Raw genomic sequence first — 130,239 nt, 5'->3', positions numbered from 1 at the left:
AGGTACACAAAAACGTAAGCAGCCAAATACCCTGTATAATGTCAACGGAAACATAATAACAGAACTAGAAGAACAGTTGAAGACATGGAAAAACTATATTGAAGAACTCTTTGCAGATGATAGACAACAATCTGAGCTAAGTAACATACAAGGAGACGAAGGTCCAGAAATAACGGAAGAAGAAGTAATGTACGCACTAAAAAGAATGAAAAATGGTAAAGCCCCAGGTCCAGATGAAATACAAACGGAAATCCTTAAACTAATAGAAAAAGACTCGATTCACATTTTAGTTAAACTTTTCAATAGCATTTATACATCAGGAAAAATACCACAAGAATGGCTTTTATCCACCTTTGTTACTATACCAAAAAAGATAAATGCCAAACAATGCAGTGATTACCGTACAATCAGTCTGATGAGCCATGTACTGAAAATATTTCTGAAAATTATACACTCTAGAGTACACAGAAAACTGGAAATGGACATCAATAATACCCAGTTTGGATTCCGAAATGGACTTGGAACAAGAGAGGCGTTGTTTGCACTGAACGTTATGTCTCAAAGATGTCTTGACATAAATCAAGATGTATTCATGTGTTTCATAGATTACAACAAGGCCTTTGATAAAGTGCGGCATGATCACCTAATCAGACTCCTGACAGAAAAGAATTTAGATAAACGAGACATCCGACTAATAGCAAATATGTACTACAATCAGAAAGCAGTAGTGAGAGTAGAGAATAATACCACTGAAGAAATTGAAATAAAGCGAGGTGTGAGACAAGGGTGTATACTGTCACCAACCCTGTTTAATCTCTATTCCGAAGACGTAATGAATAGAACACTCTCTGAGCAATCTGTAGGTATTAAAATAAATGGTGTTAGATTAAACAATCTGAGATTTGCCGACGACACCGTTCTGATCGCAGAAACACTTGAAGAGCTACAGACATTGGTGAATAAGATAGCAGACTGCAGCGAAGAATATGGACTATCTTTGAACATAAAGAAAACTAAATTTATGGTAATATCGAAATCAACACAAAATGTTCAAAATTTATATTTACACAATGAAATTATCGATCGAGTTAGCAAATACAAATATTTAGGCACTTTTATAAATGAAGACAACGATAGCTCAGCAGAAATCAAAATAAGAATAGAAAAAGCCAGATCCATATTCACTAAAATGAAGAGAGTGTTCTGCGGAAGAGATTTGAGCCTTGAAATGAAACTTCGCCTGATGAGATGTTACGTACTTTCTGTGCTGTTCTACGGAATGGAGTCATGGACGTTGAAAAAGATTGATACGAAAAAATTAGAGGCATTTGAACTGTGGATGTATCGCAGAATCCTGAGAATATCATGGACCGAGAGAGTCACAAATGTCGAGGTCTTGAGAAGAATGAATAAAGAAAAGGAAGTCATATTTACGATCAAAAAACGAAAACTGCAATACTTGGGACACATTACAAGAGGCGAAAGATATGAACTGCTTCGAATAATTATGCAAGGGAAAATAGCAGGAAAAAGGTCCATAGGAAGAAGACGAAACTCCTGGCTAAAGAATCTACGGGAATGGTATAGCTGTAGCAGCAACGAATTGTTTCGGTCAGCAGTTTCGAAAATACGTATAGCCCTGATGATCGCCAACCTTCGGAACGAAGATGGCACTTGAAGAAGAATTTCTAGACTGTAGACATATGGTATACAATTACGCGAGTGTGATTATAATATGATGTTATGGGTTTGGAATTGTTCGCAACTCTTAATAAGATAAAAAAAATGTATTTAAAATCCTTTATAAAAGGTATGTTATTAAAACAAAAAGAATTTTAAATAAATTTTTTGTGATACATAGTATACAGCCCGCTACAGGAACTTAGTTTCCTTGTGGATCTTAATAAGATCACTTCGAACATTCCAAAAATTTGTAGAAAAAAGATTGCTGATCCTTAGTAAATCTATAAAATCTGTTAAGTTATCCAATGTTAAAGATTCTGTAATATTTGATATTTTTCCAGGTAAAATGCCCGTAGTACGATCCGACTCATTAGAAGTACTCGCTTTAGCAAAGTGCCAAATAACGGAAGTAACAGCAGAGGCCCTTAGATATTTGCCGAATCTCAGATTGCTTCTTCTTCCAGAAAACAACATTCAGTACATAAACCCCGATGTATTCCAAGACGTGTCTGAATACTTCTCCATTAGGCTCTCCTACAACACCTGGGAATGCAACTGTAGAACCATGGAGCTGTTTAGTTTTCTCGCAGACAAGAAATACCTAGACCTGACAGAACCCTATCAATGTTCCATGATTGACGGTAAAATTATTAATATTTACGATTTTCAGAATATGGATGAGTTTAAAAATGGATGTAATGCTACAGAGGAAGAAGCACTAGAGAGGAAGCAAACAATTGGTGTAGGGAGTTTGTCGAGAGAAGAAAAAACAAACTCTAGCGAATCTCTTGAAACAAACTCAACAAAAAATCGAACTGTTCGAGTTGTACAGGAAGAAAATGTAATAGTTATCAAAGATAATGACAGTAATCTTATATTTGGTGTATCTTTAAACACTATCCTAGTGTCGGTTTTAAGCTTTTTGTCTGGGTTAATTTTGGGATTTTTTCTTAATCATTTTGTAAGGCGAAGACAGTACTTGGAAGAGTCTGATAGTACCACAAAACTTATTATAGAAAATAACGTGTCACATTAGACTTTATCAATAAGAAAGAAATAATATTTTTTAGTTTTCTCTTGTACATGTCGTTTAATACATTTTTAAATAAATTAAATAAGCTAATTTATATTTTTTTAATTCTTTCTTATTTATAACAATACCAGCACCAGGGCCAGCCCCAGGACGGGATGAATACATGAAATTAGGCATTAATAAAACGAATTTAAAAATAAGAAAGTCTCAAGTTTTCAGCAACACTTTTTTGCGAATTTAAAACTACTACAAAGGCGTATTACTTCATTTACCACTTGTTAAATATAGCTTAATATTTCGTCTTTTTGATATTAGGCTCCAACTCCGATGCGCAGTGTTTAGCAACAACTCATTATTAATATTACCATAGAAAAACCGAACACATAGAAGCGACCCAACGGTCCAAAAGCGTGTACCATTTTTGTATACGCATGCCCGATTCTGGTTGTGTAACTGTCAAAAACACGTGCTTATTCTTTAATTCTGGTTGTTTTCGATAGTCCGTAGGCGTCTATGGTAAATACTCGACACAACAAGTGCATTTGACCATTTATATAATTTATTTATAGTTAAAGTTAAATATATAAGTTTATAGTTAAAAGTTTAATTTATATTTAAAATGTCTGGATATATTTGTGCGATTCGCGGATGTTCATCTGTGACAGGAAAAGGAATAAGTTTATTTAGATTTCCTAAGAATAATAACAGGTAATTACTATTGCTTTGTAATTATTATTAGTTATTACATAATAGTATTGGTTTGACTTTCGAACAGTAAGCCGACGCCGACGTGTCTGTCCGAGCTATAAAAAATAAACTTTGGTCTGCCAAGGGATAGTTCAAAATGAAAACATTAAATTTGGTGTCAGTGCTATTTCTTTTATTGAAAGACGCAAGTCTCCGAAGGCTCAGGTCAAAAAATCAACAGATGGTGGCCCGGCGTCAGTGCGCTCGAAGACAACAATACGAATATAGTATTTTTAGGAAATAAAAATATATAGAGGGTTTTATACACGAGAATATTTTATTTAAGAGCGTAGGCGCAAAATTTCGGGCAAATGTTTTTTAAATGTATTAATTTTTTTTCGAATCCTGAAAAAACTAATAAGTATTTTTGAAAATTTTAAACGCAGAATGAAAGACTACATTATTACTGAGGGCCAAAAGTCCCCGAAAACTTTTATAATGTTTATTTTAATAAGTTACAGGGGTGAAAAAAAAGAGAAAATTTAGTGTGATTTTTAATTTCAAATATCTCATTCAAAAAAACTTTTTGTTTATTCTAAGGGACTTTCGGCCCTCGGTAATAATGTAATCTTTCATTCTGTGTTTAAATTTTTCAAAAATATTTGTTAGTTTTCTCAGAATTTCTTTGTTTCGCTTAAGAGCGTAGGCGCAAAATTTCGGGCCAATCCTTTTTAAATACAATCATTTTTTTCGAATCCTGAGAAAACTAACAAATATTTTTGAAAAATTTAAACACAGAATGAAAGATTACATTATTACCGAGGGCCGAAAGTCCCTTAGAATAAACAAAAAGTTTTTTTGAATGAGATATTTGAAATTAAAAATTACACTAAATTTTCTCTTTTTTTTTCACCCCTGTAACTTACTAAAATAAACATTATAGGTGTTTTCAGGGACTTTCGGCCCTCAGTAATAATGTAGTCTTTCATTCTGCGTTTAAATTTTTCAAAAATACTTATTAGTTTTTTCAGGATTCGAAAAAAATGAATGCATTAAAAAAACATTGACCCGAAATTTTGCGCCTACGCTCTTAAGAATTTATATTGTGTGATATGCCCACTGACTATTAATTTTCTGGTTGTTAGCTGTCATTGGCGGCTTGGCCACGTAACTTCAAAGGACTGTCGCTTCTCTGTGTTCGGTTGTTCTCTGATATTACCTTATCGCTGAAAACGAGGTGATTGTGACAAAAAATATTGTTTTTTTTTTGTCTGTTTGCAAGAGCTGTTATTGTGATTGATTTTAGTTTTTAAATTATTAACTCGACAGCCGACACGTGCGGTGTGAGAAACTCCCGAGTTCAGAAAGTAACCGTTATTACTTCAAATTTCACTCCAAACGCCAACAGCACTTCAGTAGCTTTCGAATACATATTTGTCTACAATCTGACACAATCAGGTCAGTCGGCAACCAGATATACCGTGAGTGGTGTTGCTTTTAAGTTGTCTGGGGTTTGTCACATCCCATGTGTCGGAACTAGCAAGTTTATTTTTTCTGTTTTTATTTCGACGTAATTTTCAGAGGTAAGCCATCTTATACATACTATTTATATTGAGTTATTCATAATTTCACTCTCGTAGATTTGGAAATAATATGCGACTATGAAAAAGAGCAGGCTCATCTCATGCGTATGTGGTAAGAGTGTGAAAACGAATTTATTGATCAAGATGATTCAGAGACAGAAGACAATATTGACAATGCAAGTATCAACAGCGATTATCCCGATATGAAAGAACAACCGAAGAAGGGAATAGAAATCAGCAAGCTGTTGTAGAAAGTTAGAAAGCTGTTGTTATTATTCCGGAAAGAATGGAATCAAATGGAGTGAAGAATCCAATAACCGAAATGTTCGAACAAGAGCACAAAACTTAATTACATATTTATCGGAGGTCAAAAATCACGCAAAGCATGCCAAGACACCAATTGAGTGCTTCCTGCTATTTATTGATGGACAAATGATTGCTAGCTTGGTTAAGCATACTAACCAACGAATTGCAGAAAAATCTGAAAGTTGGAAGAACTCTCCACATTATGGGAATAGAAATCAAGGTTGTGTTGTGGCTCCTTTACCTGTCTGGTGCATTCAGAAATAACCATCGTCATTTATATGAATTGTGGAACACTGACGGAACAGGAATGTACGTTTTACGTTGCACAATGAGCCAAAGACGATTCGAATTTTAAATTTCATGTCCAAGATTCGATAACAAATAAAACCGTGAAGAAAGAGTCAAGTTAGATAAACTAGCTCATTTTTCGACAGGTTTGTGGAAAATTGCAAATCTGCATATTCTTCCTCTGAATTTTTGACAATTGACGAAAAGCTTGAATCGTTTAGAGGGAGATGTGCTTTCAGGCAATATTTGCCCTTTTTCATTCGTGGCATTTCTTTCTGGGTTTTCAGTAATGTTTCCGACACCTTTTTACTCTTTTTCAATTTTTTTTTAAATTAATGTCATTCTTTTATTTTATTTAAAACAAAATTTATGCTACCTCCATAGTTTCCTCTACTCCAGCATTTCGGTTGGTCGAGAAAAAGAAATCATTTACCTAGACAATAAATATATTAATATAATTTAGAAACATATCGTTCAGTAAAAATATATTTACAAACACAAATTGCAAAATTGGTTACCTATAAAAGTAAAAGCTAATAAAATAAACCAGATCAAATCGTACAAAAAACGGAAGTTTACGTTAACAACTATTTTATATACAGATAAAATAGATGAATTTTTCTAAAAGTGTATTTCTGCTTACAGGTGCCAACAGTGCCTAATTTTTTTTTTCAACTGATAAAAAAATGACTTTCGACTTCCTAAAAAATCATACAATTAAATTAATGTTGATTATTAATTCAATTGACTTCATTAATTTAAGTAAAGTGATATATCTAACCGATATCACTAACAGTGATATAATCAAATTGACTTATTAATTATTTAATTATTTAAAGTAAATTGACTTAATTGCAGTGATTTATTTAAAGCGATCGTTTTTGGGGATTGCATTAAAAGTGATATATTTTTATTGCATTATTTATTATTCAATAAACTGAATTGACATAATTAATATAATAAGAAATACTTGTTTACTGACGCTATTCAAAGTGACACAAATAAGTTAACTTCATTATTACTTCATTCTTTAATTTAAATTGAGTAAAATAATTTATTTGAAGTGATTTATATGAGTGACCTTTTTCCTAAATTCATTAAAAGTTTCATATTTAAATTAACTTCACTTAATTAAATTAAACGAAGTGATTCATTTAATCAAATTGATTTGAATTGAAATTGATTAAATTGATTTTAGTAAAGTAATTTATAATAATTTATAGTGATTTTTTCATTAATTTATTTGAAAGGAAACAAGAGATTTAGCTGAATATATGACAAAACAATGTTTCTTCAAAAAAAACTTTAAACTTCCGAACTGGCGGCTATATACATGGAAATAGCTAGCGAATAAACTTTGAAAAGTGATTCATAACGTCTTTTATATCGACAAAAGTACGTAACTGCAGATCAAAATTTGTTTATAGCAAAATTAAAGGCGCACTTTAATAAAAAACAAAATAAAAATAGAATTTACTCACTCAAGAGCACTATGAAATGGATGAACTGGAAAAGAAAATATCTTGAGTAATATGGGAGAAAACCAAAAATATATTAATAAGTTCTTAAGAAAACAAACTGAGCATCAGTAAAAGAGAAAAACAAAAAATGACAATTGAAATAATTTTTAAACTCACTTTAAAGTGAGCACGTAAATTTTAATAAAGGATATACAGGGTGTCTCGTAATGGATTTAAGATTTGAAAGCTTTGGTGAACAATTGGTTGAAAAGATTCTAAGCAACAGCTTATGTCATAAATCACACACCCAGAACCACGAGATCGCCAGAAAATATTGACAGGGTACGTCGCGCTGTAAATCGCTATCCTGGGCGGTCGGTTCGTAAACATGCGCAATCATTGTAATTGACGCGCGCTAGTGTTAAACGAATATTGGGAAAGGACTTAACTTTCACCCCTATCAAATTCAGCTTTGTCAATTTTTGAAGCCGGACGACCATTTAAAACGGACAACTTTTGCTTAGACAATGATGAAAATTTTTTGGAATGAAGGTGGTATATCGAAAACATTATTTTTAGTGATGAAGCTCATTTCCATCTTAATAGATATGTGAACAGGCACAATTGCCGATATTGGGCCCAAGATAATCGCGGCAAAAACATCAACGACAACTACACACCAAAAAAGTGACCGTATGGTGTGCAATGTCCGCCTGGGGCATAATCGGGCCGTACTTTTTTGAAGATGGTGCAGGACGTACGGTTACTGTAAACAGCGCTCGCTACTCCACCATGATTAATAATTTTTTACGCCAATCCTTGCTACAGTTCCCTGGCTATGATGTGAACGGAACGTGGTTTCAACAAGATGGTGCCACAGTACATACTGCAGCAATGTCAGGTTAACGCAGTTACAGAACTGTTTCCTGACACGATTATTTCCATTAATGGAGATATTCCGTTTCCTCCACGATCCCAGATCTGACCCCCTTAGATTTTTTCTATAAGGGTACCTAAACCATATCGTTTACACCGATCCAGTACCAGAAACGATCCAGCAACTGAAAGATCGCATTGCCAATGCTATACGTGACATACTCATTCAGATGTGCCAGAGAATTTTCCGCAGCTTGCGCTCTAGACTAAGAGCCTGCTACGAAGAAGACGGTCAGGATTTGAATGTTTGTTTTATTCCTTTAAAACCCTAAATCCATTATGAGACACCCTGTATAAAGAACCAATTAGACAGAAAATAGGAGAGCAAATGAATGTAACTCAGACAAAACTCACTGTTAGACTCACAATTACGCTAAAATAAAAATTCATGATATATTAACTACATAAAAAGCTGAGTGAAATAAACAGCATTTAACAAAATCAGTCCCATTATAATCTAAAAAATGTCAAATCTAACAAAAATAGTCCCGTCATAACCTAAAAAATGGCGAAAAGATATCAGCTCGATGGCTCAACGGGCTAACAGTCATTATGAAGTCAATACTTCATAGTTCAAGCCACAGGATCTCCCGAAAAATATTACAAATGCAGCAGAAGAAAATTCCAAATGAATCTGCCGTCAAGAACCTCCCGATTTAAAAATCTAAGGTAGTGGGTTTACAAAATCAAGAATTTATGAAAAATTTTATTTCCCCAATCTTCCACTTCTTCCCTAAAGAGAGCAAAAGACCAAAAGTAAAAGTAGAGTTATTACAATGAAGAACGGACATAGTGGTGATAACTGAAATAACGAAAAAGAGTCAAGGAAACGAAATAATAGAATAATATACCCATTAGTTCAACAAAGTAAATAAAAACAAAACAGCAAAAAGTGGAGTATCTGAAAGAATACGAAGAAAATAAAATATCAAGTATTGGATAGTCATAACTGAAGGAATAATCAGTGCAGACATGAAAATAAGAGGAAGAGGTTTAGTAATAATAGGAGTATATACACCCACCGATGACAGTAAAGGAGAAGGAAAAGATCAGTTCGAAGAAATTCTACAAGAAACACTAGATAACGTAAACAGTCGTAAAGAAATTATATTGATTGGAGATCTGAATGAAAGAAGCATAGAGATGGGAACGAGACAGACTGACTGACTTATTGATTGAACATGATTGATCTTTCTGACCAGAATTCGTTAAGAATATGTAACGAATGAATATGTATGTAAAGACTATGTAATTGTTAGACAAGAGTCAATGACCAAATTCAAAGATACGAGAGAAAGGGGGGCCATCTAAAGATCTGAAGCCATCTAATTGTATAATTTTAAAATAAATCACTAAATAGACGCTTTAATTAAATTAATTAATTCAATTAAAGGATTAAGCAATCATAAACTCCATTAAATTCACCTCAAATTGAATATATAACAATTAACCTAAATTACATAGCTTTAATTAAGTTTAGTTAATACTGAACTCCAACTAATATTATAATTTTTAATAAGGTCAGTAAAATGTGCTCTTCAATTAAATCACTTAAACTAAATTAATCAACTCAGTCAATTAAAGACTTAGATAATAACGAACTCAATTTAAGTAGACTTTTTAGTTAAATTAATAAAGTCATTTCAATTAAATCACTTTAATTAAACTAATTAAGTAAATTATTTATACTAATTGCTGTAATTTATTTAATACAGTTTAATTTAATTAAACTCTTGTAATAGAAATGAGAAGATTAAACCCAAAAATAGGACAATTTAGGCGAGAAAGTTAACTTTTTACAGATGAATTGTAAATCGGTTGCAATAGTTGAAACAACTATTAAGAGTTTGTGTTACAACATATTTTAATAAAAAATTGTGCGTTTTATCACTATTGAGTGCTGTATTATTTTTAAACCAATCATTATTATTTGATATTGAAAACTGTTCAACAGATTAAAATATTCTTTTTGTGCATTAATACAAACGTAAGTTATTAATTCCACTTTTTTCGAAAGATAAAAATAGAAAAAGTACTGTTTACAAAAATTTACACAATTATTCATTAAAAATTATGATTATTATATAGAACAATGTAGTAGTGATTAAACTATTAAAAATTCGGAAATTATGTACGAAATTACTTGATAAGTCCCGAGCTTAATATATAGATGGCGCCACTGATGTAAAATTATAATGATTTCGGATGTACTAACATTTAAACGTCATCTGTCAAAATTTGGGCTCAGTGGAACCAAGTTTACCAGTTACCTTGTTTCTAATAACGCTACTTTTGCAATTTTGAAATATTTTTGCATGTCTTAATAAAATATTTGTTTCTGATTAAAAATATAATTCAAGCAAAGTTTACTGTTAGGGTGTTCATTTTTTTCGCTAGTAAAAAGACACTTTTTGAAGATGCAGATTATAAGTTCCGTAAGAAACTTTAGAAAAATCCATCTAATTTATATCACATTTAAACTACTCCATGTGTCAGTCATTCAATTCTATAACATCTTGTGGACGCCTCCTTTGGTTCGAAGAGGTGCTGGGTATGTTTAGGTACTGATTGTTGCCAGCAAAGTAATTCATCTGATTCATTGGATTTAGCGGAGCGGCGTAGAGACTACAATTAAAAAACATCGATTAGTTATAGTAAAATTAGTTCTGATTCATTGCAAATTAGTAATTTTTCAGTACATCGGAATCTAAACCACCACGTGTATATTAGGACAGTTAAAAATGTTTTACGATAAAATATAAGCAAAGGAAATTAATTACTCATCTCTGCTCAATATTTTGTATATAGAACTAACTTGGTTATTGATCATAGTGAATGATCAGATAGCAATAATAATCATAATATTTCTGTTGGAGTTTTATTAAATATGGAAATTAAAAAAATCTTTGCTATTTTTTGTAACACTAGTATCAAAGAATATAAACGCATATAGAAGGATCTTTCACTGTCACTTTTTAGCGTCGGAAAAGGTTATACACATGTTATAGAAAAGAATCAGAGGTTGATCTAGATTTTAGTTCCTTATTTGTACCACTAGGGAGCGCTCACGTCAGCGCTATTACTGCTTTTAAAATATGAAAGAGTGGGACAACAAATGCAACTTTACATATTTTTATATATAGATGCCGCGTGGTCGTAGAATAGGATTAAATTTTTGCGTTTTATAAAATTTTTTCAAGAAAATAAAATATTATTTTAACTTTTAATAAATGAATCTTTTTAGAAAAAATATTATGATTCAAATGTTTAAATTAAATATGTACAAATCTACAAATAACATAATTAAAACTCTCTTCTTATAAACTATAAATAAAATTAATTAAAAGTCGAAAAAAGGGGTTTCGATCAAAAAACAATTCCTGATCTTGTTAGTACGCTAGAATTGGTTTTTAGCACATACACCAAAGACTTATTTTTTACAATTTGAAAATTCGAAATTGTGAAGTATAATTTCGGATTTTTAAATAAAAAAAATAAAAGTCTCAAATAACGCCTCTATAGAGCTCAACAAAGAAAGATGAGAAAAAAAGGCAAAAATGGCTGCTGGGACATGGACCATAGCAAATCCCAAGGAAACCAAATCAGTAACACTACTACTACTACTTGTCGGTTTATAACGTTCTCCGCCGTTTTCCGACTTCCAATCGCCACTTAGACCGGTTGTTCCATAGATCTTCTTCTATGGCCCTCTCTCAGTTCTTTATTTCACAATCAGTAACACTCGAGGATAAAAACAGACGTTGAGAGAATACCATCACCTCCTCGTAACAGAGTTCCTAAGAAATCAAGAGGCTCTAACGAGCACACTAGGTCATAAAGCACCCTGACAAAAGTATTCAGAATGGTGGATTATTGAAAGTATTCAGAATCGTAACAGAGTTGCTATGAAACCAAGAGGCTCTAACGGGCACACTAGGTTATAAAGCACCCTGACAAAAGTATTCAGAATGGTAGTAGCACACAGACACCATTCTGATAATCAACTAGATCGGGCTCAAGCAAATTTGATCATTAATAAACTGGATTAAGCACTTGATGAGGCTTCTATCGGAGGTCAAAATGAACTTCTGCAGTTCCATAAAACATCGTTGAGCAAAGGGACTAACGAGTATACAAAAAAAAATGAACGACTGAAGTGGTGAAGACTATTGAGGGCCTGTGGGAGGGCAAACTTAAATATAATTGATCCAAATAATATGCCCAAGCGCCCCATAGTCCTCACCCGCGTAACCGAGAATGAGCTTGATGAAAAAACCATCATGACCCGTCTAAAGAGGCAAAATCAAGTCCTTAACACAGAAGACTGGTTGTGATCTCTGTTCCACAGACTGAACGACGGTAAAGATAAAGGTCATAGAGGGAGGAGTTATGAAGGAGATAGTTCTCAGACGAGCATACCTCTCATATGATGATCCCGAACAACTATCAAGGGAGTTGGAACAGCTAGTGAGAGATTGCATGAAAAATGAACTGAAATTAATCATTGGCTATGATACGAATGCCTACCATCTGACCTGGGCACTACAAACACCAAACTGTTAAAAAATGGCATGTCTTAGATGAGGTGTCTTGTTCAGACCATCGAGACAGGCAATGAGCTTATCAAGGGAACTTATCGTAATCCTCGTAAAACAAATTGGGAAGCAACAAGAGAAATCATAAGATTTCTTACTTGGCGAAACTTCTTCTTTTGTAATATATGGACCTATTTCTTCTGACGTAAGTTCTATGTGCTCCAGATCTCCTCTTTAATCATCGAACAATTCGTCGATATATTCTGCCCATCTTTGTACTTTCTGGTCCGTATGTGTTATAGCAGTCCCGTGTCTATCCAGAATTGCACAAGTGGGATTTTGTTTTCTTAGTCCTGCCAGTTCTTTAACTTTCTTGTGTAGGTTAAACTGATCATTCAAAGTATTTTTCTTTTGCCTGAAATATAATAACCGTAACCAAATCGCCCATTTGAACTGTCCTTCTTATGCATCTATATTCTTTGTTAGCATGATAACACAGTATAAAACAGAAGATTCAGGTCAAAGATTTAACTGAAATTTAATGAAGGGTAATAAAAAATATTCAAAAGTTGGTGTTATACAAGAAAGTGTTATTGGTTCCCTAAATTATCACTGTTTGGAACGATTATTCTAGCTAGAAAAAAACAAGGTTTTGGGGAACCATATTATTTCACAGGTAAGCGTTCTTTGTACGATTTTTAAACGTTTCGCTTTATTATCGATACTTTGTAGACAAGCACACTAGACTAACAACTAATTTGAAGAATTCAAAGTGAACAATTGCAAAAAACCTAGCCTAATCTAACCTCAAAAATATATCGAATATGCGACTTACCTTTGGAGTTGTTGCGGGTTAAGCTTCATATTTCCTAATACTGCTTGCTGTTGCTTCTGGTAAAGATACTGCTGCTGATACAGCTTCATCATTTGTTGTTGGTACATAGATTCTTTCAATTTAGCTTGTTGCATCAGGTTGATTTCTTGAACTACGCGCTGGTACATCTGGAAATCGGAAAATTTTTTTTAACTTAAAAACTTTTATCATATCTCAAAATTTTATTGGATAATTAAAAGAAATTTTTTCTCAGAGGTTTTAGAAAGGTACTAAACTCTGCTTAAACGAGAGTCTTAATCAAAAATGCTATTGAATATCACATGTATTCCAATTTACAGTGTTCTTCGAAGTTTAAAAAGTGTTCGACTGTGCCATGTAATGTCATAAAAAAAAACTATTTTCTGATGTTACACTGGCGTGATACATCATACATTATTGCCAAAAGCTTCTAAGGTCAAGGCAAATATTATCTTGTATGTTTTTGTGAAGCGATTCGAAAAAATGATAGGTAATGCATAACGATAATACGCCACCTCACATGTTATTGCTTTTTCGTGGATTTTTGTTCAAAAACAACACCGTTATTACGCCTCAGCCACTATATTTACCTGACTTAGCCCCCTACGACTTTTTCCTGTTACCAAAACTGGAAAAAAGACCATGAAAGTGTGGAGATTTGGCACGATTGAGGAGATAAAAACCACATCGCTGGAAGAGCTTAGGGTAACAAACAAAAAGTGCCTTGAGGATTAGACAAAGCTGTTGCATAAGTATATTATATCTGATGGGGATTACTTTCGGTTTGAGTGAAGTATTAAGAGAGTGGTTTGGCTGTACCACTAACAAATTATTCAAAGCAGCAGTAAATAAAATTAGAATCGCCCTAATGATATCCAATCTCCGATAGGAGAGGCGTTCAAAGAAGAAGAAAAAAAGACTTTCGGGACTACAATACCGAGAAGTGCTGTAAAAATACTAACAGCTGCTGATGTAAAGAACTTAAATTTCTAGATATCTAAGAAAAGATAAGATCAATTTTAGACGATTAGTAAAATAAATATTTTACAGACAGGTATATAAGAATGTCGATTAAATCGACAATTGACAGTTACACAAAAATGTAGATATTTAGACCAATCACTTTTACAAATCATATAAAATAAAATAAAAAAAAATCTTTAACTCCTTTATCAAAAGTATAAATAAAATATGGAAATGAAGTATGGCAGATCAAAGATAAAACAAAAAAGCTAATCATAGCTACAGAGATAGATTTCTAGAGAAAAGCAGCAGGAAGACCAAGAATAGAAAAGGTGGCATATTGTGATATAGTGATAATTATTAGACGATATCAAAACTAAACAACTAATTAGGCACGGTCACGTACAACGCATGGACGAGGGAAGATTACCAAAACAGATTTTGGAATGATCATCAAGGGGAAGAAGAAGAAGGAGGATACCTAGAAAAGGTTGGAGAGAAGCATAGAAAAAGAAATGGAAATGGGAGAGTTAACTGATAATATGAGGGCTGACAGAGATTAGTGGCAGTTAGCAGTCGGGAAGCGACAGAGAACGCTATAAACCGATGTATATATATTTTATTTTTAGTCGTTTATGTATAAAAGGTTTTGTATTCCGTATTATAATACAGGAATGACATACATTAAGGATTACCTCATAAATTTTATTGTTTAAAATATTTTTATCTGGTTTACTGACTTGTAAACTCCATCACTACCTAGGCACTATTCTAATATAGTCAACACTTAAGTACAAGTAATAGAATGCCATTAAGATCATATAAACGGTACGAATTTTGTGTGCAATTATGCGGTAGCACTTATGTCCTGTCCTGTGTTGTCCCAAACAATTTAATTATTATCTGCGCCGCTATCGACTGGGTTACAAATCCTGTTTATTTATATTTAAAATTGAGGGCATCATCTAAATACGAAGTAATCTTTTACAGGTGTCTATATTTGTTGGTATAATGCACAAATACGACCCAGTTTTATCCCAAGAAAGTCATTAAATAATAAATAGTCAATATATTATGTTTATACTATAAAATAATATTATACTAAATACTCATACTAAAGGAAATACTCACCGACATATCCTGTTCTTCGATTTGAACTTGTAGCTGCTTGACAAGTGCAGGGATGATACCTTTAATCTGGTGCTCCGACCATGTGGGGTTGTCCCTTCGAACGATGTTCATCAGCGCCGAATTGATAGCTTGTGCACTCATTCCTTGGATACCGACGACACCTTTGAATATAAGAAACAATTTCAGAAAGAACAATCGCTAAATGTCATCTAATTTTTAGGAATATCTTTGTTTATGTTGGGACAAAAACTATAAGTTTTTCAAACTATCACTTTTTGTGGACAAAACTATCAATTTTTGTGATGAATGTCTGTTCTTACAATAAAGTAAGTAAGCGTTAATTGTGTTACAATTGGTATTTGATCATTACATAATACGTTACGAAGAGATGTTTTAATCTGTTCATTATGCCTAGAATGAAAAGACGAGCACATTTTCCACAGCTTAGCGAGTTTGATAGGGGGCGAATAGTGACTTGTGTGAGGCCGATTTTTCGTTTACGGAAATAGCTACAAGGGTACATATAAGTGTCAATACGGTGGTGGTTTGTTATAAGTAAGCGTTAATTGTGTTACAATTGGTATTTGATCATTACATAATACGTTACGAAGAGATGTTTTAATCTGTTCATTATGCCTAGAATGAAAAGACGAGAACATTTCCCACAGCTTAGCGAGTTTGATAGGGGGCGAATAGTGACTTGCGTTAGGCCGATTTTTCCTTCACGGAAATAGCTACAAGGGTACATAGAAGTGTCAATACGGTGGTGGTTTGTTGTCGGGTATGGAATCAGGAAGACCGTACACAAAGAGCTAGAGGTACAGGGTGTGTCAGAAGAACGGCCCCACATCAAGATCACTGCTTTAGGCTTTGGTCTCTCTGGGACCGCTTCACTTACATTGACATAAGGTCAATTGGAGACCAATAGATTCGAGAGCATAGAACGTATATTACAATGCGAACTGTTCATCGTCAGATAGATTAGAAGTTCTGAACTACCTTAACACCATCCTCAGTTTGTTCTACCTCTTACTCCTAGGTTTGGTGCAGAGAACGGCTACACTGGAACCTAGAATGACATACCATTGTTTTGAATAATGAATCTAGCTTCCCAAATAAATGTGAAAGATGAGGAGGATCTCAATTTTCTATGAAAAGACATGGTCAACACACTGTTGTAAATATAGTATGGGGGCTATTGCTTATGGAAGCAGATCACCTTTAGTGTTGATCAGAGGCAACATGAACAGAGTGCGTTACATCCAGGAGGTGGTGGATCCACATGTTCTGTCTTATATAGAGACGCTCCCCAACTACCTTTTCCAACAACATACTGTGCGACCATATACGGCCAGAATTACATTATCCAATGTTGAAGACGATTCAATCAAGACGATTTGTTGCATTGGCCCCCTAGCTCTCCGGATATTTCACCCATTGAAAATATCTAGGACATTATGGGAAGAAGATTACTTCCTTTACCTCATCCTCCACATACTCAAGCGGCAGTTTGGTACGAGGTATAAGTATAATGAAATACTTCTAGAGGAAATCATTAGTTGATAAATTTTTTACATTTTTCCCACCGTTTCGACTTTTCTGAAATTTTAATCAATTACTTACCTAACCCTAAAAATTGTTGTAATAAACTCAGTATTACTGGGTTATTCAGTACTTGTCACTTACTATAATTATATAAAACTCATTCTAAAAAACATCGTATAACTTTACGAAACAATGTGCCATTGTTTAGCAAGTCACGTCACTGCGCTCGTTTGCGACGTTGCCACGCAATTGAAAAAGTCCTGCAATTTAATAAATAAACAAATTCTCTACATACCCGCCACACCTTGTCCAAGGTAGCTCGAAGCTGTGGTTTTTCTGAGCACTTTCTCGTTTTCGAATTCCTCCCAAGCGGCTTTTCTCTCTTCCTCATTAAGACCTTCGGCCTCTTTGTTCTCGAGAAGCGATTGATGCAAGTGATACTTGAAGATGACGTTTTCGTATTTCTGCAGCATCTCACCCAGTAAGACATCCTAAAAAGAAAGGTAAATATATATGATTCAGAAATTATTTTCTTGTAGCCCTTCTGTTGTCAATTTTAATTGACACGTATTTAATATTTGATGTTTCAAATTGGAGAAAGATATTTTCAATTAAAATTATGATTTACTCCCATGACTAATAGTAGACAATAAAGGTCAAGAAAAAAACAACGCTAAGAATCAATAGAATAGTCTGTTTATGTCAATAACTTAGTTTCTTCTGTTTGAAGGATTATTCCAGAAAGCATTTATTTTTGGGCAGATTAAATTTAATTTTGTACCTAATTTTCTTAAAAACTGATAAAATTCAGAACAGTTTACAACGTCATATATTTTATCAGTATCAGGACCGTCCCAAGAAAATCTTTGTGTATTAGTTTAGGACTGATTTTGAGCTACTGGGGACACATAAATAATAAATCATTTGTGGAAGTTTTATGAGGGGTAATTTTATGAACAATTTTTTTCATTCAACCAAAATGAACAGGACTAAGTCAGGGACATCTGGGGCTAAAAAAAGCCAAAACTTCATTTGCTACAGTCTTTGAAACATTTGTAGACACATTCCGAACTGATAAGCACTTTTAAGATAATTCGGGTTTAAAACTAAAATAAATTAGGCTATATTTACCTTTGGTACCATAGGTAGTGGTCTATCGGTCGGTTCCAAATCACCTTTGTACAATTCTTGTAAGTCGTTCTGGTTGTAATGCCTGTCGATTTGTTGTTCGTCGATGACTCTCTTCGAAATGGCTTGTTTTGTCACTTGCCTTTCGTAGATCTTCATTTCCATGGCGCCGTACGTTACAAAACGATAAATGTAGGAGGGTTTAATCTGAAAATATCTTTCACTTAAAAACATTACATTACCTTTACCGGTTAAGTTGAATATTGTTTTATCTGCTGAATAAATTGTACACAACCCAATTTGATAAGAAATTATTGGTTGGACGGATAGGTATAAAATATATCGTAAACATAAATATAATTCAGTAACTATGTATCATTAGTATTATCAGAAGCGGCACATTCGTTTTTCTAATTTGTTCTGAAATTTTCGACGAACTTACATAGCTCAAAGGAACCGAAGAACCCAAAACGGAACTTATAAATATTGTAACGATTAAAAAATCTTAGAATTTGTTAAAAACAATCAATGTAATTCAGAAAGTAGTAACTTTTATGCGACCCTGTATAAGATTTCAATCTACGTATTACAAATCTCCGAATAAAACATTTTAGTGTTTATGTTCAAATTACCTTGAGTAAAACACTTACTATTGAAATTTCATAACTGGCAATCAACATCTATGGCTGTTTTTAACCCTTTGACTCACAAGTTTTTGTTTTCACAGATAAAAATTATGGTAAAACATAATTGGAATCGTTTTTTTTTTAAATTTGCCCCTCTAGTATACAAAAAAATAATGTCTACAATTGTAGACATGGTAGTAAATGAACTAAATTATGGTATTTATTGAAAAATGAAAACACAGTAAAAATTTAATAAAATGTGTATTTAGACTTTCCCTTGCAGCCAACATTCTTGCATCGTCCAGTAAAAGACACCCCGGTGTGCTCAGGCATCTGATTTATATTACCTAATTGTACAGCTTCAAGAGGCCTTACTTCAGTCCTAGTTAGACTCAGTTGAACAGGAACCTAATCTTTTGAAGTCCTCCCTACTTTCTTCCTGGAAATGCCATTGCCCAGCTTTATGAGCACCTCCATGCTGAAGTGCAATCAATCTAGTTGTTTTTCATTGGGCGACTAAGTAAATGGCAAACATGTCTGTACTCTAACGAAGTGTCTGATCCACCGCATTAAATATCATTCCCAATGTCCATTTTTTTAGAGCTAATTTTTGTTCGGTATAATGATATAACTATTGTACGGGGTAGAAACATGGACACTAAAAGCGCAAATAGTTAAGAAGATTGAAGCCTTTGAACTTTGGATATACCGGAGAATGTTGAGAATTCCATGGACTGCCAGGGTCACCAATGAGGAAGTGCTGAGAAGAATTGGTCGAGACAAAAAATTGTTGAGAACGATAAAAGTACGCAAGACTGCATACCTTGGACACATACTGAGAAATAATAAATATAGTCTTCTGCAGGTCATCATGCAGGGTTGAGTCGATGGCAAAAAGGGAATAGGTAGAAAGAGGAAGTCATGGCTGCGAAATATTCGAGACTGGACAAACATGACTGTAGACGAATTATTCCACGTTGCAAAAGACAGAGAAGCTTTTAAAAATGTGGTCGCCAACCTCCGTTAATGGGGAAGGCATAGGAAAAAGAAGATAATGATATAAGGGCATCAGCTTTATCGACACCGCTCATTGAAGTATTGTATTCATTCACTATTTGACGTCGGTTCAATTCATTATCTTGTAGTTTTATCCCAACGTTTTGCTTTGTCTTGGTCTCCTATTCCTACATAGTTTGAAGCCAATGCTACTGGCTTATTATCCAGCCAATTGAACAAAACAACTCTACATTGTGTAGTGAAATATTGCCACCTTAAATAATTTATTCCAGTACATATATAGACATGGAAACTTCAAAGAAAGATTTCAGCTCTTTCAGATTGGTTGGTGAGAAATGATTATCATTATTCTGAAACGCATAAATATTGGTACAATCGACCATTTTTTCGAATATCTTTTCTGTAAAATATATTTCACGAAGTAGTTTATTGGATAAATTTCATTCTTAAGCGAAAGGTTTTGAACTGATTGTTATTCTTCTAAACTATATTCGTAATCTTCAGAATTTGGAGTCAAATGTTCCTCATCAACAATTATGTCCTTGATAACATCATGGAATTCGTCTGGTTGTTTAACTATATCCATATCATTAGGTAAAAGATCTCCAATTTCTCTTGGAATTATAACATCTTCATTCTTTTCCTTAATACAATTGTCTACAATGGGAGACACCACAATTTAGGGACCTGTTATAGTTACTTTAAGAAATATATGACGAAAATTTTTATATAAATCTAATAATATAATACTTGCACTCCAAATAAAAACATAAAATTGACTGGATGATAAATAATTTTTGATAGAATTATGGAATTACGAGAGTTTACCTGAATAGAACGTGTAACACAGTAACCAACATGTATACAGCTGTTATAAATCGATGCTTCTCTTTGCTAGAAGTCGCTGTCAACTAGGCAATACTTATTACAGAATGTCTGTGGATGTATATAATATTACACAACAGTAAAACGAAGCGAATTGTGGGTAGGGCGGATACTGGAAAATTATGTCTACAAATGTAGAAGCCATGAGTCAAAGGGGTAAAATTTCTTTTCTTGCCTGATCGAAGAGTGACCACACGATTCAAACTGCAGTGCAATTTCAGCTGGGACGTGGGTAAGGTTTCCAACAAGAGGCGATTTCATATTAGACAGCAGTATGAATAGATAGTGTCGTGCATTTCCGATAAAGTTCATCAGATATGCTTTTGTAATTTTTGTATAATATTTTCTACAGAAAATAAAAATCAAGTGGTGTAAGATCTTCTGAAACAGGAGCCTGTTGCACTCGCGTACTAATTAAATAAAAATTTCGATTTCTCGGAACAATTTGTATTTTTATACAAGCCTAACTAACCTATAGGTACTCACCTGTCCAAATCTATACACTCTATATATACTTTGCAGATCGTGCGACGGATTCCATGAAACATCGAATATTATTACACGATTAGCCGACACTAAGTTGATACCAAGCCCGCCAGCTTTGGTGGAGATGAGAAAGAGACGAGCTCTGGTGTTTTCGGGATTGTTGAACGAATCGCACCAGTACGCCCTGTTATCACAACTGGAAGATCCGTCTAACCTAAAATAGTCTAATCCTAAGGACCAGCTACCTGTAGAAACAAAAAAAAATACGTTATGAAACAGAACATATGTGACATATTAATTTACTACGACTAACAAGACCTGTTCTTGTTGTAGAGTTGCTTTTATGGGAAATTGTAAATCATCAAGACAAGGTCGTAATTAGCGTTAGTTTAAATTAAACCATTCTATCAAATTTTGCACATAAATTTGCTATAGATGCCAACACTAACCTTTATATCCTCCAACTTTTTCCGTCTGGTTTTGTTGAGTAGCTTCGTCGACTTTAGCGAGGAAATATTCTATACAGTTTAACGCGTACAACGATTGCGAAAACACTAACACTTTATCACCGATCTCCTCGCACTCTTTGAGAATTTCGAAAAGCAGCGTCAGTTTACCGCTATTTTTAATATTGTCTAATTCCTCTCCGTCACAAAACTCTTGGAACCACTCTTTGTTTTCTACTATCACTTCTGGTTCGCTGTCTTCTTCACCATTTTCTCTCTCTGGAATTAAACAATAGAAATATGTAAATAATTATAAATACAAAAGTGAGCATGTTGTTTAGAAGAACATAACTTACCTAAAACTATTAACCGTTTTAGGTTTTTCTTTTTTTTTTTAACTAAATATGGATAATGATGTGGCAGGTCCATCAAAACAAAAAAAAACGGGTGTGGCGGTCCGTTGGGACTGCCGGTAGAAGTTATACTTCTATACACACGTTCGCCGTTACAAATATGTATGCGAGTCAATCTGCACAATCATTACATATTTAATGCTATAGGCAAGAGAGAGCAGAAAGAGAAAAATAATTAGGTATATAGGTATAGGGTGCATCGTTTGCTGTATATAAACATTTGACCTGTAATAGGAGTATAGTAAATGAAGGATTGTATCAATATTTTAATGAAAATATATATTTTTATTTTCATATATGTATAAAAGGAGTTGAATGCAAAAAATTTTTTTACACATAATCTGCAGTAAAATTCATTGTTTATTTTGTTATTATTATAAAAATTACAATACAATACACTGCAACATAATTCAATATAATAATACAATACAAATTAAAATGCAATATTCATAAGTATTTAAAACTGCCAATATACATAACTTACTTTACGAAGATAAAAATAAAAAACCAACAACTCGGATTATGTTGTAAATTTTCATTTTATTTTAAAATTTAGCATTTTTGCGTATATTACATATATTTAATAACATTAACGTGAGGTTTTTAAATATTTCAAAAATAAAAAAGGAAATTCATATTGGGATTCGAACTCACGTACACCAGCGTATGAACCAAACACGTAAAAGAATTGCCAATTAGATATCGCTCCTTAAATACAAAAGCACCACAAGTCAAAATAAGCAAATTGTACAGGAGAGGCATTTACAAAAATAATTTGGATTACTTTATGATTTTTGTATAAACTATGTGTATTAGGTAGATTTTGTTGGTACCAAAAGATGCGTAATTAAATAGCCTATATCAATAAAGCAATCTTAACCATAGCTCGAATGGACTGTCCAAAAAAAATGCAAATAAGTTAGTTTTGTATATAGACTTTGTCGTCGATAACATTGAAATTTTAAAAATTAAACCACCATAATTAGGAAAATTTGAGTTTTATTTTCGGTTGTCAACCTTACAAAATGTAAATTTATTAAAAAAAAAGGCACATACTAACTTATTACATACTAAACTTGCTAAGGGAAAACAAATAATTGTTAATTTTATCATGAGATCATCAATTAAGTCTTTAATATTACCTATAGTAGTAGATAAGAGGAATAAATTTACGTTAAAAACAAAACTTAACCTTTTAAGCAAAAACCTTTAAGAGAAACAGAGGTAACTTTATCTTAAAATAGTATTATTAGCAGTTATAGTCTTATAAAATAAGGCACTAAGGAGAAAGACACCTTCAAAATAATCATTTCCATGATCTACACTAATCACAACCGTATGAAGCACATAAACGTGGTTCTTACAAAAATATTTTTATAAAACGTTTTCTTAAAACTACATTGAGCGTAATGCTCGTAAAGGATAAAAAAAACTTAACGAAAACATTAAAAATCAGTTAACAACAGTAACTTGTGCACTAATTTAGAGATTATCATAAAAATATTCATAAAATCTTGGCACTACGTTTTTTTGGATTAGCTTTAGAATGCCTTGCTTCTTTGCTTCAGGAACTGTAAGCTTTTCAGTGTAAAGTTGGTTTAGAGTAAAATTATTATCAGGCACTGCCGTTGACTTCGTGCGGCGTGTTCTCGACGTAGATACCGACCTGAACTCTTCCTCTTCGTAGGAACTTTTAAAGAAAAATATGCCATTGCTTACTTTATCCGCCTTCAGAATCTTTATATCGGCCTATTTGAATTTATTGCCATCATCATCTATATTGTAGTTTCCTGTACACAGAGGTTTGAGGTCAAAAAAATTCTCATGTGTCAGTTCTTCAACAGTATAAGGCTTTGCAGTTTTCTTTGCTGTTCATATCAGAGTGATATACTGGTCTGGAACGTAAATTGGAGATGATTTCAATGCTCTCGTAATGTTACGTTGGATGACAGAATGAACAGAGTCTCCTTCGTTTTGGGTGTGCCCTTTTACTAGGAACTTATGAGTAATACTCTTGATGTTTGGCAATTCTTGAGTTGCGTATTGGTACATTGCCAGCATGAATTTGTTCTTTTGTTGGCCACAGCAATTATCGCTATAGAAAGTGACATCACAAGGTTCCGTGACATTGTCATTCAATTTTCTAAGATACATTAGAACACAGGAGCCAATTTCATTAATACCTCGGGCTCCTTCTCCCTCGTGCCATACAAAACAAGTTGTGTCCTTTGTACCGAGCTCGGTTACTGTGAAATTAAGTAGATTTAATTTAGACGTATAATAGAAGCTCGACACATCACCACGTGGACAAGGCATCACCGCTTGGAGGTCGTACACAGCCACTACGAAGGTATTACTCACAAGCTCTTTATCTCTATCTTTTTCAGCTCTAGCGAGAGTCTTTTGCTTCAGGTGCTCGTCGTAAGTTTCTTGTATTAACGATTTATCTTCAGCGTTTTGGTAAGCCATGCAATCTTCGCATTGATCCTTCTTGGGCTGCCAGAAAGATAAGTTAAAATCATGTATAAATATGTTGTAGTATACTTGATATGAAACGTGTGGTCTACCTTCAGATTCACATTTGTCTACGTAATGTCGATGTAGTGCCGCGACTGTTAACCCGCCCTCAATATACTCCCGAGTCGATCGCGACCTACAGTAATGACTTTCTATGCGGGGTATTGAATTGATGTGTGCTTTGACACCATCGGTCAGCTCTGAGTCTAGTGTCTTATGGTTGTTATGTTTTCCCCTGTTATCTTTAAGGTGCACACCAGTTTCGGACTGTTTTTTGACAACGGTTCTGATCATAGTGTCTGAGATTGCAAGGGTATTCATGAAGAATACTTTACATACCCATATTATTCCGAGTCAGATAAAATGAGTGATTGTAATTTTTGCGACTGCTACCTTCACGAACGTATCTATATTGTGGTTCTACCTTGGTCATGTGATCTTGAATAAACTGTCATTGGATTTCCAGATCACCGCACTCCCAGAACCTTTCAAAGATGTGTTTTCTTTCTTCAAACGTAAACTCTGTAGAACATTTTAATTTACATTTATCGAAACATACAGGACCCATTTTTTTGGCATCATAAACTTTCTTAGACTTGGACATAGAAGTATAGGACATACCTTTGTTTTTCAATAGCTTGCTCTGGTTTCGTTTCCATAAAAGCGGTTCTGCTTTTCTTTTACGACACCTACTGCGCGATTCATCATCAACACTAGGAGACTGCTCACCGATGCTAGATGGGTGCTCGTCAACGCTAGGTGGCTGATCGTCAACTCCGGGTGATGGTGAATTAATATTAAGTAACTTCTGGTTATCCACGGCTGATTGCGGAAAGTCTTGAATGCCAGGTAACTGTGCTTGTGGTTGTTGTTCTTCATCGGAATCTGACTGGGCTTTGCGGTTTTCACAAAATAGATCTTCATACGTAGGATCTTTGACACTATCATCGGATGAGAAATCTTTTAGGTTATTTGTAGAACTGGAGCTACTTGAAGAACTAGAACTGGAACTGCTCGAAGAGCTAGAAGATTCACCAGAGGAAGAATCACTGTCTGAGTCTGTTTCTTTAATGACTAAAGATGGTTTATTGAATATTCTGTGATTTGGAGGCGTTGCTTAAATATCTTCGTTATTTTCAACGCAGTTCAGAATGTCTAAAGATAACTGACTGTCCGGTAGAGAGCTAATGCTATTAGCATCATATTCATGATAAATAATATTGTCAGTCTGAATGTCAATTGAATCCAGTTCACTAGGTCGTATTGTTGAAGAAGATTGCTGTTCATCTCGAGGGTCATTTATTGGTGGTATCATGTCCAAAATACGTTGCGCTCTTCTTGCCATTATGAAAATAAAAATTAATTATAAGTACCTACCTGTATCAAACAATTTACTTTCTCGTAAATAGGCGTTATAATGTATCTATATGGGTAAGTAAAATTTAATTGGTTTTAAGATTTCTAAATTATTTTGTTTAACCCATAAGATTACTCCAAAAACTACAAAAACTTTCCGATAAAACAACAGTAAAACTAAAAATTGCTTTTTAATATATAAAATAAAATCTATTTAGAGATCACTTTCAAATACAAAGATACCATATTTCGAAATATGTAACTTTAGAATAAAGAAATAAGAAAATAATTCTAATTATTTTTTGCAAAACTAACATAATTCAAAATGTGGTAGTATTGTATACAAAAATAAGAGAGAATATAAAATTTATAAACGAAAAACTAACCTATTTTAAAATATTGTACTATTGCACATAAAAATGATAAGATACTTACGTGTATGTGATCTGCAATACGAATGTATTTTTGAATGTGGCACTTTTGAATATATAATTTTACCTGTCTTTTAGCAGTTTTTTGGAATGTGTTAGTTTTTCATAAAAAATGCGTGCATTCGTGTCAAATATCTGATGGCAACTGAGGATGTGGTAGTTTTGCACGAAACTCAGTTACAGAAACGGTACAAAACAAAACTAACGTATGTGGGTTTACGGGTGCTTTTGATCATAAAACGACGGCTGGTTGAGCGAAATATTAAAGTTTCATCGGTTAAGATGCATTTTATGCAAAAAAATCAGTTTTGATATTTTTTGGAATGTGTGACTTTTGTATTTAAGGAGCGATATGATACTAACGGATTTCAAAATTGACAGTTGTCTGTCATACAGTGATTATTTTGAAATACAAAAGCCTAAAATAATTATGAACATTTAATATATAATACAAAACATATCACATAAATAATAATATTAATATATATCATATTATATATATAATATTATATATAATATAATATAGTTATAATATTAAATACATATACAAAAGGAACATTTTTATTCTCGAGAGAGGAAGAGAGAAAAAATATATCGTATGTCTCTCTCTTACTCATTATCTTACATATGTAATGGTTTCACAGATTCACTCTTGTGCAAATTTCCAACGCCAACCGTGCGTTGCAAATGACAATGACAGAAACAGAAGCACAGGTATGTATTCAGGGACGGATCACTGATGCGTTTACGATAACGCAAGGACTGAAACAAGGCGACGGACTAGCTCCAACGCTCTTTAATCTTGTTCTGGAATATGTAATTAGACGGTTGACGGTGAGCGGAAATAACATACTTACAAACAAGTCTACCCAATTAGCAGCATACGCAGATGACATAAACATAATGAGCAGAACAATGAATGCAGCGGAAGAAACCTACGTTGAGTTGAAACAGAGTGCAGAAGCAGTAGGGCTAGCAATAAATACAAATAAAACAAAACTACTCATACAAACCAGATCAAATAGACCGGTGCAACAACACTTTATTGACGATATAGAACATGTAAATAGATTCACATACCTAGGAATGGATCTGGTCGCAAGCAATGAAGAAGAACCGGAAATAAATAGAAGGCTTGTGCTGGCAAATAAAGCCTATTTCGCGATGGGCCACATATTCAAATCGCGAGACGTACACCGGAAAACAAAACTCCGGGTCTATAAAACAATAATCAGGCCCATAGTAAGTTATGGTTGCGAAACATGGGTGGTGACACAGAAATCTGCCAATGCATTAGATGTGTTTGAAAGAAAAATATTACGTAGGATCCTGGGCCCAATAAGTGAAAACAACAAGTGGCGAATTAGGTACAATAGAGAAATATACGAGCAATATAGCGAACCAACTCTAGCACAACATACTAAACTGCAGAGATTACGATGGGCAGGGCACGTGGTCCGCATGCATGAGAATGGAATCCCCAGAAAATTACTAAATGCAAGAATGCAGGGAAAAAGACCTGTTGGAAGACCTAAAAGGAGATGGGAAGATGAAGTCGATGAGGATGCCAGGAACTGCCTGGGAACGCGTTCATGGAAAAGAACAGCGGTAAATAGAGATGGTTGGAGAAGCCTGTTGAAGGAGGCCAAGGCCCGATTTGGGCTGTAGCGCCATTGGATGGATGGATGGAACCGTGCGTATAGAAGTATAACTTCAAAAAAACTTAAGATACCTTTAACAGAAGAAGAACTTTTAAACATATTGCAGAATTCCGATGATGATTATTCAGATTTTGATATAACTGGTCAGGACTGGGGTTGGGGTGAATCGAATTCGGAAGAGTATACATACGATGAGGAAGGTAATATAGGTAATTGATTCTTATCGTACTTTGTTACAAAAAAATGTTATAGGTGCAATTGATGATATATCCATTCAAGAGTCGGCGATTACAAATGATGTTATTGATGGTATTTTGCAGTGGTCCGATATACTGGGGGAAACGTTCCAGTTGACTAAAAAAAAGCAACTTCTATAATCAATTCCAGGCAATAAGGAACCTATCGACTCCGAATATTTGTTGAGGAAACTAATCGTTATTTTGAAAAGCTTTTTTGTTCGGAAGGAATTACTAAGAAGTCCAGAGTGACACGATGGAAACCTGTTACATTAGAAGAAATGTTGACTTTTTTAGCACTAGTGTTGCACACAGGAACAATAAAGTTAAATAGATGACAAGATTACTGGAAAAGTAATTATTATCTGTTTTATATAATTATCTGTTATTATTAGCATTATGAGCAGCAGAAACAGAAATGGACTTCTGGAGAAGAGCAGCAGGCAAATCAAGAAGAGATCGGATACCAAATGGGAGAATACGAGAAATGATGGGAGTTAAGCATACAATAGTTGATGACATAAAAACAAAACAGTTAATATGGTACGGCCATGTACAGAGAATGCCAGATGACAGGATTCCGAAACAGATTTTGACGTGGACACCACAAGGGAGAAGAGGAAGGCCGAGAAGAAGCTGGAGGGAGGGAATTGAAAAAGAACTAGAGGAAAGAGAAATTCCTCCAGGCCTATGGTTAAATAGAGAAGAATGGCAGTTAGGAGTCGGAAGGCGTCGGAGAACGCTGTAAACCGATAGTAGTATTATTAGCATTATCTGTTTAATATAAAATGCTTCGCTGAGCACATGAGTCGTGACAGATTTCTATTAATCATGAGATGTCTACATTTTACCAATAATGACCAACAAAATTCTACAGATAGTCTGATAAAAATTAAACTCTGGATTTAGATTCTTGAAACTTTAATTATTAGTATCTGGATGAGTCAATGGTACTATGGCGTGGGCGTCTGATTTTTCGCCAGTACATAAAAAAAACGCCATAAATACAGAATAAAGTTATACATATTAACTGGACCAAACGGTTCAATTTTAAAAACTTTGGTGGTCACTTCGAAAAAATAAAAAAACTGCTTTGTGATTCTCGAATAAAACTCGAAATTCGACTACGTTTATCAAAATGTTACGTCTGGTCGACTCTTCTATATGCAGTTGAAACTTGGACCCTTAAAACATCAACCGTAAATAAATTGGAGGCCTTTGAAATATGGATCTACCGGAGAATACTCAAAATTTCATGGACATCGCATACCTCAAACGAAGAAGTGCTGCATAGAATAAGCAAGGAAAGAGAACTTTTTAACACAGTAAAAGTTAGAAAAACATCATACCTAGGCCACATACTGAGAAATAATAAGTACCAATATGCCCAACTTATAGTGAAAGGAAAAATCGAGGGAAAGAGAGGCCTAGGAAGGAAAAGACTATCGTGGCTCAGAAACATCCGACAATGGACAGGGCTAAATTTTGAACAGCTAATAAGAACAGCTGAAAATAGAGAAGAGTTTAAAATTGTAGTAGCCAACCTCCATTGAGGAGAGGACACTTTAAGAAGAAGAAGGAGCAGCCATCAAGTAAAGTGGTTCAGTATCTATTGGAGGACTATCTAGATTCTGGACATAGTGTCTACATGGACAACTTTTATAATTCATATGAGTTAGCTCACTATTTAACCAAACGAAGTACATACTGCACTGGCACTCTCAATGTCAAACGAAAAGAAAATCCTACAGGAGTAATAGCACAAAAATTAAAGAAATATGAAACAGTTGCGGCCTACTGTAATAACATATTGATAGGAAAAGGGAAAGACAAAAGGGACGGTTTGTATTTCTCCAACGAATTTGGAAACGACACGATTGAATATATAGACAAAAAAAAACAAACAAAGAGCAAACCTGCTCCCCATTTCATTACAATACATATGGGAGGAGTTCCTACTACCCCTGTGACAGAATGACGTTGAGGTGGTACAAAAAATTAGGAATACATTTCCTCCAACTAATGCTATCAAATTCACATTTGTTATACAATGAGTCAATGAGTACTCAGGTTATAAATTTTTACTTTTTTGAATTATAAAAATATTTTTAAACTATTTTGACTGGAAAACTGTAATGTTTTTTGTGCAATATATAGATATTCTTATTTTAGTTGACTTTTATTTATTTGTTGACAAAAATAGAAACCAAATTAGTAAGACTCACATGAGCGCCAGTCAGCACATAGCAACAAAATCTTACCAGGGTGCGCATGGCGCACATGTGAGTCGCAAATAAAAAATTACTTAACACCCTGTATATATCATTTTAAATATTAACACCGTCCTCCTAACAACAAATTCATCAGCATTTTTATAAAAATACTCCTCCGCGCCAGGCATATATTATCCCTAAAAACTGCGCAGTCAAAGTGTTAATTCAAAGAATTGAATATATAACAGATCTATGTTGCAATACTGCAAGTTTATATACTTGTTACTTTGAGAAGATCACTGCTGAGATGTTTAGTGAGTTTAGAAGAGATTCCACTTGAAAGAAACATATTTTTTATAATTGCATTTAAACAAAAATAAATCCCTATAATTGACCAAATATTCCTTTTTCATTAACTTGTAATCACCGTTATTGTCAAATTTGTAAGACTACTTACTTTGTGCTGCTCGAGCTCTAGTCACTCTCGACCTGGTGGGTTTCTTCTTTTGATTTCCGCTATCGGATCCGTCGCTCTCGCTACCGGATTCGGAACTAGATGAAGTACTTTTCGCAATGGAATCTTCGTCGTCGTCAATGAAGTCTCTTAACGAACCTAACAATAAGAAAAGAAAAGTTGGTGGTGATATTAAAAGATTTCCTTGCACTTTAATATTTTTGCAGACACTTACCTTCAGAATCTTCATCTTCGCTTTTCTCTTTTCTCTCTATCGACTTATCCAAGAGAACCCTCGGATGAGTGCATATCCTCTGCAATTGTTGAAAATCGTTGAACAAGAACGACGTTCGGGTCGAACCTTCGTTTTTGCGCGCGTATTTTTCCATGTAACACTTGTATATTTTGATCTGGACATCGGATAGTTTCAAGAAGAGAACGTATTCGTATTTTGGTGGTAAATATGGTTCTAAAACGGAATAATCTCTACGTTGGACGACGCCGTCGAGGAGTTTGTGCAGTACGTGAGATCTTTTCCTGAAATAAAGCAATAAACAATTTTAAGGGGCGACAAAATGAACTGTCACAAAAGTTTATGGATTGAAATAATAATGCTACACATTGTATTTTTCCCTGTATACTATTTTACTCTAAACCATGCTTTATTTGAGATTATTGGAACCGGAACTGACTACTACCGCTTTATCATTTCCACTCTAACACTATTAGTATTGAATAAGAATCCACCATAAGTAGCGGCATATATAATCGGAAACTTCAAATCCTATATATATATATATATATATATATATATATATATATATATATATATATATATATATATTATATATATCATCTATCCTATAATCTTAATATACCCTCTATTCTCTATCCTACATATACCCTCTATCCTGCACATATCCTCTATCCTATATATATCCTCTATGCTACATATATATCCTCTATCCTACATATATCCTCTATCCTACATATATCCTCTATACTACATATATCCTCTATCCTACATATATCCCCTATCTTGCATAAGAGGAGGTGAAAGAAAAAATGGTGTAAGTCACTTTTTTTATACAATAGAGATAAGTGGATATTCAAAATCTCCATATTCAAATATATCAGAAGCAACAGTGGTTTAAGTCATACCTCTTCTATTTGCTAACAGATAGCAGCACAAACTTGACAGCCAAACAAAATCTCTGTAGTAGTAGGGGGAATAGAGGTACAATTCACACTTACACCACTATTCCTTCATTCCTAAGGCAGTTATTTAGTATTTTACGGTGATTTTTCAATACAATCGATGACGACAGTTTAAGTAATGTGAGGGATGAGCCTAGTACTTTCGCTTACTCAGGAGATGAGTGGGTATCTTCTGATTCTTAACAAGCAAGTACTGGTAAGTTAAACTTGTGTATTATATTTGTTGGTATAAAATCAAAACTAACCTCAAAATGTTAAATTCTCTACACTAACAATAAATAAACAATGTTTTTAAGTGTTATTTTAATAAAATTGGTTTGTTTCAGACTGAATCAAACCAGGAAGTCTCTCCCCAAGACCATGAAAGGAAATGTAATAGAGAAGAAGTAGAAGTTCAACAAGTTTTATTTGTGGTTTGATAAAGCAAAAGAAACCTGAAGTAAAACGTCCTAGGGATCAGTCAAGACCTGGTAAGACAGTGTCTAACCAATATTTCATTCATAAACAAGGCGAAACCACGAAAGTACGTAAAAAATACTTTCTTGGGACCTTTCAGATATCTAAGGGACGAATGACACGGGCCATTAATAAGATAAAACAAGGGGAACCACCTGGTTCAGATAATCGAGGCTATGGTATACCAACCAATAAAATATCTGAAGAATGTATGAACTGTGTCCGGAAAAATATTGATAATTTTCCATCTTACCAATCGCACTATACAAGAAATAAGAATCCCAATCGTAGGTATCTATCTGCTGACCTTAATGTTACCCTTCTGTATCGCGTGTACAGTGAATACTGTCAGGAACGAGGCACTGTCCCCGTTTCCTGTGATATTTATAGCCGTACATTCGATAATAAGTACAACCTTCATTTTAAAGCTGCAATAACAGATGATAATGAGATAAGACAGATTGAAGTAGAGCACGAATTTCATCTTAGAAAGGCCGAGCTTGCACGCACTTCTATGAAAAATGATACAGAAAAGGCCCAGACTGACGATTTTTACTATGCATTTACTTTTGACCTAGATAAAGCCCTAACTTTCCCAAAACTAACCACATCTATCGCATACTATAAACGTAATATGTACATTTACAACTTAGGCTGCCATGAGCTATCATCTGGCTTAGGCTACATGTATGGATGGGATGAAATAACAGCTTCGAGAGGGTTTCAAAGGACATAGAATTACGTGCAACAAATTCAAAACATGTATTGTACAGTGACAGCTGCACCGGTCAAAATAGAAACTGGAATTTTGCCTTGGCCTTGTTACAGTTAGTTGAAAGTGAAAATAATAGTATCGGAATAGTTGATCACAAGTTTATGGTAAGCGGACACTCTTACCTACCAAACGACTCAGACTTTGGGTCAATTGAAACTCACTCTAAAGGTAAACAGATTTATGTGCCTGAAGATTGGTTTTCAGTCATAGTTCGGCGTAGAAAGAAAAAAGCTTTCATTTTCACAAAAATGCTTAGAGAAGACTTTACAAGATCTGACACAACTCACTAAATCAGTTACAAAAGGAAAAACCAATACGGAAAACCAATCAGTGTCATGGTTAAAAACTGCGTGGATCAGAGTCAAAAAAGGCGAGCCTTTTTCACTGCTCTATAAATGAAGATTTTTACTTTTCTCAAATTAATATTCTTCGAAGCAAACAGAAGGGAAGACCAATATTGCTGAAAAATCTTCAACTTGATTGCCTGTACACAACACCTCGACCAGTCATGCCAGCCAAAAAACGGGATATGTGTGATTTACTATCATACTGTAGCATTTTTAAATAAAACGAGCGGTTCGAATTTATATAAACATATTTATTTATAACTTTACAGTTCGGTAGTATCTTAACAACTAACTCTACTTCTAACATTGTAACCTATATATACTACAGTTACTGTATCGAGAATATTCTGGCGTTGTCCCACCTCTAATTCACCTACGTGACCGGTTATTCTCTCTCGCACTCGATACGCCGCGAACTTTCGAGAGTATTAGAGATGCAATGCAACCGTTACCTGGGCCATGCCAAAAGTATGTTCGTAACACTGCTCCCCTCTTAAATCTGATCGTCCCGATCAGCAACTCCGGTAGGCACAGCATGGCGGAATCTACAGGACTCTCCAGCTCTGCATGAACCCTTTAGAAAGAAATAACAGTCTACTGACTTTGAAGGATACGATCCCATCGGGTTAATGCAACACACAGTAATTCGTACGCCGGTGTCTCGGAAGATCACTTCAAGCATGCTTCTGACAATCTTCCAGTCCAGATTATCTAGTGCATGGCCTATCTTGGGTAAGGCCAAATTCTTGATGTCGTAATTGCACACAATTTTCTTCAAATTAGTTAGAGCACGCCATATATCCTCGTAGCTTGCCCTGTCTGTATAAGACTTCCTGGTCACCATATACAGCAAAGATCGGGAACCATCTTCTAATCTCAGTACTCTTCCAACTTTAGGCTGCTGGTTTTTTAACTCGTCCAAACGACCGAATTTCTTATAAAATACGGATGAGATTCCTTTAGCCATCTCAAGATCTTGAGCAACACAGTGGGCTAGAGAGACGTTATGCGGAACACTAAAAAGATCCTGCTGAACTTCTGTGGTTACGCCGAATCTAGCACTCTTTCTCTCTGCGTAATTTGTCATAAATTCATTAAAGCTTGGTCGCCGGTCATCTTTGATCTCATGTTGAAGGGTTCGTGCTTCTTCTGTTTCATTTGAGCCAGCATATGGTGCAAGACGATTTATGTGAACTACTTTTGGTTTACCTTTCGGCAACTTCTTAATTCGGTATATTACGTCATTTATTTTCTTTTTAATTTCATACGGACCTTCCCATTGTCTTTGTAGTTTGGGAGACAAGCCTCGACGACGTTGTGGATTATAAAGCCAAACAAGATCACCTACTTCATAGCTTTCACTCTTGCATCGAGAATCATATTGATCTTTCATTCTGTCACTGGCTATCTGGATGTGTTGTCGGGCAAGTTCATGAATGTTGTTCATTCTTAACTTCAGGCGGTCGACATAATCTTCGCTTGCAACATGTTCTTCGGAAGGTCTGCAGCCAAACTCTAGGTCGCAGGGTAAACGAACTTCACGACCTAACATCAGGCAGGTTGGAGTCTGGCCTGTAGTTTCATTCACGGCCGAGCGGTAGGCCATTAGGAATAAATGAATATGCTGGTCCCAATCTCTTTGATGTTCTGATACAACCTTGGATAGGTGTTTACCCATTGTTCGGTTCATTCTCTCGACCATTCCATCTGATTGAGGATGCAGGGGTGTCGTTCTGGTCTTATTGACACCAATCAATTTACAAACGTTTTGGAAAAGAGTTGACTCGAAGTTTCGCCCTTGGTCGGAGTGGATCTCCAAGGGAACACCAAATCGGCTAAAGAATTCTTTAACAAGTACCTCTGCAACGGTAGCAGCTTCTTGATTTGGTATCGCATAAGCCTCAGTCCATTTCGTAAAATAATCCATGGCTACCAGGATATATTTATTTCCATCATTTGTCTCTGGAAGTGGACCTGCAATGTCGATTGCTACTCTTTCCATAGGACTACCAACATTGTACTGTCTCATGGGTGCCCTCTTTTTACCAGCTGGACCATTACTGGTTGCACACAGTTCACATTTCCGGCACCATCTTCTTACATCATCTTTACAGTTCACCCAATAGAACCGTTCTCGAACCTTTTGCAGAGTCTTCGTGATACCAAAGTGTCCACCTGATGCACCGTCATGCAACTGACGCAAAACTTCTGACACTTTACTTTTAGGTACAATCAACTGAAGCTTAGTTTCTGTACCATCATCGTTCTCAAAGGTTCTATACAGAAGATCATCTTTCAGCATTAGGCAATTCCATTGGCTCCAGTAACACTTGACTTCTGGACTACATGCACTAATGTCTTGCCAAGAAGGTCTTTCACTTCGACGCATCCAATCCAATACTCTTTTTATACATGGATCATCTGCTTGAGCGTCTTGTAGCTGTTGAGGCTGCCATTGATCATTAATGACGGTGGTTCGTCTCACGGGGCAAAGTCGTTCTTCTAATTTAAGACAGTGATTACAATTTGCACTGCACGGCCGTCTTGAAAGGGCATCAGCATTTGAATGAACTCTGCCAGCCCTGTGTTCGATCTCGTAATCATATTCTTGTAATCGTTCTAACCATCTTGCCATCTGGCCCTCTGGATTACGAAATTGTAGGAGCCATTTTAGAGCAGCGTGATCCGTGCGAAGAAGAAACTTTCTGCCATACAAGTATTTATGGAAATGCTCACAAGCCTTCACTACGCCTAGCAATTCTCTCCTGGTAACGCAATAGTTTCTTTCTGGTTTTGACAAGACTTTGCTAAAGTAAGCGATGACCTTCTCCTGCCCATCTTGGATTTGGGAAAGAACAGCTCCTATTGCACTGTTGCTTGCATCTGTGTCCAACACAAATTTTCCTGCCTGTCTAGGGTAGCTTAAAATCGGTGCGCTGATCAGAGCCATTTGTAAGTGTTCGAAAGCTCTTTGACACTCTTCGCTCCATGTATATTCTTTGCCTTCTTCTGTCAACTTTGTTAATGGCTTGGAGATATTGGCAAATCCTTTGACAAAACGGCGGTAATATGTACATAGGCCAAGAAAACTTCTAATTTCGTGTTTATCTCTTGGTACTGGCCAATCCTTAATCGCTGCAAGTTTTTCAGGATCAGCTGTTACACCATTACTTGCTACAATATGTCCCAAGTACTTCACTTCTCGTCGAAACAAGTGACATTTCTTCGGACTCAACTTCAGATTCGCTGCCCGCAATCGTTGAAAGACTTCTGTTAGATTATTGGCATGTTCATCGAAGGATCTTCCAACTACAATTACATCATCCAAATAAACCAGGCATGTTTTCCATGTTAGACCTCTTAAAACTGCATCCATTAATCTTTCAAATGTGGCCGGGGCATTACATAAACCAAAGGGCATAACTGTGAACTGCCAAAGCCCTGATCCTATCGAGAATGCGGTTTTTTCACGATCAGCTGGCTCCATGTCTACTTGCCAATATCCACTTTTCAGATCGAGTGTGGAGAACCAACGAGAACCAGAAAGTGTATCCAAAGTATCGTCTATTCTGGGCAAAGGATAACTATCTTTTTTAGTTACTGCATTGAGCTGTCGGTAGTCAATACAAAAACGTGTTGAATCATCTTTCTTCTTTACTAGGACTACTGGTGATGTCCATGGACTGTTTGATGGTTCAATTACCCCTTGTTTGTTCATATCTTTGATGATGTCTTCGGCTTCATCTCTTTTCGAAAATGGAAGTCGTCTAGGTTGTTGTCTGATTGGCTGAGCGTCTCCGGTATTAATTTTATGCTTTACTATGCTTGTTTTGCCATTATCCTTCTTATCCATGGCAAAAACATCTTGAAATTCTATCAGCATAGACTTCACTTTTTTAGTTCGTTCATCATCAAGATCTTGGCACGTTTTAATCATCGTCTCGACAAGCTCCTTTGGATACTTAGATTTCGACGGTTTCTCATTAGTATTCATGGAACAAATCGAAGCCACGGGAACACACTGTCCAATCAAAGTTCTTTTACTTAACTTAATAGCAGTTCCCTTTAAATTCATAACTCTTACAGGAACGAAATCTCGAATTCTCACCAAAGCTTTTGCCGTTAGGAACTCGGCATTATTCACATCTTCGACCATCCTTAAACTTCCCTCTCGGCAGTAACCATCAGGTCTGGTCATTAAAATTTTCTCACTATTACCGGGTATTGTTACGTCACAAGTAGTTATTAAGCTGATAACATCTTCTTGGTCTTCATGAAACGGCAACTCTTCACCACTGATCTCGAGAACTCCATCTTTGACATTCAATACAGCCCCAACTTTCCTTAGTAAATCCATCCCCAATATGAACTCATCGGAGATCTCTGCAATTAATACTGTATGTTTCACTGTGGTCTGGCCAATGGATACTGACAGATTAGCCTCGCCATATGTATTAATTATCTCACCAGTTGCTGTTCTAAGCTTTACTGTTGCAGGCAATAATTTAAGATGGCCTCGTACTACTTCTGGCCGTGCAATAGTTCTCGTTGCACCTGTATCTACCAAAAACGATCTACATTTATTATTGATACGACCCTCTATGTACAAGCTATGAATTCCACCTGAGGACGTAATGTTCACAGTTACTATGGGGGCTGTGTTTCTCGAGGTCGGCAGTTGCCCCTTGTTGTCGACCCGTTCTAGTTTTCCGACTGTTGTATCATTTTCTTGCAATTACGGCGAATATGACCTACGTCACCGCAATTCCAACATCTGGGCTCGCGTCTCTTCGGCATCGTGTTACGAACTACTTTTCGTACCATTTCTTCCAGACGTTCATCGTTTGGTTCGTCGCCTTCTTCGATGGTTCTTACTCGATGGCTCCGTGAAGTTTGACTAGCTGTTTCATGTTCCAAGGCAATAGCGAGCGCTTCATCCAGAACTTTTGGTCTTGCTAGTCGTAAAGCTTTCTGTAATTCACTTTCTTTTAACCCATTGACGAAGGTATCTACAGCAATTTCTTCCAAAATGTTGTCTGGTACTTCCGGATAAGCCAACCGCACTATACGAGCAACATCTGCTTCAAACTCTTGTAAATTTTCACTTGCTCGTTGAATTCTACTTCTTAGTTGCGCCTTGTAGACTTGTTGTAGATGGGCATCTCCGTAACGTTTGTCTAGTCGAGTGAACAAGGTCTGGTAACATTTTTCTTGACCCTTAGGAATCGATCTTAGGATATCTGCAGCATCACCTCGTAAAGCAGCAGTCAAGGAAACAGCTTTTTCTTGTTCTGTCCAATGATTGGCTGTCGCAATAGCTTCAAATTGTCTAAGGTATATGGACCAAGAGGACTTTCCATCAAATGGTGGCAATTTGAATCTCATATGATGTGTCATTTCGTCTCTAGGTAATTCTTCTTTCACTACCGGATCTAAGGCTACTGCATTAACTGGTGGTAGCACTTTTGTATTGGTTATCATGCTCTCTAATTGTTTGATCTTCTCTTCTACTTTATCAAATGTTCTTGAGACTTCTTCAAATTTCTCATTGTTTTGATTACATACTTCTTTAATTATTTGAGAAGTCTCGTCGAATCTTCTAGCAACATTTTCGAATTTCTCTTCATTTTGTTTAGCTGCTTCTTTAATAATTTGAGACGTTTCATCGAATCTTTTGGAAACGTTCTCGAATTTATCATCATTTTTTTTAGAAGATTCTTCTATCATTTGAGACGTTTCATTGAATCTTTCATCATTCTTTCGAGAAGATGCTTCAATCATTTGAGACGTTTCATCGAATCTTTTGGAAACAGTCTCGAATTTATCATCAGTTTTTTTAGAAGTTTCTTCTATCTTCATTAAAACTGCTTCTTCTGCTGACTGAAAATGGAATGTCTCTGGATCATCTCCATTCTTGTTAAGAACAGTCTTCAGTCGTTCTTGGAGGATCTTCTTGGACCCGCTGCAATCTTCATCGCGTTCTTCTAGTTGCTCTCGCAACTGTTTTACTGAGAGTTGTACTAGCAGCATCTTTCTTTAGGCACACACGTACTTTTTTAAATGTTCTTTCGTACAAAGGGCACTACCGAACTACGCGGATGTTCCCGACGAACAATACTTTTCAAAAGTTCAAAAGTCTTTTCCAAAAATCACTGCTGAATTTATTTGCAAATCTCACACCGGACACCAACTGTAGCATTTTTAAATAAAACGAGCGGTTCGAATTTATATAAACATATTTATTTATAACTTTACAGTTCGGTAGTATCTTAACAACTAACTCTACTTCTAACATTGTAACCTATATATACTACAGTTACTGTATCGAGAATATTCTGGCGTTGTCCCACCTCTAATTCACCTACGTGACCGGTTATTCTCTCTCGCACTCGATACGCCGCGAACTTTCGAGAGTATTAGAGATGCAATGCAACCGTTACCTGGGCCATGCCAAAAGTATGTTCGTAACAATACATTCCTCCAGTTCAGCTGATGTAGAAGAAAATAATGACTAATAAACTAGTGAATTTATTTTTGATTTTCTAATGTAAAAACAATAAACATGTTTTGCTTTCTGTACATTCTCTTTAAGTTCTTAAAGGAAAAGTGATTTAAGTCATTTCACCCCTTAAAAACTACCCTTAACACAGTTTTATTTGAACAAGAATGTTAGTAGAGTTACATGTTAATAAATAAAAAAATACCACAAGCATGTTTATAAATGTTACGTAGATTTAATTACAATATTTTTAATAAAACCTTTTGTCTCCCAAAATGATGCTCAGATGACTTACACCACTTTTCTTTTCACCGCCTCATAATTATATCCTCTATCCTACATATTTCCTCTATATATATTCTCGAAAGATTTCGACAATTAGTTCAATTACACCGAAAGCTAAGATTAATGCTATCACAAGAATTAATATTAAACTCAACAGGTTTCCGGGTCGAACCACGTATAATATCACTGCGCCGAGCTTTCGACATCCTCTTTGATGTCTTCTTCAGGGCTTCCGAGGTCTGAGGTAAACTTACATCATTTAGTAGGAAATATGTCTCCCTTTTGGCTGCAACTACTACTTTTACCAGTTTTGGCATAGATTCTACGAGCTTCTGACAGTACCCAGATATCCTTTTATCTCGAAACCAGACCTGAATAACCGCTTTTATCATTTTTATTTTTGTAGTACGGTCGATTTTGCGCAGTCTAGCTTTGCAAATGGCTCATAAATTTTCAGTGGGGTTTCAGAGTCCTGTTGAAGAATCAGTTGCTTCTTGGGGCTGATATTTTTGGAGTTTTGTGTCCAAACGCTGTTCCCACATGGATTTGTATTTTTATTAAAGATCCAACCCCCACATGGGGATTTGGGGACGAAAAACATCCCCAAAACATTTTTTTGACTGGATGTTTTACGGTTTGATCGATATGAGATAATGTAAGGTTTTGATTGTCAGACTTCCTGACGAAGAGTAAACGAAAATAACACAGAGAAAAAATCTACTAACCTCATAAGCTGAATGTCATGTTGGGTGGAATCAGTATACTGGCCATTGGTGATTGGATTGACGAAACGATTCATATACTCTTTGTATGAACCCAATAAATTCGGTTTAATGAATTGCACCATACACCAATACTCCTTTAAGTTGTTCTGCAACGGAGTACCGGTCAGAACTATCCTCTTTAAGGTTTTGATTCTGTTCATGGCGATGCTCAAGTTAGTTTTTTCGTTTTTGAGTAAGTGACCCTCATCGCAGATCACCAGATCGGGACCTAGAAGAAGAAAGGGTATGTAGTTGATTTTAACAAAAGTTTACTTGAAATTTAAATAAAAAAGTTAATTGCATATTTTTATAATATGAAGAAGTTTATTTTCAAAAACGAAAAGAAGAAGTATATTTATTCAAAAATAGGGAAATCCCTAAAGTACCCAAAAAATAATCAATTTATAACACCATTAATAGGCGAGCGGTTTACCCCTATAAGCAGAGCATCAACCGACTAAAATTCTTTTTGCATTTCTAATGCACCAAACCTTTTTTATTCGATTCTATATATTTTTCCAAGATGAAATGTATTTTTTTTTAATTTTTACAAGTGGGCCGGCAATTGTTATTAACAAATAACTTATACAAAAAAGCAATTTCACCGAATTGTTTCGGAATCAATTTTTTTAGGTGTATCTCATCAAAATAAACACTTTTTCTCTCTTGATAATTTTTCGAAAAATGCTTCCTTTTCGAGTTATTTACATTTTTTTGTTGAAAAAATGCCTTAATTAGTGATTTTTGGGATTTTTTTTCTAAAAAACTACTAAATAAATTGCAATTCTACAAATAGCTTTATAATCTTTAAACCGTCGAGTACAAGTTAGAATATTTTGACAAGGATAATTTTTTTCTATCTTGCTAAAAACGTGGACCCAAATATTTCGAATATGTCTTTCGAGAGTATCCCGCTAAGCGTGTACAGCGGTTGAGGTGCTGTAGGCACTAAAAAAAATGCATCTAATGAAAAATTACCACCTTCGAAACCAGCATTATTACAACATTACTTAAGAGCAAAGTGGCAAATAAATGAATGGATTCAAGCAAAAAACAATATTATTTCATCTCTTGATCCATTAACCCATGGTTGGACAATGGAAAATAATTGTTTCGATTTTAATTATTTTAAAGGCGAAACTAGTTTAGATATGTTACAAAAGTATATCTGCTCATGTACCGGAAAATGTTCTACGAAAAATTGTAATTGTATTTCCTATAATTTAGAATGCTGCGCAGTATGTGCATGTACACCAGAGAATTGTAAAAATGTTAAAGACGATTGTATTGAAGACAATGAAATCAGCTTATTAGATGGAAATCCTGTTGCTGTTGACGAAAATTTTCAAATTATTGACAATGAAAACGATGTATAATTAATATTATATTTTAATTTTATTATATTTTTCAATAAAAATTAATTATATATTGCTTAATGTATTTCACTGTAATAAAACATTCAATAATATTGTCACCACGTATATTAAAAGAAAAATTACATTATTATAGCATTGTAAAAAATTAATTTTAATTGTTTTAATTATAATATGTCTATATAAAAGTAATTAGAAATATCTTTTTTTTAATAAATTGTACGTAATATTTGTGTTGAATTAATTTTTTAAATTTAAACAAATATTTCTACGCGCCGCACGCCTGTATCGCCGCAACCGCTGTACACACTTAGCGGTAGACTGCTCGAAAGGCATATTCGAAATATTTGGGTCCACGTTTTTAGCAAGATAGAAAAAAATTATCCTTGTCAAAATATTCTAACTTGTACTCGACGGTTTAAAGATTATAAAGCTATTTGTAGAATTGCAATTCATTTAGTAGTTTTTTAGAAAACAAATCCCAAAAATCACTAATTAAGGCAATTTTTTCAACAAAAAATGCAAATAACTCGAAAAGGAAGCATTTTTCGAAAAATTATCAAGAGAGAAAAAGTGTTTATTTTGATGAGATACACCTAAAAAATTGATTCCGAAACAATTCGGTGAAATTACTTTTTTGTATAAGTTATTTGTTAATAAGAATTGCCGGCCCACTTGTAAAAATTAAAAAAAATACATTTCATCTTGGAAAAATATATAGAATCGAATAAAAAACGTTTGGTGCATTAGAAATGCAAAAAGAATTTTAGTCGGTATATTCTGTTTCTAAGCGTCTTTTGAGGGGTAAACCGCTCGCCTATAATACATAAGATAAAAACAACAATTGCACTTTAAATATACGAGCCCCTTCACATATCAGTTGGCCCAACGTTAGATTGATAAGAAAATTAAATTTTAGAGAACAAAAATAAAAGCGCAGCGTAAATTTTAGAAATTTTAATGCATGGAACAACATTTTTGAATTTCCTAATTATAGAAAATATTTTATAACGTAATGAAAACTATTGATTAAACAGAATAATAATAAATTAAAAAAAAAACGCATAAAATATGTAATATTAAAAAAAAATGTAAAAGTTTACCACTGAGTTACATCTCCTTTATTTTTAATGAGATCCACAATTCTTCGAGGTATAGTTTTTACCAAATTCTGACAAAATTATAATGTAAACGAATCCCATATTTCTTGCAATTTTTCCTTCAATTCGTTGACGGACCTGGTAGGATGTTTTCTCAAAGCTTTTTTCATTTCGCACCACAAAGTCTCTATAGGAGACAAGTCGGGACTGTAAGTGTGCGCTCATAACGAGGCGCCGATCCTCGCTCGGACCATAGGATGGTACCATATTATCATCGTCACGTAAAATAAATGCATTATTTTAAAAATGCCAACGTTCACCGTCAAAGCGCAGCACCCAGCCTCGAGCCAGGTATCAAAACATAGTCTTGGACCATAGTATTCAAGCTTAGTATTTTTTCGACCCTCGATCCTAGTACTCTATGATCGACACTACGAGGCGCCGACCACCGAGCCTCGCTCAGACCATCGTATCGATCGCCAGGTAAAATAAATGCATTTTTTTAAATGCGTGTGTTAACTTCACTGTCAGTGCTATGATCTAGGTGAGCATACCATGCGATGGTCTCCGTTATAAACGTCACTCCATAAAAACGCGAGAGAGATCGACCCGTCAAACAAACGAAATAGAGGTGGACTACTCCATATTATTCTAGTATATAATTAACTTGTATATATAACCACCGCTTTTATGAGTTAAAGTTAATAAGATATTTTCGTGCTGTAAGAACCGCTAGTTTTATTTAAAAACGGTACAATATTAACTACCACATTCCTACCTCAAGTTAAAAATTATATATATATATATATATATATATATATATATATATATATATATATATATATATATATTTAGGGATTCTACAGTATTCACTGCCTTCCCTCGCTCAACCGTTTCCATCTCTCTCTGTTGTTCCATTCTCCATCGTTTAGGCCTCTCTTACTCATGGCGTCGTATACTTCGTTCTTTTCCTCCTTCCTATGGGGCTCCATTCGGTTATTCTCTTTATCCATCTGCTGTCGCTAGTTCTTCTTACATGTCCATACCACTTTAATCTTTTTTGTTCTATAGATGTTAGTATGTCTGTTTCTATTGATGTTCTTTGCTTTATTTCGTCATTACTTCTCCTATCCATTCTTGTTACTCTGCAGCATCTTCGCAGTCATTCCATCTCTGTTGATACTATCTTACTGCTGTTTTTCTTGTTTATGATCCAATTTTCAGCCCCATATGTCATAATACTTCGCACTTCTTCTTCACGTGCCATCTCCGCGACGGAGGTTGGCAATCATCATGGCTATTCTGATCTTAGATGCTGCTGCTCTGAATAGTTCAATTGATAAGCATCCGTACCATTCCCTCAAGTTACGCAACCATGAGATTCTTCTTCTTCCTACACTTCTCTTGCCCTGGATTTTCCCTTGTATAATCAATTGAAGTAGGTTGTATCTCTCATTACGCATAACATGCCCCAGGTATTGCAGCTTTCGTGTCTTGATGGTTTCCAATACTTCCATTCTTTTGTTGATTCTTCTCATGACTTCGTTGTTTGTTACATGCTCGGTCCATGATATCTTCAGGATTCTTCTATACACCCACATTTCAAATGCTTCCAACTTTTTAGCAGTCGACGCGTTAAGTGTCCATGCTTCTATCCCATAAAGCAGAGTCGAGAAAATATAGCCTTGCCAGCCTAACTCTCAAGTCCAATTTTAGTTCTCTTGCACAAAGTACCTTTCTCATTTTATTGAAGTTTGTATTCGCTTTGTATTATATTTAGGTGTCTATCCCACCATACTGAGTTAAGTTGTCGGATTGCTATTCTTGTTTGTCCTAATCTTTGTGTAATTTCTTCCTCTGTTGTTGCCTTTTTCGTGATTATAAACCCCAGGTATTTGAATTTATCCTTTCCTTTGATTGTTACGTTGTCATCAATCTGTAGATCTTCTATGTCTTCTTCACTTGTAGATAGGTACTCTGTTTTCGCGAGGTTAATATCTAGGCCAGCCTTGGTATATTCTTCTTGTAGTTTCTTCATCATGTAGCTGGGGTCGTCTTGGTCTTGTGCAATCACTACCTGATCGCTTTTATTCGACACTTTATTTTCTTTATACAGAGCTTTTGTAGCTTCTATGAGCTCCGTCTGTATTTTTAATTTGTACATTGCCTCCCATAGTTCTGACCTTGGTACAGAGCCTTTCTCAGGTCCACAAATGCCAAGTTTATATCTCTATTTTTTGCTTTTTTCTTTTCCAACAGTTGTTCCAGTGTGTATATGTGGTCTATGCATGATCTTCCTGCCGCGAAGCCTGCCTGATCCTCCCCGATTTTGCCTTTTATCGCTTGCTCTATCTTTTCTCGCAGTATCTTCCCATATAATCTTCCTATTGATGATATTACGCTTATTCCTCTGTAGTTTTCGCATCGTTTTCTATCTCCTTTCTTAAATATAGATGTCATATATGCCTCCGTCCATTCCTTTGGGAGCTGTTCTCCATTTATGGCTTTCTGAAATATCCATTGTATCATCCGGTGTAATTTTTTTGATCCGTATTTTATAAGCTCAGGTGAGATGCCTCCAGGTCCCGGTGCTTTCTTATTTTTGATTGCTTTTATGGCCGTTCTCATTTCCCTATCTGTTATTTCTATTTCGTGTTGTGGGAATCTGCTTCGTCTTCACCTGTTTTCTTTTCCAATGAATTGTGGTCTTTGTTCTGTTAATAGTTCCTTGTAGTAGTCCTTCCATTCTTTGTCCTGTATATTTCCCAATTTAATTTTTTCTTTTGAGTTTTGTTTCAATTCTCTCAGTACTTTCCATGACTCCGAAGTTCTTGTACCTCCTATATATGTTTCAATATTTAAGCAGATTCTTTCCCATTCTTCATTCTTTTGCTTGTTTTTTCACTTCTCTATCTTTTTCTCTATATTCTTTATAAACTTCGTCGTTTTTTGTAGTCAGCCATTTTCTGTATAGTTGCTTTTTTTCTTCAATTATTCTTTTTGTTGGTTCATTTATTTCATAATAGTGCTGTTTATTTGTTATATGTTCTTTTTCCCCAAGGGCTTCGAATGCTGCTTGCTTTATACTCGCCTTTATATGCTAGTATATTTCTTTAATTTTTGGTCTAGACGTTGTTGGTATAGTTCTCTTATTGATTGTTCTTGGAGTAGTTCTATATTGTATTGTTTTTCTCTTATAGTGTTCAACGGTTCTTCTGTGGAGGGGGTCTTGTTATGTTTCCAATTAATGCCCATTTTTGCTGTCAGTAGTCTATGGTCCGTTCCACATTCTGCTCCTCTTTTGACTCGCACATCTTTGATCTTTATTGTGGTATCTTATTTGATTATTATGTAGTCTATTATCGATTTCAGCTTTCGTGTTTCTTGCGTCCATGTATATTTATGAATATTTTTATGTCTGAAGAATCCGTTGGTGATTTTTAGGTTGTTTAGTTCGCATAGTTCAATCAGACGTTCTCCGTTATCGTTTTGTTCATCCTCTCCAAATCTCCCCACCACTTTATCGTTTTCTTTCCTTCCGGTTCTGCCGTTAAGGTCTCCTGTTATAATTATCTCTACGTTCTTTTTAATTAGCTAAAAATTATAATTAACTTAAAAAACAAAAACAACATTGTACTAACCTGGATCCACGAGTCCCTCTAAAAACGTCGTCCTCATCTTCTTGGTGAGTTTTTTATTGGTAGGATTACTCAAGAGTCTAAAGAGATTGTATCCGATAATTAGAACACCTCCGTCTTCATGCCAATTTTGTACGACGTACGCTCTGTCGTAGTTCTTTTTCGACGTCGCCAGTTCGTACACATCGACTGCCGAATTACTAGGCATCCACTTTTTGTATTCCGACTTCCAGTTTAGGACGGTATTGATGGGGCATACCACCATAACTTTTTCTACCTTCGTCTTTTTGCTGTGGTTTAGAAGTGTATGTGTCAAAGATATGACCTAAAACGACAAAACTAAAGATAACACTGGCAAATGGATTTCGTCATCTGGTTTTTGACCTAGTGCAGCTTTCATCTTAAAGAATTACCTAAAGCAATTACAGAAATACATGAAAATGTAAATAACATGAACCATGATTTTCATTAATCTTATAATATCTACGAGAATTGGCGAAAAAACACTTAGTGATATAGCCAGAAGCACAGACATACGCCACAGACGTGAAATGGACAATATGGATGGGTAAAAATAGTAGAGCAAGATTACAACAGTGATATAAACAGAATGACCGAGGACAAAGTAGTAAAAACAACGAGGGAAGGCCACAAAAATGATGCAGCCACACAAATGTTATAGGCAGAGTATATGCCTATATCTACGAAACAAATTTAGTTGCCTGTATCTCCATAAAACACCTAAGAAATTATGACACAAGCCTCATATAAATTTTATCGCAGACGAATTGAATTTGAAAAATTTGTCGCCGCAGTTAACGTGTTAAAACGGTCAATGGTAATTTTTTTGGTATTTTTTTTTGTAGCAATATACACAGAATGATCAAAAACAGAGCAATGCAAACAATGAGAGAAGACCACGAAAATACTTAATGCGCATTGAGATACAGAGTGGAAACCACTTTTAGTCATGGAAAATTATATCTCCCCTTTTATAAAAAATTATATAAAAAGCACTGAGACCCGTCGACTTTTATATATAAATGTACGCTTTTTAAACATAAATGTACTGGGTGATTCACACAAGCCTAGCATAGTTCATGAGCTTTATTTTGAATGGAACACCCTGTATATTTTTAAAAGTTGTTTAACAACCTGATATCAACGAACAGTTGGGTCTATTATGAATAATACAGGGTGCAAGATTTTAAAACAGAAATATACAGGGTGTTCCACTAAAAATAAATTTATGTTTAAAAAGGACACATTTGAATTTAAAAGTTGACGTGTCCCAGCGTTTTTATAATTTTCTAACATAGGGACACAAACAATTTTATGTCATAAATGGTTTCCGCACTCTATAATTTCAAGTTTCATCCTGTAACATTTATAATAGACCCTACATGATATAGTTCGTTGAGATCAGGTTGTTAAGAAGCTTTTAAAAATATAATATCCATTAAAAATTAAGCTTTTGGAGCAGTCAACGTGTTAAAATGGTCAATGATATTTTTAATGGACTGTTTTTTGTAGTCCTTCAGACTTGTTATGATTTTTCACAACATTTTGCTTTGTTGAACGGTCCTTTCAACTATTCTTTCACACTTTGCTTAACGTTGGTCTGCATAACTCCAGGAAACATGGCTTATATCTAAGCACAAACAAAACACAATCGCTGTAAACAATTCTGTTTGATAGAGCGTTCAGTATAACAGTCTGACTTCTACTTCGATATGATATTGCACTCACAACAACATTAAGAGCAAAATTTTAAGAGAAACTTACCCAATTGTTTTAACACCTTTCACTCATCTTATTAATTTAATTCTATCAACTGGAGTATTTCCAGAAGTACTTAAATACTCAAAAGTTCTACCAATCTACAAAAAAGGTGATTCCTCAAAAACTGACAATTACAGACCCATAAGCATTGTTTCTACTTTTGGGAAAGTGATTGAAAAGGTTATCAAACAACAATTTGATTCCTATTTTGAGTCAAATAATTACTTTAGTAACTCACAATAAGGATTCAGAAGTGCTCGTTCTACTACGAACGCGGTATTTAATGTTGTGAGCGAGATGATTGAGGGGCTTGAACGCGACAATCGCATAGCAATTTCTCTTTGCGACTTGTCGAAGGCTTTTGATTGCGTTTCACACGACACTTTAACAAACTAAATTACACACAAATTAAATTACTATGGAATCAGAGGTATCCCTCTTAAGCTTATAACTTCTTATCTATGAGGCAGACACCAGGCGGTAGTGTCAAAAGGTCATCTCTCCGATTTTCTATCCGTATAACTTGGAGTCCCACAAGGGTCGGTCTTAGGACCTCTTGTTTATTATTTATGTCAACGATTTGCCTAAATTCATATCTCCGTACGTAATCATACAATTCTTAGATGATACAACATACGTTATATCAGGAAAATATAATGATGATTTAAAAATGTCTCATGAGGAAGTTTCTACTAAATATCTCTTGGTTTGCTGCAAACAAACTAAAACTTAATTCTGATAAAACGCAAAATTTAGTTATATCTGCAAGTAATTTACACAATGATCCAGATAACAAAGATACTATTAAACTATTGGAAATAACCATAGATAATCGACTTAACTGGTCGACTCATATCTACTTAAGATAAAGCTATCAAGTTCATTATTTGTTATTCGCCAACTAGCAAGGGTTGTCAACTTTGAAACATTACTATTGACATATTTTTCTTTATTTCACTCTCACCTAAACTATGGTGTAATTATATGGAGCAATTCAACAAATGCACTTCAAATTTTTAGAATGCAAAAAAAGCTGTCAGGATTTTAGCAGGGGTTAGTTATCTAGAACATCTTTTTATCAAATTCAAAATTCCAAATTTCAAGTTCTAACTGAAATTCACAAAAAACGTTCCCATTTAATACAGCAGTGTGATGTCCACGTTCACAATACGCGAAACTGTCACTACTTACGAACAAATCGCTGTAGATTAAGTATTTCAGAAAAAAATTGTCTTAATTATAACTATTACAATATTTTACCAAAAAGTATTAAGCAGGTAAGCTGTAATAGTTTCGATAAAGTTATAAAACAATATTATCTAAGTAATTGAGTCCAGTCTAGCAGTGGGCAATTTGATTTTTTTTAACTCAAATAAAAAGGTGAAAAGTATCTGTTTATAGGATAAATATTGCTCAGTCTCAAATTAAAAGGAGTGTACAATTGAGGCGGGGAACTACACATATTAGGGGCGGCACATTTGAAAAATACTGTAATGTAAACATAGCAAGGAAATAAAGAAGAAAAAATAAGGGGTAGTTAGCCTAGAAAAGAGTAATAATTATTTAAATAATTATTATATATTCCAAATTGAATAAAGAACAAATAATTCGACATAGTTAATGTATACATTTCACATTAAACAAAGAATGAAAACTCGACCTAGTTTAAGTGTATTACACGAGTCTCAAATATCAGGTCGCCACGGTTGTTTAAAAGAAAAACATCACGTTAAAAACATAGACCTTCGCTGGAAAAATAACACCATTGCCTGACCCGGTTTAATCACGGGGACTCAGTCAGCAAAAAAATAAAAAACTCGACCTTGATACTACGATCGGAAATTGAGAATACGGACTCATAAAAAACGAACGAAGCGGGCCAGACGGGGGCAGTAAGAACGAGGCACCTGAGAGTGCTCCACGCGAGAAGCACGGCTGATCGAGACATACGCAGCCCAGTGAGCGCGCTATTGTAACTCGACGGGGTAGTGTACCGTATAAGTGCCGGTATCTGGAGTTTCGAAAGTTCGTGATAGCCAGCGGTACTTCAACAGATTGATCTTGAATTCCTGTAGGACTGAAGGCGTATTCATTAGCTAGGGCCTAAATACGCGAAGGTAACTAAGATCGACATACTAACCCAAGGAATACATAATAATACGGATTGTCCACCCTTTAATTTCTTGCTTTGTCTCTTCTCGTCTCCCTTCGCGCCTGATCGAATCATTATTGGTTATAACTGATATCTTGTTATCTTAGTTGTAGTATACAGTCTATTTAATACATTGTAAACTCGAAATTTGGTTTTATTGTTCTTCCCGGCCGTTACAGTTAGAGACTAGAAGAGTACACATTTTTCGCTTATGCAGTTCTCCGGCTTCTAAAGCAAGCCCATAGACTCAACTCTTTACAGGACCTGAGACCTAGAAGTCCTTAATCCCCTTTTTCCAAAATCTCCCTACCCTCCGTAAGCCGCGAGGGCGAAACCAGTCAGCTCAGACTAGTGGGACCAGTAACCCTTGTCCCGCTCGCAGGAATAAGTATCCCCTAAGAATTGTAGACGCATCCAAGGATTTTGAGTCAGGCGTCTTTTACAATGATGACAGCAGCATTTATTAGAATGGTGACAGTAGGGTTCCCGCGAATATTATAATCGGTTCTCCAATTATTTACAGTGGATCCCCCCCATTTATTACAATACGTCGCAATTAAGACCCTGTAAGCTGAAACAATAAGATACCCGACAGGCGAGAAAATAAGAAATACAAAAATAAAAAAAGAGATATTTAAGACAATTTTAATAACATATCTTGCCCAACTAATAAAGGGGGTCATTCTACGAACAGAGGTGAAGTCATGATTCGATTCGAAAAATTAGGTATATTTATGTTTAGAGCAACAGAGCACCTTGATTTTACCATCTTACACCCTTGATTTCTTGAGTATAAATGAAGAAAAATCATTCTGGGTGACGATAAACAATTGCTTAGTACTTTTAGTACTACTAATATTGAATAAAAATCGATCCAAGCATTTTAAATCCCCTTACATATATATTCTATGAGCACAACTGTAAATGGTTTATCAAGCATTAGTTAACGATAACAAAATCGTCCGAAATCATCTATTTTACTGTATTTACTCACCTGCAAGGTTTTTCCCAAACCCATACAATGGGCCAATATACAACCCGATCCAGCGGAGTTCTTAATTCTTTCCAGCGATTCGAAACAAGCATCGTACATGAACTGAATGCCGGAAACTTGATGAGGTTTCAAGTTTTTCACGATCTTTTTGTGGACTTCCAGTACGGGCTCCTTAGTTTTCTCGTCGTAATCCAGGACAACTTGCTCGATCGTAGCATCCTTTTTCTCTTCGAATATGCGATTGTACTGGAAAAATGTGATTATTAAGATATGAAGATTGCTGATAACAAAAAATATGTGAAGCATGTAGATGATTTCTAATGAAACAAAAACCGTAAAAAAAATTAATTACGCTTCTATCCAAGGGTTCAAACTTCAAAGACAAATGTTACTACTACATAACAAGCGACTAAAAAAAGCTTAAAGCAACTTTGAAAGCCAGTCAACCTTTCACGGATATGTCAATCTGGAGTCTGAAAGTACAAAAGTTTTAAAAAACTTATACAGAAGGTTTATTTCAAATCCACCCAAATATCCAATTTACCATGGAACTACAATCTTCCCAAGCCATTAACTTTCTAGATTTATCTATTACCAGACTCAACAATCAATTTGACTTTGGTATCTTTCGTAAACCCACCCAAACCGATCATGTCATTCATTCTTCCTCCAATCATCCTCTATCACACAAATTAGTTGCTTTTAGAAGTTTTATCCACAGACTATATTCAATACCTATGTCAACTGACTCCTTTAATAAAGAACTCGGCGTCATAAAACAAATATTTGTCAACAATGGTTATGATCCTTTTATAATAGATAAACTCATCCGTAAAAGAGAATCTAGATTGCTTAAAAATTCTGCTTTTAATCAATCTTCTTCTTCTACCCCAATTTATAGGTCTTTAACCTCTCACACGCCCACATTATCTGAAAAGATCAGACGTATTATAATTAATTCTTCAGAAAACACACACATATCTTTTAAAGTTGGAAATATTCTTAACCATTTCTTGACAAATACTAAAAATACAATATACTATATGAACCGTAGTGGAGTTTACAGACTGACTTGTTCTGATTGCGATGCCTCCTACATTGGTAGGACTTATAGGCCACTCTCAACTAGATCTGCAAAATACTCTAAAAGAGATAATACATCAGCTTTTTCTCATCACCTTAAAGTCAAAAATCATCATTTTAAAATCCCTGACGGTATCAATTTAATTCACAACATCAAAGATAGGAACACTTTACGGTTGGATTTGTATGAGGACCTTGAGATTTCCAGAGATATGAGGACTAGCCTCAATTGTGTCAACCGCCAAACTACCCTAAATCGACCTTTTAATCCCATACACCGACAACTATTCCCTTAATCCAAATCATCATTTTAATAATTGTCTTTAAATTTTCTTACTTTTCTTTTTTGCTTGTTTTCCTTCTTTTCCAACCACCCCACTAGCATCTAACATTTTACTACTTACTCATACTAATCACCCATTAACTACTACTACTACTACTAAGGATTTCCACAGTTTTCACTGTCTTCCTTCACTCAACCGTTTTCTCCAATTTTCCCTGTCATTCCAGTCTCCATCTCGCAGGGTTCTTTTCTACATAGCCTCGTCGATTTCATCTCTGAATGACCTTCGGGGTCTTCCTCTCTTTCTTCTTCCAATCGGGCTCCATTCTGTGATTTTGTTTATCCAGCGTCCTCTGTCCGCTCTTCTGACGTGGCCGTACCAGGATAGTCTCTTCTCCTCTATATAGTCGATTATGTCTGATTGCACTCCCAGTTTTCGGACCCATATGTCAGGATACTTCTTGTCAGGGTGTTATATATTCTCTTTTTTGTCTTTATCGTAATGTTCTTATCCCACAACACTGAGTTTAGTTGTCTTATACAGTTTCTTGCTTGTCTCAGTCTGTTGTTTATATCTTCTTCTGTTGTTCCCTGGTTCGATATTATGGTTCCTAAATACTTGAATTTATCTGTTCCATTTATTTATCTTCCCTCGTCTATCTCTAGGTTTCTCATATCCTTGTTTTCTGTTGTTAGGTATTCGGTTTTCTCTAAGTTTATTTCCATTCCGTTGTTTTTATATTCTTCTTCTAGTTTTCTGAGCATAAAGCTGAGATCTTCTTCATCTTGTGCGATGACTACTTGATCGTCGGCAAAACTTAAGGTGTATAGGTATTCGTCTCTTACTGGTATGCCCATTCCTTCGCACTTTCTCCTCCATGGTTTGAGTGTCTTTTCCAAGAATATTTTAAACAGAGTAGGGGACGTAGCACAGCCTTGTAGAAGTTCTTTTGTCGTCTTAAATGGATTGTAGGCTTTATTTCAACATTTAATAGCATTTAACACATACTTCAATTTGTCCCCCCCCCCCCCAATTTTCTTCCTTTTGTATTTTTATCATATCCCTCCCACTTTCACTATCTTATCCCATCGCAGTTTCTTTATTTCTCATCCTCCTTTCAGTCCTTTTCCGACTCACTCTGTCACATATTCTTTCCTCGTGTCTCTTACTTCTTGGGTCACCTTACTTATCTTGCTTGAATTGTTCTTCGTCATCAATCTTCACCCATCCATTCGACACTTTCAGTCTGTCGACTAAATTGCCACCTATACTATACAAAATTTCACTTAACCAACTCAGATAAGCAGTCAATCTAATCTCCTCACAGATAACTCAACACATAATCTCTATTATTTCATTCTTTCTCTGATACACATTCACACACATACCATTCTGTCTGGTTGTCCATTCATATATTTAACTATCTAACTTTATTCATGCCGTTCACAACAACATAGTATTCAATTCCTTTTGGCTGTCTCATGTTCAACCCACATTTCACATTTCCTCATTTCTAATATTGATATTATCATTCATTTATCTCAGCTTCATTTATATTCATTTAAAATATACCTCACTACAGGGTAATGTCACCTCGGGGGAACAAATACGGGTCTATACACCTTCTGTTATCTCCGGGTGCTCTGTAGAGGGCTTCGAATATCGCAGTCGAGAGCTCCTCTACCCAAGTCCATTTACTGGGTATGGACTTGTAAATATTTATCTTCTGATGGCTTGTCTTGAAAAAGACAAGATATTTCTTACATGACAAAGGTACACCAAGTCGAAATAAAGCATCAGGTCGTGGTCTTCTGAAGGCTTGTCTTGAAAACGACAAGATATTTCTTACATGACAAAAATATAGGTCGAAATAAAACATCAGATTGTAGTTGAATAATATCTCAGCCACAGAGTATAATTGGAACAGCAGGAAGCAGCGCCCCAAGAGCACTAAGCTCTCGGAGGGCCCGTGAGGGACTGACCTGAAAATCGCCAATATTTATATGTGCCGTTCGAGCGATAAATAGGGATTTCCAGGTCAAGAGCCAATGGAAAAATTCGAGGCGGGGCGATGCGCATTGAAATGCGCACTAGTCCATAGACTATGGCATTCGATGACATCCCCCCTCCTCTGGAGCCTCTGCGGCTGGGAAAAATATTTATTGAATAAAAATACGAAAATACACAAGAAAATAAATGTATAAAAATATAAAGTAAATTAAAAGAATTGTCTATAAAACTCATACAACACTTATCTGGAACCTGGGGGCTGGATGTTACTGCATCTCCCTCTGTGGTAGGCTCCATCCACGGTCGGTGTACTATTTCTCTAAGCGTTTCGTCTTCTTTTCCGCAATCAGGTTCCCATCCACTTTATCCTGGGGTTTCGTAGGCGAGTTTGCCCGGGCCTCCGTGGTATCGCCACATTTCGGGGAGGGCAGGCAGGGACTGTGGCTACTTCAGGATCTCCGTAGTTTCCGAGACTTCAAGCGTCGAAGAAGGCTGACTCGTTGAGACATCTGGCACACGGAAGGCATCAGGACTGCTACAGAGCTCGATGGCGGAGTGTTAGCGTATAGACACTCCGTGGCCCTCCCCATTGTTCTCTTGACTTCAACCCATGTTGAAGTCAATGGTGTGTTGCGTTCTGTAAAGCGAGCTGGGTCGCAGGTTCGGAATAATCCACGTTGTCGGGCGCCATGTCACCTCGGGGGAACAAATACGGGTCTATACACCTTCTGTTATCTCCAGGTGCTCTGTAGAGGGCTTCGAATATCGCAGTCGAGAGCTCCTCTACCCAAGTCCATTTACTGGGTATGGACTTGTAAATATTTATCTTCTGATGGCTTGTCTTGAAAAAGACAAGATATTTCTTACATGACAAAGGTACACCAAGTCGAAATAAAGCATCAGGTCGTGGTCTTCTGAAGACTTGTCTTGAAAAAGACAAGATATTTCTTACAGGACAAAAATATAGGTCGAAATAAAACATCAGATTGTAGTTGAATAATATCTCAGCCACAGAGTATAATTGGAACAGCAGGAAGCAGCGCCCCAAGAGCACTAAGCTCTCGGAGGGCCCGTGAGGGACTGACCTGAAAATCGCCAATATTTATATGTGCCGTTCGAGCGATAAATAGGGATTTCCAGGTCAAGAGCCAATGAGAAAATTCGAGGCGGGGCGATGCGCATTGAAATGCGCACTAGTCCACAGACTATGGCATTCGATGACAGTAATACCATATTGATACTAACAAGTACTACAATATATTAATAACTAGAATTCTATATCCTGTTATCATATCATCACATAAATTTGGTGCCAATATCTGAAGCATATTAGTGTTGATGTGCAATGGCGGCAGATGTTAAGTAATTAGTCTATTAAATACAGTTTTCTGGCGATAACTGGTATTAGCGAAAAGTTCTTTTAATTTTGTCTCTTTTTGTTTGACCACGACAATATAGAAAGAATTTATTTTTCTAGAGTTTTATCGCCGCGGCATTCACAAGCCGACCTCATTATAATGTCATCATGTTTCACTGTTGTATGTGGGTCGATCACATAAGATTAGATTTCGACCTGCGTTTGAAGGGTCGTGTCTACCTTTTTCTGCTTCAAGGCACATGGTCTCTAAGGGTGAACGATTGTTCATTGACTTGGTAATTTTGAGTTAAATGAGTGTGAATAGACATTTCATGAAAGAGATTTATAGTTGTATTGGGGATATATTTATATAATTCATTTTATGACTTAATTTACATTTATGTCGTTTATTGTGAAGTTAAGTATAATCATAAAATTGTATTTTATATTTTCTTACCTTTTTCTGTTTCTCGGCTATACGAGCTTTTCTTTCTTTCTCCTCTGCTTCCGCCTGTTTTGTCGTTGCCGATAACGAGGCCTTGCCTAAAACCTGTAACATAACACACATGAGATTTCATCTAACACATTCATCAAACAACGGTTTACCTTGCGAATATTTCTCCTCGTAGATACTTCTTCATCGCTATCACTGCTGCTGTTTTGGGCGTTCCTGATTCGTTTTCTAGCGGCCAATTTCCTGAAAAAAATATTTATATGAATTGGAGAGAAGAATTATGACCCACTTTAGATATTTAGGGACGAAAATCTTTATCTTTCTGTGTCAATTTTTATTTTGGAAAGTTTTGAATCGAAATCAAATCGATGGTTTGTTGCAAGGTGAGGATTTAACCTTAAATAAAAAGGTGAATCTCCAAATAGTCTCGGTGGCTAAATCTAGAACTAAAAAGATAAAAAATAAGTGAAAGTGAAACATTTTATGACCAGAAGTTAAGTAAGACATCTTTGCAAGATGTTTGTAATGCAAGATGTTACAAAAATTTATTATAGAGACGGCGTTACCTTTTTTTTTGAGACACCCTGCATATCTCCACTTCTTGGTTTCAACCCTATATACAGGGTGAATTTTTAGTGTGACATCGGTTGATAATTCCATTGTGGTACAAAATATCCAATAAACTTATTTAGAAAAAATGTAGGCAATGATATTCCCCCTACTAGGAAAATATGTGAAATTCTACGGGGTGATTAATAATTACGTAATATAGCAAACATACAATTTTTTAAATGGGACACCCTATATATTTTTTAATATTTATATTCATCTCATAATTATTGTTCTTATAATATTGGGCTTTGCATTACTATACAGAGTATTTAACAAGTTATGACTATTTTTATTTCGAAATCCCTATAAAATCAATACAATCTATATAAAGAAGTACAGTAGAACCCCGATTATCCGTGCGGGCTTTATCCGGGCGGTGGATTCTTCATGCCGCATATTAAATTGATCATCCGTGCGCGGATTATCCGTGGCTAACGGTAAGAGGTTGGTGGCGCCCATGAACGCTGAATAATGCACCGTATAAACATTCATCGCTGAATAATGCAGCACCGTGTAAACATTTATTTCGGGGAATCCCCAAGTTTTCTCGTATTTTCGTCAACTACTGACCGGTTCGTTAGCTGAACGAAAACAGGCGCACAAAATGCAGCGTACGGGTGCTAATGAAAAGCGTAAACGCAATGTTTTAACGATTGAGCAAAAAATGAAAATTTTGAAACAATTTGAAAATAAAATAAGTGTTGCTATGTTGGTTAAAACATATAATATTGAGAAACAAACAGTTCGTAACATTGTGAAGAAAAAATCCGAATTACAGAGCTTTGTAGCTAAAGCGGACAGTGCAAAAGCAATTTCTGACAGGAAATCTCTAAAAGGGTCTACGTTTCGAGAACTTGATGATGCTATGACCAAGTGGTTCTTGCAGAAAATATCAATGGGGGTTCCAATATCAGGACCTATGTGTGCTAGGCAAGCTGAAAAGTTTCACGAGCAGTTGAAAATTAAAGGCACCTTCTCGGCATCTTCTGGTTGGCTTTACAGATTTAAAAAACGTCATGGAATACGAGAATTAGCTGTTCAAGGGGAGAAATTAAGTGCTGATGATGTAGCTATGGTAGAATTTTGCTACGATTTTGAAAATCTCATAACTGAGCACGACCTTAAACCTGAGCAAGTGTATAATGCAGACGAAACTGGGCTTTATTGGAAAGCAATGCCGAGAAGAACTCTTGTTGTAGGCTCAGAAACTAGTGCACCAGGTTAGCTTTAATTCTTTTTACGTATAAAGTATTTTTCAAAATAATTTTTTTGTAGGTTTCAAATCAAGCAAAGACCGTATAACAGTTTTATGCTGTGCTAATGCCTCAGGAACCCATAAGCTTAGGATAGCCGTCATTGAAAAATCCAAAAATCCGAGGGCTTTTAAAAATATAAAAACACTGCCCGTTGATTATTATAATCAAAAGGCAGCTTGGATGGATCGTGTAATTTTTAAACAGTGGTTTTTCCAAAAATTTATACCTCAGGTTAGAGCTTATCTACAAGAAAATAATCTTCCACCAAAGGCTGTACTGTTACTGGACAATGCGCCATCGCATCCTGATGTAGAGCAACTAAAGTCAGCAGATGGGAACATATTCGTAGCATATTTTCCTTCGAATGTAACATCTATTGCCCAGCCAATGGACCAAGGTGTTATCGATGCCATGAAAAGGCTTTACAGGAAAGACCTTATGCTTCAACTGTTGGGAGAATGTGATATTGCGGGATTTTGGAAACGCCTAAATTTAAAAGAGGCAATTTATGCTGTAGCTCGGGTTTGGAGTGAAGTGAAAACGGATCATCATATTAAAAAATCATTTTATAAAATAATGACCTTAGAAGATATGGAAAATGAAGACGGTAATCACGTAAATGAAGGTGAGTTATCGGTCGAAAACATAGCATCTATAGCCTCACAAATCAAAGGTTTGGAAGAAACGAACAATAACGAAATACAGGAATGGATAGAATGTGATCGCCAACAAACAGGGTATCAGATTATGAATGACGATTATCTTACAGAAAGTTCTGACACAAGTAGTGATGATGATGAGAATTGTGCTGACAATGATTGCCTCATTAAGACAAGTCATCGGGAAGCAAGGGATGCAGTAAATGTACTTATTCAATATTTTGAAGAATCAGCCTGGAGCTGATGACATTCATGTACTTTAGCTTAAAAACATAAAGGAAATTATAAAGTGTAGAAGTTACGAAGCTCGAAAACAAACCAAAATTAGAGATTTTTTTAAATATATATATATATATATATATATATATATATATATATATATATATATATATATATATATATATATATATATTTAGGGATTCTACAGTATTCACTGCCTTCCCTCGCTCAACCGTTTCCATCTCTCTCTGTTGTTCCATTCTCCATCGTTTAGTCCTCTCTTACTCATAGCGTCGTCTACTTCGTTCCTCCAGGATTTTCGGGGTCGTCCTCTTTTCCTCCTTCCTATGGGGCTCCATTCGGTTATTCTCTTTATCCATCTGCTGTCGCTAGTTCTTCTTACATGTCCATACTGTTCGGATTTTTTTGATATTTTTTAAATGGCAACCATGTCAACTACGCGCTTGGTTATGCGCATTCATTCCATTTTGGAATTAAGTAAGAAATAAGAGTGAACACATACCTAGACGTGTAACATCTATTTACAATTAAACGAAATTACAGTCCACAGCGTTTCAATTCAATTCTATTTACCAGTGAAACAGCGAAGAAGTGAAGGCAAACCAGTGTTTTCACATTCTATTAAACACATACCACTTTAGTCTTTTTTGTTCTATATATGTTAGTATGTCTGTTTCTATTGATGTTCTTTGCTTTATTTCGTCATTACTTCTCCTATCCATTCTTGTTACTCTGCAGCATCTTCGCAGGCATTCCATCTCTGTTGCTACTATCTTACTGCTGGTTTTCTTGTTAATGATCCAATTTTCAGCCCCATATGTCATAATACTTCGCACTAATGTTTTATAAATCTGCGTTTTTGTCTTCATATTTAGGTGTCTATCCCACCATACTGAGTTAAGTTGTCGGATTGCTGTTCTTGTTTGTCCTAATCTTTGTGTAATTTCTTCCTCTGTTGTTGCCTTTTTCGTGATTATAAACCCCAGGTATTTGAATTTATCCTTTCCTTTGATTGTTACGTTGTCATCAATCTGTAGATCTTCTATGTCTTCTTCACTTGTAGATAGGTACTCTGTTTTCGCGAGGTTAATATCTAGGCCAGCCTTGGTATATTCTTCTTGTAGTTTCTTCATCATGTAGCTGAGGTCGTCTTGGTCTTGTGCAATCACTACTCGATCGTCTGCAAAACTTAATGTATATAGGTATTCGTTCCGTACCGGTACTCCCATGCCTTCGCATTTTCTTTTCCATGTAGTCAAGGCTTTCTCTAAGTATATTTTGAATAGGGTTGGAGATGTGGAACAACCCTGTAGGAGCCCTTTTGTTGTGGTGAAGTCTCCTATGATTCTTGTTCCCATTTTAATGGACACTTTATTTTCTTTATACAGAGCTTTTTTAAATATGTAATGTTTATTCATAGCATATACATTATGTAGAAATAATAATATGTATGTACTTTTATTTTTTGTTACATGTATGTTGTACGTATCACGTTTCTGCTCTTCGTTTGACACATGTATTTGTCTAAATAAATTATTAAAAAAATAAATTGAGGTCTTTGGATTATCCGTGTTTTCGATTATCCGGCGAAGGCTCGGTCCGGGCTGGCCCGGATAATCGAGGTTCTACTGTAATGCATAAACGATTATTTATTTTATATAAGGTAAACAATATATTGTAGTTTTTAAATTAGGTTTAATTGAAATCATTGACTAAAATTTGTATACAGGGTGATTTACAAAACGAAATTACGATTTTCTCAATTTTTTAAATGAATCACCCTGTATATTATTTTTTAGAAATATTGTATTTATGATACTCTTTCATTTTTATATAGCATTCCCTATACCTAAACTCATTATTTTCCGAGATATGTTTAGTTTTCTTCAAATTTCGGGAATACATTCAATTTTTGTAAGTAGAAATAAGTATTGAGTGATAATATAACAAAATTATTTTTATTCAATAAATAACTAACAAAAAATATGTAACAATTAATGTGATATTAACGAAATATGTCTAAAGTAAATGTTCAAAATGTCCACCTTCATCATCTATACAAGTTTGTAACCGATATTCAAATGACCGAGCCACAATTCTCAACATTTTAAGTCAATTTTATACAAAGCTTCTCTTATTCTATTTTTCATATCATCTGGCGTTGTAAGAGGCTTGTGGTATACAAGGTCTTTATATAGCCCAACATGAAAAAATCAATTTTGGAGAATTCCTGCGATCGCGATTAAAAAGGTCATAATATGAAAACTGTAATTTTCAAAGCCTACCGTTTACGGTTTAATAATATGAAAACTGTCATTTTCTCACAGCCTACTATTTTACCTTTGTAACTGACACAAATGACCTTTTACTTATTAATAACTGCGCGCCAAAATCGGGAGTTAGGAATGTTTTATTAAAAATTCCTGGCTTAGAATACTGTTGATATAACAATCTAAAAATTTTTACATCAATTGTATATTGTTTTGCTTTCTGTTTTTGTGAGTTATTTATTGAATAAAAATAATCTTATATTATTATACAAAACATATTATTTTGTAGGAATTTCAGGAATCTTGTATTCCATTAAGGAAATATGATATTTCCATATCACATTTATTGATACATTCATTGCATATTGTTATGGTTTATATTTCTTGTTAGTTACTTATTGATTAATAGTTATTTAACCAACAAGTGTATTAATAAGGGCGATTAACAATTGAGATATATTAACGCGCGAGCGAAGCGAGTGCGTTAATGTTCGAGATTGTTAATCGCCATTTTAATTCACGAGTTCGTTACAAAACTTTTCCGTCGACCATACTTTTCAGAAATAAAAATATCTTAGTTTAAATTTTTATTTACTTAACGATAAATAATGACATACAATGACAGACAGTCTTACAGCGGCTACTTCATTTTAACTAATTTGTTAGTGGGAATATAAATAGGTATGTTTGGTTGACTACACCACAGGTAACTGCCAATCACAGAGCGTTAAATGTGGTTAAATTAATTTATGCAAGCAATGTATGTTGTGTTGCCTAATAAAATCGTTCATTAATAGAAAATCATTCAATAGGGGTCATTAATCAATGATTTTGAGGGTGTTAAATTTAATCATAAATGGATGGTCGACGGAAATAGTTATTTAACCAACAAGTGTATTAATAATGGCGATTAACAATTGAGATATTTTAAAGCGTGAGCGGAGCGAGCGCGTTAATGTTCGAGATTGTTAATCGCCATTTTAATTCACGAGTTCGTTACAAAACTTTTCCGTCGACCGTACTTTTCAGAAATAAAGATATCTTAGTTTAAATTTTTATTTACTTAACGATAAACAACAATTTTTTCAGCTTTCATTAACTTTATTCAAAGTTTAATTTTCCTTAGTGGTAGTTTTATTATTGTAAACATTAATATTCGAAATAGTACAATTACTGAAATTAAAGGAAGGTATTGATAAGTGATTATCTGCTGTATAGTATTTTGACAAATTTATATTTAAGTCTTCTTGGACCTGTGTAAATTCTGTGATAGAAGAAGAAGCGGTGGTGCCGAAGAAAGTACTTTGACAAGGTTTAGTAGTATTTTGTCCCAAGAGTTTTTCAGCCGTCTCAAGTTTATTCTGCATAGAATTATCTATATAACCTTCTGCTACGGCAGACGATTTCCACGTAGCCTTTAAATAGCTGAAAAGTCTGCACCACTGTCACACAGTATTGAGGCAGAGGAACGTCTAAAACAATGCCCAGTGTAGAGATGCGGGTGCTCTAATTTTAAGAATTTAGCAATAACGGAAGGAATTTTGGAAAACGTATTTATGCCAACTGGCTGTGTGGAACATCTGTTATTTTTATAAAAAATGAAAAATCGTTTATGTGGTGTGTGTGGCGGTCTTAAAGAAATATAGTTTTTGATCGTATTGAGAATGGTATTTGCTTCGTTATCTACGATGGTAAATATTCTATTTGTGTGTGTTTTTGATACTTTTATTGTGACAAGAAACTTTGACCCCAAGTCTTGAACATTATTTGTTTCTAATTTCAATAGTTCGTCCTTTCTTAACGCACCAGTTACTCCGAAAATCAATGCAACCTACAAAATGAAATGTTATAAAATGTGAGTATTAAATATATAAACTTAATTTACTGGTTTACCTTTATCATTAGAAACACGTCGTTAGGAGCATCAGAGATGAATTTCTGGACTTGTTCTTTTTCAAGTGTTTTTGATTTCTTTGGTACATAACCTGTTCTTTTTTTCTTGATAAACATAATTAACTTATTATATTTAGATATATCAATGTTTGATTTTAAACTTAAGGTTGATTTTAGCATCGAATATTTGGGCCACAAACTTGCTATTAGTCCTTTTTCGGCAATGTTTGAAAAATATGTCAACAATACAGATTCTGAATATCTTATTATTTTTCTCTCGTCACACCATGCAATAAATTCAGCGTATGTTTTTTCGTACAACACTCTGCTTTTTTCAGGCAGTAAACTTAAAGATATTTCATTTGAGCTTTCTGCCACTTCTGGTGGAGTTAGGTATATGTTTGGTTGCCTACACCACAGGTCACTGCCAATCACAGAGCGTTTAATTAATTTATGCAAGCAATGTATGTCGTGTTGCCTATAATGAAATCGTTCATTAATAGAAAATCATTCATTAATAGGGGGTCATTAATCAATGATTTTGATGGTGTTAAAATTGATCATAAATGGACGGTCGACGGAAAAAATAATTTTGTTATATTATCATTCAATACACAATACTTATTATCTATTACTTATAAAATCTATTACTTACGTTGTGGTTTCCTCATCTGAAGATTTTTTACTCTTTTTACTGGCATCTGAGTTATCAGATTCTTCAGAATTGCTGACCTGGCGCTTTGCCTTTTTCTCGGTATCCGAATCGTCTGAATCGGAAAGGACGATTTTCACTTTCTTCTTTCTGTAACAAAAACATTAGTTTATTGGAGATTTTAAAACAGTTAGATGAAAATTGACAACAACAAAAGTTCATACTGGAAACAAATTAAAAACTCTTTTACATGACGATTTTCACACATTATTTGTTTAAAAATCTCATTTATTTTTGTAACAGTTTAATTTTTTGTCTAAATGTCAAATTTGTTTGAGTTTCTCGCAGGTATATACAAATATCTCTGCAGTTTTGATTGAAAAATGTATTTAATAAACTGTATGAGAAAAAACATACTTGCTTGATTCCTTTTTGGTCTTTTCTTTCTGCTTTGCAGCAAAATCGTCGTCAGAATCAGAACTATCCAACGTTATCGTTTTCTTTTTCATCTCATCTTCATCCGATTGTTCGCTGTCGGAGAATTTATTTGTTACTTTCTTTACACTGGTATCAGCGTCGGACTCATCACTAGATATTAGATGCTTCTTCGACTTCTTTTCTTCACTATCGGTCTCGTCTGATTTGTTGTTTTTTTCTTTGACTTTATCGTCATCTTCTGATTCTTCAGATACATCCTGAAAGGAAAAGAAATTAGTGTTAGAAAATTTATATCTATTTTATCGACACTGACTTTTTTTGTTTTTTTTTTGTTCAGCGTTTGTCAATCTGTAAGAGAGCTACAACTATTAGGAAAGAAATATTCTCTTGAGAATATTCTGTTCTTACATCACTAGGTATACCACGAAACAATTGATTTTCTAATGCTATACCAGAGAACAACCGAACACAGAGAAGCGACAGTCCTTTGAAGTTACGTGGCCAAGCCGCCAATGACAGCTAACAACCAGAAAATTAATAGTCAGTGGGCATATCACACAATATAAATTCTTAAGAGCGTAGGCGCAAAATTTCGGGCCAATGTTTTTTGAATGCATTCATTTTTTTCGAATCCTGAAAAAACTAATAAGTATTTTTGAAAAATTTAAACGCAGAATGAAAGACTACATTATTACTGAGGGCCGAAAGTCCCTAAAAACACCTATAATGTTTATTTTAATAAGTTACAGGGGTGAAAAAAAAAGAGAAAAATTAATGTAATTTTTAATTTCAAATATCTCATTCAAAAAAACTTTTTGTTTATTCTAAGGGACTTTCGGCCCTCGGTAATAATGTAATCTTTCATTCTGTGTTTAAATTTTTCAAAAATATTTGTTAGTTTTCTCAGGATTCAAAAAAAATGATTGTATTTAAAAAGGATTGGCCCGAAATTTTGCGCCTACGCTCTTAAACGAAACAAATAAATTACTAAAAATCTTAAAATTACAACAGAACAAGACTTCAAAATTGCAAAAACATGGTTGCAAATAAACAAACTTACATTAAATTATGAAGAAACTAAATAGGTACTCATCTACTTTTTGCTATACCTATACAAAAGTTGTCTGCCAATTTTTAATTCGTTAAATATAAATAACAAAGATCATTGAAGGTACTGCGTCATTCGCCAATGTTTTTCTTTTATTTCCTTTTACAATAACATTATCTTCAAAATGCAGTTCACAAATCCTATAATTATTATAAAGTGAATCCATTTTGAATAACAAATCTTCTCGTCTGCAAGCTTCTATCCACACTTTGGCACTACAAATTTTTAACAGAACAAATTTTAAACAAAGAACTTTTTCTGTATTTATAAATAATACTTTATTACTTACAACTATAAGAGTATTAGAATATTCTAAGTATATTGTAAGTTATGAAATATTTAACTTTTGTCAAAATCTAATCTTAGTCACAAGTCACAAAAATGTCACTAAATATTGAGATATGCAACAAATAAAGTTTTAATATTTTTTATTTGTAATTCCCATTTAAAACTCCTAAATATTTTATGTACTTCGATCCATATATTTGATCTTTTTTATTTATATTTAACGAATTAAAAATTGGCAGACAACTTTTGTATATAGCAAAAAGTAGATGAGTACCTATTTAGTTTTTTCATAATTTAATGTAAGTTTGTTTATTTGCAACCATGTTTTTGCAATTTTGAAGTCTTGTTCTATTGTAATTTTAAGATTTCCCAATTATCGGTCTAATTATGTTTCCAACAATTTTTAGTTTGAGCATTTTAGTAATGTCTTTGTTTCGTTTAAGAGCGTAGGCGCAAAATTTCGGGCCAATGCTTTTTAACATTTTTTTGGAATCCTGAGAAAACTAACAAATATTTTTGAAAAATTTAAACACAGAATGAAAGATTACATTATTACCGAGGGCCGAAAGTCCCTTAGAATAAACAAAAAGTTTTTTTGAATGAGATATTTGAAATTAAAAATCACACTAAATTTTCTCTTTTTTTTTTCACCCCTGTAACTTATTAAAATAAACATTATAGAAGTTTTCGGGGACTTTTGACCCTCAGTAATAATGTGGTCTTTCATTCTGCGTTTAAATTTTTCAAAAATACTTATTAGTTTTTTCAGGATTCGAAAAAAAATGAATACATTTAAAAAACATTTGCCCGAAATTTTGCTCCTACGCTCTTAAATAAAATATTCTCGTGTATAAAACCCTCTATATATTTTTATTTCCTAAAAATACTATATTCGTATTGTTGTCTTCGAGCGCACTGACGCCGGGCTACCATCTGTTGATTTTTTGACCTGAGCCTTCGGAGACTTGCGTCTTTCAATAAAAGAAATAGCACTGACACCAAATTTAATGTTTTCATTTTGAACTATCCCTTGGCAGACCAAAGTTTATTTTTTATAGCTCGGACAGACACGTCGGCGTCGGCTTACTGTTCGAAAGTCAAACCAATACTATTATGTAATAACTAATAATAATTACAAAGCAATAGTAATTACCTGTTATTATTCTTAGGAAATCTAAATAAACTTATTCCTTTTCCTGTCACAGATGAACATCCGCGAATCGCACAAATATATCCAGACATTTTAAATATAAATTAAACTTTTAACTATAAACTATAACTATAAACTTATATATTTAACTATAAACTATAACTATAAATAAATTATATAAATGGTCAAATGCACTTGTTGTGTCGAGTATTTACCATAGACGCCTACGGACTATCGAAACCAACCAGAATTAAAGAATAAGCACGTGTTTTTGACAGTTACACAACCAGAATCGGGCATGCGTATACAAAAATGGTACGCCTTTTGGACCGTTGTGTCGCTTCTATGTGTTCGGTTTTTCTATGGCTATACTGAGATCAATCTAATACATGCTTTACTTACTGAGTTTTTATTTTTTTTCTTTTTGTCGCCATTTTTAGAACTGCCTGAAGGTGAATCTGAGTCTGCATCTTTCTGGGATTTCTTATCTCCGTCGACAGATTCCACATCTGAATTATTGGTTGATCCTTTTTTCGCTTTCGTTTTCTTTTTAGATTCCTCCTCATCCTCTGCATCTGTTGCTTTTTGGTTTTTGCCTCCCTTCTTCATAGTTTTGTCGTCTTCTGATTGATTTTTCGAATTATTCTTATTTTTCTTTGTATCTATATCCTCATCGGAATCTTCGCCACTTTTTACTGTATTTTTATTCTTTTTCCTTTTCGATCTTTGAGTACTGGAATCGCTGTCGTCTTCCCTTATTTTAACACTTTTCTTCGAAGATTTATCTTCGCCAGATTCCACATTTTTGTCAGTGGTAGTGGCTTTTCCAGTTTTTTTGTCCTTATTTGACTGATTTTCTTCCTCAGAATCATTATCGGTCTTATCTTTTTTCCCAGATTTCTTACTACCCGATTTATCATCATTTACCTCAGCATCTAGGTCTTTGGTTGATTTTTTACTTCTGGTCGTTTTTGAAGATTCGCCTTCATCATGGGAATCGTCTGATTTTACAGTGGTTTTCGATTTTTTCTTTCTGGATTTCTCAGTATCGCTTGAAGAATCGCCAGGTGATTTGCGGCCTCGCTTTGATTTTCTAAGCAACCTTAACTTTTCAAAACTAAAACACAAATTAAAAACAATTATTTTACCTCTTTCATTAACACATCAAAAAGGAATTTAATATCGCTTAGATGGAAAAGGTCTGATAGTTTTAATTGTTTGGACAATATCTTCGCTAGTTCATTCTAAGCTATAAGCTAAGTTTTCCATGGTATTTAGTGAGTACGTTATATAAAATATGACAAAACAAACTTGTCTATGACTTATGTTTATTAAGTCCATTAAATGTAAAGAGACTGAAGGTTTGAATAATGGACTAAGCATTAAAAAGTGGATTTTCAGTTATATATTTTTTTGACGTTGACAAAAGCGTTTGATAGTAAAATCTGAACCAAAGTTTACAAATTTATGATTAGAATTAAATAACTTAACATTCTCTGATTGTAGAATTCCAGAATCGGAGAAAACTTCCATATTGGTTTGACGAAGAGATAGATAAGATAGACCCTACCAAAAATTCTTAAATACAAAGAATGACACCGATAAGATGTCACGCCTGCCGTTGCTACCTCCCATGAGCGCGTTTTCCTCTAACTAAACCGTTATTGCTTTTTTTCGGCAACGAAAAACCTTTGTTTGGGTATCCAATGTTCGAAATTTTGAAGAAAAATATAAAGCAAATATAAATGTAACGTTATATTTTATTAAATCGTATCAAACAACATAATCGCAATCCCTGCATTATAATTAAACTTACATGAAAAAACATAAACAAAACATTGAAGATACACTCAATACTTAGTTATTCAGTTTACATGTATACCTTCCACCAACATAACTTTCATTGTTTCTCTCATAAACAGCTTTGAAGTCTTCACATTTATACAGATCTAACGGTACATACAGTCTGTCAAGCCTACAGTCTTCTATAAATCTTTGGATGATCTCGCTTTGTTCTGACTTTGTGACCAGTTCAACTTGGGAATGTCTAGAATCATTATTGTTAGAATTAGTGGTGTGAAAATAAGAAATACTAGGCACTGGCAACATACATGGTACATAAACACACATACACCCATATATATATATATATATATATATATATATATATATATATATATAAAGACAATCACAACTTTAGTAAAGAGATAGATTATAACAATCGTGTTTAGGTGTCACCGCAAAAATGTTTTCGATTTGTGAGAACCATGATACGTTGTTTATTTATGGAGAATTTAGCTGTCCAAATTTATGTGCATTGGTATCCCGAAAGGCAAACTCCTAATACTCGAATTGAAGGGCTAGGGTGAAGATTCCTTGTGAAGATTTATCGATATCTTAATAGATGACGCTACAGTAGCACCCTAACATCCTGGTATTATAACTGACAGTCGTCGTGACGAATATAATGGTATTTGTCATCATGGCGGCGAACAATAAGTTGTTTACGTCTTTGTGTGAACAAAATAAGCGAAATTTGCAAGAAATATGTGACACAAATGGTAGTTCAGAATGCGATGATAGCGATAAAGATCCAGACTACAGTTTCAACGAAGATATTGGCAAGAAAAAGGTAAGTTTTTGAATATTTGTCTCCAACTTGATTTAGCTTGAAAATAATGGTAATTGCGTAGATACCATTTTTTACGTATAATGACGAGACTAACGAATATAACCAATTCACAAGTAGTTACCATTGTTTTCATCAATTTAATGCTTTTTAAATGCATTTATTTTTTTCGAATATTCACAAAACTAATAAGTATTTTTGAGAAATTTAAAGCCAGAATGAAAGACTACATTACGAGCGAGGGCCGAAAGTCCTTGAAAACTTCTACAATGTGTATTTTAATAAGTTACGGGAGTGAAAAAGAAGAGAAAATTTAGTGTGAATTTTAATTTTAAATATCTGATTCAGAAGAAACTTTTCGCTTATTCTAAGGGACTTTTAACCCTCGGTAATACTGTAATCTTTCATTATGTGTTTAAATTATCAAAAATACTTATTAGTTTTCTCAGGATTCGAAAAAATGAATGCATTTATAAAGCATTTGCCTGAAATTTTCTTGCGCCTAAAAATGTTCTGTTTGTACAAATGTACAATTTCTTTTGCAGAAACATCGTAAGATATGGCCTACACCGTTATCCAACCACAATCCTAATGCAGTATCTGATGAACCTGACAAAGAAAACCCTGTTCGAGGAAAAAAAAGGAAACGAGGATGTAATATTAATCAGCGACAACAAAACACACGGAACAGTGGTCAATCATATACTTGTAAAAGAGGAAAGGGAAACGTTATACCACAAAATTCGATGGGAGAAGATTGTTTGTGCAAAAGAAAATGTTTTGAGGTAGTATCAGCAGACATGAGTAGTTATTTGGATGCATACAGATTAAGACAAAGGCCCGTAGTACCAAACCAAAGGAGTCGCCTTCCCGAAGGAGTCACTCTGTCGATTATTTAATAACAACTACAGGCAACACGAGGTATCAAATTTGTAAGAAAGCATTTCTAAATATTCATGGACTACAACATAATAGGGGTAGAGTCGAGAATATTGCTAAAAACATCAAACAAGGTTTACTAACGCCGAAAATGGATGAAAGAGGACGTCATGCAAATCACAAAAAAAAATTTCTAATGAGAACATTCTATTTCTTAAAGAATTTATTGAAAGACTCCCAAAATATTAGAGTCACTATTCCCGAAATGACAACTGTAACACGTATTTTATGACAATGGACTATACAATAGAGAAGTGCTATGAAGTTTACAAAATGGAATGTCTATCGCAAAATCAAGAATGTGTATCTGCTGATAAGTTTCGAAGAGTATTTACTGACGATTTTAATATTAAATTCAAATCACCTAAATCCGATACGTGCCATATATGTGATTCAATCTATGTTAGTATGAAAGAGGCTACAATACAAAGAAATGACGAACAAATTCAAGCGTTAAAATTGAAGCAAGAACTGCATCACAGGAAGGCTAAAGCTGGACAAGACAAAAATGCAATAAAAAAAGCACAAGAGAGCAATGAAACATATGCAATAACATTTGACCTACAACAAGCACTTCCAACCCCCAAATTGTCTACTGGTCCTACATTTTATAAAAAGAAACTGTTTTCCTATAATTTGGGTATACACTCGTTGTATCCTTCACAGGGATACTTTTATTTGTGGGATGAGTCAACCGCTGCTAGAGGTGCAGACGAGATCGGAAGCTGTCTGCTTAAACACTTCCAGAGGCACAATATTAAAGGACATACGTTAATAGGTCTCTCTGATAACTGCATCGGCCAAAATAAAAACTGGTCTTTGGTTGGAGTGTGGCTTCGTTTACTAGCTCTGGGAAATTTTAAGGAAATAATACATATTTTTCCACAGGTCGGACACACAATGTTACCATCAGACAGAGATTTTGCTGTTGTAGAAAAATACGTACGAGCTCATTGTCAATATGTATATTCTCCAGCTGAGTTGGAAAACATACTAAGAACATGCCAAAAGAAAAATCCATTCATCGTTTACAAGATGAATCAAGAAGATTTTTTAAAAGTGTCTGAAATGAGAAACTATTTTGTACAACCCAAGTCTACACCGGCTAATCCATGTAGTATTAGAAATGCTGTGCGAATGCGCTTCTCTTCTGAGAACTTTCAACAAATCGAAATCGCTGATACATACAATGGTGAGTTTAATTCATACCAAATTCAAAAAAGAGGAAGAACTGGGATCCTACAAGAACATTTTATTCGAGATCTTCAGAAAAAATATGCTACACGGCTTGGTATTGAACCTAGTAAACTTGAACATGTACTTTTGTGTCTGGATTGGATTCCCAATGTTCATCACGAGTTTTACAGGTCATTATTTGCAAAGTCCCTGTAATGTTTTTCTTATTTCTATTATTGTTTCTTGTGTTTATTTCTAATAACATTTTTTAGTATATTTGTTTCATTTTTATATCCTATGTGCAATTCAATAAACGTAAAAAATGGTATCTACAGTGTTTTTTATTTAAAGTATCGTTTTACTCGTAAATTTAAAATTCGTTTTCAGCGGTGAAGTTAAAATAAGCTAGTTAGAAGATTAACGAGTATACATGTGAAAATACTGCTATGACAAATGTCAATGCAACAGAGCAATCAATCGGTAAACTTTTAAGTTCAATTTCTGAACATTTGTAAAAATGTGACTTACCATTATCTTCACCCGAGCCCTTCAATTGTCTGTGAATGTTTCTCAAAGATTATCAGAAACGGGTTCTGTTGTAACGAAAAAAAAAAAAAAGAACGGAGAAACAAGAAGTATTCGTCGAAGTGTAGAAGACGACATTTTAGATGCTGTGGAGAATAATCCAAATGTAAGTACACGAACGGTGGCTAAAATGGTTGGAATGTCGAAAGACGTTGTTCATAGAAAATTTTAGAAACAATTTCTACATACATACTACTATTAGAGAGTACAAGATTTATAACAAGGTGATCTTCCTCGAAGATTAACATTTTGTAAGTGTTAAGTGTTATGTTTTGTCCGTACTTTTGTATAGTGCAGAAGTGTGGACGCTAAAAGTATCGATCATCAACAAAATTGAAGCATTGGAAATGTGGGTTCATAGACGAATGCTGAAGATACCTTGGACAGCAAGGAAAACGAATCAAGAAGTACTAAGGAGCGTCAACAAAGATAGAGAACTGCTAAAGACCGTTAAACATCGAAAAATGTCTTATCTCGGACATATAGTCAGGGGAAGTCGATATAAAATATTACAACTAATCTTTAAAGGTAAAATAGAGGGCCGTAGAGGTGTAGGAAGAAAACAAGTTTCTTGTTTAAAAAACATTCGTGAATGGACACAAATAACAAATGCAGGGCAATTACTCCATATTGCAGAAGATCGAGAAGCCTTCGCAATGGTGATCGCCAACGTCGGATAATTCTGATATGGCACGAAGAAGAAGAAGGTGTTCAAAACTCGTCAGAGAACCTGAATTTCCATATGTGCGGATGAAGCATGTTTCACGAGAAATGGTGTGTATACATTTTCATAATTGCCACATGTGGGGTAACGAGAACCCTTAACCCCTAACGAGCCCCAGCACATTTTACTAGATCTGTTAAAAATCTTCTTGATACCACTTATCCTCGTCGTTGGATTAGTAGGAATGGACCCATTTTGTGGTCACCGCGAATTCCCGAATGCAATGTACTGGATTTTTATTTTTGGGGACATCTGAAATCGTTAGTTTATGATAACCGAGATGAAATCGAAACATACCTGAATTAGGGAACGAATTTTTGATGCAGCAGAAACTATCCGGCATAATTTAGTTAACTATGGCATTACTAATAATTTAGTTCAGTTAGTACAATCAAGTAACTAATTTAATTTTAGTTCAGAAGTAAAAAATTACTTATAGTCCAAGCATAGTGTAAAAAATAAATTAGAATTATTAAACGTTGTCTGTTGTATGTAATTTCCACTTCCACTGAACCAAGATACCAGTAGGCAGACTGTTAACAACCTAGAAGAACTTAATGCCAATTTTGTTACTGATGCAGCATATAAATAATCGAATAGATGAGAAAATGAAACAGACAAAAAGACACCAAGTCAAAACATCTACCTAGGAAATTGGTAAATTGAAAGAAACTAGAAAACTGGGAAAGCCATACAAAGGGAAGAAGAAAACAGTAGAAGTCTGGAAATAAGATGTTGAAAGAAAAGAAAAAGTAACGAAGTCTCGATGTTTTTGCAAAAATATAACAGCAAAGTACGATGTGCAATTATTAAATGAAGAGGATAGAAAAAGTAATTTTGATGAGTTTTGGAAACATGAGTGGGAGGCCAAGAAGTTGTATGTCAAATTTCTTACCAACAAGATTCTAATAGACAGAGCTGGAGATAGGAAAGAAAGTGAACAAAGCAGATAGAAATGGTCTAACCAGATTTAGCTATAAGGCTCACACTCCCTCTAAGGGGAAAATTCACTTATCCCAGATACCTACGGTATCAAAAGGATTGAGCTCTGGTGGGACCCTTTCCGTGTTATCGAGCACTAGGTGACTTGGTATGTTGGAGTATCTCTCAAAAATTTTCGTACACATCTGGACGTAGCGAGGAGTACAGCTTTTTGCATGGCCTTATAGAGATGTTCATTTAGACCCAGCTGTTTTATGTTCTCTAGGAGGTTTTTGGGAAAAACACCAGCAATAGATAGAATAATAGGTACTGTCTGGGTACTTTCCGTTCTCCATTGTCTCCTGATTTGTATTTCTAGATCTCTGCACTTGGCGATCTTTTCGTTGTATTTAACACGTAAATTATTGGTGTTGGGTATCGCCACATTAATACGTGTTGTTTGCCTAGTAAGTTTATTAACTAGTATGAGATTTGGTCTATTATGCGACACTGGTTGGTCTGTGAGTACAGTGCGGTCCCAGTATAACATTTTCAAGCATTCTGTCAGGGACGTATTGATAATAACGAAGATGGTCGGTTTGGAGAAGTCCCAGTTTGTCAGCTAGTTCTTGGTGGATAATCTTTCCTACTGAGTCATGGCGTTCTTAATAATCAGTAAATATCATGGCCTTATTAATATCATTTAAAAAAAGGGACATATAATATTAGATTCTATAAAAACATGTTTTTACACACTTTATCAATTCGCGAGTGGACAGCTTTGAACTGGATGAATGAAGATAAGGACTGGGAAGAAACTAAGACAGAAGAAATCTTAACTCACTTAAATTAAGGACTGTTTAAATAAAAAAGGACCTATGTAAGTCTTACAAGTGCGGAAATTTTCATGTAAGTAATTATGAATCCTGTATATTAAGCAAAGAAGAAGCTAGAATGAAGAAAGGCGAGGATAAGAGAGATACAAAATACTTAACATGTACAATGTACCTTCAATACCTTCTGCTTACCCTAAAATCTACAGTGTCTACTATGCACTATAAATCCAAGCTAGCTGTATTTAGCTATGTCATTTAAAAACTAATGATGGGCATGGTTCCTTTGGAATAAAACAGGAGATTTAACATCTACTGACAGGAGATTTAACATCTAATGAAATTGCTATTATTATTTCTTATTTTGTGTTATCCCCGCTCTCTTGTGGGAGGAAAAAATTCTGCTCTACAGTGATGGTTATGAACTATATCAAAATAGAAGTTGTAATGTTTCCAATGCCCTATTACATATCTCTTCTAGTAAGAATGATGTAATTGAACAAAAATACCCAGAGGTTGGGCATACTCAGATGGAAGCTGATTGCATATATTCTACTAGCGAATGAACCCTACAAAATAAGTTAAATGTACCAGCTGATTATGTTAACGTGTTCTTTGAAGCCAGAAAATCTCAACCTTATAATGTTAAGTATCTTTACAATATCATAGGAGACTTCACCAAAACAAAATGGCTCCTGTAGGGTTGTTCCACATCTCCAACCATATTTATAATATACTTAGAGAAAGCTTTGACTACATGGAAAAGAAAATGCGAAGGCATGGGAGTACCGGTACGGAACGAATACCTATATACGTTAAGCTTTGCAGACGATCAAGTAGTGATTGCGCAAGACCAAGACGACCTCAGCTACATGATGAAGAAGCTACAAGAAGAATATACCAAGGCTGGCCTAGATATTAAACCTCGCAAAAACAGAGTACCTATCTACAAGTGAAGAAGACATAGAAGATCTACAGATTGATGACAACGTAACAATCAAAGGAAAGGATAAACTCAAATATTTGGTGTTTATCATCACGAAAAAGGCAACAACAGAGGAAGAAATTATACAAAGATTAGGACAAACAAGAACAGCAATCCGACAACTTAACTCAGTATGATACACATCTAAATATGAAGACAAAAACACAGATTTACAAAACATTAGTGCGAAGTATTATGACATATGGGGCTGAAAATTGGATCATAAAGAAGAAAAAGTAAGCAGTAAGATAGTAGCAACAGAGATGGAATGTCTGCAAAGATGCTGCAGAGTAACAAAAATGGATAGGAGAAGTAATGACGAAATAAAGCAAAGAACATCAATAGAAACAGACATACTAACATATATAGAACAAAAAAGACTAAAGTGGTATGGACATGTAAGAAGAACCAGCGACAGCAGATGAATAAAGAGAATAACCGAATGGAGCCCCATAGGAAGGGGGAAAGAGGACGACACAGAAAATCCTGGAGGAACGAAGTAGACGACGCCTTGAGTAAGAGAGGCCTAAACGATGGAGAATGGGACAAGAGAGAGAGATGGAAACGGTTGAACGAGGGATAGAATCCCTGAATATATATATATATATATATATATATATATATATATATATATGTATATATATATATATGTATATATATATATATATATATATATATATATATATATATATATATATATATATCTTTACAATGATTTCTTCAAATGTTTTGATAAGCACTTATTTTATAAATCGATTGAACCCGGAAAGAGTGTTGGTTCATCATGTGTTGTGGATGTAAGGGCATTAAGATATCTCTTTTTAGATTTAGAGGGTAAAATTCAATTTAAACTAAACTTTTCGGATGACTGGGAGGATCTTCTCCAAAGGAATGACATTAAAGTTTCTCCTACGCTGGTTGAGAATCTTCCCAAATCTTTACAATGGAAGAATGAAGATTAAGAAAAGATGGTTTGATGACCTACAAGATTTGAAGTCAGTTGTAGACAGGTAGTATCATGAATTTTACTATAATATTCCTCACGATGTATTGTAGTAACTCCAAATTAGGTCTCGAAACATCATATATCTAGTTAAACCAGGTATAAATTTAATGTTTTAGCAAACATATTAGATCCACATTATTTTTTTTAATATGTTTTAAACAATAATATTTCAGCTGGCTCCTGTAAAGTTTGTCATTCCAGAGTTACAACGAATGTGAATTACAATGACGATATGTGAATACGATTTAAATATTTTGACGTGACAACGTCTTAAATTAGGTTGTGGCTCGGAGTCATTTAAGAAAAAGTGTAACGCCCGCTCACGTCTGTTACAGTGAGTCACCGAACGAGAGAGAGGCCCGCCGGACCGGCGAATGCCTTGCGTCTCTCTCCCACTCAAACATGATCGGTACGCTGTGCGCGCAGCACTAGAGAATTAGGCGCGTTGAATCGGTGCGTGCTTCCGTGCTTGTGTCTCTGTCTTTCTCGAGCGTTCTTGGCGTTCAAGACACATTACAGCAGAAACACTTCCTTTCATTTCATATTTCTCCTATCATCGTCCTATCCTCAACAAAATCACTCAAATAGAAATTAGTTAAGTTTAAGTTTACATGTACAATGTTTTAGTAAACAAAATATATTTCTATAGTTAAAATTTGTGCAATTCTTATTTTCATTCAATTCCTTGTTCCTATTGTGCAATTTAATAATATTCATATCAATAAATATTCTACCGAGAAAAAGACGTTGTCACGTAAAATCTTCGCCCGTAAAACCGACTTTACAGGCAACCGATTTTTCAAAAATTAATATAAGTAGGTTTGTTATACAAAATGAGGTTTCTTATAAATCTCATTATGGTTTATAAAACAAAGTGTGAAGATATTTAAGAGTTACAACAAAAAGATGACAGCTTCAATGTACATAAAAGGATTCAATTATTAGCAACGTTTAAATATTATGCATCGAAAGAAGAAAAATGACAAGCCCAGGCAAACTAAGCAATATTCTTAATCTTATTGAAGAATGTCTTGGTACATATGTTCCACAGCATATATAAATCAGGAATTATACCACTGATATTAATCTTTGATACCAAGAATGGCTGAATCAACTTTTATAATGCTATAAAAGAAAAGAAATCCTAAACAATGCCCAGATACATGCTATTAATATTAGACCACGCAAATTAGCTCAATTTTAATTTAAAAATGTTATCTCTAAAGTGGGGGATTACCAGTACATACAGTTTTAGAACAGGAATACCCACGATAGACGCTATACATACACTACACTAAAAAAAGTGATAGAGAAAACATACGAGTACGACAGAGAAACACATATACTTTTTCTAGACTTTAAACAATCTTAGACCAATCTTAGGAATTGGACCGGTCTAACGTCAACTGATCTATTTTGAGCTGCTGTGTGAAGATTATCAGAAAAATACTGCAACTAAAGATGGAAAACGAAGTGTATGCAAATCACGAAATACAAGAATGATTGGTCAAGAGAACATAGTTGGAGCAATAAAGGCACAAAGAATTAGTTGGTATGGACACATAATGAGAAGAGAGGAGAGCAATCCGTTAAGAGTTAGAACAGAATGGATACCACCAGGTAAGAGAATCAGAGGCAGACCTAAACTGAGATGGAGACAACAAGTGGAAGAAGACTTAAGGAATATGGAAATTAGAAATATAGAAAGGACAACCAAAGAGAGAGAAGAATGGAGAAAAGAAGCGGAAACAGCGAAGTAACACCAGAAACTTTAAAACCAAACCCATAATTGGATGATCTTCACACAAAAAGGATCTTCAAGTGAAAAATTATATAATGTTTAATGATAGAAAGCGATGGAGGGATACAAAATAAAAATAAATGAAATTTATTTAGCTGAAAAATAAATAGCTGAAAAGTATGTATCTTTTCAGCGGTTGTGGTGGGTGGGGGCTGAATTTTTTACTTTTCGGAGAAATATGACATCCTGTCAATAAATTTAAAATATAAAAGTTTTGTTATATAACATTTTTAACGTAACCTCAAATATACCGAAAAAAAAATGAAGAAAATTATCTTTTTTTGATGAATATTTATATATCATAGTTTACAATAGTTATTAACTTTTTGCTCGATTAACAGCTCTATAGAAAATTTGGCTGTGGATACAGTGACTCTTAAGAGTTAAAGCCAAGGGTAATCTGATACAACAATGAGAAAGATTTACTGTTAGTTAACTACTGCAATTAAGCTGACAAAAATGACGATCCAGAATGAACAGAACACCCGAAAATAGATCTTGAGTAGATTTTGAGTTAAAAACTAAATCAGCATTTATGTTCTTCAAATACACTCAGCAAAAAAAAACACAATGGAGAAAATTTTGGTCAAATTCAAAGTATTTAATTTTTTTTATTTTTAGTCCTAATTTGATGATTTTTTTAACACACTGTATAAATTTATAAATTTTAAATTGGTATAGTCAGTTTTTTAATAAAATTTTATATTTGACCTTTTTGTACGGGGTTAAATAAAATGTGGTTTTATTATCCTAACTTTGAAACATCCTGTGGAATAATTCTGTTTGCGAATTTTCGTAAAACATTATTTTTCGTTTGCAACCATGTCTCCTAAGCATTGTGTTTTTTGTTTCAAGTCACAATATGCCTTGGTTCATTTTTTAGAGCCAAATGAATTTGCCACCCACAATTTAGGACTTTTTAATTATGATTATTTTGGAGTTATTTTGTTATAAGACGAGGTGTCTTTGGTGACTATTATCATTATGTCATATTGACACTTACATTTTGTTTATCTATGATTGATCATGATTCTTAGTGTCGAAGATTGTGCGAAAGCCGTTGCTCTGGTTGAAGGTGAGCAAAATTATGAATATGTGGCTAGAGTACTACACACTCATCGCTCTACCATCCAAAGGGTAGTGGAACGTTTTACACGAACTGGAACAAACAAGCGTAAAGCGGGAAGTGGCAGGAAGCGCAAAACTACCGCTTTAGATGATCGTTTTATACGAGTGAACGCTTTGCTGGATCGTCATTTAACAGCGGTGCAAACAAGAAATCAGCTTTAAGAGGATCGAGGCAATAATGTAAGTGTATTTACAGTTCGTCGAAGGTTACATGAATTTGGTTTGCAAAGTTGCAGACCAGCAACTGGGCCCAAATTACTTCCACGGCACAGAGTGGCTAGACTACAATTTTCCAAAGAACATTTACATTGGAATTTAGGACTTTGGTATCGGCAGGAATATCCCAAAAGAGACTGCACACCGGTATATTGAGGAAATTTTAGCGAATCACATAGTACTCTTTTCTCAATATATCAACGATGATTTTCTATTAATGGAAGATAATGCGCGACCCCTCTCTGCAATGTGTGTCACGCAATATTTAGAGGAAGTTGGTATTAATAAAATGAACTGGCCAGCGTTATCGCCAGATCTGAACCCAATAGAGCACGTTTGGGAACTAGAATGAGAATGAAACATCCAGCAGGATGATATTCGCAACCTCATAGACAGCATGAGCCGACGTGTACAGGCAGTTGTAGAGGCTAGGGGAGGCAATACAAAGTATTAAGTTATTTTATAGTAGTTTTTCTTTGCTATTTGCGTACTTAGGTTAAGTTATATTTAAGTTGTTTTTTTATGTTTTGTTATTGTTATCATTGTTCATTAAATCCAAGATCATGTCTTTGCTTACAGTGCTTCTGGGATGTCTTTATGACATTCCTTCGATATCAGTCACCAAAGCCCCCATCGTCGTATTACAAATTAATACAAAAGATAATGATAATAATATTATAATTCATAAATTGTGGGTGGCAGTCATTTCGCTCCTAAAAATGAACCAATCCATATTTTCACATGAAACAAAAAACATAATACTGAGAAGACCTGGTTGCAACCGAAGAACAAGGTTTTATGAAAATCCGCTAAAGGAATTATTCCACAGGATGTTTCAAAGTTAGGATAAAAAACCACCTTTCGATTAACCCCATATAATAAGTCAAATACAAAATTTTATTAAAAAACTCACTATGCTAAATTAAAATTTATAAATTTTTACACAGTGCGCTAAAAAATCATCAAAATAGGGCTAAAAATAAAAAAACTGAAATACTTTGAATTTGACCAAAATTTTCTCTGTTGCGTTTTTTTTTGCACCTGAGTGTACCTATATAGCATTACACATTACATATTTTTGTCTCATATAGAAAATTTACTCAATTCTTAATAGATCAAAGTCTGCACCACAAACTAAACTAAAAGATGTCCATCAACAAAGATAGTTTCAAAAGCTAATTGAAGTTAAGGGACAAACATATTTTGGTTAGTAGCCCAACAAAAAATATTCTAACAATTCTACCTTAACACTGCAAAACTCTCTTTGTTTCTGTTAAAGACCTCCTTCATCTTGTGACACTCATATAAAGGTAATGGAACATACACTTTGCTGTTCAGCTTCCCATCATTAGATCTGGATCTCAGTTGTACATTAGTTCTTTTAGAAGTTTTTGATTTTCCATGATCAGAATCACTAGAAGAACCATCTGACTTATCAGCTGTAGATTTTTTGTTCGTTGCTTTTGATGGTCTCTTGAATTTAGCCCTAAGACCCTCTCTCGCTAAAACTTTGTCTTTTTCCACTGCTTTTAGTCTTTTTGATTTTCTACTACTACTGTCTGATTCAGAATCTGATATTTTAATTTCTGCTTCGTTGTCCAAATTTACAGAAACTTTGCTGTTCTTATCTTTACGTTTAGTAGAGTTCTTGTCAGCTTTTGATTTATTATCCACATTTTCACTTGGTTTTTTAGAATTAGTTTTAGTGTTTTTCGTATTTGTAAGTTGTGGAACACTATTTTCTTCATCGGAACTGCTTAGGACTATGACAGAACTATCAAACTGCACATTTCTTCGTATATTGGGATCAATCAGTTTATTTAAATCTACTAATCGAATTCTTGGAGGTTCGGTCTCACTTTTTACATCTGCACTTTTGGAATTATCTTCTTTTTCAGTCCTATTGCCCTTTTCAGCACCATCACTTGCTAAAGAATCTTCTTCCACAGTTGTCTCTTCTACTACTGATTCCTCTTGAGTTGTCAGAGAATCTTCTTTACTTTTGTTATCTTTTTTCGCAGTTGTCTCTTCTACTGCTATTTCCTCTTGAGTTGTGGGAGAATCTTCTTTATTTTTGTTATCTTTTTCCACAGTTGTCTCTTCTACTACTGATTCCTCTTGAGTTGTCAGAGGATCACCTTTATTTTTGTTTTTTTTATTTTTATTTTTTTCCACAGATGTTTGTTCTGCTGCTGTTTCCTCTTGAGTTGTCAGAGGATTTTCTTTATTTTTGTTATTTTTTCCCACAGTTGTTTCTTCTACTGCTGTTTCCTTTGAAGAAGTATCACTTAGTTTATCATTTTTCTCAGCCTCAGTTTCTAGTGGGTTCTTTTTATTTTTGTCATTTGTTTTAGTGGGTTCTTCTGAAGTTGTAGTTTCATCTTCCGGACTATCCATGAGTTCTGGTATATCATTGGGGGAAACTGAAACAACAAAAAAAATCACTTCATAAAAATTCACAAAAAATTAACATGACTGATATTTTATTATTATTTTTTTAATCAGTGTTTACACTTTATATCAGTAAATATATAAAGTACAATATGAAATATAGCTTAAATATCGTATATTGATCATAATAATACAATATAATCAGTGATAATGAGTTTCTTATATGTGGAGATGCTAATCTGAACTTCCTAATTAAAAACAGAAATGATCTAATAAATTTATTAGCTGAATTTAACATTAAACATTTCATTAATGTTCCCACCAGGATAACAAACACACCTACAACATGTATTGAATATTTTTTTTAGTAGTTTGGACTTAAATAACATAGAAGTAGTTAACTCATTTCTCTCTAATCATACATATCAAATAGGCTCTTTCATTGTCCCATTAATGCATAACTGTAATCATTCCTTTCAAACACATAATTTTATGGAATCTAATATGGATGTTTTCCGAAATGTATTATCTAGGGAAACCTGGCACGAAACTTATTCAGCTATCACTGTCAAGGATAAAATATCAGCATTTTATGGAACATTTTTATATCATTATAACACAATTTTTCCAAAAATACAAAAACCAGCCAAACTGTACAGCAAAAGTAAGTTTCCTAAGCACATCAAAGAAATGCATAATATGCTGTGCGAAATGAATGTATTATGTAAAATGTTAAATAGTTGATTTTATACAGAACGATATAATACTTTTAAAAAGCAATATCAACAAATCAAACAACAGTATTTAAAACAAAGAAATAATGGACGCATTGAAAATAGCAACAAAATGACAAAAGAAAGTTGGAAAATCATCAATAATAATCAAAATAGAAATAAACCTACATTAGCAAATACAATTAAAATAAATGACAATGAAAATATAAAAACTAAAGATAAAGCCAACCTGATAAATAACTATTAAATTAATAAAAATAATAACTCAACTCCAAAGTATCTCATGAAAATTGATCAAATTTCCAAGACTGTTTATCCTCCCACTACACCTGCAGAAGTACTGTCACTTATAAGTAAGACTACAGCTAAACATGCTGTAGGTTTAGAGATGAAATCAATGGTAGGGTTATATGTTGCAGTCACATATTATGTGAACCCTTTTCACATTTAATCAACGAATCTTTTATGACGGGCCAATGTCCCAATATAAAGGAATCCAAGGGATTTCCAATTTGTAAAAATGAACGTGCTCCAAGTAATGAGAAATATCGTTTGATTTGTATACCCAGTCAGATTGCAAAGTTGTTTGAACTGCCATTCTGTGAAAGACTAACAAGCTATCTAGAAGCATTTCATTTACTGCCAGATGTCCAAAATGAGTTCAGGAAAGGCAAAAGGTCACAATTGAAGGTTAAAATAAGTTTATGGATGTTTCAATCTCCACTTCGGAAATCATTCTCAGAATACTTGAAACCATTCTCTCTATTGCCAATTGATATTTGTGTGTAACTTGTGAATCCTGAGAATAAAGCTTTTTTCTATTCTATTCTATTCTGTATTTTGAGAACTATTTCCAAAGTAGAGATTCAAACATCAATAAACTTATTTTAACTTTTAATTGTGACTTATTCTCATTAAAATACTAATTACTTTAAAATGCCACAAGAAAATAGTTTCAGAAGAATATTTAAATTAAAAATTTCAAGATAAAAAGATTCAGTTATTTAAAAGTATGAAAAGTTAAAATAAGATTTTATTGAAATGTGAAATTTTAAATTCAGCGGTTCTTAGGCGTATTTCAAATGCCTCATATTAATTTGTTGCCAAAACTCAAAATTCCATGTTATAAATTTTGAAGATAAAGCTCCATCAATGGATATTCCAAAGCCTGGTCAATGAAAGTTATAAATTTTATTCACCTCATAAGAATTGTAAAAAAATGGCATTCACACAAAGTTTATTTATTTAGTAACATTACAGAAACTGACTTAATTTGGGCAAAACACAAAAATTACATATGATAGCTGCACTTTTTCCCTTTAAAAGACATTTTATCAATAGGAAACTCTGATCAAAAAGATATCGAATCTGACATTCAATTCATTCAAATATTTTTGTTGAAAGTTATCTCAGCTACATTTTTTATTTGAAAAATTTTTTCTACTGCATACAGATTCTTAGTAAATAAACTTTTTCAGTTTTCCCACCACCATGAGGGAGGGGTTTTAGAGAGAAGCCAGGGGATAGGAGAAGTAAACTTTTTTGCATCATTTTTAGGGTTGCAAAATTAATATTCTCTGCAAAATTCAGCTTTTTCGTATGATTTTTAGAGGTTCACTGACTATTTTTTTTGCTTATTTATTGATAACTATTATAACTTAATGAATAAATTGATTTCTACATTCCTATGTGATTTATCAGATCAAATCAACTATTTATCATTCCTGCTAACTTAAATAATTACAATTAACATTCACAAAGATTATTCACATTCAAAATCAACTACACTATGCAAATAATCTACAGTTGGACCTTATTAAAACTTAAATAAATTCAATATGTCCTTAAACACTTTCCCTGAGGGGTTTTATTTCAGAATGTGTGCCTGAATGTAATGACCTTTGTGATAGCATTTAAAATATGCAGATAACACAAAAAATAGCGTCATCTGCACAGAATGAGAAATAACAGCAAAAGTTAAAAATTCTCTTTATTGTAATTATCTTTTACTATTACTATTGTTGATGATATATATGATTTTTGTTATGGTGTTGTACTGTACCTGTACGGTATTATTATCAAGCTATTTCATTAAATTCTATATTCACTACTGTAAAAAGGAGAAACCCCTAAAAATAAATAAAAACTTACTTCCATTAGAAGCACTTTGGTCACCTGCATTGTCTGCATGGATATTATCTTCTGCAATAGTTCTATCACTATCCAAGCAAACACTCGAGTCTAATCCATTTGGAACATTGTTAGGCACTGATTTATCAGTCTGGGATTCTTCACTCTGTTTTTGTTTATTGTTGTAATAATCATCAAATTTGTCCTTAACTGCTTTTGAAAGAATAAATAATTTGTTTATGACTTCCTTTGTTTCCTCATCAGATGATTTCTTTAAACATATTTCTTTATCAATATAATCAATGTAGTCTTTTACTTTAGCTATACCTTCTAAAACAGTACAAACTACCTCTTCATTAGACATGTTATCACCAAAAGAGCAACCTAAAATAACATACCAGACCTTTTAGTGACAAGTGACATCATTCACAATTGGTCTAGGTGAAGATAGCTACAAATGAAGCTGGCAGAAAGAAATATTGGCTTCTCAGTGTTGCCATGTCCTTGGAACGTATGTTATAATATCCTTTAAGTTCAAATACAAAGAGAGCTTTTAAGTACATTTTTATTTCCTTATTTTGATTCTGCAATTTTTTAATTTACATAAAACACGACCAAATAAATATTTGTTTTTTTCCATTTTAATTGCAGTTAATTATTTTTTTTATATACCAGCCGATAGATTTGGCAATAGAGCCATAATACTCCAACCACCAGTTGCCAGATGTCTTTTTAACTCTATTCTTTATACTGAAATTATACTATTTACATTTTAAAAACTGTTTTAAAACTATTTACTTTTTGTTTTTTGGTAGTTCTAAATTATTTATTTTTATATATCTTACTGATTTTGATTGCATATGTTTCATTTTTAATGTAAATTCCAACATTGCCAAACGCCAATAATTCGGTCTGTCAAACTAATTTGACTCTATCTTCACACAGGCCAATTGTGAATGATCTCCAAGATTTTTAATATTAACTGATTGTATTTTAGCAAAATGTTTCTATTTGAAAACAATACATTTTTACATATTTCCCGCCAAAACAAAAATATTCTCTGAATATAGGCTACATGTACGTACCTATATGTTTAAGTTCAAAAGCATCCACATGTATTATACTGGCACTTATATTTAACATTTACTCTCGAAAAAATTTCATAAAAACAAACATCCTCTATAAATCAACGCCATTTTGCAGAGCTGCTTTTTTTGACTGTCGGTGTCGACCGTCAGGTGTGTCAATGTTAAGTCAAATGTCAATACACAATTCATTTGCTTTCATTCTGTGGTGAGGGTTTTATATACCAAAGAAGGAAAAATAATTATTTTGTGTTTATACACACTGAGAATATAAAATGAAAATGTCGCTATGCTTATATAGTCTTAATTATTTATATTTTTTCTAACACACAAAAATTTTACGATTGTGGGAGCCTGTCGATGACATTTATTTTGAACACTATCAATCGAAATATCGATAGAAGTCCATTGTTGCACTAGTTGCAGATTTGTCAGTAGATGTAGAATAATTTATATTGTTAAGCCAACTTTTTGTATGGCTATTTTTCCTTTTATTTATACATTATACATTAAAGTTACTTTATTCCTTTCCTCCATTGCTAGAATATAAAACCAGAGAAAACAATTTACAATTATAAGATCCATTTATTTAATTTTCCTTTTGTTTTATATGACCCATTGAAAATTGTTGATAAAATAATTATTTTAACTTTTTATTAGTTTCATACATGTTTGGATTATGTTAATAAATGAATTTATATACAACGACTTGAAACTAATAGCAATATTTGACGTATAACGTACTCTAGAAAGTTTTTATTATATGAAACTTCACTTACGCCTATAAAAAAAATTACTGAACAGACCAGTGAATAATTAGCAAATATTCTTATAGACAGTATTTACATTTTATCTTTCAAGTATTTTGCAAATGAGTACGCTTAGACGCAAAGGAAATCTTGATTTTAAATATATAAACACAACATAAAATTTTACCCTTATTCGATTTGAAGGTCATTATACCGAATTTGTGAAAGAAACAATTTTCCCCAAAATCTACCGATTTTCCTAAGTGAAAAGTGGCAACACTGCTCATTAGGACTGATCAGCCGCAACCTTGGTAGCAGCACAGCTGGTGGAGTGTTTACCTGTGTTGGCTGCTGGAAAGAAAAGTGCGATGGCTGCTGGTTGTTGTGGTACAAAGAAACAAAAATTGAACAATTCCGCCAGCATTCCGTCATGTAATGGATCATCAGTCGTCCCGAATGGAATCAGCAACGGTCTGGGAACTGTCGCACTTCCAGATATGTGTTTCTTTTGTTTCGATGTTCTCTACAGTCATTTATATAACCTCGCTCCTCCAAAGAACCCGTCATTTAGCAATGATGCATAGTAAGTCTGCATTATTTATTTGATAATTTATGACAGCATGGATTTTTGCCTTTTGCAGACAAACTGCCATTAAATCACGTTCAGGTATTGACCAAATAGGTCATTGAACCTTCCTCAATCACTTTCCTTTGTTTAAAGGGTGCAAAATGATTGTTGCATTTTAGTGAAAACCTTCAATGTCATTTTCCAAATTTATTTTTGACAGGTGGTAATTGTTTGCTAAAGAAAAATCTTGTTGTTTGTGCTTGTTTTTATTTGTTAATATCAAATTAATTTTATGTGTTTAAAATGGAGCTGAATCATTGTTTTTGCAAACAAAAAATCAATAAAAAACGTATCCTGATATGTATTATCGTTTGTACTAGCATTCAATTACTGTGTGATCATTAATTCTGCTTTAAAGGTCATCTAATTGTTTGCTTGAATAAAAGATATCTGCTGAAACTTGTGCAGTTTTTGATTATGTCTTCATTAAAAAAATTGTTTTTTTTATTGATATGCTGTTTTGCTACCAGATCGTTTTAATTAAATAATCTCACTGATATGACTGTAAATAAATGAATTGAATGTTTTATTTGAAATCAACAAAAATTCAATTGAAGCAGGTTTTTCTTAAAACATCTACAGGCCTAATATTTTACTTTACCTTATTAAAGTATATTTTACCTTGTTAGCTCACAACAATGATTGAATATTAGTAATAATAGGTTATTGAAATCAAAATTTTTATTATTCACATGCAGCCAAATAGTAATTAAAAACATTTTGTATTTTAAAGGTACTTATCTATCTTTAAAAAAATCTTAAAGTATACTTATATTCTGCCTGTAAAATTCAGACATGACAACATTGTGTACATCATTGTCCTAGTGGCTATTAGAAACAGTGATGCCACTCCTCACGATTTATCGTGAGATCTCACAAATTGAAGACAAATCTCACGATTGATGTATCATATCTTACGTTTTTAAAATTTTTAGACCGTTACTAAATCTCAAGATGAATAATGGGTACCTAATAAAATGTATACGAGAAAATCAGCATTTTTAAAGTGCTCTTAGATTGTCACCTTGAAATATTCATAAATCGACTGTATTTTTATATAAAAGTGCTTGCACTACTCCAATTAATATACACAAAATAATATAAACAAAGCTTAAAAGGTTCTTTATTGCTTTGAAAGTGTAAATATCGGTCCATAAACAACTGATGTTTATGTATATTTTATCATTAAATTTCAAGAATAGCCGGAATTTTTGGAATTTTGTATTAACGGATCAACAGACCAAAATTAGATTTATGTATAATATATATTATACTTAATATTCTTGGGTAAAATAGGTTAATAATTTTTATTGAAGTTTAAACTATAAAGAATGTTTATAATCATTGCCTAATATTGAATCGATAAATCCATGTCTTGCAGTATATAGGTAGGTAGGTAATTTCCTTGGGGGTTCCCCTAAAATAGGCCCTTTTCTAGTACACTAAATTTTAAATATGTACTTATATATTAATTAATATATAACAATATAACGTTTTTAAAATAGTTTTGTATATATCATTTAAAAACTCCCATTTCCTTCAAAATTCAACTGTAGCGAAATCTCACGATTTCTTACGATTTGTTTCTTCCGATATCACGATTTCTCTTCGACTTCATGCGGCATCACTGAATAGAAATACAGTAATCAATTTTGTAATAAGGCATGTTACTGCTATTGCAATTACTCATTTATAGACAATTTTGATTGGATTTTAAAAAGTAGTATACCCTTGTAATGCCTGATTAGTCAGCAATAAAATCAGCTTAATTTTAGTATACTATGATTTCTTTATGATGAATTATCCAAAGAAAAATTAAGAAATGAACTAATTTAATTCAAATTTTTAACATAAAAGTCAGTGTGAGGACCCTCGCCCATTAACATGCAGTAGTGTATCTCTTACGCTTTTGTTGTGAATTTAAAAAATTTAATCTTGATATATAATTATATATTCATATGTCATGAATTCCTAGCATTACTACCAAAACATAAGTTTGCCTTTTGAGAAAATCACTCCACTATGCAGCAAATCAATCAAGTGATAAATGAAATAAAAAAATCTTTAAGAAAAGAAATACTACAATGCTGTATTCCTAGACATTTCTTAAGCAATCAAAGTGACAAAGTTGTGCATAGAGGTTGACTTGACAAATTAAAAAGCCCATTGTTCAGTAAATATTTCCTCCTACTCAAATCCTATATACTTATGAGATTTTTTCACACAGACACTTTTCTGTCAAATTCAAAGATTAGCAATTTAATATTAGACATAGCCTTATTAGCTGTAAATGAAGATTCCATACAACTTCACAAGACACAACATCACCTGAATGTACTTAATGATTGGTAAAGAAGATGGCAAACACAAGTAAATAATCAAATAACATTTATCAACTGTCACAACACATAACCACCTGTAAAAATGGATAATAAACACATACCCACAGTAACATATGCAAAATACCTTCGCTTCCATCTTTAGAAACTCCACACTTGGAAGAAATACATCCAAACCAAAAGAAGATAACATTCCTGCTAATTTACTTGCTCCTAATACAAAAATCAAACGTGAACATCCAAAACAAAATCATTTTTTATATAAAGCAATTCTTAAACTGAGCTGGTACTATGGACTTAATCTGTGGGGGTGTGCAAAACCATTGTCTCTAAACATCATTTAAATATATCAGTCTAAAGTGCTAAGATCGATAATAAACACACCAATGCACTGTAAGTGTTACCATGTATCACAAACGTAACAAGACCAGAAACAAAGATTTACAAACCAAAACTGATGTTATAGAGGTCAAAGAAGGAGTCTTAACTGAGTGGCAAAGATAAAAGATGGACTCGAAAACTACTGGAATAAGAGGCCAAGCACAAATAAGTAAAGCATGTATATAATACCAGGAGAACTTTTGAATGAGTGTCTGTGTATAACGATGACAGGAATTTGGTTGACAATTTGGTAAAATACTTCAAACCTAACCTTTAAATTTTTGCTTCTGTATTTCCTCATAGCAGTTGTTGGTTTTCTTGAATTCCATTTGCAAGCCATGAACAAAAAAATTGTAGTGATGTGATCTCCTTGATTTCCAGTCTATCCATTCCTTCTTTATTTATTATTACTTCGGGTTATGTACAGCTCTTTCACCCACTCATTTTTCATTCTCGTCATATTTTAAAATCAGTTCCGTTGTTTTTCCCCTATACACAGATATTTTATTTTGTTGAAGTTCATTGTCAGTCTTGCTTTTTTTCATATTCCTATTTTAGCTTCCTCGTCTTTCTAGGGACCTAGAAATCGCGATGTTAAAAGACGGCGTTAAACGATGTTTTACACGTATATGTAAGTACCTATAACCGGTTCTGTTTACTGTAATTAAATGAATCATATAAATAACTTCAAATTACTTTTCAGTCCCTTGTTTGTTACCTGGAAAATCGGAAAAGACAAGAGACTTCGAGGCTGCATTGGAACATTTAATGCCATGAATCTACAATCAGGTCTCAGAGAATATGCCATAACAAGTGCTTTAAAGGACTCTAGGTTTAGTCCAATAACTCGCGACGAATTTCCGAAACTCAGTGTGTCAGTTTCAATTCTAAGACATTTCGAAGATGGCGATGATTACTTAGACTGGCAAGTCGGAGTTCATGGGATTCGGATAGAGTTCATCAACGAAAAAGGGAACAAGAGGACCGCTACTTACTTGCCAGAAGTAGCATCTGAACAAGGTAAGGGTATTTTAGAAATTACCCCAAAGATAATGTTGCTTTTTATAATTTGCTACTAATCAAATTAAAATTCTTGATACTTACGAAACAGAGTTGTTCTTGACGGCGACTCATCATCAAATACAATTTTAGATAATCGATGTACTCATTCCTATTTTTTTTTTCAATCAAAATTAACAAAATATTGTTTAACTTTCTCAATTTTTATTCTTCTAAATTTCGTGTTTCGGCAACACGTTCAATAATTATGCAAGTATCTGCCACATTTTAGTACATTTTACATTGTTTTTATACATGGAAGATTTTATTCATTAGTTCAAGCGTTTCTCGAAAAGTTCTACAAAATCCGTCCACTTAACATTGTTGGAAGTGCTGCAAATATATTTAAATCTTGAAAGTCACGTGTTCCATACTTTGGTTGGGAACTAGTGAGATATTTTTAACTGGACTGCGATAATTAAAAAAATTAACGAAAATCCGGTAAGGAGTGCAGCATAAAAACATGAAGATGATTCTGATCGGCGTTTAGAATTTTGTGACAGCATCAGTGAACGAATGATTGGCTATCCTAATTGTTTTTAATGTTTGCTTTTCTGATGGGTTTCTGATGCTTCTTTTATTATGAAGTTAACTGACAAGACTGTCGCTATTGGTCGGACAGCAATCCGAAATTATTTCGTGAGGTACACACCCAACATCCACAGAAAGTCGAACGTTTCGGCAGAAATTTCGGGGATCATATTATTGTACCATTCTTTTTACCTGTAGCCTTGAATGGTGAAATGTATCTGAATTTGTTGTTAATTTCTTTTTAACCGCATAATTGAGCAAAACGATCGTTATCTTAAAAAAACTTAATTTTTCAACAAGATGGAACTCCTCCGCATGTAGCTGTACTTGTAAGATAATTTTTAAGCGAGACATTTAAACAATGGATCGGAAGGAGTGGAACTACTGGAGTGTCTGCACATACACCAGATTTGTCTCCATTGAACTTTTTTTTTGAGTCTTAAAATAAAAATTATGCAATATAGCCCGGATCATTACAAGATTGTTCCACTCGTAAATATATTACTCTTAAAATGCTCCATAATGTTAAGGGACAGAAACAAAACACACTCACATAATAAATAAAATAAACTCAATGATGATGCAGAAAAAGCAATAGGCAATTATGGATATGGCGAAAGAAGTGAATGCCAAACTTCGTAAAGACTGCCAAACTTCGTACATCAGGAAAATGGATCGATGATGAAATCTTTTTCCATACAAAGCCTCAACATAAATGGACATGGATAAGCCTATAAGAAAGCACATCTGAACGAGTATGGTAACGACATAAAAGGAGAGAAGCTGAGGCATTTGAGATTCACAGATGATATCGTCCTTATAGCCGATCGTATGGATGATGCAATAATAATATTGGAAAAATTATATCACACTTCCTTGGAGTTCGGACTAAAGAGGAATTGCGAAAAAGGATATTGCATTGTATAAATACTTGGGGCAGAATGAACCAGACATGTGAGCTCCCACGTCGCATAGGAGAGAATCCTATGCGTAGCAGAAGAAGATTGGATTCAGAGACAAACCACCTAGGAGTCCCTTTTACACTTATGAACTCCACGACGGTATGAACAGATTACAAAACGGGAAAGTTGCAGGTGTGGATGATATATGCAGTGAACAAATAAAACATCTAGGCCAAAGAGCAAAAAACTGGATCTTGGTGCTGAACTTTATATCATGTGCTGCAAAGCCTGCGAAATTCCAAAATCATGGAGGAAATCTAAAGTAATAGCCTTGTTAAAACTAAGAAAGGACCCAGAAAATCCCAGTCGCTATAGACCTATTTCGCTGTTGTGTTACTTTTTCAAACTATACGAGAGACTCATACTCGCCAGAATAGAAAAAAATGTCGACAAGCACCTCATCCCACAACAAGAAGGATTTAGACCTGGCAAATCTTGCAATGGTCATATCCTCACATTAACAGAACACATTGGAGAGGGCTTTGAAGAAAAACTTGCTTGCTTGGGAGTGCTTTCATAGATTTGACAGCAGCCTATGACACAGTAAAGCACAAAACATTGCTCCGCAAATTATATGACATTCTCAATGACCACCATCTGGGCAATGTTGTATATTCCTTACTGCAAAACAGACGTTTTTTCGTTATGCTGGAGGATAAAGTTAGTAGGTGGAAAGTTAAAAAAAAACGGCCTCCCACAGGGAAGTGTTTTAGCACCAATGCTCTTCAATATATTTAAGTCGGTTATTGCTTTTTATATTTCATAAATAATAGACCACAAAAAGCCGAGGATTACTAAAATATTTTAAGATAAAATTTTGAGGTTATAATGACCAATAATTGTAGCGCTTGTTCCCAAGATCTTGCTACTACTGAAAAGCAAATAATAGCATGCGGCAGTTACCGTTCAAGGATACACATTGCAGAAAAATGTCCTGGCTTGTCCACATCCGAGATACGGACAAGGGATGCCGTTGAAATGAAAATAAGGGATGCCGTTGGAAAGATAAATAAATATATCACAAGATACCCCACTACATTTAAGACAAAATACGTCCCCCAAAGATACAAATGTCTCACTGTAAATACCACTAAATATTATTAGTTGTTCTTGTTTCATTATTAAATATTTACATTTTTGTTTGTTAATAGGTTGGGATCAGCTGCAAACCATAGACTCTTTACTTCGGAAGGGGGGCTACAAATCAGTGATATCAAGCGAAGTGCGCCGTACAATAAAACTTACTCGTTATCAAAGTGAAAAGATAACAGTGACTTATCAGGAATATATGAACCATTGGAACAACCAGCGCTGCTAGCGGTTAGTGTGGGGGTGTCCCTTAGTACCACCCCCACATCTACAACCTCCGCAAACTTCGTCGTACACCGCAGTGCCCACTTTCTTAATGGTGCAGCCCCCACTTCCGATTCCGACCTACGGGCCTCCCGCCGTGGGGCCCCCTGCCCATGCTACACTGCCCATGTGGTGGGACAACTATCCGGGGCCCTCCTATCAGCAGGACTTACCCGGGATGTCGCCGCCCGAATCTCAGTATAACGTTTATCATAATTTTTTTCGTAAGCCGAACTGACCAATCAGTTGTTAGATCTGTCGATGAAGAGATACTCATCAAACAAAATCCTTCAAACGCTATCACGTATTCTCACCGATTAACTCGCTAAAGAATTTTGTACATACGAGGTAATGCCTTTTTGTGAGCTCAAAATACAAATTATATTTAATATAAAAATAACCTTAACACTAACAGAGATGAAAGTTGGAAATGTTGAAATCAGAGGTAGGTAACGTCTTTCTTTTGCATACCAGTTTTCTCCATGGTTTCTGAGATATTGGATTGAAAATGATCCAAATCAATTTAATACATCTAACTTAGCTGAACTGTTATAAAGCATCTAATAATCCATTTAAATTCGAAATGGTAAACTAAATTTATCGAACATTTGGTTATTCTGTCAGTCTCTCTTAATAATTCTATACGATTTGTAAAAAACAATGTAGTTAACTCAAGAACATCTGCCAGATGTTATGAAGTTAACTACTCTAAGTCAAAGGTTCGAAGACATTCTAAATACCGGACAATTGACTAAAAATTTAAACTCAAACACTGTATTATCTGCAAAAGTAAAATATAATTAATGACATAAAATCTAAACGACAATTACGGTCCGTTAAAACACACAGACGTAAGGAACGGGTCCAAGGAGTAGAGATGGAACGGGCCAATCAAATCTCGGCCTGGCGAGGAACGGACTGGAACCAATTAGTACTCTGTCACAGGAAAGAATAGGTCTCTATCAGAAGCGGTTGGCCTTCAGTCAATACCCTAGGGCCAGTGGAGTTGTTATCAGATCAACACTCCGACGGAACTAGCCTTTCTCTTGCGGCGGCTACTCTTTTATATGGTCGAAGGACTTCCATATTCTCTAGCGCACATCGATGGAAGAGAAACTTGTGGTGGGGATGCGTGTGTACGAAGCGCTGACGGGATCGTGGCGCTGAGTATCATTACAGTAGAAGTAGTAGTGACTTGTGTGGTTTCAGAACAGAACTATATATATTACAGGATCCAACTTGTAAATACAATACATTTTGGAGACTGCTATCGCCGTATTCCTGTTCTCATCCGCCGATCCTCCCGGTCCAAGGCATGCTCCTTCTCCAAACTTCTCGATTCCATTGCTCTTCAAATTCCTTCATTCCATGAGCGTCGAGGTTTACCTCTTTTTCTTCTTCCAGAGGGTTTCCATCTGTGAAGTTTTTGGGGCAAACGTTCGTCAGGCATTCTCAGTAGGTGTCCAAACCATTTTAAACCTCTTCTTTCTATTCTGTCAATGACCGTTTCTGTAGCATTGATGTTATTTCTTATAGATTCGTTTGTCTTCCTTTTCAGCCTTGATGTTCTAGCACTTCTTTTCAAATAATCCATTTCAACTGCCAACAATCTTCTCTTCAGGTCTGCATTAATTGTCCATACTTCAGAGCCATAACAAAGAACTGATTCAACCATGGTTTGCCCTATTCTTTTTTGTTCCTTTTGGAAATGTTGCGTTCCCACCATAAAGAGTTTAGACATCCTACAATTTTACGTCCCTGATTAATTCGGTGTTTAATTTCGGTTTCTCCCAAGCTGTTCTTATTAATGAGTACCTAAATATTTAAATTTTTCCACTTGTTTGATTTCCATGTCCTTGTCTATCAACACTTCAAACTTTGCATCTGAATTGATAACTAAATATTCTGTTTTCTTCATGCTGACTTGTAACCCCCATTTTACATATTCTCTGTATAGACGTTTTATTATAATTTCTAGATCATAAGAATCTTGATCTGGGACGACTTGGTCATCCGCAAAGTTCAGGGAGAACAGTACGTCATTTCCTATGGGAATTCCTATTCCTTGGCAGTGATTTTTCCAATTTTGGAGGGCTGCCTCAATATATAAATTCAACAGTAAGGGTGACATACTGCATCCTTGTCTTAGTCTACTAGTTACTTTTATTGGCTCTGATAGTCTATTTCCGATTTTTAGGTAAGCAGTGTTATCCCTGTATACTTCTGTGATTATTCCTAAAAGGTATGGACTAATGCCGAGTTGTTATAAAGTTTGTCACAATTTAAGTCCCTAACTGTTTCATACGTCTTTTCTAGGTCGATGAAGGCTAGATGTACTTCGGTACCAACCGCTATTGTTTTTCTATTAATTGTTGGAGTATAAACAAGTTATCATTGTAAGATCTACCAGGCGTAAATCAACTTTGGTATTCGCTAATTAGATGTTCAGAACAGAACTCGTATTGGAATACTCAGCTGATTCTTAGCGGAGGACGCAAATTGTGTGTTTGCTGTTTGGGTATAGAAATGTCATGTCTGACAAAATCTGTTTTTCAAATTTTTGAAATCTCTTCTCAACATTATCAACTTTTCAAGCTATACATGCCTTGCGCATTCTTCTCCCACTTTAACCAGTTTGTACCTGAATGTAGATATTGAGCTTTCCTATTTAATTATTTAAAATGAGAATCTGCTAAAAGGCATTACTTTTTTCAGTCTACTAATAGTTTTGTTTGAAATTGATGACATGCAAGCTGTTGTAAGTGAGAACGCAAAATAACAATTATTGGTATGTAGAATTAGGTTTAGTTGTGGGAAAATGGTCTTTTATTGATCAATTTTATGCAATGCTAAAATTTTAGCTTTGTTTATATCTTGCAATGCCTTAGAAATGTAATTGACGGATTTTGTTTTTTGATATTTGGACCCAGCTATGTTACTCGACCAATTTTTGATGGTTATATAATTATGTGGTTATACATTTCACTTTTTTAATCACGTCTAATGTTTAGGAACCATAAATTGGTAGTACTTGTAAGTACTAACTAAAAGTGAATTTTATATCTATATATTTTTTATCTTTTAATATTTTTTTTTTATAAAAGTCTTGTTTTAACCTACATTATCTATCTATTGTATCTACCTATTATTTTACCTGTATTATCATTCGGCGTACAGACAGTAAAGAACATTTTGGCGGAACATATTAAAAACAAAAGGTATATGTATCAACACAAAACTATTTAAAAAGTCACAGTACCGTAGACTATTTTTCAATACGCCAAAGCCGTCTCAGCCAGGATACCACTTCATCATTGAGTTCTTCGTCGTTCCAAACTCCTTTCCACCCAAAAATTCCTTCAGTTTCGGGAACACATGATAATAAAAAAGCACGAGGTCTAGGCTGTAGTGAGGCTGCTTGAAAATTTCGCATTGTAGACGTTGAGGTTATTGGCAATGCATCAGGCAAAAACACTTTCGCCTACAATATGCCAAGACGCAAGAAAGCAAGGCTGCTCCCATTCTTTTTGTCTTATGGACCTCTGTCAGAACCTTTGGTAACCACCCAGCTCACATTTTTTTTATAGCCAAGGCGCTCAGTTACTGTTTCATGCAACAGAAATCGAGAAATTTGTGGAAAAGAGTCATGTGGTTAAAATGAATCGCCGGGTTTTCTGAGTTTTGTCAACTTTTTCCTCACAACTCCTCTCCCACAACAGATGGCCTCCCACTCAGTTCTTCATCGTGCACACTGGTTCTTCCTGGTAGAATATAATGCAGCCTTTTCTCACTGAAGATTCGTTCATTACATTCTTACCAAAAACAGCTTTTATTTGCCTATAAATGTTGATGGGGCGAATCTTTTGCGTATTCAAAAACCGAATCACACTGCGTACATATTTGGCGGGATTTTCAATAGATTCTTTACTTTCTGGACGACCAAAAATTTATTTTGAACTTTATTTACGATGAATATGGCTGATCCAATATTTATTCATCGATTGATCGTAATTTTTGTTATGTTATATTGTAGAGGTGTTAGATTTTGTTATTCAATTTTTGTATACTTGCCTATTACCATAAAAACGAACCACCAAAGGTTTTACACTCGGTAAAATTCTACAGAAAAATACGTTCGAAAAAATTGGTCATTAGTTGAGTATTTTGTTTGAGTTAGTTTGAGTAATTCATAATGACATTTTGAATTGCAAGCAAATATAACTTCAAAAAAGACTATAACAACAAAAGGTGAAACAAATAATTCATTTCTTTCTGTATGAATTATTTGTTTCTGAATGAAATGTACTGAGTGCTTTAATATTTGTAGCCCTCTCAGTTTTTCGAAAGACGCTTTAAGTATATTTGAATAACTTCACAGAATTTAACCAAATACTGCAAAAGTTAGCGTAGGTAAACGCAAATTTGAATATAATTCACGCAAAGCAGTCTATCAACCATTTAGGAATTTAATAATTACCATTTACTCATATCTATAAGAAGTAACATTCCATAGTTTTGCTTTTTGACTTTCTATCAATTTTCAATAACATTTTTTGCTGAAGGTTTCGAAAAAGTTGACACAACCGTTCAGGTTAAAGTGCAAATGACATTCCGAAACTTTCTTGTCATTAAAATGTCAGTTTTTGAAAGTAGTTAAAGCTTGAACGTAAGTTATATAATTTTTCTTTGCCTTTCAGAGACTCGTTAAAAAAATATGGCGTATTAATAGAAGTTTTAGCCGCGTTATTATATTTTGCAAAGGTTTATACAATTTGTCCGATGGTTCTTTGCACATGTATGACGTAATTTACGAATTATTTTAGATATTACGTCCATTTTCTGTACACTAAACCTAAAAGCTTGAAATTAAGTCGCTTTACAGTAGAGCGTCGATTATCTGAACTAATTGGGGGACATAGGTGTTCGGAAAATCGAACTATATTGATTATAGTGATACATATTTATCCCCAAGTGAATGAAAGCCATATTTATATACCTACATATTTATCTACATCTTTAATGACAAATAGGAATTAAACAAAAAACTGCAGTATTTGCAACAACATATTTTTAGATACAATACAAGCCTGCCCGTTTACGAGCGGTTAGGTCGCGTATTTTTTTAAGGACAGTTATTTGATACTGGTCACTTTCAGCTTGTGATTCAAACCAACGCAAGGTCATATCTAAGCAAGTAAAAGCTTCTGAAGCACCACTTATGTTTTCATCTTCATTATCTGAACTTGCATTTGATGAGGTGCTAGATGTGGTGTCAGTTTTATTATTCATTTGCTCTATAATTTCACTATGTTGCATAATTTGGTACCCGAGACCATCATCGTCGAAATCCTTCCATTGTTGAACTTCTTCATCATATCCGTCGCAGTTGAGTTTTTGTAGCTCATCTACCATTTCAGACTTATCTGCTTTTCTTTTGCATATTCTGTTTTTCCCACTATTTCACTATTTTCCACTAAACACAAAACTTTATTCTACGCTTTTCTTTTTTTAAGTTATGCTCTTTTACACTGTTCCATGCTGCTCCGATCATGTAGGACGCATGTCCTATATGAGTCGTTCATAAGGACTCATGTAGGAGGAGCATAGTCCTTCAAATCATTTTTTCCTTGATTTTTTAACAGGCTTTCTTTTCTCCCTCCTTTTCTTTTTCCAAAAGTAACTTACGTAACAATTCTTTTCTATAAAACCATTTAAAAGTTTCAATAACGCCTTGATCCATGGGCTGTAATAATGAAGTTAGGTGGAAGTAACATGACTTTTATAAAATCGTCTTTTTCATTTAAGATGTCACATAATGAATGAGTTGGGGCATTATCTAGAAGCAATATTTTCTCTCTTACCATTTTTTAATTGATGGGCTTTAACACAGAGTATAAAAGTTCCTATAAACCATTCCATGAAAATTGTACTATTCATCCAAGCACTCTTTTGCGAAATATAAATGATAGGCATCGCATTCATATTAACGTGTTTAAAACAACGTGGTTTCTTGCTTTTACCAATGACAAGCATGGACAATCGGTTGCTGCCAGTAGCATTAGTACAAGCTAAGACAGTGACACGATCCTTGCTTATTTTGGGTCCAGGTGCTGCTAATTCACGCCGTGGCGCAAGAGTTTTTCGTGGCAAAGCTTTCCAATTGGGCCCAGTTTAGTCTGCATGATAAACGTTTTCAAGTGCGTAATTTTCTTCCTTCAGTAATTCACTTGGTCTTATTTTGAATGACTCAACTGCTGCTGAATCAGCAGATAGTTTTTCTCCTTGTATTTGAAGCTCACGAATACCATGTCTCGACTTAAATCGTTTTAATTACTATTTAAATGGGAATAAGCCACAATTAAAGGTTAAAATACGTTTATTGACGTTTCAATTTCCACTTCGGAAATCGTTCTCAAAATACAAACATTAGTTTTAACCAGCCTGTGCTTGCTTGAAAATTTGACGAACGTCCGAGTTTTTCATTGAGTTGAACTGCTTTTTCACACAGAAAACAGTTCCAAGGGAGAACCTATTTCGGACCAGAAATAGGTTCTCCCTTGGAACTTTTTTGAGTAAACCGCTTATAGACAGCATCATATAAATCCGTGTTTGAGGCAAGTTTCATAGTTTTACGACTTGTGGATCAATCAGAAGAATCAAGCGGGGACATAAAGTTACTTATGCTCGTCTTTTGTTTTTTTATATCCGTAATGGTAGATTTACCACCTTTGTACTCATTGGATAACTTGGTTGCAGCTTCCCCTAACAGTTTATATTCGTATTTATCTTTCATAGAAAGGACGACACGCTTACGTTTAGACATTTTCTTTCAAGTGTTTGTTTTTGACGCGACAAAATTTCGTTTTAAATGACCCTCAATGCTTGTAAAAATTTCTCGAATAACCGGTCGTTCGGATAGTCGACGCTCTACTGCAATACATTAGACAGTGACAGTAATATTATGAAGGGCGATGGCAAAGAGTTAGAATTTCGTCAGAATGACAGCTTTCTTGTTTATCATGAGTTTTTACACTGATACTCAATATTTCTTTTCGTCGTCTTGAATGACTAACCATTAATTTACGGTAAGAAGTTTATAAAAAATAAAATGTGCTTGTGTAATGACTCGTCGTGCAAAATATACTTGAATACACACAAGAATTGATTTAAAAATTCCAAAACTAAAATTTTCCTTCAAAATTTACCAAGTGTAAAATCTTAAGAGCGTTTTTAATGTTATATAAGTATCTCACGATTGTAGTCATCAGTTAAGCAATGATAAAACACGCTGTGCTTTTTGAATGAGCTGATAGTGAACAAAAAAATTTTTGACCAAAGAGAAAAAATAAAATGCCTGCAGTTATGCAATCATTAATGTCACATTAGTGTGACAATCATTGGCTGACATTTTTTAATGAAGTTAGCCCCAGATCTATTCTGAACAAAGTGTTCTTATTAAAATTGTAATTAAATCAGCAATGCTTTTCAGAAGAAAACAAACGCTTATTAGTTATACGGCCAAAATCAACTAATAACTAACAATAATTATCATAAGGTTAACATAAACTCATCGAGTTAGAATCTATGTCAAATACTATTAATTTATTCTCTGAAGTACGGGCCATTACTTTGTTTACATATTTGTATACTAACCTGTAGAACGTTATTCCTGAAGATTTTTTATTAACATTGCTTCTGCCACTGCAACTACGTTGAGAAAAAGAAACCATTATCATATTCTATCACAATATATTATTACAGTTTCTATAAAAGTATTATAAAACTAAAAATATTCGAAAAACAACAAGCGTAAATAAACATATACGATCTGTCAAAAGTGTCAAAACAATATGGCCGAAGTGAGGTCGTTTTTAGTCACGTGATGCCCTCTCCATAGATTCTAACTCGATGCATAAACTCCTGCAGAAATATTGTAGGACATACCTAACCTCAAATAAATGACAGCATGATGTCAGACTACAGTGACGTATACTTTATATATAACAAACTTTTTTTATAGTTCAAAAAGCATAGCAAACTCTTTGTCTCGAAATAATTGGAATTTGCGGATGCGATTTGTAAGAGGTGGAACTGCTAAAGTGCTTTTTCGTTGAAACCAACGAAAAAGCGGTTCGGAGTTGTGTTTGTGCATTATATTTGTCTTAAGCGGGTGTTTTTTACGATATAATATAATAGTTTTATACTTTCTAATTTTCAAATTGTTATATTAAAAATGTAATTTGTAGGATTTGGTTCTATATTAAAATGAGCCTTTTGTTTTTGTAAAATTAGTGTTTACTGGAAAGGTTTTTCGTTCATTCTATATCGTTTTTAAAGTTAAAAGTAAGATAAAAACAATTTAAAAAATATTTAAATAGGTATTGGGCAATTATACTCTTGTAAGACTTAAAATCTTCAATTTGATTATTGACGAAATTGTTAAACAGAAATGATAATACAATAAGAGAGATAGAAATCCAGAACAGGATTCTCTGTGTAGGTACAATTATGAATGTGACTTACAGAGTCTAATTAAATATTTCCAAAAGAGTTCTGAAACAGAAAAACTAAATTAATATCCACGGAAATAGCAAGATATTGCTATAGCTTTATGCCCTCCAAATAAAATTTGGCAGGACCCTGGTCTACCTGGCCTTTCGGCATACGACCATTAGCGCCTCCACTGCCCCTATGCGTCCGACACCAAAATGAAGGTGGCACGGCGCATACGCGTGCGCATCGTGAGGCTCCATCTTCCCCGTAGTACCTATGTTGCGATTACCTTACCCATCCGTTATCCCCTCCCACGGGCGGACAGGTGACGCAGACAGAGGAATTTCCAGCTCGCACGTAGATAGGTCGCCGCCGAGGATCTGTCCTCTACCACTCTTAAATCTCCAGGCGGGTACGTGCCGGGACACCGACACCACGATTGGTGGTGTAAAGTCAAAAGAGGTGTGTACGGGTCCAGCTCGTTTAACCCGTGCCTGGTTCTCTTGGAATGAGAGTAGAGTGGTCCCCGAGAGTCTCGTCTCGGATACTAGGAAGGTAGACCGGTGACCGTGACGCCTAGACGTCTCTAGTGCGTTTCTACAAACCCGACACCTCAAGCGACGGCTCTCCACCTCTCGATTCCTACCCACTAGTCGCCTCTTACGACAGACAGAGCCTTCTTGCCTCGGCCGTATTCTTATCTACGCGAGCCGAACGGAGTTTAGCAAGATATTGTCAGTAACTAACGAGCAAAGAGTGAGATAACGTTAGTCAACGGTCGTCGGTATTTATCGGATTTTTATTGCCTGTAATAGCAGGCGGTAGCTAGTTTGTCTTTAGTTTCATGCGTGGAAGTCAATAATGCTAGATAAAAAGTAGCAATAAGTAATAATTCTTGTAATATGTAGTATTAATGTTAGCTCTAAAGTAAATTCAACTTCAAGCTACGGAAGATGATGCACGCTGGAAATACGCGTTTGTTCAGGGCCAGACTAGTAAATTAAAGATACAATATAAAACAGACAAACTTTGACAGATACAGATTATAGTACACCAAGATTAAATAAATAATGATTTACAAGATCGAGAGCTATTAACCACAAAATAAAGTATGTATACAGAAAAAAGAAAGTTATAAAATTACCGTATTTGCGGTATTAACTTTCAGAATCTGATGTACTACTATCATCATTAATGATAATAAGAGAGGCTCAATTTGGGCTTCAATTAAATTGTCCAATTCCCACATTTTTGGCTCTACTTCTTCTTTTACATGTCTGTCGCAGTTTTTCCATGGTTACAGCAGATGTAGCTTCATGGAATAAATTTTTAATGTCAGCAAATTTAAATGTTGTGTTATTGGCAGCAACATAATTCTTGACTTGCGCCTATACAAGCTCTATTGGATTGAGCTCGCAGTGGTATGGTGACAACCTTAACACTGATCTATTTGTGCTTCTTACCAGTTCATCTATCTATTATATTCTTTATGTTGTTTAACGATTTCTAAAAGTTGCACTTTTAACAGCATTTCTGCAAAGGGAATGTTTTTGTGCGAAGCCAAATTTGAATATGTGCCGTTTTTGTAGCCATAATGGGAATTTTTTTCCAATTTTCTGGAATGATACGGAGCATTGTCCATCACAATTACGGCATTTTTTTCCAGTGTTGGTAAAATTATTTGGAGCCAACTTTCAAATGACTCCCCGTGGTAGTCTCCACATTTGCTCGATTCAAAAGCCCAAAGTGCATTTGGAACAAAACCATTCTCACTTCCGATGTGACAGATTATCAATCTTTTATCTTTTCCTAAAAGTGATATTAAAGATAATAATAAAAAAATCAAAGTTTATTTTAATTTGAATTACCTGGGGGATTTTTTAAGCCTGTCGACAGGCTTAAAAATTGTTCCGACTTTAGGAACTTCGTAATTTCAAAAATGATATTTTTTAAATATGTTTTTAAGCCTTGAAAATCGTCATCTTTCGTTGTTTTTTCAGTTTTAAATTATTTACAACTTGAAAACGATACAACTTAAGACCTTTTTTGTTTCGAATGATCAACAAAATCTAAAATAATATCTGCTAGGGCCGATTTTTTTTAATTTATAAAAAAAAGTTATTTTTTAATTATTAATTATAGTCAGGACAAAGTTATCGGACACACCTTGTCTTTATAACATACTAAATTACATATCAAATAATTTTTATTCATTAAACAGATGAGTACAGATCGATCTTACATAGTATCTTATAAATGCTTTAATATACTTACAGGAATTATTTTAAAGTAGGGAAAACTTTTGTATTGGCAATAAATAAGTTTTACACGACCTAACGATTAACAAATCAACAAACCAAAAAACAGTTTTGCACAATAACTACTGTGACTCTTCATTCGACAGACGACGCAGCGGAAAAACGAAGTGCGTGCCTGGTAGCCTAACAGACATGACTAAGATAATTCGATAGTAATTTATGGCGGTTCGTCACGTACAGACTCAAATATCACGCGGTAACTTGTGTTTATTCTGTCCGTACCTTGAAGTTGAATTTACTTTAGGTTTAATTGTACTAACCGCGGAAATCTTTCGGAACATATATACAGGTCGTCTGGCTTAGTAAGTCAGTACCTAGCCACTACGCTATGACCGCCACGATGACTGGAATTGCAAGCATGTATTTGTTTCACAATTGACTATAATTACATATATTTATACCGACCTAAAACTTTTCTAGTAATAACTTCATATTTAATTTTATTTTTGTTGAATTTTGAATCAAATCCTTTAAAGTACCAATATAGTTTTGCATTTGACGGCAAGAATTTGATGGATTCAATAACCGAGTAATTGAAAAAATATGAAATAAAAATGATAAAATTGTTGAAAAGTATGTAGATTCTTGTAGAAATACTGCAGAGAACCGAAAATAAGTTCTTGTTAAAATTGTCTACGTACATCGGAGTGACAAATAGGAGGCTAAGTTGTTGGTAAAAGTCAACAGGGCAAGTTGTGGCCCTGGGCTGCACTACACTCCGCTAAATGGTGCTTATTATTTTCGATTCTTTGCGGAACTAGATCATAAAATATTAAAATTGAGCTCACTGTGTACACACCAAATGTGTTCAAAAGAACTACATACCAAAAAAAGGTGAAAGCTTACTTGGTGATATAACTACAGGGTAACATATTGATTAGTTTGTATAGCGTGTCTCAAAAAATACACGTCAACATGTCTATTTGATTCATACAAAACTATATATACTTAAATTTTTTAAACTTTTTTATCATTGGATTGAAATATATTACTAAATTATTCCTCATAGCTTTCTATTGACTAATATGAAACATCTTTTTGTTGTTTACCTTATTGCCCACAATTAATTCACTCTCGACTCCATCCCTTAAATTCGTTCTTACCTTCTGTCATTCTTTATTTTCTAATTCTGGCTATTTTTTAGTACTTTTTCTTTTATTCCCCTTAGGCGTCAGTGATTTTATTCTTTTTTTATTGATCCTGTTCCCTGATGATTTCCTTCGTTTCCCCAATGTACTAATTTGTGCTAATTCTATTCTTGTCCACTCTTTTTGGTTCATCTTCACATGTTTATCTTTATTCTTGCTAATTTTTTCTTTTATTTCTGGTTATAGGCGTCAGTGAAGGTATCTACTCACTTCGTTAAGCTAATTTTCACTACTCCTTGGGCATTTTCTTCGCCCTTTTCGATGTATTTGTAATTTTAGAGAATATTCTATTCCCTACTCATTTTCTTGGCGCTTTCGATGAATTTAGCTCTTTCTTGTTTGATTTCTGGTAAATTCGTAGCATTTTCCTTTTATTTCTTTTTGTAAGCTTGAATAACACATTTCATTTAGTTAAAAGCTGTTTTTTTCTGATAATTTCTCTTTGTACGCATCTTTGAGTGCATATTCTCATTTCATTTAGCTTATTTTTTCATTGAATCTATTCCCTGATCATTTGCTTCGGCCTTTCAATGTATTTACCTCTTTTTTTAGGGAATAAATTATTCCTTTTATAAAGTAATCTCCTTTTCTGTTTATTTATGGGTAATTTTTGGTTTATTTTGTTGTATATTCGAGTGCATATACTCATTTCAGTTAGCTAATTTTTCATGCAATCCATTCCAAATCGTTTCCTTTGACTTTTCAATGTATCTCTTCTTTCTTTGGGAATATATTATTCCCTATTTCCTTCTACTTTTCAATGCATTTACCTCTTTCATTTCAGATCATTTAGTATAATTCTCAATGTTTTTGCCTCTTTTTTTTTGAGAATATATTATTTTCTGCTTATTTTTATAATCTTTTTATTGTATTTTTCTTTGTCGGTCTACGTGAGGTATCTACTTCCGTTTCCTCAATGTATCCTTCCAATTTCCTTCGTTTCTTCAATGTATTTTCCTTATTTCTGTCTATTTCTTGTTATTGTTTCTCTTTTTCCATTTGTAGGAGTAAGTGAGTGCAAATAATCATTTCATTTTGACAATTTTTCGCTCAATATACGTCTCTCAACCCTTCAATGTATTTATCTATGTTTTTTGGGGAGTATATAATTCTCTATTGAGTTCCAATGCTTTTTTCTCCTTTTCTATACGTTTCTTATTAAGAGGAATCCGATTTATATTGCATTTCTCATTGTATTCGACAGTGACCATATCTACTCACTTCATTCAGCTCATTTTTAATTAATTTCATTTGTATTTGCTTTTTTTTTATAGTTAAGAGAAATTGTTATTCAAAAAGACGTTATGTTAATTTTGAGGCACACTATACAAAGCGTTGAAGCTTTTTGGTTCGAGAATACCCTGTAATATACTTCCAAAATATGAAGTTTTAGGCTTAGGATTCAAAGAATTCATTACTTAGAATAACGGACTTTTTGGTAACATTGATTTTTGTAGAAATTAACGAGATATTTGTAAGAATTTTTTATACGTTGGATATGAAATATTAAATTCTTACAAAAATATGTTTGTAGTTTTTTTATGGAGTACCTACCTTAATAACAGAAAAAGCCATAGTCTGGTGAAACATGTACTAAGAATGTCCAATGGAAACATTTGATGATAATGGAAAACATATAATAATAACATACGTGGTACTATTCAAGTTTTGGCAGCTGAGAGTTGTCAGTCAGTGAAAGTTCAGAGACTTGAGACTGAATAATAAACTTATAAAAGCAATATCTTCAGAGAGGGTCTGTTTCCACGGTGTTCAACAAACAGGGTCGTACTTCAGGGTTGTATTCTTTCACCACTACTATTTAATATTTACTCAGAAGAATTATTCAAGGAAGTCCCAAACGGCATCTGTTTAAATGAATAATTACGAATACCTTTTTGCCTAAATAGCTTCCTCAAAAAACCAAAACAACGTAAATGCACCAGAATCAGTCCCGATAAAACAACTAAAAATGAAATAATGTGACAGTAATAAAAAAATTCTGGATTTTTCTCATTTTGGATAATTTTTTAATAAAAAATATACCATTATACACAACAAGTTCTTCTGTGTAAGTTTATTTAATATATATTTGGAGAATACTATAAGAAGAGCGCATAAAGGATGAGAACAGTCTATCTCAATTAATTGTCAAAAGTAGATAGGGAGACACTTCAGCACGCTTTGACCTCTGACGTGACGCGGCGACGGGATTACGCGATATTATTATAAATTAAACTGATAGTGATATTGAGGGGATGGAAGTTAAGCAAATATTATTAGGGGATACTATAATACATATAATAGGGGATAATACAATGCATCGAATTGTTTTCTTCTTGTTAAAGTTCCATCTTCTATCGAAGGTTGGAAATCATCATGGCTATGCGGATGATGTAGACTGCCACTTTATTACTACATTCAAACCATTCCCTTAAGTTCTTAAGCCCCTGATTATTATGATTATTTTTGCTCTCACATCACATGTCCTAAGTACTCAAGTTTTCTCCTTTTGATAGTCAATATTATTTCCGCTTCATTTTCTATTCTTCTAGTTACTTGTACGTTTGACATTTTTTCAGTCCATGATATTCACAGCATTCTTCTGTAACACCAAAATTCAAAGGCGACCAACTTATTCAGATGTACTTGTTTAATGTCCACGCTTCCAAGCCATAAAAAAGAGTAGAGAATACTTAACTCCGAAGCATTCTCCTAACCTTATATCCCGACATCAAAGAAACTTTTAAGTTTAATAAATAATGCACATGCTATTGCAATACGTGTCTGAATTTCTTTGGTTTGGTCACCATTTGATGTTTTTTATGTTTCTTTAGAGAAACAGACTGAAAAAACTTTTCAAAAGTCTTTTTTCCAGTATGGGTTTTCAAATGGACTTTCAGGTTACATAGATAAACAAACTTTTTAAACCATGTCTTACATTCAAAAGACTTTTCTCCAGTATGTTTTTTAATGTTGCTTTAGAAAAAATGCACGAAAAAACTGTTTAAAACAAATTTCACATTTAAAAGCCTTTTCCCCAGTAAGGGTTTTCAAAAATAGTTTCAGGATAGAAGCATCAGATACCTTGTTAAAGCATGTTTCACATTCAAAAGGCTTTTCTACAGTATGGTTTTCTCAAAGTTCTTTCAGACTAGAAGCAGCAGAAAACTTTTTATTTAAAACATGTTGTTTCAGATTAGATGCATAAGAAAACGTGTGTTTTCAACTCATCTGTCACGTGTGCTTTTAACGAACTGTTTTGATCAAAGCACTTAACAGATATTTTACATTGATAATGCATAATTTTGCATTTTATTGAAACTGAATCTTCAGAAAATGTTTTCATTATTTCCATACTCTTCTCCTGGAGGCTAAAATAAAAATATATCTATACAAATATTTGATTGTAAAAATAACTAATAAACTTAATAACAATCAATATAATAACTAAAACCAGACCAATCAAATTCTCTGCATAAGCTTAAGCAACATACTGCTTAATCCGTGAGTAATCGGGTACATGCAGATTACATAAATAGTCGGGATGGGGTTCTTAAGTTTTTATTTTACACAATACATTAGAAAATATTAAAATAAAACTATTTGATTTATGTAAAATATTTTTTATTTCATTTTTAATACATCTTAACCATTCCCAATGATAAAATAAACAACATCTTTAAGAAAATGATCACTCAAAATAAGGCTATAATATCACTAAAACTGGAACAGTTGATTCTTCTATGGCTTTCTGAAATTTTTAAATCAGCGATTCTTCATATTGAGTCATTAACATCTGGACATTGAATATGCCTGGATCATCTTAACATACGCTCTCCCATTTTGGCATTAATTAGTTCAACTCCTAGATTCCTAGATGTTGGTATTACAATTTTACATTGTATGTGTAAGTATTGGCACCACTTGTTTGTGACACTAGTGTCAATGTCAACAAGTACCACCTATAAGCAGACTTTTCCATCACGCATCCCTAAACTAGACCTCCTCTAATATTTTATCTTGGCATCAAATGGTGCAACCCCTAGATCTTCTCCACTCATCTAAGCACTATGATTTCCATCACATGCATTTATTGTTTCTTTATTTTTAACTGCCCATCAACCAACTAACCAATCAGTACACATCACTGAGGGAGGTGGCCGTGAACAGGACCAGAAAATTCGTCTATTAGGCCACAAGAAGATTCCTTAAGACAAGAGATATCCTCACCAGAAATAAAGTGCAGAAGTGGTTGCTGAACACAGCCAAACAGGGAGGTAGGTACAGCGCCAAAAATAGTATCTACAAATACAGACAGACATCCAGGGGCCTAACCACATAGATAATCAGGTACCTTAAGGGGATTCAGATCTACGAAGTAAGCCTTACAAAAGCAGAACATTGACAGAAAAAGAATACTGTTTGACATGCACATATTATTAGGGCAATGAAAGTTTTTATTCTTTGTTTTATTTTTATTAGAAAGTAACTAAGTAATTCTTAGTTCCAGATTTGAGTAAATACAGGAAGAGAGATGGTTACACAAAATGGCCTCAAATGTGTAAACACCATACATCTATATATTAGGCACTCAACCATGTCAAAAAAAATTATTCATATATTCTAATTTCTTTGAAAATTCTTTAAAACAAATCACTCATTTGAAAGTCTTCTTTCCAGTATGGGTTTTCAAATGGAGTTTCAGGCTAAAAGCATCAGAAAACTGTTTAAAACATGTTTTACATTCAAACGGCTTTGTTACTCGAGAATGAGTTCTCAAATGTCTTTTCAGGAGAGATGGATAAGAAAGCTTTTTAAAACATATTTCACATTCAAAGAACTTTTCTTCAGTATGTGTCTTCATATGAACTTTCAGGCTAGAAGCATAAGAAAACTTTTTAAAACATGTCTCACATTCAAGAGTCTTTCCTCCAGTATGTTTTTTCAAATGACGTTTTAGAGTAGTTGCATAACAAAACTTTTTAAGACATGTTTCACATTCAAAAGACTCTTCTCCAGTGTGGGTTTTCAAATGGAGATATAGATTAGTCGCATAACAAAACTTTTTAAAACATATTTCACATTCAAAAGCCTTTTCTCCACTACGTGTTTTCAAATGGATTTTCAAGCTAGATTCATCAGAAAACTTTTTTAAACATGTTTCACAAGTGAAAGTTTTCAATCCACGGTGTGTTTCCAAGTGTGCTTCCAATTCATCTGATTTATAAAAGTGTTTAAAACAGATTCCACATTTATAAGAGTGCAATTTCATATGAGCTTTTAATGACCTGTTTTGATTAAAGTGCATTAGACATATTTTGCATTGATAATGCACATGTTTATTGAAATGAACTTGATATAAAAACTGTCTAGAACAAATCTTACACTCAAAACCTTGTTTCCTGTGTGTTCGTAAATGGAGTTTCAAATCCATTTTTTGAGCAAAGTGCTTAAGACAAATTTCACATTTTACTGAACCTGAATCTTCAGAAAATGATTTTGTACTTTCCATATCCTTCTCGTACAGGAAAGCTAAAATAAAAATATATCTATAGAAATTTATGATTGTAAAAAAACTAACAAACTCAATAAAAATTAATATAAAAAGCAAAACCAGACCAGTAAAATTTTCTGCATAAGCTTAAGCAACATACTGCTTAACAAAATTTTTATACCACCCAGTTCAGTTCTTTTCTAATCACTTAGTCAAATACATTTTTTAGCACTTAAAACTTAGTTGTAAGTTCCAAAATATTATGGCAGAGCAACATTTTTCTTTGGTTTTGTGAAACAATTTTGCAATTCAGTTGTGTATGGAACATTCTAGTTTTCAAAACTTTAAAAGCCTTTTTGACATTATCAGTATATAATCTATGAATTATCGCACAAAATAAAGTGATAAAATCACTGAAACAGGAACAGTTGTTTGAGGTATTTCTCAGAGACAGCACGGAAATAATACCTTTATAGAAAAACCAAAGTTTACAAGAAACATCTGATATATATATATATATATATATATATATATATATATATATATATATATATATATATATATATATATATATATATACAAATTACACAGGTGTTTAAGACACTTAATTTGATTACTACAAACTAACGAACAACTAATTTCTGCCTAAGCATTTCTCCCCAGAGGGTCTAATAAGAGGTCTTCCCCTCTTATTGCTTCCAGGTACTTGTAAATCAGCAATTCCTTATGTTGGGTGATTGAAATCCAAACACTGAACTATCTTAACCTACGCTATACAGCAGACAGTTTAGTGCTATTACAGATGAATTGCCATTTATGAGAACTAACAGCATATTATATATAGGTATAGCAAATAATGTTAAAAATTTAAGATGTGTGTACCTGCTTATTATTTAGAACTATACTGAAACTAACCTTCATGAGTCGATACATGTTCTAGGGGTGATTTCAAATTCATTGGAACCTCATTTGAGCCTGTTTTTATATCACACATTTCAAATTCAGCTTCGTCCACGGGGCTTAGTCTCAAGTCATATTCTTCTGGTTCTTCCTTTATTTCATTCTTATCATCTTGCATAGAAATAATATGTGGTAATAGACTGGTGTTATCTAGTAATATATGGTCTTCCCTTTTAATATACTCTGAACAAGACTTCTCTAATGGAGGCAACTCTGTATCATTGATTTCAAAGCAACATTCTTCCAGTTCTGAATTAATTTCTATTTTAACATTATTCTTTAAAAAAACGTCTTTATCTTTGTTACAGTCTTTTACTTGATTGTTTAAAGAATCTCTAAAATCTTCCTGACCTTCCATGTTAAATAGAAATATTTTTTTTGTGTAATATGTCTTATATTGTTCTTAAACTATAAATTCTTGTTCTTGTTATTGTTACAGTATCTTTTAACATTACACTGTGTTATTGTTAAATAATGAACCACACACAGACAAACACAAACTACTGTTTAACGTTTAAGAAAAGAATATAAATATTCTTTGATTTAAGTAACGAATATAGAATAGACGCATATTATCTATATCTATATTCGTTTTAAATCGTAATACCTACGTAAAACCTACTTTCATTTTCAACTTCAAAAGATAATTCAAAGAAAAAGTAAAAAAAATGAAGATAAACCGTACAGTGTTGCATGATTATCAACATGCAACATGCCAGAGTATTGGGTATAAATATATTGAGCAACATGCTGAATTTCACACTATCACCAAAACAGACAGAATAATAAACAATAATTGTTATTTATTCTGTGCTACAGACTGAGACTACACTCCTGATTTCGATTAGTGTCATAAGAAGCTTTTTTATTTTTATATGCTATATTCTTTTATATAATTCCTCTCTGTAGGTACGGTAATCAATTAATTTTGATTCTGTAAGAAGGGTATCTATCTCTGTATCTTTGTTTTGGATATTTATTGTTTTTAACATTGCATACTCCAACAGGATAAAGTTAATAAATACCTATATAATATCTATATGGGATTTAGCATTAATTGATTGCAATAAAAATTACATGATTTTATATTTTTTTTATAAAACAAGTTAAAAATATAATTGGCAAATACGTTTCTGAATCTTTGGTTTGGGTTCTCGAAAAATACGGTTGTCACATCAGGTGTGCATATTTTGTTATTTTGTAATCGATTGTTTTACCTATATGCCATATTTCATTATTTTTTTGAGTTTTGGCAATTAATTATTTTTTGAGAGTTAAGTAGGTAATTTATTATTATTTAATTTTGCCTTAGTTTAAATTTTATATACCTATTCGTATTTCATTTTGCTTGGTTTGAAATTTGTATTATTAGTAGGTATTAGCAAAGAATATAGACGCATTGTTATTAGTATCAAAGAATATAGACGCATTCTGTATATTATGATTCTATATTCTTGCTTAGTAGTATCTCACAGGTACATATTATGACACTTTAAATTGTATGCGTTAGTTTTAAGGAAATATTGAAACTCGCGCAACATTGCAGCTGTAACTACATTTGCCTACATGTGGCGCAACTCTGGCATTAAAATAGAATTCTCTTAAACTTCTGTCACAGAATAAGAAAGCAATTGTTATTTGTTCTGTGCTTCTGTTTGAGCTTGTCCTACTGTTATTTTAGCTTATTTTTCACCACCTTAAAATTTTAAAGATCTGTGCCAGATCTATTTTCTTGCCAGCTTTTATAAAGTTTTCTCTTCTAAGATATTTTTTCTTAATTTGAGTTTGACCACCACCAGGTCTCTTTATTCTCAAACTTCTATCCTGTTGCCAGTATTTTAATTGCAGCTTCTCAAGTAATACTTACCATATTACCCCAATTTTATATATAACACAATTTTTTGTGACGTTCTTCGATATTTTGGTTTTGTTCCGGTTTTATGTAGTGGCTTGCTGCAATTTGCAGTGATAGTGTGGCTGATTACCATGTTCCACCTGCTTTCATCTTTCCATGTAAAAGTTAACCAGAATTTTGTGTTCCAACCACACCATCAGACACTTTGGGAATGGTATTTGCTTAGACAAGCTTGTAAGCTTGTCTAAGGGTATCTGATACAGGTTTCATAAATTCGGAACTGTTTTTGACGTGGTTATAGTACTTTACAAAATGTGTGAATCATGGGCGTAGCCAGCCAGGTTTTAGTTTCAGGGGTTTAAGAAAATAACAAGACTAAGAGTCGTAACATAAAATTCTTCTTCTACGGCACTACAGCCCAAATTGAGCCTTGGCCACCATTATTTTTTGCCTCCACCCTTGCTTGTCTGTGGCTGATCTTCTCCATACACGGACTCCTAAAAGGGCTTATGCGTAGCTGTTTACTGTGTCTTCCCAGCGCTTTCTTGGCTTTCCAACCGGTCTCTTTCACTGCATTCTAGCATTCAGTGGTCTTTTTGGTAGCCTATCCTCTCCCATTCCCTCACAGGTCCTTCTCCTCAGTACTTTCCTTTCGAATGTGTCGAATTTGCTTTTGGATGTTTTCAGAGCCCATGCTACATTGCCGTAGGTGGTCGCCATCTACCTTATACAATTCTGCTGGTATTTCGTCAACTCCTGGGGCTTTATTGTTTTTCTGGGCCTTAATAGCTTCGAGAACTTCCTCTATGGTTGAAGCTTCTACTCCATTCTCTATTTCATTCTCTTCTATGTAGTTCGTATCCATTTCAACTTCCATGTCTACTTGTGTACCAAGTAGGGTCTGAAAATAATGCTTCCAGGTTTCTGTGACTTTCTGTTAGTCACTGATTATTTGCCCACTTTCATCTTTACATAGACTTGTTTGAGGTTTATACCCACTTTTTATCCTTTTTAGGTATTCGTAAGGCCCTCTAATTTCGTTTTTTTCAAAATTTTCTTCCATTTTTCTATTTTTCCATGTTCATAGGGTCTTTTTATTTCTATATATCTTGTCTGCATTCCGTCTTGCGACTTCAAATGATGTTCGTCTTTCCCGTGTTCTTCTTGTTATATACATTTTGTGTGCTTCATTTCTTTCCTCTATTGCTTGTCTGCACTCGTCATCGAACCATTCTCCTTTTCTCACCTTTTTCTTGTTTCTCAGGTTGGACGCTGCCGCTGTCAGTGCTGCTGTTTTGATATTATTTCATTTGCTCTCTATGTAGTGCCGTTCTAGCATGCTTAACTCATTTGCGACTTCTTCTTCGAACTTCTCTCTACAGTCATATATATATATATATATATATATATATATATATATATATATATATATATAATATATATATATATATATATATATATATATATATAATATATATATATATATATATATATATATATATATATAATATATATATATATATATATATATATATATATATATATATATAATATATATATATATATATATATATATATATATATATATATATATATATATATATATATATATATATATATATATTATTGTGATATTTAAAGTCTTGGTGCGCCAAGCAATAATTAGCTAATTAATTTTTTTTGATTAATTAAAATTATCTAGATGATATGATTATGACTCTATCACAATTTTTTAATTCTTTTATCTCAGGGTTAAATTCTCGTGCTTCAATATCTATGCTATTACATGTGAAAGGTAAGGTCCAGAGAATACCGGAATAATAAAAAACACATATGATCTAACACTATATATTGAAATAAAAATAATGAAATAATTCACACTCAAAAGTTTTCAATAAACAAATCTCATATAATGATTCTCAAAAATTTTGTTCTACGTACGTGAACAATCAAAATTAATGGTACAAACAATATTAATTGAAATCTCAAAATTCCGAACTATTCTAACTCTCCTAATCAAAATATTTATATCCTTTCTAAATTAAGTGTAAAAATTGTGTTATCAATAAAAGAAAAAAAACTGCAGAAAACAAAATATCTCTCTCTGATGATGAGTGGTCCAAATCCTTGTTCCTTGTAGACTATATTATCTCCTCTCAACCGCTCCCTATGTAATCAGCAATCTTACAACAGATTGTTGCAAGTATATCGTCCTTAATGGTCTCCTTCAAAAGCAACAATCATTCAAATTATGATAGCCTTTCTCCTCTCGATAAACTGAATCTCTCGTTGGCCCGAGTGAAAAATGACTCTTGGAATATCTTCTCTTTACGATAAACTGAATCTCTCGTTGGCCTGAACAGTGACTCTTGGAATATAAGTAGGAAAATATGACTTACAATATATTGCTGCTCCAGCTTCTGTCAGATACACTAACTCCACAAAAACTCACTAACATTCAACACTACTGCTTGCTACTTCTCCGGAACTGCCAGAGAAAAATCACCGTTCGTCTTACAGATTTGGAAAACCGGCTGATTATCTTTTTCTTCTCCTCAATCTCGCTAAACTTTTTCCTACATACTTATCCCACCTTTTTCAATCTCCGCCAATCAAAACTCGTCACAATTCCCCAATTTTTTCATTTCGATAACAAACAAATTTTTTTACCTATAATTATAAAATTTCCTAAAACTTATTTACAAATAATATTTTCTATAATTCTTAAAAACTAACAAAAACCTCTTTCTAAAATCTCTTCTATTTGTCTCTAATCACTGCATTAATGTATTTTGGAAAACCCCGTTCAATTGTCTTTTTGTTTTCACTTAAAATTATGCGGGTCACTCAAGTATAACAAAGAAATCATTTATGCAAAGCTTACATTTTGTTTAGTACAGGTAATTCAAGAAATTAATAACTCTCCTTCTTCGAAATGTTTGTTGGATATTATCCTACTTATCTGAATTATTTTAATGTTATTGAATTTTGAAATATTTTTAAACAAACCAATATTTTGCTCGATTTTACATATCATAACAATATATATATATATATATATATATATATATATATATATATATATATATATATATATATATATATATATATTATATACATGAATCTTTAGTTTCTCCAGGTCCAGTTTGTTTGTTCTTTTTAACATAAACTATCCCTCATAAATAGGTATATTCATAAGAAAAATATTAAAAATGTAAAAAATAGATGTAGAAAAAGCTCCTATCGACACCAAACATGACCCTACACCTCTTCCCCTGAGGTTGGGGTGGGAGGAAATTTTTAAATCCTAAATATGAATAAAATTTTTTATACAGACTTGAATTCCTTTCTCAGGCATTTCAGGAGTAACTTTAGGGATTTCCAAAGATTTCCAAACTTTGCTGTCCAGTGAAGAAATCTCGTTAGAAACTTTGTTTTCTAATGAAGCAATGTCCATAGAAACTTTAAAAACATCAGAAGAAACTTCTGATCGAACATGATAAAAAAGATTTTAACAGTGCAGCCGCCCAGCCGCTACTGACGGGGTATCACAGCAAGGTGCAGAGCTTAGAAAATTGATGCCTCTTAAGGACTGTAGCAGCGTGATGATAATAATGGTGAATGAAATATGAAAAGGCTCAATTTTGTTGTCTTTTCCGCTTCATGTTAGCCTCAAACTACAACTCCGTGAAGTGGAATTTTTCGTTCCTTAAAACAGTTTCTGTCAGATGAATCTGATCGGTGATAGAACATTCGGGACGACCTGTAATAATTTATTAAGTAGGTTAGATTTTTGCTGCACCTACTCCAGAACTGCTTCTATAGACAGAGCTGTAAAAAAATATTATACAAATAATCGTTGGGAATTGGTTGCAGATAATGATACTGTTCCGTGGTTGTGTGGATGCGTGTGTGATAAACTTATTTACCACGGAAACAAAAATAAAAAATAATAAAATCGAATAAAACGTAGAAAAAAGTGTTAATAATATTTATTATTATAAAGCGTAATTAATTCTCGAAGGGATTGTATGTATAGCGGACTGACCCAAATTGTGTCTGAATGATTACTGAAAACTAAAACACCGGACTAAAACTCAACACAGAATACGCGTTCTTTGTTTTTAAAAAGCCAAGCGATAAACTATTATTATCGGGCTGGTCGTTATATTATATTTCGTTTCCCATAAATGAAAAGCACTCAAAATGTATAATTGAAGTGTCGAACATATCTAATATCTGTAGTAAATAAACATATTGAAAAACACATTTCTATTTCTTATGTATATGAACCATTTGCAAAAATATAAATTTTAATATGAGATCGTTTTGTGACTTCAATGCCAAAGTTGGCCAGGGAAGAGTGGATGGATATGTGGGGGAATATGGTCTAGGAAATAGAAATGAACGTGGTGATCGTTTGATACAATTTTGCCAGACGGAAGAATTTGTAATAGCTAATACACTTTTTAAGCTACCCAAAAGAAGATTGTATACATGGGAATCTCCCGGTGATACAACGAATAGAATAATCCGAAATCAAATTGACTTTGTTCTCATTAGACAAAGATTTCGTAATTCTATACTGTCTGCCAAAACTTACCCTGGAGCAGACATCGGTTCAGACCATAACCCCATAGTAGTTACATTACGAACAAAATTGAAACTGGTTAAAAACCCACACAAAGTAGAATTGATATTAAGAGATTAAGAGAACCACAAACAAAGGAACAAACTGTAAAAACTCTTACTGAAAATGTACGTAATGCCCAAGAACTGAATAAAAGTAGTTATAACATTGATCAGAAATGGGAAAATATAAAAGTAGCAATTATTAAAACAGCAAATGAAAACTTAAAACCAAAGAAAAGAAAACATAAAGACTGGATGACTGAAGAAATACTACTATTAATGAATGAAAGAAAATCATTCAAATCAAAACAAAACATCCAATTAAATATAATGAAACTGATCGATTAATTAAAAAGATAATAAAAGAAGCTAAGGAGAGAATGTTACAGGAGCAGTGCCAAGAACTAGAAGAAATTGAGAAAAAATATAACTTTTTTAACATGAATTAACAGGAATGAGAAAAACACTTCAAACTAGGCAACTAAGAGATGAAAGTGGTGCACTTATAACAGATATAAACCAAAAAATGCAGAGATGGGCACAATATATAGCACAACTTTTTGAAGACAAAGAGAGAACAGAAGCACCAAAAGAATTTAAGGATGATACTGGGCCTGACATTATACGAGAAGAAATTGAATATGCAATGAAACAAGATAAAGGTGGTAAATCTCCCGGGCCTGATGAAGTTCCTATCGAATTACTCAAAATTGTGAATACTGAATCTATTGATCTTCTTTTGGATCTATTCAATACCATATATAGAACAGGTATAATACCTAAAGAATGGCTCCAATCAACATTCATACTGCTACCCAAAAAAGCCAATGCAAAGGAGTGCAATGAACATCGCACCATAGCCTTAATGAGTCATGTCTTGAAATTGTTTTTAAAAGTAATTCATAATAGAATACATAAGAAATTAGATGAAGGCATAAGTAATACACAAATGGGATTTAGGAAAGGACTGAGAACACGAGATGCACTGTTTGCAGTAAGTGTTCTTTCGCAGAGATGCTTAGATATAAATCAGGAAGTATATGCCTGTTTCATTGATTTTGAGAATGCATTTGACAGAGTGCAGCATAATCGGCTTAAAGAAATTTTATTAAATAAAAACATAGACAGTAGAGACATTAGAATCATATGTAACCTCTATTGGAACCAAACAGTAAAAGTGAAACTTGAAAATGAACTGACCGAGGATATCCAGATTCGCCGTGGGGTCCGCCAAGGGTGTATTTTATCACCCTTGTTATTCACTTTATACAGTGAAGCCATCTCAGAATTAGCGCTTGCCGAGGTCAGTGATGGCCTTATAATAAACGGTGAGCCACTTAATAACATAAGATATGCTGACGACATCGTCCTTCTGGCAGGAACACTAGAAGAACTGCAAAACCTTGCTGAACAACTAAATATATTTTGCAACGATTATGGATTAAAAATAAATTTTAAGAAAACCAAGTTCATGGTATTTACAAAAGCAGAAAACATCAAAGTTAAGCTAGTACTAGATAATACAGAAATTGAACAAATATCTTCGTACAAATACCTTGGAGCATGGATCACAGAAGATATTGATCAGACAAAAGAAATAAGATGCCGCATTGAAATTGCACGGTCAACTTTTAATAGAATGAGAAAACTTTTTTGTAATCGCGATATCAATATATCGCTCCGAATAAGAATGCTTCGATGTTATATTTTCTCTACCCTTTTGTATGGGGTTGAAGCTTGGACACTTAAAAAATCCAACATTAAAAACCTAGAAGCATTCGAAATGTGGTGTTACCGACGTATTTTGAAAATATCATGGATGGATCGCAAAACAAACGAACAAGTTCTCGAACAACTAGGAAAACAATGCGAAGTTTTAAATTCCATAAAAATCAGGAAATTGGAATACTTGGAGCACATCATGAGAGGTGAAAAATACGAACTACTAAGAAATATAATGCAAGGTAAAATCAAAGGCAGAAGAACCGTAGGTAGACGTAAAATCTCGTGGCTACGCAATCTCCGTGAATGGTTTGGATGCAGTTCAATTGAACTATTCAGGCGCGTAACCAACAAAATTATAATTGCCAGAATGATTTCCAATCTCCGATAGGAGCGGAACTTGAAGAAGAAGATGAGATCGTTTTATTTAATCTTTGAATACAAAAGTTTAATTATTCGTAATTAACTTGTCGCTACAATACCATGATATATTATTTGCATAAATCTATGGAAAAATATGCATCATAAGCAGACATATTTTTTTTTCATTTATGAAATTATTGCTTTCGCCTGATAGATCATCCTATCAACTTTTTTATTTCCATTTTCATATATATATTCGTTTTATAAATTAATTTTCTTTTGTTTGTACGTGACACATATCCATGAATTAGCGAATAAAGATATTTTCCTGTGGCAATTGAGGTAAATAACAATTTTTGTTTAATCAAATATAATACCAATAACTAATACGGATTTGCTACGTGATGTCCTGCCCATCAAATCACTTATCAATCCTCTCATTATGCATTTTTTGTATAAAATATAATAAATAAACATTAAATTGTGGATTACAGTATAATAAGATTTTTATCAGAAATTTACGATTATCAAAAATTCAGATAAATTAGTATGAGTAATTATACGACGCGCAGTGACTGACAGGGAGAAATATCCATTACACTCCGCATTTAGAATTATTGAGATTACGTTTTTGGTATGTTTTTCTTAAGATTTATTTACTTTCAGTTACAATAGACCAAAAAAGTTACATTTGAATCACCCTAAGTAAGTTTGTAAGGAAATTTTTCTATCTTCCTATTCTGCCTTCTGCTGTTGAAGAGACCTATTTCCTTTAAGTCATTCTTAATCTTTTCTAGCCGTCGTGTCCTTATTGTTCCTCTCTTTCTACTTCATATGAGCTTCCCACATAAGACATTCTTGAGGATTATTCCCACGGTCATTCTTTATTCGCTTCAAAATGTTTCTCAGAATTTTAAGTTTCCATCTTTCTAGCTACTCCTTCTCAGTTATATTGAGCAATTACGTGTCCCATCTTTTCTCCCTCGTAAGGATGTAGTGGCGTCATGTAATTTTTTTGACTATTTCTGTGCAATTATCTCTCTCCTGTGCTTGTTGTTTTGCTTCGGAGAATGAGTAACCACTCATGTCCTTTATTTGGTCCGACCATCATATTGGAGATCTTCCTCTGGATCTTTTACCCGCTACGTTACCTTCAACCATCATTCGCTCCATGCCCTCTCTTCTTCTAGTTCTCTCTCTCTCTTTGTTAACCATTTTCCATCCATTCCTGAATGTAGGTCTCTCCCAATTGCTTCCATCTTTCTCTATCTTGCGTCAATCTAATCCACTGTTTGCCTGCCACTGTTCTTATGTCATCTACCCATCTTTTTTGAGGTCTTCCCATGCTTCTTGTTGTCGTCCTTGGTCTCCATTCTAGAATTCTCCGTGTCCACCTGTTGTCATTATATCGGGCTACATAACCTGCCCAGCGCCATTTCATTTTTGTAATTTCTTCCACAATATCCCTAATCTTCGTTCTACGTCTTATCTCGCTGTTTCGTATCTTGTCTTTCAGTGATATTCCAAGCATGATTCGTTCCATTGCTCTTTTTTTCTAGTTATATGTCCAAAATATCTCAGTATATTTTGGTTGATAGTTGTGATGAGTCTAGTTTTTATGTTAAGTTCTGCTAGAATCGAGCTATTTGTGCGATGGGCAATCCATGGTATGCGCAACTTTCTACAGTAGACCCACACTTCAAATGCCATTATACGCTTTGAATCGTTTTTTTTTATTGAGTTTCTGAAGCATAAGTGGCGATAGGAAATTTCAATGCTCGAACAAGGCGTAATTTTGTGTTTTTTGTAATGTCAGTGTTCTTCCAAATTTTTATAAGTTTGGTTGTTGCCGATCTGGCCATTGTGATGCGTCCACGGATCTCGTCTTCACATCCTGCACTGTTAGTAATAACGAAGCCCAAGTAATTAAATTGCCTGACCACTTTGTAACCTGCCATGTTTCTTATCTCTCCTCCTCCTGCTAAGTGCCTTCTCTGTTGAGGTTGGCGAATAATATGGCAAATTTCTCTCTGTTCTGGGCTTGATGAATTAATTCATTTCCTTTTGTGTGGGTCCAATCTCTGATGTTTCGTAGCCAAGATTTTTTCTTTCGTCCTATGCCCCTTTTACCTTCAATCTTGCCTTCTAATATTACCTGGAGCTGCTCAAATTCCCTATGGCGCATTATGTGTCCTAGATATTACATCTTTCTAATTTTGATAGTATTGACCAGATGAGGGCGTGTGTTCATTGCTCCCAGTACTTCGTAGTTCTGCTGGTCCAGCTTATTCTTAGCATTCGGCGGTACATCCACATTTCAAATGAATTTAATTTGTTGACGTCATACTGTTTTAATGTCCAGGTCTTACAGCCATATAGTAATAGAGACCACACATAACACTTTAGTGTTCTCAATCTTATTGAGACTGATATCTTGAGGTTACAGAGCATTTTACGCATATTCATGAAACCAGATCTTGCTATTTCAATGCGTCTTCTAATTTCTTTTGAGTGGTCTAGTTGACTATTTAGTTCTCTGCCCAGGTATATGAAGCTTTGGGAACTCTGAAGGTTGAGACCATTTATTTGTATGTTAGGAGTAACTTGTTCATGGGGGTTTTTGTGGAATACCAGAATTTTGGTTTTGGAAAAGTTAATGTCCAAGCCCAGCTTGTGACTTTCTTCTGATAATATGTTCATCAATATTTTTAGTTGGTCTTCTGTTTCTGCTAATACTACGGTGTCATCGGCATATCTTATATTGTTAATAATGATTCCATTGGCTCTGGCATCTTTAAGGCGATCTTCAAGAGAAGCTCTAATCTGCTTGGGGCCAATTGCTTCTTATCTCTGCTTGGTTGTCTCTGATTCTATCGATGATCATCACTTTGGTTTTGTGCATATTTATTTTCAAACCATATTCCGTACTCACCGTGTCTAGCCTATTCATAATTTAAATAAATATAAGGTTGAATGCTCGAATAAATGAACTTTGATCAGATAAAAGGCATATATCGAGCACAGTTTAATTAAATCTTGCCCAAGTACTTTCGATCCCTAGATCATCTTCAGGGGCATCTGAAATAAGCCAAGAAACGTTTTTTTATAACCAAAGAAATTGATTAACTTCGATAAAAACTCGAAGTTTATGGTTGAAAAAAGGTTTTTATGTGATTAACGTTTATAGACTTACTTCGTCAATTGTGGCCTATCCGGCAAGAACAAGATGTCATAAACATATAAATGTACATTACACTACAATACAAATGGACAAACAAACACTTTAAAATAATTTAAGGAAGGCTACATTACTTGAAGAAGCCGGAGACAGAATGGCTCCTGATCTAACGGAAATGTTGGGGTGACATGTGACAAATGACAACTTGGATGAGCAGTCACAATCATAGATATGTGATCTGCACCTTTTACAATTCTATGAAACTAAGTATTGACCAAAAGTCCAACTGACACTACTGTAGGAGGTCACTGATGAAATATAAAATTATATAGAATATTTTTTAAGTAGATTGAATAATCCAGATCTCACACTCAAACATGTCTGTAATAATTAAGGTGTTAGTTAGAGAGCAACTGAAATAGACGAAAAGTAAGAATGCAAGAAGCGGACTAAACAATATGTTAGACAGTGGGTGGTTGACTACAATAAAATGGTCTACCAAGCACTATCTGTAATGTAGAAAGGAAGAGATCTGACTATGTAATTAAAATACTAATAATTGAAAATCAAAATGCTCCACCTTGCCAGTCCTCAAAAACTTGACGCATAATATGTTCACAATATGTATTGAATAGAATAGGAATAGGGGATATTATGCATCCCTGTCGAACTCTAGATTTTAATATGAAGTTTTTCGAAACCACATGATTAACTCTTACATTAGCAGTATTATTTACATATAGATTTTGTAATAAATAGATTAGAAGTTCTGGCGTACCCATTTCTTTAAGTATATGCTACATTTTATTCCATTTTACGGTATCGAAGGCCTTGGAATAGTCAACAAGGCATAAATATGTTTCTATGTTAAACTCTTGAGAGTTTTCGATAATTTGACGAATATTAAGAATATGTTCTATTGTTCTTCTATCTGGAACGAATCCGCATTGTTCTTGGGGAATTTGGGGTAAGAGTAGTTGATACTACTGTTCAATATATGCTCAGCTTTGTTTTCCTGGATAGGAACTTGGAACGTAATAGATCTCGCATAATAATTTTCGATTTTTATCCTCAAATTGTTTTCTCCTTCATCTTAGACCGGTGCTTAAATCAAGAATGCTCCAAGCAGAAAAAATAAGAGAATATAAAACTATTATTCGTCCCAAAATAACGCATGGAAGCGATACATGGACTCTGTCTCCGGTTTTAATATTCAAAATTTGTAGTTTACCTTATTCCAATTCAATGAATTAACATCGTTAATTACACATAATTTAAGCAAACGAACTCACTTTCATCTTCATTTCGACACAACCCTGTATGTTGTAATTGACTCATTCGAATTTTGTTAATTCTTGACCTTAGACCACAAAGTAAAATGATAAGGTGGAAGAGGAATGGTTTAAATTAAGATTTGAAATTTATCAGTCATTTTCGTATTGATAATATCAGCGGCGAAATGCGGAAAATAGCGGTGTTGTTGTTAGTTTTGTTCCAACTGTGCTTAGGAAAATCGGTAGAAAACGATGGTGATCAGCTTGTTGGAGTAGCTGTGGTAAGTAATCGTTCTCCTAGATGGTTTATTATTTATTTTAAAGTTAAGATTGTTAGTTATAAAGCCTATTTTTTTAATTTATACATATCCTTTAGAAATACATCATAAATGACATTAAAACGAAATGATTTGATTTGAATATAGTTCATTTTGTTAAATGAAATTAATATAATTCCGAAGTTTATACAGATATACAGGATAATGTGGTGTTTTTTTGATGTTATAAAACTTTAAAATGATCATATCATTTTTTTATCAACAAGAGATCTAAGATATACAAATTCTTGAACAGCTTTGATTGTTTGTCTTTTTTTCTCCTTCTTAAAGTACGCTCTCCACAATGGAGGTTGGTTATTACAATTATTGCAAACTCTCCTCTGTCTTCAGCTGTTCTTATTACCTGTTCAAAATTTAGCCCTGTCCATTGTTAGATGTTTCTTAGCCACGATAGTATTTTTATTCCTAGTCCACTCTTTCCCTCGATCTTTTCTTTTACTATTAGTTGAGTATATCGGTAATTATTATTTCTCAGTATATATCTTAGGTATGATGTTTTTATAAATTTCACTGTGTTGAAAAGTTCCTTGTCTATTCTATGCAGTACTTCATCGTTAAGATATTCGATATGCATGAAATCTTGAGGATCTTTTGGTAGATCCACATGTCAAAGGCCTATAATTTATAGTTTATTCGTCTTCCGGGTTTGGACCGTGTCATTTGTGAGTGACCCAAAAGTGGGTTCATCTCGACGTTTCGCTACAATTGTATGTAGCTTCTTCAGGAGAACAAAAAAGAAAAAGAAACAAAAGACAGGAAGATGGGTAGTTAGCAACGGTAACTCAGTTACTCAACGCAACCAGAGGCGAATACTAACTACCAAGATGGGCATTTGGTCACAGTAACTCAACTACTCAACGCAGCCAGAGGTGAAAACCAAATGCCAGGACAGGGATTCACGTCCAACAGCTCAGAACACTAACGCGTCGAGAGGCAGGGAGTGAATCCGACGATTACTCCGCTACCGCTCTATTTATAGTCGCGGTGACCTGTCGTATCGGGACGTATCGGCACACTCCGTGGCGCGAACGTCAAGAAGCGCGCGCTGGCCAATCATGTGGCTGCATCGTGGTAGCGGGACCGGACGGCGGCTCTAGACTGGGATTCCAGATGGGAGACAAGTAGTATCCTTCCTCTCGATTGATATTATGTGGATTTTTTCGGATCTCTAGAGATTCGCGGATTTTCCTGGAATAAAAGAAGGGGCTCACAATATCTACCCTCTCCTAAGGACCCATTACCGCCCCTATCTTCCTGTGGTGTCTATTCTATTCCTTGTTCATGTGGACAAGTGTATATTGGCGAAACTGGTCGTTCCGTCAAAACTCGGATTCAAGAGCATCAAAGATGCATTCGATCAGGTCTTTTCTCCCATTCTGCAGTTGCAGAACACTGCCAAGAAACCGGTCATTCCATATTGTTCGAAAAAACTCATTTTACGAGAGGAAGGATACTACTTGTCTCCCATCTGGAATCCCAGTCTAGAGCCGCCGTCCGGTCCCGCTACCACGATGCAGCCACATGATTGGCCAGCGCGCGCTTCTTGACGTTCGCGCCACGGAGTGTGCCGATACGTCCCGACACGACAGGTCACCGCGACTATAAATAGAGCGGTAGCGGAGTAATCGTCGGATTCACTCCCTGCCTCTCGACGCGTTAGTGTTCTGAGCTGTTGGACGTGAATCCCTGTCCTGGCATTTGGTTTTCACCTCTGGCTGCGTTGAGTAGTTGAGTTACTGTGACCAAATGCCCATCTTGGTAGTTAGTATTCGCCTCTGGTTGCGTTGAGTAACTGAGTTACCGTTGCTAACTACCCATCTTCCTGTCTTTTGTTTCTTTTTCTTTTTTGTTCTCCTGAAGAAGCTACATACAATTGTAGCGAAACGTCGAGATGAACCCACTTTTGGATCACTCACAAATGACACGGTCCAAACCCGGAAGACGAATAAACTATAATTCTGACTCTGGCCGTGGAAGCCTACGATTTCGCCTATAATTTACTTACGATTGATGTTTTAAGGGTCCACGTTTTAATTGCATAGAGAAGAGTCGACCAGACGTACCATTTTAATAAACGTAGTCGAATTTCGAGTTTTATTGGAGAATTATATCTTTTAATTTTTTCGAAAGATTTTTTGACTTGTTCTATTTTCGATCTTATCTCTAGATCATATAAGTTCAATATATTGTCCTCCTAGACACTCCATTACAAGAATACCCACTGGGGCTTTGGGCTAACTATAACTAAAGAAAAAGAACTATTGTCAGCTGTTAAAGAACAAAAGGGTAAAGTAATATCTACTGGGAGACCAACATACTGGCCTACCAATAGGAACAAAATTCAACACCTGATAGACTTCTTTATTTACACAAATATCTCAGCTAACTATCTCGATATCAATGACGGCTGGAACATGAACTCTGATCACTCACCAATAATTTTAACTATGAGTGAGACAGTGATCAAAAAAGAATTCAATCCAATATTATCTAATAAAAAACTGACTAGGAGAGCTTCAAAATAAACCTTGAACACAAAATTAATCTTGCTGTGCCATTGAGAAACACGAGGCAACTTGATGACGTTTTTATAAAAAATATCCAACAGGTAGCTTGGGAAAATACTTCCACAATAACTTCTAGAACAAGAACTCGTAGTAGAAAAAAGGAAGTTAAGAAAAAAAAGGCAGAAATACAGAGAAAGTCAAAACTAGTCTAAATAATGCTACACAAAATCTAAAAAGGGAGATACAGAATATAAAAAAAAACAACAATTAATTCTTTTTTAAGTAATTTAACAGCTGACCAGAACACAGTATATTCGTTATGGAAGGCAACAAAACGAATGAAGAGACCAATTATTCATTGTCCTCCTATCAAGTTGGAAAACGGCAACTGGGCTAGAAGTAACGAAGAGAAAGCAGAACGATTTGCAGATCATCTAGAAAGCACGTTCAAACCCAACGACAATGATGGTGAAGAACTAAGATGGGAAGACCATTCCAAACTGAAGAAAGAATAACGTTGACATCATTTAGAGAAGTATCAACAGAGATTTAAAAGATCTCATAACAGTAGAACTATTGAAAAATCTACCAAGAAAAGCCATAGTTAAGCTGATACACCTAATAAATGTTGCTTTTAGATTGAGATAATATGTTCCCGGACTC

The 130,239-nt window shown here is 34.1% G+C and overlaps 5 protein-coding genes across 8 annotated transcripts in view; 3 read left to right on the top strand and 2 right to left on the bottom strand.

The window, feature by feature from the left end:
• Positions 1 to 2,816, top strand: part of LOC140444405 (podocan-like) — an 8,738-nt gene extending 5,922 nt beyond the window's left edge. The window contains exon 4 of the mRNA XM_072536159.1: positions 2,025 to 2,816. Within this exon, the coding sequence (XP_072392260.1) occupies positions 2,025 to 2,719 (695 nt within the window). The 3' untranslated portion in view covers positions 2,720 to 2,816. The remainder of the gene's footprint in view (positions 1 to 2,024) is intronic.
• A 6,837-nt stretch (positions 2,817 to 9,653) lies between these two features.
• XNP (ATRX chromatin remodeler XNP) lies at positions 9,654 to 87,425 on the bottom strand. 3 transcript variants are annotated; one of them, XM_072536174.1, is made up of 21 exons: positions 87,293 to 87,425; positions 86,229 to 86,591; positions 82,196 to 83,375; positions 69,892 to 70,056; positions 68,412 to 69,126; positions 65,443 to 65,720; positions 65,029 to 65,175; positions 57,596 to 57,686; positions 57,447 to 57,539; positions 52,256 to 52,501; positions 47,331 to 47,652; positions 41,178 to 41,445; positions 31,108 to 31,409; positions 30,876 to 31,031; positions 21,595 to 21,870; positions 21,146 to 21,390; positions 18,135 to 18,338; positions 17,299 to 17,494; positions 15,459 to 15,619; positions 13,347 to 13,513; positions 9,654 to 10,601 (listed from the first exon to the last, which is right to left on the bottom strand). In XM_072536174.1, the coding sequence occupies exons 1-21, from the start codon at positions 87,348 to 87,350 to the stop codon at positions 10,469 to 10,471; spliced, it is 5,766 nt and encodes a 1,921-aa protein (XP_072392275.1). In that variant the 5' UTR covers positions 87,351 to 87,425; the 3' UTR covers positions 9,654 to 10,468. The 3 variants fall into 3 exon arrangements, with proteins under 3 accessions (XP_072392275.1, XP_072392281.1, XP_072392288.1); XM_072536180.1 differs by lacking the exon at positions 69,892 to 70,056; XM_072536187.1 differs by lacking the exon at positions 69,892 to 70,056 and having other exon boundaries at positions 82,277 to 83,375.
• Positions 87,426 to 88,218: 793 nt separating this feature from the next.
• On the top strand, positions 88,219 to 108,778 carry LOC140444400 (AMMECR1-like protein). Its single transcript, XM_072536155.1, has 3 exons — positions 88,219 to 88,624; positions 92,093 to 92,409; positions 95,093 to 108,778. Exons 1-3 carry the CDS (start codon positions 88,410 to 88,412, stop codon positions 95,257 to 95,259), a joined length of 699 nt encoding a protein of 232 aa, XP_072392256.1. The 5' UTR covers positions 88,219 to 88,409; the 3' UTR covers positions 95,260 to 108,778.
• Positions 99,468 to 114,362, bottom strand: LOC140444390 (uncharacterized). Of its 2 annotated transcripts, none has more exons than XM_072536149.1 (2): positions 113,663 to 114,362; positions 99,468 to 110,624 (listed from the first exon to the last, which is right to left on the bottom strand). In XM_072536149.1, exons 1-2 carry the CDS (start codon positions 114,063 to 114,065, stop codon positions 110,599 to 110,601), a joined length of 429 nt encoding a protein of 142 aa, XP_072392250.1. In that variant the 5' UTR covers positions 114,066 to 114,362; the 3' UTR covers positions 99,468 to 110,598. The 2 variants fall into 2 exon arrangements, with proteins under 2 accessions (XP_072392250.1, XP_072392247.1); XM_072536146.1 differs by lacking the exon at positions 99,468 to 110,624 and adding an exon at positions 110,857 to 112,785.
• A 12,491-nt stretch (positions 114,363 to 126,853) lies between these two features.
• Positions 126,854 to 130,239, top strand: part of LOC140444385 (testicular acid phosphatase homolog) — a 21,408-nt gene continuing 18,022 nt past the window's right edge. The window contains exon 1 of the mRNA XM_072536140.1: positions 126,854 to 127,012. Coding sequence (XP_072392241.1) covers positions 126,917 to 127,012 — 96 coding nt within the window. The 5' untranslated portion in view covers positions 126,854 to 126,916. The remainder of the gene's footprint in view (positions 127,013 to 130,239) is intronic.

The sequence above is a fragment of the Diabrotica undecimpunctata genome, chromosome 1, assembly GCF_040954645.1.
Source record: "Diabrotica undecimpunctata isolate CICGRU chromosome 1, icDiaUnde3, whole genome shotgun sequence".
NCBI classification, from domain to species: Eukaryota; Metazoa; Arthropoda; class Insecta; order Coleoptera; family Chrysomelidae; genus Diabrotica; species Diabrotica undecimpunctata.
Note: the sequence above shows the minus strand (reverse complement) of the source record. Positions and strands in the feature narration are given on the sequence as shown.

Bases quoted from the DNA above. Each gene is read 5' to 3' on its own strand.
- XNP (XM_072536174.1), bottom strand. From the start codon at position 87,350: ATGTTAAATATAAGTGCCAGTATAATACATGTGGATGCTTTTGAACTT. The intron at 31,032-31,107 runs GTAAGTGTCTGC...TCTTATTGTTAG, and splicing joins CGAAGATGAAGATTCTGAAG to GTTCGTTAAGAGACTTCATT. The intron at 21,391-21,594 runs GTTAGTGTTGGC...TTGTTTCTACAG, and splicing joins AAAAGTTGGAGGATATAAAG to GTAGCTGGTCCTTAGGATTA.
- LOC140444400 (XM_072536155.1), top strand. From the start codon at position 88,410: ATGGCTGCTGGTTGTTGTGGTACAAAGAAACAAAAATTGAACAATTCC. The intron at 88,625-92,092 runs GTAAGTCTGCAT...ATTACTTTTCAG, and splicing joins TCATTTAGCAATGATGCATA to TCCCTTGTTTGTTACCTGGA. The intron at 92,410-95,092 runs GTAAGGGTATTT...GTTTGTTAATAG, and splicing joins AGAAGTAGCATCTGAACAAG to GTTGGGATCAGCTGCAAACC.
- LOC140444390 (XM_072536146.1), bottom strand. From the start codon at position 114,065: ATGGAAGGTCAGGAAGATTTTAGAGATTCTTTAAACAATCAAGTAAAA. The intron at 112,786-113,662 runs GTTAGTTTCAGT...TTTTTATTTTAG, and splicing joins ACATGTATCGACTCATGAAG to CTTTCCTGTACGAGAAGGAT.